Source organism: Vanessa cardui, chromosome 6 (genome assembly GCF_905220365.1).
Source record: "Vanessa cardui chromosome 6, ilVanCard2.1, whole genome shotgun sequence".
Classification (NCBI taxonomy): Eukaryota; Metazoa; Arthropoda; class Insecta; order Lepidoptera; family Nymphalidae; genus Vanessa; species Vanessa cardui.
Window position 1 is genome coordinate 7,522,703 of NC_061128.1, and position 144,179 is coordinate 7,666,881.

The window sequence follows — 144,179 nt, forward strand, 5'->3', positions numbered from 1 at the left end:
AGATCCTTATCGCATAACTTAGACTTGTCAATTTCTTAATTTTAATTCTTCTCCACGACAAAATCTCTAGTCTAGGAAATTCCTAAGAATACTGCACTACGGATCGTTTAAAAATTAGAAGAACTTCAACAAGGTGCTTTTAATGACCAATAATAAATATACTTTTTTTTGGATATGTAATAGATCCATATCTCAAGTAGATCCACTACATATATTAAGCCAGTGAATACAACATAGGCAGAAGTGCATTAAGATTAATAGTCAATATTTGAAATAATGAAATATACAGTAATTTAAGCTATATTATTGAAATTTTCGTAATGTAGGTACATTACGAAAATTAAATGTTAAACGAGAATTTCATTGAATCTTATAAATATCGTCGTTATTACATAATCCGTTGACTAACATATTATGCGCTATATTGGGATAAATAAAACTACTTTATTACAACTGTATGCTTCATTTACATATTTAAAATATATATGATATTTAGTTTAGATAAATAATTATTTTACTTTACGATTTAAAATATATTTTTCAAAGTTACGTCTACAACAGTGTATATGTTCTCTACATTTCCTTACATAACCATTAATTAAAAATATTAATAAAAGTACAAATTTACAGCTTTTTATGTAGCGATAAATATTTTTATATGTACAAATATTAAAAGCGAATTAATTATACTATTTTTATACATATATTTAGTACTTCAAATGACCTTTCCATCTATATGCAGTCGTAATTACTATAAAATAATTGATACATTTAACCATAACAGTTCTTTAATACACTCCAAAGAAAATAACTCCAAATTACTGAAGTATTTATTAATTAATTGAACTGGCAATTGATTAATAAATACTTGAGAAACTTATATGATATATTAAAAATGTAAATGTAATAAAAGCAAACCTTATTTATTAAAATATCTTTTACAGATTGGGATATGGCAGCGTCACACATACTGAGTGCCGTGGAGCCGACTGTCGGGGGTGGTAGTTCGCGCGGAGGTCGCGAGCGCGAAGTAAATGTTGCTCTTGACGATCGGGAATTGTGGGTTCGTTTTCAGACACTCACCAATGAAATGATAGTCACTAAGAATGGAAGGTGAGCAATAATTAAACTAAAAATACAAAACAATGTTAAGTTACTTGGTGGTAGGGCTTTGTGCACCCGTCTGGGTAGGTACCACCCACTCATATTTTACCGCCAAATAACAGTACTCAGTATTGATGTGTTCTGGTTTGAAGGGTGAGTGAGCCAGTGTAACTAGAGGCACAAGGGACATAGCATCTTAGTTTCCAAGGTTGGTGGCACATTGACGATGTAAGGAATACTTAATATTTCTAACAGCTTCATTGTCTATGGGTGACGGTGACCACTTACCATCAGGTGGCCCATATGCTCGTCCACCAACCTACAACATAAAAAAAATGTTAATATAAGTAATTCACATTTGTTTTTATAAGAAAGCTTAACAGTGCTCAATATATACGACTAATTATATACATAAATATCTACTGGTATAAACGTTTTTATACGACTTATAATGGTTTAATTAAGTTACAATGATTTTATTAACATTATCAATGATAAGGTTAATAAATTTCTGGAATATGAATCATTCACTATTTTGTTCCGAGAACAACCAACAATTAAATACGAGCAACAACATTGAAGCAAATGAGCAAGAAATAAAAATGAACAATATGCCTCACAATACAGTTTATAGCCTGGGTATGATCACTATATATTTAAATGAAGCATTAAGTTGTTTTGAATGTGTAGGGATTAATTATGTTCCTTTTTACGACAATTTAAAGGTAAAGGTCTTTGAATAAATACGCGTTTTAATAAAAATAATGCTCGTCTAGTATTACAAAGTATTATATATTTTTTATGGGGTTTCAGAGATTTTGAAACATTCAACTTTGTTTATACCTAATAAATAAATTTAATAAAAAATATATAAGCTCCATATTGAATAATTGTATTCCATATTTACCGTTTGTTGTTAGGTGAATACACTAATTTTCTTATTAGAAATTAACTGTATAGTAAACATTTTTATAACATTGGTGTGATGTATATGTATAGCATAATAAACTGAACAAAGGCTTGGAATAGTTATTTAAAACAAGACAGTTAGTGCGTCAAGGGTAGAGCATGGCGCGGGCGGTATCGTTTAGACGCCCTACGTTAATGAGCAAGACCTACAGTGTTAATAGTTGAAAACTGGCCGCCCCTCAGCACCCTGTTAGCACTCGCGAATGTTGATGCTCATCACGCACTAAACATAAAAACATAAAACAAATATTTATAGATGCATTGACTACAAAGTATCATGATGATTTTATAAAGCAAACTTTTTTTAAATTGATTAATACAATATGCCATATTCCAATTAAATGTGTGCGGAAAATATATTGTTTTATTAAAATAGAAGAGATATTTGTTACAAAATTATATTATTTGTAAGAAAAATAAATTAAAGAAACTTTTCATTACTTCAGTTACACGCCAAAATATTCAATCTAAATGTCACGCATATTTGTATAGATGAAAGAGCTAATAAACCATATGGGTATGGTGAAACTGCTAGCTAAACAGGAGAGTTGAAAACAGCACCGGTTTTCAGCTTTGCCTTCATGCCTTTACTTTGAAAATTAAAAGAAATAAAATTAGAATGAAAAAAATCGTGACTTTTCTATCCAAATACTTCAATATTAAGTAAACTTTATATAAACTATAATATGGCCCGAAATAAAAGAGTATTAAAATGTGTTGAAGGGTACAATGTCATAAAATGTATCTTATGTTTTGCCCGAAAGTAAAAAACTGTGTTTGTTTCAGACGTATGTTCCCAGTAGTAAAAGTTACTGCCAGTGGGCTGGACCCAACGGCCATGTACACTGTTCTCCTTGAATTTGTTCAAGTTGACACGCACCGTTGGAAATACGTTAACGGCGAATGGGTGAGTAAAGATCACTTTACAACTACAAATCTGTTTTTATGACTTGTCTTTTGCCTATTTTGTTTACAAACTAACTGTTTCATACTTTACAATCAGGTTTTACAATTGACCCGAGTATCATAGTTGAGTATAGAAACACATTTAAGACGACATTAAAATGTATTCTAAATATTTGACGTTCGAGGGTTTGTTACAAATTATTGAACTTTATGACATTTCTCTTAATTCAGTAATACATTATATTTTAAAGGTACCAGGAGGCAAAGCTGAAGTTCCACCGTCTAACGCTATTTATATACACCCGGAAAGTCCGAACTTCGGTGCTCATTGGATGAAAGAACCTATATCCTTTGCAAAGGTTAAACTTACGAACAAGACTAATGGAAATGGACAGGTAATATACTATGAGACTATAATCCACTGAACTCTATCATGTTCCTTACTTGTTTTCAGATAATGTTTTTTGTACTAGTACATGTCCATCAATGTTTACTTACACGTACAAATCAATACTGCATTCATTTTAGTTTATTTGCTTACCGTTGCTTCTTTATTTACAAATGAGCTTTTCTCTTTGTGTTCATCTCATCAGTTAAAACAGAGCATAATTAACAGTACCAAGAACTGACAGAATACTAATTTTTGATAATAGAAAGCCTGTTACACAAAGGTGTTACAATGCTACAGTTTCTTGGCTACCGCTACTTCATAGAAGCTATTTCTCACGCTTATATGTGGTGCGAATGATTATGAAAGCAAACATCTGATACATCCAGATCCATATGTTGACGGCTCGGTGTGAAATCTGTAGCTTTACCAACTATTTAGCGGGTACCCGTACGCACAATCATTTGTAATAATTATTGTTTCGTCGCAATGTTTACGGATCTTAATGTTTCATTTTCATTATAATAACATTTTATACAAACTGGAGTAACATTAAATTACTTATTTATCATCTTGCGACTTTCATAAATTTTTGTATATAGGTATAGGTAGTCATTCGTTTTAGGGCCAATTCTTGTGTTGATTCCAAGTGAACTTTAAAATTATATTAAAAACTTATTACAATCCAAGAAAATGGGTTAAAAAAAGAGAAAATCTTTTTTTTTTCTTATTAAATACATTTATAACTAAACTACCAAGGTAATTATTAAAAAAATAATGAAACATATATTAATCCATTGTTTTGCTCAGAGTTGGGGATTGGGGCAATTTTGTTTAGAGTTGGGGATATCTTTGACTATCTCGTTTTAAAGCTATTAAGTATAATTAGATTTTCGTTTAAATTTGTTTACTCCATATTGAAAACAATTTTAATTTCAATCTCATATAATTTTACAGAACGTGGTCAAATTGTTGGCCGCATGTAGTCACTAATATTCCTCGCGCGCAATCAATTTTTCATTGCAGAAAGAATTCTGCTCGTTGGAATTATGTATCGAAATTAAAATATTTCGAATTTTAACTTCATATCTTATTTCTAGATAATGCTGAATTCTCTACACAAATACGAACCACGTGTACATTTAGTGAAAGTTGGTACCGATCTTCGTCGTATCATGACATATCCATTCCCGGAGACACAATTCATAGCTGTAACCGCCTATCAGAACGAAGAGGTGACGTCTTTGAAAATAAAGTATAACCCTTTCGCCAAGGCTTTTTTGGATGCTAAAGAGAGACCGGAAGGTTATTATCAAAGAGATTTCGTTGGAACTCATTATCCGCAACAAAGTTCTTCACCACATCAATACCCACAGTGTAAGTTTTTACAAACTAAATAGAAGATTTGTTAATGTGAATAAATAAGACACAATATTTTTTTTAAATTAAATTATAAGTTTAGGTATAATCAAATCAATTATTTTGTTTTTAGTCGGTGGATGGTTTGTTACATCACAGTCGCTATATGGAAATAGCAACTCATCATCAAGAAGACCGGCGCCCTACCCACCTCGGCCTCCATCACGACCTCGGACTTTATCGCCACCATGTAAGAAACCCATTTCATTCAGTCAAAGTCAAAAATCTTTATTTAATATAGAAGTGATTATACTTGCTTATCGATACTCAAAAATCTATCAACGGTTCGGAATATAACACATCGAACCTGAGAAAAACCGGTGAAAGACACTCAGCGGGATATATTTTTATTTTTTATTTTATTTTCATGTACAATAATAATAAACAGATTTTTGTTATGTGAAACAGCCGGTAGACGATCATCTCATTCCCAAGATGTGCAATCAACTAAAGAGTCATTATTGTTGTCAATATTTTATTAGCAATGACTTCATGGATATTATCCTTTCAGGCTATTTATTCTAATTATGTATTGGGAATAACGTTCCTAATGCAAATAATGTTAGCCGGCATGACGTCTGTAGACTTTCACAGCGTCGAGGTCAAATAGACAATTTACTACTTATACTGGTTTAACATATTCCTTATAGTACACATATATATAAATGATATGATTAATATTATTAGGAAATGGGAATAAAAGTTAAATTTAAAATTACTTCGTCCAGACGACCCTCTATAATTAATTATTGACATTTTTGTAAACTATTTGTTGAAATTTTTGTTGAAATTCTTCAATCAAATCTTCAATGTTAATTTATTATAGTTAAAAGTAAAGAATATTGTCGCACATTCATAAAATATTATTGAGTAAAATAATAAAAATTGAGTATAATCATTATAATAATTATATATACATTATTATTCTAGCCACTTACAGCAATTCGGACCGAACTACAGCAGCCGCAGCTAATGGTGGTGGAAGCTACACTTGGGCAAGTAGCAGCAGCTACTGGAGCTCACCTCAAGGAAATAGTTCCCCTCAACCAAATGCGTCACCAGCGCCATATCGCACTCCGCCACATGCCTACCCCGCTCCTATTGAGTACGCGCCGGCACCTCCAACCAATACTACTTCACCCGCAACAGCACCTGCCCCGCTGTATCCTCTGCAATACGAAGCCCCAGCACAGCATCATTCTCCGTACTACCAGCATGCGTATGCGCCTTACGCTCATCATACGATCGAAGACATTTCTTACTGGCCCAATAGGTAACTAAATCACATTGCTTCTTGACCATATAGTAAAGTAAAAGCCTTTAAATTTCCCACTGCTGGGATAAGGCCTCCTCTTTCATTAAGGAGAGGGTTTGGAACATATTCCACTACGCTGTTCCAATGCGGGTTGGTGGAATGCACATGTGGCAGAATTTCGATGAAATTAGACACATGCAGGTTTCCTCACGATGTTTTCCTTCACCGCTGAGCACGAGATGAATTATAAACACAAATTAAGCACATATACGTATATATAGTGGTGCTTGCTTGGGTTTGAACTCGCAATCATTGGTTAAGATGCACGCGTTCCAACCACTGGGCCATCTCAGCTCGACCATATATTATACATCAAAATTATAGTCAGTCTATTTATATAATACCAAGTTAATTTTTATTTCTATTTTTAACAAAAGTTGTTGTTCTTCACTCCTTATAACTGTAAGCTTGTTTGGACTGAATACGATAGTAGTCTAAGTTGAAAGTTTGGTAACAAGTTGGGTCTACGTTCACCATGACAGGTGACCCTTACACCGTAATCTATTAATATCAAATAATCTATTGAGAATTTGTTAACATTTGTATAAAACATAATTTATTTTTCAGCTTAAACAGTTACGGCTATCAACCTTCAGAATATGTAGGAACGGGTGATGTTGCTTATAGTACTGAGGGGATGCCATTCGGATCAACCGGTGCTCCCCTAGAAGCTACTACAAATCAAGATGGACGAACAACGCCTTCTGGTTCTGAACATCAAACGGGAGAAAGAGAATATAAGTACAATACAGAAGAAGAACGCCACTCTCCCTGCGAAGAATCCAACCATCCACCACGCTCTCCGCCGCAGTGACCGATTCAAAAATTAGTTAATTTCTATTGTAACGTCACCTGATTAGTAATTTTTAGATATTAAAATAAATTATATATAAAAATGGACGCTAAATAAATACAAGGAAGTAATAGTCAAACACCTGTATTATTAATGACATAAAATAGTAAAAAATATGTAGACTTTACAATTAATTTGGCTTGTATTGTAACAACTTCTTTGTTGAATATTAGTAATATTAAAAAAAATAATTATCAGTATTGAAACATCATTTAACTAAGATCAAACACGTCATTTCATGTGTAAAACATTTGCACAGTAAATGTGATATTGTGGCAAGCTTGCACTTTTATATGCTAGGTTTATAGAATGGCAACATTTTATTTAACTTCAGTTATTAGTCGGCTTAGAATAAATTTTACAACTGAATTTTAAACCAGACTCAAACGATTGATCTAAAATTAAATTCCCGCACTTTTGGTGCTAGTGGTAATAAATAAAAATGTTTTAATTTAAACAAATGACAACAAAATTAACGATTGTTTTATGTCCTTTTGAATTTAAATTTAATTTCAATGAGGAAATGTTCTATATAATTATCACTGAGATATTTTTTTTAGAAAATATAATTATTTTTAATATTTATATGAAAGTATGGAAACAACAAAGTTAAATGATTGTATAGAGGTTTAATGGAATAATAATAAGTTTGTTTCTGACAGGATCAGCATTATTACAAGAGAGAAAATATTACCTTATGCATTTCAAATGTAGTAATCTTGGCATATTCTAAATGATGATATCAAGCATGTAATCTTGGTCCCTAAGTTTCTCATCATTCCATTTTTTAATTTTCCGCTATGGCTTTCTGCTTTTTTGTAGTGTTACTTAATTTTCACATTGTATTATTATATACATAATTTTGTGCAACATTTTTTGGCAGGCTAATTTCGGTATTATTAATAAACTATTCCTTGTAAATAAATAATTATTAATTAATCTAAGAATTTAGCTGTAATTATTTACAAATATCGTAAATATTGTATTTCGTGTTTTAATATTATCAACACAGAATAAAATGATGTTTTTGTTATTTAATCTTTGTCTCTGTTTTTATGAAGACCGTAGGTTATATTATTGTCAACATGACATTGTTGCATCACAAGTAAAAGAATAATCTGCCTGTTCGTTATTCCGCTTTAGTTTAGTTTCCGGGTTAATAAATATACATAAATATGCGTATACATAATATATTGTATATACGTGTAGATTTCCGTACGATTTTTTCGTTCATGGTTTTCCAAATCAACTAAAAATTAATAGGTAAAGGATTTTAATCCCCTATCTAAGGTTAACATAGTAGAACTCTGTTAACACTGCTATTTAGGCTTAAAAAAAACGATAATAGTACAGTAAAGACAATATACTGCCTATTTGATCTAGTTGCTAGATTATGCGGTTCAAGGTTCAGAGCCCTGGTCGAACCTATCAACAGATTACCGTCCCATCGGACTATCAATATGGAAATACAGCTTGCGCTTGTGTAGGTACACCATATGTATTTTCGGACTGTTTTATCCTTTGCACAGTTAGTCTCTGTTGTATTAAATAGTTTACTGCCGTACATAAGTTAAATGAATAATGAAGGAATTTCCTAAAAGTCTCTAAAAATTCTATGATTTTGTGACCCTCAGATTCAATATTGTATAGATATGCCTAAAATCTATGTCAATGAATAGTAGACTAAGAAAATTGAATAAACCTAGCTATGCAGTGTGAATGCAAATTATGCAGTTTTGTCTTAAACCTTTGATATTATAACGATTACCATGTAATCGTCACAGCTGGAATAAAATAGACTGATTACTGTTTTAAAAATTCTCGACCACTTAACTTCTAATATGTTACCTATCTGCAGGAATTTAATAATCTATTTAATTTAAAAGAAAATTGAGCCAAATACATTTCAGATAATTATACAACAAATAAAAAAAGATTTCGCGCCAGTCCAAAAATTAACTAACTCAACTTGTCAAAATAAAATATGTGCAGCGTTCGCAACTATTTTTTTTAAGTCATATATTTTTTTATCTTTATCAATAAGCACCAGCTTTTAAGTGTTAAAAAAAAAGATTCCATTGAAGAATTTAAAGCATGTTTATTATTTATTCAAGCTATGCTATAACAAGCTATACTTGACATATGACTATAGGCCCCGTGTGTATCGCGAAGCGCCGACTATTGCGCCATCTCGCGGAACAGTGGCGACAATATGTAGATGCCCAGCTGACTGGCGTCTTACCAAGTTCATTTTATCAATTCATACGCACTTCGAGGTCATTATTATTCGAAAATAATTAATATTATGACCTCGACAATAATTCAATGTGGTTTTCAATCAATCTATTTACATTTATTTCTTGCAAAATCGTTATCAAAAGGTAGGTAATGTACCAAAAAAAATTAGAAATCCAACCCTTCCGAGTTGTGTTGCCGTTATGATTGAATTGAATTTTAGGTAAAAAAAACTATTCGAAAGCAGGCATGTCTCCAACGTGAAAGAAATTATCGATGTAGATGGTAAACGTATCACAGAGGGAAAAGTTTTAACACAAACTAGGGTAACAAACCCTTCGTACGATTTTACATTGAAGGTATATAAAAACTTCGTAACATCTGCAACAGAATGTGTAGGGATGCTAAACGCCGCTATATTCACTTAACGCTTCAGAATCTTTCTCAAGCGCAAGTTTGGGGATTCTTACGGTCTTTAGGTGTGGGCAAAACCACGGATAGTTGTCAAACTGTCGTGGATCTCAATGCTTTAAATCATCACTCTACCACTCCGCCTATAACACTAGATAATGACACTAAAACAGCTACCCTGTCTTATTTGTCGCGTCTTGTCCCACCAGACCTACCCCCTTTCACTTTTGAACCAGTTTCGGAGGATACCGTAAAGAGGAATGTCAGGTCTATTTCCACGAAAGCCATCGGCAGTGACAATCTCAGCCTAGACATGATTCTTCCTGTGCTGGAGGATATTGCACCTGTGATCACACACATTATTAATTTCTCACTATCGTGCAATGTTTTTCCATCACTGTGGAAGAATGCCTATGTCATTCCCTTACTAAAAACCTCCAATCCCTCCTCCCCTTCGCAATTCCGACCCATATCTATACTATGTATACTATATATCCTTTCTAAAGTCCTAGAGTCTGTGGTTCACAAGCAACTCTATTCCTATTTCAACATCAACAACTTCTTATGTCCTTACCAATCCGGCTTCCGACCTTCCCACAGCACTGTTGGAGCGCTGCTGAATGTAACTGAGGACATGCGATATGCTATGGATAATACCAAGCTTACTGTTATTGCCTTGTTGGACTTCAGCAGTGCCTTCAACTCCGTTGATTTTGACATTCTTATCGGTGCCCTCCGAGCAGTTAACATCTCTTCAACTACCATTGATTGGTTCCACTCCTATCTCTTCGGGCGCCGGCAATGTGTAAAAACAAAGGATTCATCCTCTGATTGGACAAACCTTACTGCCGGTGTTCCTCAAGGTAGCGTTCTCTCACCTCTGCTCTTCTCTATTTCATTAATAATATATCGCGTGTTATTTCTTCTCCCTTTCATCTGTATGCAGATGATTTACAATCGTATCGTCATTTTGAGTTGAGTGAGCTGTCTGACACTGTTAATTTCCTTAATGAAGATCTTTCGGCTGTTCAGTCCTGGGCTAAATCGTTTGGTTTATTGGTTAACCCCGACAAATCTCAGGCCATGATTGTTGGTAGCAGTAGATTAAGAAGTAAAATAGACTGGTCGTCTGTACCCTGTGTCATGTATGCTGGGGTTCCAATAGCATACCATGACAAAGTAAAAAATTTGGGCCTGATCATAGACTGCAACATGACTTGGACTGCTCACCTCAACGATATCAGTAAGCGTTTTCATTACACTTTTCACTCTATCAAACGTCTCCAATACTTTCTCCCTTTCAATACCAAAATTCTTCTTCTTCTCCCAATTATTGACTACGCCGATGCCTGCTTTCTAGATGTGACGGAGGAGCAACTTAATAAATTAGAGCGCCTACAAAACCTCGCTATTCGTTTTATTTACGGGCTACGTAAGTATGACCATGTTTCTCATTTCCGCGCTCAACTTAAATGGCTCCCTATCCGATTTCGCCGAGATATGCACATCCTTTCAGTCCTTTTCAACATACTCAATAACCCGCATACTCCTTCGTACATTAGCTCCCGGATCAACCTTCTACCCACTCCCATACGCTCCAGGCGCTCTTGCATCACTTCGATGCTTGATGTGCCTAGGAGTAATACAAAATTTGGACTGCAATCATTTACAGTACGAGCTTCGATACTGTGGAATAACCTGCCGAAATCCATCCAAAACAGTGGTAGTATTGAATTATTTAAAAGCCTCTTGAAACATTATTTTCTCTCAAAAGCTAACCCTTCATCTTAACCTTACTTCTCTCCATGCCTTTTCTGTTTTATTTTTATACTAAATTAACATTGATTTGTAAATATGTATCTATATGTATCTATATAGTATATATAAATAATATACGTAGTATATGTATTTTGTGTATTGTATTTTTATGTATGTTTATGTATTATATTTTTTATTTATGTAAGTACAGTGTAAACTCCATGTAACGTCACTCGATTTAACGGCAAACTCTCTAAAGCGTCGAAATCAATTGGTTTTAGTTGGTTTAGCTTGTATTCCATACAATGATACACTCTACATAGCATCACACCCACTCTCAATAACGACAAAAATTGAGAAATAAAAATTATTTTTTTATTATATTATATTAGAAAAAACTGCGCATCTGTGTACGTTCTTTTGTCGCTTTATTATTCTAGCCCTCAATAAACTCGATTGTCGGCACCACGCATTAGGAACTTTTTAAGAAATTCGTTAATTTGTTTACAAATTGGGATTGCTTGCACGTGTAGACTGTGACCATGCCTAATAAGTATGAGTCATGGATTACAACGTTATCATATGTATTCTACGATTGATGAGGTGGAAACAGAACTTGAGTTTGATAGCGACGACGACCTTCCATTAACTGAGTGGATTCAGCAGGTCATCATGGCAGGAAATACGGTAAATTTTCAAACCTACATCGAAGTAGACAACTGCCTGCTTACAACGGCTTCACTCACAGACATAGAAATTTTGGATTCAGTGAGAAAAAACTGAGGTTCAAGAATAAAGAGATGAAGAAGATGAGACGGATGAGCTTGAGCCTCCGCCAAGCGTTAAAGAAGTTCTGAAAGCAGCTAAATTACTTCCTTTATATAAGATATGAATAAAAAAATTAAAAATATACAACAAAATTGGTCGTGCAGCAAAAGGCGTCAGACAAAAATATCAGAGTATACGCAATAGCGTTTCTCTTCATTTAACGACCACTCTTTATAACGCCATAAAATGCACAGTCCCTTCAGTGTCGTTATAGAGAGTTTACACTGTATTTATATTTTCTACACTACAGTCTGCACTATTTTGCCCGCTACATCACACTGTCACTGACCTCCATAGGTTGACTGGAAGAAATCTCTTTTAGAGATAAGTCCACCTTTGCCTGTCTATATATTACTATATATATTACTGTACCATCAATGTAACATATTTTAGCGCAATAAAGAATATAATATATAAAAATATATATATATTGTAAATTGTTTTATTAAGATCTGATGCAAACGACACGAAATCATTAATTTTTACAAAAAAATTTGGGCCTGATCATAGACTGCAACATGACTTGGATGAGATTGATTGATGAGATTACTTGTATGAGAATAACAACTCGTTGTAGCAAATATGCAGGATCGTACATTCAAAATGGATGTCAAAATAAGTATTTTAGAGCAATTGTAGATTCTAGTTTCACAGCAATTTCACTTGCACTAATTAAATTAACGTTTTGCTCTTTCGTTTTCCTCAAAGGATGACGTATGACACAGATGCTGTGGTCCTTGTGTGATAAAAACATAATTTTTGTGTTGTTTTGTTCATAACTGTAAATTAATGAACCATTCGATATTTTTTTGTATCCAGTGAACACTGAATGTTTCATAGTATATATTATTTTCCGATATTTTTAGGTATTTTCACAAGTTCAATTCCTATACACGAGTTCACTCCGAACGACTGTTGTCACCACATGGCTGATGACCACACGGGCATCTACTAACTTTCCGATTGATCCGCGAGGGCGGCGCCACATGCGATGCGCTCGGGGCTTATAGTTGAAACATTCTTTTCTTAAGTTTATAAACAGTATTATTATTTATTCTATTAAAAATTTTAAATAAAGTAAAATTAATTATTGTCAATTATGCAAAACAAAATCTAATAAATTAGATAATCTAGACAATCGAATCGGCTAGACCAGCAATGGCTTGAAATATTAAATGGAAAATGAAACGACGACGCCATATAAAACATCATGTTAGTACAAATCAGGAGTGTCAAAACACTCATAAAACAACCCATAACCTACCCATTTTTCGATTCATATACATGCAGAAACTTATGTGAAAAACCATTCAAAGGGCCTAATTGCTATACATGTAGCTTATTTTTATAATTTAATATAATTTGCATTATATATAGTGTGTGTCTATTGGTCCATCATGGGTGGTGAAGCCATTAAATGATATTTAAGAATTCATTAAAACACGTTACTGCGATTCGGTGCATTCATAAGTCTTATTTCATTGTAAGATATTACATACTTCATTGTAAGATATTTTATTTATTTATTTATTTATTTATTTATTTATTTATTTATTTATTTATTTATTTATTTATTTATTTATTTATTTATTTATTTATTTATTTATTTATTTATTTATTTATTTATTTATTTATTTATTTATTTATTTATTTATTTTGGAAACATACAGTAACTATTGAATACATAAAGATTTTAACACAAAAACTATTACTTAAACCTAAATTGTTTCCTATGTTAAATAATTCATACAATTTTTATTTTTATTTGTCAAACAATTATTAATGTATTTTTGAACTGAGAGCGGAAAAAGCTTGTGTAGTCTTAATCTTATAGTGCACTTTAATGAATTACTTTAAAAAATGACAAAAGTGTCAAAGACACTTATGTCAGTTGTCGGTATAGCTAATAGCTATAACTATACACTTGTGCCTTGTCGGCACAACTAAAAGCCATTAAACCAAGAATTTAATTGAATTGAATAACTATACACAATATGTACTATAGAACTTGTTAAATATGGACAAATTTTGAAATTTGCTGTTGCTTTTCATAATTTAACGAAGTATTTACCATTTTTATTAATGAAGATTTTTTTCATATGAGCTAAACTGCCTGATTTATTTAGTCTTTTATATTTACCTGCCTTTTACTAACATTGTATGAGATAAATATTAAATTATTTTTGGGTTTAGTACCTATAACATGGAATCAACTACCTCAGTTTCTAAGGTAAAATATTTTTGATATAGGCAGATAATATATTTTCAATACTAATAAATTATTATCTATTATAACTCTTGTTTGCAGGGTGTGTTTTTGTTTCCGAATGGTTTTAAAAAAACAAAGCATTCGAAAAAGAAACCGAAACGCAATCTATTTGAAAGTTTATCCAAAGACTCCTGGTATAAAACATTCAAATATAACTGGAATGTGGTCGAAAATCAGTTAAAAGTAGGTTTAATTATTCTTATTTACATTAATGTATCTAGAGCTAGTTCTAACTAAGATATTTTTCACATTAAATTGTATTTTTTTAGGAACTTCATGAGCAAACATATAGCATTCTGTTGAATGACATTGTAACCTACGTCAAGTTGGTTAATCAGGAGCATGAGTACAGTACATTGGAGGGGATCATACCTAGTGCCACATTATTGACTGGGGTCAATCAGCCAGACTATGTCAATCAGTTTTTAGCCCTTATAGATAGAGTTAGGTGAGTCCCAATCTTTTTTTACTGTGTATAATCTATTGCAAATATTTAGTTTTAAATTACTCTAACAGTTATTTCACTTAGGTTGACTTATTTTCGAGAATGAGTAATCATCATATTTCACATTACATTACATTTGTCAGATATAATAAAACAGTAAAAGAGATATTTTGTTATTGTTAGTGTTATTTGATAAATTAAATATAATTTAAAATTTAAAAAATAAGTTTATGTTCAAACACATTTTCAAAACTAAATTTCAGGGAAGATGTTACACCACATGTTGCGTTGATAAATTCACAAGATGCTCAAACAGTTAAACATTTAGTGGAAAGTGCTGTTTGGCAGTTAATACACGGACAGGATGTGCTGGTAAGTTTATAAAATGCAAGAAAGAACTGCTTTCACTTAATATTTTATCTTAAGTAACTCTGGATGTATTTTGACGAATCTTAGAGGTCAGTATTTTCAGGCTATTATAAGATACCAGCTAATTATAACAAAATAAGCTGTTTTTTTATGTGGATTTTGTTAAAAATGAAAAGATAAATTAATAAGAAATATATTGATTATTTATAAATAACATACAAAATATATCTCTGGGTGATCATTTATCAGGTGGTCCTTCTGGTCATATGCTACCTATAGCTTAAAAAAAAGTTTTACGAACTTTTTTTATAAACTTAATAAACTATGAATATAAATTTACGTACAGTAATTTATAGCTACTTTAATGCCAAATTTTAAATTCTTTTATTTCTTAATCCCTTATCCATTATGATTGTTATTGAGAATCTCAAATGATTATACATTAAATGTTTTTTTTTGTATCTTTCAGGATAACTCTGCTGCTAATGACAGTTTTGAAAATAGCTCGAGTGATAAAGTTAAATTGAAGAAAAATCAATGTACATTGAAAACTTTGCTCAATTGGTATCAAGCAAAATATGTAAAACAATCGCCAAAGAAATATAAGCCTATCACAAAAAAGGCTTTAGTTATAATAATGCCAGATTTTGAGAGCTTTAATTGTAATATATTGCAGGATTTTGTAATGATTATAAGGTTTGTAACATTATTTTTATCAAAATATCTATAAATTTATTTATATATGTTTTCCATTTAATATTTAGAGTATTCTTGAATGACTTATTCATTAATTCTAAATGGTAACATGATAATTCAAAAGTCTTTATAAGCCTATTTGAATAGAGAATGTTTTGATTTTGATTAACTATAAGATAAGGGAAGGACGCACTTGAGAGAATTGTTGATTTGATAATATCAAAAGTAAATTGTCGTAATTAACTCAATAGCCGTAATATTAAACAAATTTTATCTTATTTTTCAGTTCCTACGTACAATCATTGCCATTAGTATTGATATTTGGAGTGGCAACATCTGTTTCAGCTCTACATAAATCATTTCCATACCATGTCTCGTCAAAATTGCTAATTAAAGTGTTTCATTCTCATCCGTCACATGTTTATATGAATCAAGTAAGTTCTATAATATATTACAATGCTTTTATGTCTATATTCAAAATAATAATAAGAGAAGATCAAAATAAAGATGTTTTTTTATTCCATTTAACTCTTATATAATTAGACATTTTTGTTTTATTTAAAATAAATTGATATGTATACATATATAGCATGAAACACATATACACCTACCTAAGTTATTTTTTTTTATTATATTCTATTCTTTTTAATATTTTTTTGCTTTTTGTTAATAATTTACAGGTTTTAGAAAATATTTTCTTATCTCACACAAGTCCATTCCACTTGAGTGGCAAAGCTTTCGAACTGATGACAGATGTATTTCTTTTCTATGATTTCTCTGTTACAGGCCTCATTCAGAGTATTAAGGTATGTTTTTGATATTAAATCTGAAATATTTTAAAACCTGCTTGCACGACATGATATTATATGAGATGTTAACAATTAATCAATATTGTTTACTTTTTTAGTACTGTATGATCGATCACTATTATGGAGACAATATTAAATCACTATGTTGTGTGCCGGAACAACTTGATGAGGCAATTAATAATCTTACTAAAGATGATTTGGAAAGTATACGACAATTGTTATCTTTCCGGCCCTTCTTGGAGGTACAGGATTGTGAAACTAAAATCGGTCTTTTTGAAGACGATAATTTTTTCAGAGAAATATTGTCTAAGGAAATAACCAAACTTCATGACTATATACATAGTTTTTATCTGTGTATACGGTTGCTTTCCACTTTTGTAAAGGATCTACCAAAGAATACACTCGGAAAAACTGTATGTATCTTTTATTAGTGTTTGTTATATAAGGAGATTTATTATGGCAGAAGAATATTCATTAAAATTTATATTTCTTTTAAGGTTAGAGAGCTTTATGCTAAATGTTCATCGGAATGTGTAACAAGTACACAACCATTTAAAGAGTGCATGCAGTTACTGAATTTTCAATCACAAATGAAACTGGCTGAAACTATAAAAGCTGCGCTTAAAGACATCAATACATGTTTACAAGTAACCACACCAGTAAAACCTCTACGATCAACTCCATCAAAAAATAATATTCACAACATTACTCTGAAGAATGATCTCGGTCAAGATTTCGCAAAAACAATAAAAATTCATTTGATGACATTCTTGAGGCAAATAGAGAACGCAAGCAATGATGCTTCAGTATTTACCAATAATGATATGGATGCCGAAAATGATTTGGACAATGTTAATATACCTGGTAATAGGTACAAATTGAAAGAGGTAAAGAATAACTGGTCATATTTAAATTTATTCCTAAATTTATTTCTTTCTTACTTTTAATTACTTTGATAAAAAGCTATTGGAAATATTGTGAAAGTAGCAAGGTATAACCAGAAGGGAAGACAGACTTTTTGTACATAAAAAACATCTGTTATTTTAATTACATATTTTTATAAATGACATGGAACATATATAATATAAGTATTTATATCTCGACTCCAACAGTTTATACTACGCTAACTCGAATTTTAGCGAAAATATTTTTCTAATGCCAAGTTGCTTAGTATTTGTTATTTTATATGTATTAAAAATAGAGTGAAGAAACATATAAAATTAATTAAGTAACAAATTTATAAAACGTTCACTAGTTTTTTAAATCAATCGATTTAAAATACACTACTTATTATTTGCGCACTGTCTCGTGTTACAAAAACAACAGCCTGTAAATTTTCCACTGCTGGGCTAAGGCTCCCTTTTTGGGGAGAAGGTTTGGAACATATTCCACCACGCTGTTCCAATGCGGGTTGGTGGAATACACATGTGGCAGAATTTCTATGAAATTAGACACATGCAGGTTTCCTCACGATCTCTCCTTCCTTATAAACAATTAAGCACATGAATATTCAGCGGTCCTTGTCTGGGTTTGAACCCGCAGTCATCGGTTACGATGCACGCATTCTAACAACTGGACCATCTCGGCTCCCGAGTTGGTGTCAATCTGTTTGTGTAGGTTTAATAGTATTTGAAATGCTTGATGCTTTGATTTCGAAGATAACGTTTAATATGTCTGTAAGCCAGATTATCAGATATATGATTTTTATTAAAAAAAGATACATTTTTAGAAATTGTTAAGAGCCACGAGAGTTGAAAAAATACAGTCCGAGTATGAAATGGTACGCGCGAGGTTTGTGTGTTATTTAGAGGAGGTTTTCACAAAAGGTCTGCAGCCGCCGTACACGCAAACGTTTCACGAAATATTGTTCTTCAGTGACGTTGCCAATGTCAAGAAACAAATTGTGGGCTCGCCCCGAGGAGCACTGCACACAGCCCTCAGTAACCCAATGCATTATTTGCAGGTATGTACAAAATTATAATTTATTGGTTAAAATTTAATTGTTTTTACTTTTTAAAGTGGCATCCCTTAAATGAATAGACCATTTTAAGGGGTCTTTAAAAGGTTACTTACAAATCACAAAATAAGGAGCGAGACTAACGTATTATATTATGCATTTATACTCATTAGAGTAATATGTATATATTAAAGTACTAGATGTTTAATATCTGACGCGTGCAACCTTAACATAATCTTTCTGGAAAATTAGTTGGTACCGTCTGATGGTGATTGCGCTGGGAAACCAAATCTTTCCTCTCCTATGTCATAGATCCGTGATATATTGTCACCAAGAAGAAAACTCGCTCTAAAGAAAAGTTATAAAAAATGACGCCACTAAAAATAATGCTATGTAGAAGAATATTATGACAGAGAGGTTGACTTTTTTAAGGCAATGCACTATTTCGAGAAAATAATGAAAATAATTAGATAAGGAAAAACATAGGACAATTAGATTGAAATTTTAGTAAAAGGTTATGATCGTTACAATTCCTGAAGTTAATCTGAATTAAAACTGTTACTTATTAGGTTGGGGAAAAAGTCTTTTCGCATATAGTATGTATGAACTTGTAATAAAAAATCTTTGGCTATACCATTTGTATCTGGCTGGTTTTGGTATCATTAAAAAGTTTTAATTTTAAAGAAGGCACTTCCAAATTCAAATAAGGAATTTGTGTGATTTTCATTTGTTTTTGTTGTTGTTAAAATGAGTGAATCTAAAGAAGAAATTCGATACATTTTAAAATTTTACTATAAAAAAGGTAAAAATGCAACTCAAGCCGCGAAAAAAATTTGTGATGTTTATGGACCTAATGCAGTATCTGTGAGAGTAGCGCAAGTTTGGTTTAAACGTTTTCAAGCCGGAAATTTTGATATCAAAGATGCATCTCGCTCTGGTCGCCCTGTTACGGACAAAATTGATGCCATTTTTGAAAAAGTGGAGCAAGATCGGCATATTAGTAGTTACGATGTAGCTGAAGAACTGGCAATTGACCACAAAACGGTTTTGACTCATTTGAATAAAGCTGGGTACACAAAAAAGCTCGATATATGGGTGCCTCATGAACTCACTGAAAGAAACCTAATGAACCGTGTACACATTTGTGATTCTTTATTACGACGTAATGAAACCGAACCATTTTTGAAGAAGCTGATAACTGGTGATGAAAAGTGGATCACATACGACAAGAACGTGCGAAAAAGATCGTGGTCAAAGGCCGGTCAAGCTTCACAGACTGTGGCAAAACCCGGATTAACTCGCAACAAGGTAATGCTGTGTGTATGGTGGGATTGGAAGGGCATCATTCATTATGAGCTGTTACCGCCCGGCAGGACCATCGATTCAGAACTGTATTGCGAACAATTGATGAGATTGAAGCAAGAAATTGAGAGAAAGCGGCCAGAATTGATCAACAGAAGGGGTGTGGTTTTTCACCATGTCAACGCTAGACCTCACACATCTTTAGCCACTCAACAAAAATTACGAGAGTTTGGCTGGGAGGTATTAATGCATCCGCCGTATAGTCCTGACCTTGCACCTTCAGATTTTCATCTGTTTCGGTCTCTGCAGAATTCCTTAGGCAGTGTCAGGTTAACATCACGAGAGGACTGCCAAAACCACTTGTCGCAGTTTTTCGATCAGAAGCCCCAAAATTTTTATAGCAATGGGATCATGTCACTACCAACAAGATGGCAAAAAGTTATGGAACAAAATGGCACCTACATACTTTAGTCAAATGTAAATAAACTACAAAAAAAACTTTTTGAATTTTCATATAAAATACGAAGAAACTTTTTCCCCAACCTATTAATATCCAATACCGGGCGGATATCTTTCTTTACCCTTTAGTTGTTGTAGTGCTATGTTCTTGTGTACAATATATTGCTGTAATTTTAATAAAGAAAAATGCTGATAAAGAGGATCAGCCTCTATAGTTAGCCGATATATGTGTGCCGATATCATAGCGTTGATGAGAGCCGGCTGAAGCTGCAGCGTAAGGTGAATTTATGGAAAGGTACGCTTGAGAAAGGCGATCTGCAACTAAATGTGGTAAGGAGACTTCTTGCGGGATACCGGGCTTTAGCACTATCCAAATAGGGCTTGAACCAGCCGTTAAACCGGAGCATTTTAGTTACTTTGCATCCTTTCTGTACGAATCCGGAACTACGATTTCGAAGTTCTCTCGGGAAAATGGCGGTGAAATGTCGGAAAGTCGTAGGCGTGGCCAGTGACCATCTCTCAAATTCTGGTAATAGCCGAAATTAATATATAATGACAGGCAGAAGAAAAATTTATAGGTAATAGCGGGATAATAATTCATCATATGATTTGTCACATAAAGATAATAATTCTTTTTTAACCTCTGAACTTCCGCATTGAGAATAGATGAATACATTTGAGACTTCAATGTTAGAATTGTCATCGCGTCATTATTAATTTATAATATTTTGCAAAATTTATTATTGACAACATAGGTACTACTCGTTCTAGATATTTTTAGTTTAATATTTTTTTCAAAAAGCTTGTATTTTGGTATAAATCGCTTGAAAGCTTGATAGGATTATCTGTAACGACAAATGTATGGTCATGGTTGTTTAATTAATAGAATATTGTTCATACAATCTATTCATATCGTTTTTATTTTGATATTATCTTTTTTCATTATATTTCAGTCAAGAACGTACGTAGTAATAATAGGTTTACCGTCGATCCGAAGATTTCTACTACATTCCTATGTTGTAATTTTTGTGTAATAACACACTGAGATTAATCATCTCTATTTTATGTAATAGATTTATCATAGTTGACATTTTACCATCTTAAGTTCTTTGTTAATAAATTTCATTTATCTATAATAACTTTCATTTCATTCATATTATTACAAATAAATAATTAATTTTGCATTTAAATAAATAATGCCAGAACGTTGTTTTTATTAGTGTTCTTAATTCAATAAGACACTAATGATCACATTTGAATCGTAATGAAGGAAATAAATTAAATATAAAGCTATTAATAGCTTGGAATGAAAATTCTATTTACAATTATAAGAGCACGAAGTTCTATAGTGAGTCTTTTTTCTATATAAATTACTAAATTATGTTAATTATATTGCATACAATTAATAATACGATAAATCTTGTTACTGTTTTTATGAAGCAATCTTTGGACATCCCAATTTTTTTCCTCCTCGCTTGCGGCATTAATTGGGCGCCATATAAACAAATAAACACTTACGGATTAAGGAACTTTCAACGATTTAAACTACAAAAATATTAACTCAATTTAATTTTTAAATAATTGTCATAAATTTTCAAAAATATTGTAATGTTTTTTTACGAAATAAAATAGATCGAAGGGCTAGCGCCGTAAATTATTTGAAATATCCCTATCGTCTCCATGCGCTACCAACTTTAGGTACAAGTTATTATGTACTTTGTGCCTGTAGTTACACTTATAGTACGACACAACTTAGATGTCGCATCGCATCGTAAAACCGATCACATTCGAATTGAGTACGCTATCCCCAAATTATCAATATTTATTTCTCATGTGAATCTTTGTACTAACGTAATAACTTGTAATATCATATGACCATATGAAATATTCGTCAATTTGATGCGTCGATTTACATGCACTTGCTTTCTCTGACGCGTATATCTATCGCGACGAATGGCGCGATAGGGAGCTATTTCTATTGGTTGTGTAAATCGGCAGAAATCGGTTTTATTTCCATACCATTGCATTTTCCGATGCTACATCTGATTTGTGTCGTACTATACTTATATCCTTCAAACTAGAACATAACGATACAAAGTATTGCTGCTTGGCGACAGAACATATGATTAGTGGGTGATACCGACTCATATACCACTCCATAACCAGATAGCCTTACCAACAAGTGAAATAAAGGTCATCCTTACAAACGCACTTACCACTACACTACACACTACACTTAAGGATGTATTTTCCGAATCGCAAAATTGATAAAAATATAACCATTTTCCTCTTAAAAAAATTGACACGTTAGGGAAAATCCCATCGTGCAAAATTTGCATAGACCCTAAGTGCGCATAATCTGGATCCACCGTTAGAGTTTTATTTAGTATATATTCTCTGAATTATGCTTATATTTTTATATAAATATTTGAAATGTCTTATACCTTTAAAAATATATGTATTGTTCGGGGTTTTTTTAATTTTTAGTTTTCACTTATCGTTAAAGTGGTAAATATATAAATAAGTAAGCGTTTTAGTCACTTTCAAATCAAACTTATTAAGACGTCCCTGAACTTTTGTATAAATTTTTTAGCCATAAGGTTAAACGCAGTGACACGCGTTAAGCAAACATTACAGAATTGAATGACATTTGTTGGCGTTAAATAAAAAGCAATAGCTTTACACTGGCTATATCTGGGTTAGGCTAACAAACTATTTAGGAATAATTCGAAACACATTCATTGCTAAAATCTTACGCAATGGGAAACTTATAAATTGAATGAAATATCACCTGAGTGGTAATGCATTATATAAAAAATAATTTATATGTTTGCGTGATAAAAAAAATAACGCGTTGTGCACATAATCATTTATGTTTTATATAATGTCCACAAACATAGTTACATTGTATAAATGATATAGGACTAATAAAAAAATATTTAATAATATTTTGTACAACAGACTATATAATAACAATTAAAGTATATAATAATAACAATTTTGCTACGATCTTAGAATACTACTGTACAAACATTAAAATTTAATGAAGGTGTTTAAAATTTTATTTCAATTAAATTAGGCTCAGAAAAATCAATAATTTTATTAAGTAATTGCACTTATGTATGGATAAAAGAGATTTTGTTTAGAAATCTTTAATACATAGATTTTTAAAGACAAGACATTTTTTATCTATTTGTGTAGGATTTATTAAATATCGTAGATAAAATTATTCAAAGATTAATTTTAGTTCCTCCAGTAAACGTATGTCATCATTTTTGGCAGCTTCTTTAATAAATCGTTATGTCAAAAGTTCAAGGCGTTTATGTTGTTATTGAATATCTCATAGTTACCGTATAATTTTATACTTGTTAAAGTTTTTATCTTTTATGATTTTGTATTATTTTTGTATTTTCAATAATTTATTCATAATTTTATTAAAAGTATATTGAAAATAGTTATATAGGTTTATAACTATTGCTCACATATTTACCGTCTCACTAATAAAAAAGTTTTAAAAACAGGTGGTCACAGTCAATCTTGTCTTTTTTGTCATCAGTAATTTGACATTGAAAAGAAATAAGTTGCACTATGCACTAACAAAAGCGCGCCCCTGTTTGCGTGAACCGATTCAGAGTAAACAGCAAAAGTTTATGTCATTAAAAATTTATTCATTTAACGGAAGTTTATATCATAGGAGAAAAATAATTGTTTAAGTAATTTTAATTTCGTTATTTTTCTTTTTAAAACTATGGGGCACGGGTAAAGGGACATTTTGAAAATAAAAAAAAAAACAATTGCACGAAAAAAAAATAACTTGTCACACAAAAAATAATTTAAATACATTGAAAATTCACGGTGACCTCAGTTGTTTCAGTATTCGTTATTCAAATTAATTGAAATTTACTGACCGTAATAATAAACGTTTAATAATAAATACGATGTTACGATAGAAAAAAAACAGCATTAAAACATTTTATTATTTTAAATGTCAATGTCGGGTAATATCATTTGATTTGCCCCCGCGCATCTCAAAACATGTTTTATTTTCGTTACGTTACTTTTTTTTTAAACAATTATACTACCTTGTCTATTCTATAATTATTAAATTATAATGATAAATTGTAATCTTATATATTTATTTCCTTAATGTACATTTTGTTCAATTTCGATTTTTGTGTGTGTTATATTTGTCGATGTTTGATTGGTTTACTTACTAATGTTATTATATTATTTCCAAAATAGTTTAGATTGTAATTTTTTTCTGATAAAATGATTGCGACATTATATTTCGATGCTTAAGATTAAAAAACAAGAAAGAGAAACGGACCCTTTAAATGCTAGGGCTTCCTTTCTTTAGAAAACGTTTCTTTATTTGGTATTATTAGTAGATTCAAATGTGGCATTTAGTTCCATCGTCAAATGACATGGTTTCATCACGATGGTTTCATTCACCGAACAAGAAATGAATTGTAAATACAAATAGAGCATTTGAAAATTCTAAATGTTTTTACATTAACTAATTTGGAAATTTTTATATTAGATGGTGTATAAAAGATGTTTGTATTTTTTAGTGTACCTGCTGTCATTTGTCTTCAGTAGACAGTATATCGGATACATTACCTGATGTGTCAATAGCGTACAAGTTACACCGTGAATGTGGCAAACACATCAACTTGTACGACTGGTTGCAAGCCTTCGCTGCGGTGCTGCGACCCGATGAAGACGATGAGGACCGATACAAGGACGTTAATATTCAGTAAGTAATTAGTATATGTTCTACGGTATAGTTGCCTGGTTTTCGACATAGAGTCCCGCCTCGCCTCTTGGGTGCTGCTATTATATAAAATAATTTATTTTCTGTTTACAACAACAGCCTCCCTTTGAGGAGAAGGTTTGGAACATATTCCACCACGCTGTTCCAATGCGGGTTGGTGGAATACACATGTGGCAGAATTTCTATGAAATTTGTCACATGCAGGTTTCCTCACGATGTTTTCCTTCACCGCTGAGCACAAGATGAATTATAAAGACAAATTAAGCACATGAATCAGCGGTGCTTGCCTGGGTTTGAACCCGCAATCATCGGTTAAGATGCACGCGTTCTAACCACTGTGCCATCTCGACTCTGATTTTCTGTTTAATTGCCATGTATTGTAATAAAAACAAAATAATGTCTATTGATTTTATTTCCAACTATTCGAAACATATGAACTATTTTAGTCTTGAAGATATTAAAGAGTAGGTATTGCTCCATTTTACATTAATCTCGGTAATAGTCATTAACATCGGACAAAAAATTATTGATCATGTCTTCACGTGCTGTAGGAGGCATGGTCGTGAAACATTTTCAATTACCTAATTCCGGGTTATTACTGACAATGACTTCACAACAAACGCAATAACTTTATTGGTTTGAACCAGGATTCGAGGCCAGAGCATCTGCATCCGTATTAAATATAGATTGTTTATATTGTGTACATTTGAATTTAAAACATATTATTAAATATAATTTTATATTTTTTTGCAGAGTTCGATTTACGCGTGCCGTATCGGAGCTGCAGTTTCTTGGTTTTATAAAATCATCTAAAAGAAAGACTGACCATGTCATGCGTCTGACTTGGTGATGATATTTTGTCAACTTAATGTAACACAGGCGTGATTTCTTTTATTTATTTTTATTATTTAGTAATAAGTAAATGAGTTCAAATAAATTTCTTTTTCATTAAAATATATTTTATTCCTCCTTTGTTTATGGTATGTAATCGAAAACGTTTAATAATTTGTTTCTTCTTTCAAAATCTAAGTTGTCCAAAATTTTCCAAAATGGTTCAAGATTTTTAAAATGGTCCAAAATTTGATATTGTTGGATACCATTTTAAGAAATTAGAAACGATCTCTTTGCAGTGTTAAAGGAAAAAAAGCTGGAGTATTAGTAGGAAGAAGATAAAATAAGCCACCATATTAAATTGCGTTTAAATCGTGTGGACGCGACGTAATGACTGTTTTATCACATATTAACTTCCCATTACGAATAACATAATGGATCCGATGTCTATAGATGCATTTATTTGTATACACGTATAATACTTGTACACGTAATGTTTATACACAAATGTTTTCTTTCCACTAGCATATTTCGACAAAAAATGGTTATTTCATTCAAAACCGGGTCATTATATTAAAAAAAAGATCCTTTTTATTGGTAGGTTGATGGGCAAATAGGTCACGTGATGGTAATTTGTTACCATCGCTCCTAGACGTTGGTGCCGCCGCTGTAAGAAATAGCTATTAATTACGTCTGTGCGCCTTCTTGGGAACTAAGAAATTATTACCCTTCTAACCGAAACTCAGCAATAATAAGTATTGCTGTTGTGTTTCATTTAGAAGGGCATCAAGATCAGGCTTGCACAAACCCCTAGTAGTGTCTCGAAAACGACGCACATTGATGTCCATAATTTCATTTTACGAATATTTTTTTCACAAAATTCGATTGATTTTATCAAGTTGATGAATATGGTCGATACTTAATAGTCAAGGCAGTCCAAATCTTACCTATCTTAAATTTTATTTTATTTATTTTTTACATTTGAATATAGAATATACCACTAAAAGTCAGAAAGTTTATTTAGTTTTTAATTTTTAGATAAATATTTTATCGATCGTTATAGATCAGTGGTTAACTTCTCACAAAAAACTACTTCAAGGTAATTTTAACAGGTCGCAATCATGTCAATTTTGAATTCCCATTATAAAAAATATAAACTATAAGCGTTGTTAACAAGGTATAAAAATGAAACTGAAAGTAGACTCATATTGCAGATACTTTTTTGTGTAAAGATTAATTGAACATTAAATATGTTTGTGACGGTTTTATGCGAGTTACGAAAATTTTGTAAAATCTTTTCAATGTAATTAAATGATTAATTTTTTTATATCATATTTTAACGTTAATATAATTTTATAAAACTAAAAATTTGAACGTATATTATGTATTATAATACATATGGATTTATCAAAGCTAATTTAAAATATAGTTTTAATGGCATTCATATTTAGTTATTTATAGAGTGACATGTCATCGTACAAAACTTTGCTAGCAGTTATGAGTGTTTAAATACGCATGAAATTTATCGACTAAGGAAAACTTGAGAAAAGCAACGAACCTATTGGAGGCAGTGCCGCATGACCTTGAGAAGAGACCAAAAGTATTTACCTAGCGGTGGCACGTTTGCGAGCTTTATATTTACAAATTGCAATCAAAATTTCAAAGGCATATAATATTTATGATGTTTGTAGTTCATACATATAATTTTCTTATTTGTCTAATTTGAATTGATCTTATAGTTCATAACCCCACTTGTCTTGGGATATATCTGCCTGCCATAGTTGTTTATGACTGTTTTGAACATAAAATAAAAGGAATATACATAGGAACATTCACAGATAGTTATGTTTACAGACGAGGTCAATAAGGTTAGTCTTGGGTTGGTTTTTTTAATGCAAGAGGAGCGGCTATTAAAGTCCCAACTAATCAACAAAAAGTAAACACGTTTTCATCGTAGTCGATCTTTTGTAAATCCGGTAAAAAGGCGACAATTTAAGAAAAAAATCCTGCATATTTAAGACTTTGGGCAAAACATGTGACTTCCTATCTATCCTCATTTAGCATTTAAAATAATACATTACTAGAAAAAATAAGTTTAAATTGAAGCTACTTATATATAGAGACCGATATACTAAGCTGAGAAAAACTCGTAATCTATTAAGGGAAGTTAAAACTCTAGAGCTTTTGCTACAAGAAAAGTTACTCAAATAAAGTAAATCTAGCACTTACACCGCTTAATTACTGTAAGGTATACTAGTATTTCATTTTTTCAGTATTGTTATACATTTTTGCAATAAATTCAAATGTAAGTTGCATTGTTTTTGTTATTTTAAAGAACTCGCATAGTCGCTCCTTTAAATAGCCAGATTTTTAATGGTCTCAGTATCCATCAATCTTCATTTAAAAAGCATTTTTAATGAATAATAAAATTAATTTAGGGGGGGGGGGGCGTTTGTGCTCTAGGAAAAAAAAACAGGTTTATTCTATAATAAGCATAAATATATTAAAATTATACCTAATTTATAGACATTTATTTAAAATACAACCGACGACTTATTTTATGTTATAGGGGGCAAACGAGCATGAGGCTCACCTGATGGAAAGTGATTACCATCGCCCATGGACATCTGTGGGGCAGGTGCTGCAGGTGCGTTACCGGCCTTTAAGGAAGGAGTACGCTCTTTTTTTTAAGGTTCCGTAGTCGTATCGGTTCGGAATAAGCTTCGGCGAAAGCTGGTTCAACAGAGTGGTTGTGCAAATGTCTTAAAAATCGTGTTGCTGTGGGTTTTTGAACATTAAGGTGGTGCGGGTGAAACTTTGAATTTTGACAAGATGTCCGAAGGTGAAATTCAGCAGCCGGAATTATTCCGAACAATGCGTAAGAACATTTTCCGTGAAATATTCGGTATAAGATGCAGAGCGTTCTAACATCTCTACGCAAAGCAGATCAAGCAGGTCGAAAAGGGCTTGATTGTCGATAATTCGAGTCGCTCTGCGTTGGGTACGGTCAAATGGAAGACCATTTGACCCCAGAGGTAAGAGCAGTACTCCATGTGTGGCCGAATTTGCATCTCGTAAAGTTTTAGGCGATGTGCCGACGTGAAATACTGTCTCGCCTTGCTGACCACATCGAGCTTTTTGGAAGCCAATTTGGCTTTGCCTTCCTTTGACCGCGGAACTGAACGATGTTCGAAATATCAACGCCCAGTATTCCGATACTACCTGTGGCGGCTATCGAAATTTTCTCAAATCGCGGAGATACCATAAATGGTGTTTGTTTAGCGCCTACGAGCAAACTTGCCTCTTTTTGGGGTTGAAGTGGACTAATTTTAGCCGGGGGATCCGAAACTACTAAGTGAGCCTAAGAGACTGCTAAGGGAGAGTACTTCCCCGCCAGCAGATATTTTAAAAGCAAAATAGCAATCATATATGAACTATGTTTCGTCGGCCCCAGTTCGAGACTTTTTTTAATGAAGACTCGATTTCAGACACAGGTTTGTTCCGCTTTTCTCCGACGTTTTCCTGAGAAATATTAGCCCGGCCGGTGTATGAGTTGTCTAAAGTACTGTCGTCTGTCAGCAGTGAATGTTACAGATTTGCAAAAAGTCACCGATATGCAGAAGCAACAGAGTGGGTAATAGAACGCAGCCTTATGCAACATAGGCATTAACGAATTTTAAATCAGAGCATGCACCATATAACGACTTTAATGTTCCGATCTGCCAAAAAGCTGGTGATCCAATTGCATAATTTCCAGGGAAGCCCTTAGGAAGGAAGCTTCGAAAGAAGTGCTTTGTGCCATACGCTATCGAATGCCTTCGCTATGTCCAGAATGGCCGCCAATGCTTTCCGTTTGCTCTCAACTGCTTCCGCCCATCTATAACTAAGGTACTCCAGAAGATCACTGGCTGAACGATCCCAACGGAAACAAAACAAAGAGGTGATGGCTATTGGCCTATAATTTGACGGGTCTGGGCGGTTGCTCTTTTTAGGGACAGGATGCACCAAAGTAGACTTCCAGGAGTTCGGCTGCTTCCGTAGTCAGCGAGTATTCGGTAAAGAGCGCTGACTATCCGTTTTTTAATAATATAGTATGAATATTCTCAATAAAATATTCAGGGTTATTGGTAATTCGACGTATATCCGTTACGAGGTGATAGGGGTGACTATTTGCAATAATTTTAACCCCCCCATATGCATGGTACAAAAATTTACCATTTTTGAGTTATCACGTTTTTTTAGCTTTTTTCAAAATTTGTCAAAAATGCAACTTCAAAAATTTATTTAATAAAAAGGTATCAATTAAAATCTATTTTTTTCTTTTGTTTAATAAAAACGATTAAAGACTGGATATTTGTCAATATTTAAACAATCATTATCGGTCCAAATTAAAAATGCGAGACGAAAAACGAAATTACTTCAATATTTTTTTGATTTTTTCAAAATTTGGCTTACAGATTATTTTTAAAACATAACCGTTTTCTTAGCTTTAAAAATATGTATAAAAAGAAGGAAATGAAATAAAATGATCAGAAAGAACGCTGGTTGAAACTCGTAGTCCAACATGAACGAATTCGTATTAAAGGTAGACACGAAGAAGTCCCTGTCCAAGTCAACTTTACTTAAGTTAACTTTCCTTTCAGGGTCTTCTTAGTGGGTAAAATGATTCATTTTTTTTAGATTTATTGTCGTATCTAGATCAAACGGCTTAATTTTCTGAAGAAACCGATAAATACTTACGTTTTGTTTATTTAATTAGCACGAAATATTTTTTGGATTATACGATAGCGGTTATCGAAAAAATTTCGGGGGGGGTTTGAACCCCCAAAACCCCCGCCTGCCTGCGGCCATGACTTGAAGTGTCAAAAAATATATTCTTAATTATATTTTAAGTACAGTGAGAAAAAACGTCAAATAACCGGAGGACGTCTTAAATATTTATTTTTCAAAACAAATTTCTAAAGTATTATATATACGTACTTTAGAAATTCGTTTTATTAACGTAAAACGTATCCTTTTTGTCTTATAATTAGCCCCATGGTGAAGCCTACTGGTACTGTAAATCCTCACTGACTTTTAATAAAAAAGACGTTACAGTTTAACGTTACGATTTAATGCCCTCGTCTAATTTTTCATTGAAAATTTAATAGTAGACAAATTATACTCTTTAGTATGTTTGAGAATTTATGTTTTACCTTTTAGATCTTGGATTTTTATATTAAGTACAGTATAACGCACAATTAGAGTCTACCTTTATTTACTTTTAGCTTAATTTAAATTCAGACTTTACGTCTATTAGTAAGAATACCCAACGGTATTAGATGGAATCCAATGAATTAGTAAGTCAATAGCTTTTAAATCGTAGAATATCGTCATAACTTTTTTCAGCTTTGTTATCGGTAGTCATATAAGTTTAATGGTTGTCTCAAAACTTCGATTTATACATGTTTGCAAAAAAAAAACACGCTGACCTTGAAATTATAATTTCACGAAATAAAGATCGAAACTGACCTCTGGAAAGGTTAAGAGCACATCACTTTTATTTGCGTCTTGCATAGCGACGATGTCGATGCTGAATACGGGACAAGTTTTTCTAACAGTTTGAACTTAAAATATTCATGGCGGTATATAATATTGTTAATGATAATTATATTTTATGTGATTTTAGCTTATATTACTTGTTTGACCTTTGCATTCTTTATTGATATTTACTTTAACAAAAAAAAAAAACATTCCGAAGAAGAGTTTAGCATCCAAAGATACGGCGATTGAACATTTTACATAATTTATGATAATGGTATAGTGTATGTACATTTTGAAGGCAAAATACAAAAAAGGTTACCATTGGAAAAAAGACTATCATAGTATTTTTTAAGTTTAATGCAAGCAAGATTCAAGATGGCATAGGTTGATTGCAATAAAAAAATCAAAACCGATGTTTCCTTATAAACTGGTTTAATCAATAGATTGTGTACATAACAAATTCTTAATTTGCTTTGTACCTACTGTTGTAAATATTAACATACTAGGCTTTTGAATGCCACTTTTAATAAGCGTTCAAATCAACTAACAAACATCAATAAATCATTTATTTACTGTATTTTTGGGTAATCGGTTAGATATGGTTTTTATTTAATTTTAAATATTAAAAGGTATGTAATTTTAAAGGTATCAATAAAATATTAGTTGATAATGCTACTACTGAATTACTTAAATATTTATTTCTTATTTACAAAATTATTTACATGCCAATGAAAATATATATATGTATACGGCTTTTTGAGTTACGACTACTACGTAACCTTACTTTACATTATTAAAAATATTTTTTTTTACAAAATACTGACCGCTAGATTTGAGGACTAATTTAATCGATCTCCTTAATGATTTCTTTTCATTAATTTGATTTAATATGTGATAAAGAGGTAAACAAGAATAAAGGAAATTAAAATAAGTAATATAGAAAATATTTTTAAGAACCTGCTTGCTCAAAATAGGACGTGTTTATTGTTTCTATATATATTGTTTCTATACACACCAATAAACATTAAAATCTTTAAAAAAAAAATATTTTATATAATAAATTTTAGATATGTTGCAAATTTGCTTAGTTAAACCTTATATCAGTCTGTATATATCGTAGGTATTACAGCATTTATTATAAAGGCTAATATCAAACAAAGCTAAAAATCTATAATAAAAAAAAACAAAGAAGTTGAAGTTGAGCATGTACCTTGGCCTAATACCTACTAATGTACGTTAAGATATTTCCAATCTGGTGACAAATTATTATGTAAATTGATGTGAATAAATCCTTCTAATTCTGCGTGAGTGCGTGTAGCACACATTGTTACACGATATCACACACGTGTGATGACGATCATAGATGATATTCGGGGATCTGACATATCGATACTAGGTTTTTGTCGTTTGACAACACGTTTGAACACAACGCCGGGAGAAATGTATAAAAGATTTTGCTCCGACGGTTAAGGCATCAGTCGCTCATTTGGTATCAAAGTATCCAAACATATCTAATCAACCATGAAAGTGGTACGTTCAAGAAAAAAATTATATTAATATTTATTTGTTTTTGTTTTTTAATTTTTAATATGTTTTTAATTTATTTTTGTGTTTCTTTAGATCATTGTCGCCTTCGCCCTTGTGGCTGTTGTTGCTGCCGTCCCCGTCGGAGAACAGGAACCAATCGAAATTCTTCGCTCAAATTTTGATACCAAGCCTGAAGGTGGCTACGCTTTCGAGTAAGCATCGATCGTTATTGTTTAGTTACTATATTAAGTATATAGATATTAATCTTATTTATATATTTATACATTTTTTATTATTACTAAAAAAATAGGCTGTTTTTATACATTTAAAAAATTATATAAATTATATTTTTGTATGAATATTATTGCATTAACTCTATTTTTAAATTTCAGTTTTGAAACAGCGAATGGCATCAAACGCTCTGAGCAGGGAGAAGTAAAGGAAGCTCTTGACGAGGAAAACAAGCCCCACCCCGTCGTAGTAGTCCGTGGTAGTTACTCATACGTCGATCTAAACGGAAACCCCGAGACTGTAAACTACTACGCTGACGAGACCGGTTACCATGCTGAGGGAGCCTCCATCCCCAAGGTCCCATCCCCATCCAGGAGATAAACAATCAATACCATCGCTAACACTAAGGAATTCAATGTGTAATTGATTAACTATAATTATTTTTAATCAATTATTCATGGAACATTTCATGGAATTTTCGTCTTAAAAATCAATGTCACTTGAAGTGTTGTGGCGCAGCATCCGCCATAAAGCTCTTGCGCTTCTCTCTATAATTTGATGCTCACTGCCATATTTTTGTACGTTTTTATTTTTTGTTACGTTAAGATGATTTGTACAGCAAATAAAGTTCATTGATTAAGTATTTTTTTATTTTTTTTTAAGATCCCATTATGATGATTATATAATTAATTACTACTGGGCTCTTACTTGGGCTCCCAATTATTGTTTCGTATTAATCATACCTGGAAAATTGGTTTTAGTAACACAAAATTTTACGTTAATAAATTCCTTATAGCAAATGTTGCAATTAATTTGATTTTTATTCAGTTTTTTATAACACAAAATACGTATCAGTACATTATCAAATCAAATAAATAGTTAGGTCAGAGGTAGTTTGCTAAATACACAGCTTATGTAATATGAATAAATTAACGTTTATTTTAGATAAATATAGTAGAGCCGGTCTTTGTTTGTAGATTGTCTGTTTGTTGACCGTCTGGCGTAATCATAAGGTAGCGTCATCGGGAATTTATTTTAGCACGTGACATAATATGACTTTTTTAATATTCGTTTGAACATTAACCTTTGTACCTTAGCTGTTCGAACCAATTTCCTACGGGTAACAGAAAAAAATCATTTAATCGTTTACAGCGCTACCTACTGGGCCAAACCTTTATCATCATCTTTAACCAATCAAACATGACAATATAATCTATCCAGCCGTTTGAAAGTTTATTTAGTAGCTTTACATATATAACTGTATAATTAGTGCGACTCTTCTAATTTTACTGCTGCTGAATGTTAATGTTTTGTTAAATACTTTTGTGGGATATTTATTTTGAATTTGCTGATTAATTTTAATCATAAAAATACAGCCTAGGCTTTTTTTTTGTTTTGTGAAAGTGGTTAAAGCACCTAACCTATATTTTTTTCTAATTGTTTAGACTTCTCACTTTAATTTAGTAAAAAAATATATCGATTAGTGCCTTAGTTTTGTTTTTATCCCAATTAAAAAATAGAAGAACAGGACGTACACTTCAAACATATTTTATTGTATTACTTCCGAAAAGGCAAGAACGCCTCGCAAGCACAAAAGAAGTTATATGCCGTATACGGAAATGGAGCCTTGAAAGAAACGCAGTGTCGAAAATTGTTTGCCAGAATTCGTTCTGGTGATTTTTCATCGGAAAATGCTCAAAGATCTGGCTGCCCAGTCGAAGTCGATGGTACCCATATCAGGGCCATTATCGATTCAGATTGCACAACACGTCTTGATATTGCACAGAAACTCAATGTATCGCACACATGCATTAAAAATGTTTGGATATATCAAAAACTCGTTTTATGTAAAAATTTCAAATTTTCCTTCTTGTTTGAAATCGGCAATCACTTAGTTGCCAACCCTATATATATATATATATTATGGCAATTGAAGAAAGCGTAGATATAAACTTAAATTAAAATATTCTATGTGATTGTAGGTTCTGCTTTATGATTCTTCTTGCTTTGCTATAAAAAATAATTTTGATAAATCTGTATCTTTTTATAATAAACTAGCGGCCCGCCCCGGCTTTACACGGGTGGATATAAGATTTTTTTTTAATTTTTGCCATTTATTTATATATTTTTTGTTATTTTATTTTTATCAATTTGGAAATAGAAGCCGAATTTGTTCGTCATTTTTCTTTTAATTTAATTAACGTATTTAAAAATAAGGGAGTGCTATTTTTTATTTCTATTTCTATGACTTACTAAATTGGTAATATATTGAATGGAATAGCCGATTTGAGCAATTCAAAATGTAAATCAATGTGAATTGAGACAGTCTTGAAAATAATATGTTTTATTTGTGTAAAAATTAAAACAGAAGTATGAATAACATGGTCTAATTTTAATCGGTACTTCTATTAACTTTTCAAATGTAAAAAGTGGTCATTGTTAAATAACGATAATAGTTGGACATATGGTATCGGAAGACTTTTGTAGATATTGATGTGTTCTTTTATATTATAGAACACACTTTTGCTCTATTAGCAAGAGTTTCCGCAGTGCATACGACGACAAATGGGCATACGTTACACCTTAAGTTATAGTATATCAGTTTTAGTTAAGGAATAAGGATTAGGAATACCTAATATTTTCTAGTAATAAATGTAGCCTATGTTACTCAAAGTAAATGTAACTTTCCAATGGTGAAAGAATTTTTGAAATCGGTACAGTAGTTTTTGATTTTATTCATTACAAATACATACACATATAAACACACACATACACACACACACACAACACACAAAATACACCTTATTGTGGTTAAAGACATTTATTTCAAAAGAAATTACATTTCACTTAATGAGAAAACAAAACAAAACATTACGTACTAATTGAGCTGTGGGCGTTTTAGCAGATACTTATTCCTATTATACCTTATTCCTCTTTATAACAGTAGCGTAGAATTTAATTTTACTTACATTTTTTCGATTACAAATTTGTAGACATGTAAAGCGCTATTTACGGGCGTTATACATAGTGACTACCATTGATTATTTATAATATAGGGTAGTCACTATGTATAGTTTTAAGCTGACTTAATTTGACTTTAAGGTATAGTCGGCATAGACATGTAACCTATATCCTTCTTGCTGCCTGATAGCTGAAGCTTGTTTCGTACCATATTCCATCAGGACGTTCGCTAGTTGCGAAAGAGTAACACACAGACAGACGTTTAGAATATTGAACTGTATTTGCATTAAAAATATTAGTACAGATTAGTGTAGGTGTAGTCGGCTTGTTTTACCTGGTAATCTTACCGCAAACCGTCATCTAATTATATATGTAATTCTTTAAATAAACAAGATTAGTCCAATAAGTTAAATAAATATAAGCTTTTGAGGCTTGACAAGCGTGGTAAAATATGCATTATGAATTTTAAGCGCGTCACGCTTATTAATTGTCTATAGTCTATACGACAAACATCCAGATATCAACTTAAACCTATCACATTTCTGGTAATTGAAAATAAATTTTCAAAGTTAGTAAGTTTAGCTATAAAATACCTACATCGTACCTAAAAGTGCAAGCCACCAATTTTGACAAGCTTAATTTGAAATTGTGCCACGATAAGCTAATGCCCCTAATTACTCAATAACTGGGCTAAGGTCACATCTCCGTTTGATTAGAAGATTCGGGCTTATTTCACAACTACAGGAACAGCTCAAATCCTGACTGTCACATGCGGCAAATTTTCATCCAATACTGCATGTTTTCTACACGATTTTTTCTTCTCGACCGAGCTAATTGTGATAATTTCAGATAATTTTGTCTATACACATGAAGATTCAATTGTGTTTACCCAGTTTTGAACTCATAAATTTCGGTTAAGATTTATTTGTTCTAACTACATGGTCATCACGGCTCTTCTATCTTCAAACCTAAAACATGTCCTTGACTCTTTGACAGCAAATAATAACGTTCAATATAATTTTTGCGGATTTTCAACCGCAAGTCAAAAGTGATACATCGATCCAACGGTTGCTTTATGAGTGACGTGCTCAGCTATAATAACTGGATTACGCAATTATTTTTAGAATATTCATTCAGAGTAAATCTTTGTTTTGCTAATAGAATCAATAGATTGCAAGGACAGTTTTTAAATAGCAGATATTTAACTATGACATGACTAGTTTCCACTCGCGGTTTTTATCCGCGTATGATGGGGGCAGATGTGATGTTTTTTTTGCGTCCTGGACAATGTTTGTCCAAATTTTTTTGTTAAGACGTGACAGTGTAAGAAGCAAAACAATGGAAAATTAATTAATACTAATTTAAAAGTAGTAACATCATATTATGATATTCATTAATATTTATCTAATTATAAATAACTTCTAAACATTTATTGATATAACGCAAATACGGAAACCGCCCACTGTTGTGCGTAGTAAACGCTGAAAAGAGTGTGAACAGGCAATCTTAACGTGATAAAAAGAGGCATGGAATTTGGTTGTGCCTGAAATTACAAATGTGGAAATCGGTATTGAGGTTTATGCCAGTCAGTTAGCCAGTTGTTAAAGCTTTTTCGAAAGGCCACCTAAGAGGATGAATGTTTCTATAGAAGTCAGTCATTTTTGAAAGTTAGAAATATTAAAATCTGTTATTACAATATTATACAACATTTTTGAAAATAAATCACCTAAGGAGCTAATATTCGGGACGTAAGTGTCTACAGATGTTCGTCTTTTTTCATTTTAAAAAATAGGTAATCATGGTATTTATGCACACGGTTAGGAGTAAAAGACTCTAATTTTGAAAGCTCATCATCCAAGAGGATGAAATTGGGGACGAAAATTTGTACTTTTTATTTTCAACGTTAAAATATGGATCGTTTGTTAAGTATATTGTTTATGGGTTTCATTGGTTTCAATCCGTCCATCCCAAAAGTCTTATGGTTTCTCTAAAGGTGGTTTTATATTTTCCAACTATTCGAGCGGTTCATTTTGGGTTCCTATATTTAAAAAAGCTGTAGTAACCCGATAGATTTTTTTATAACTTTTTTATGTTAACTTTATATGACAATAACATGTACTAAATAATGCACATAAGAATTTTTATTTGACTTGTATTATGTCGAATGTCGATCATGTTTGAACTTTAAAGATTGAATGGTCCAAAATCCGTCTCAAACGGCAAGAATTCCAGCGTAGCACCAACTGCTTCCAACTTTCAGACTCCGAACTCCGAAAAGTTTCGACAAAAACTAAAAAAAAAAATCGAAATCGAAATATGTTTTTGAACCCAGAACCTCAAGGTATGTAGCCTTACACGCTGTCACTAGACTAATAAGGCAGTCCAATAGTTGATTTCGAATAATATTGTCATATTTTTTTTATTTAATCATTGTGGGAACTTGTTAGTTCCTCATATATATGGTAATTTAATAAGATATGCATTTTAAAGCTAACGGCTAGACAGTACAAATTATTTAATTTAAACATTGACAAATTGTTTTGTGATTATCATCCCATTTAGACGGCTAAGAATTTTTTTTATTAACTTTATAAAAAGTTATATTAAAAATAAATAAATTAGATTCAATTAAAATGTAACTGCCTATTAAGCCACACATTGGATGTATTACTATAAATTTAAATTACTTGGTAGTTAAGCATTCGCATAAAATTCATCAAAAAGTTTTATATTCAAAAAATGGTTTATTTTTAATAAAACTCTTAACATCAAATATAAAGATAGCCATTAGACCTATCATTTTAAAAATTGTTAACAGTTCTCATCATAAAAAAAAACTGAAACAAGAAAAATTACTTTTTATATACATGTAATAATAATAATATAAAGTTTCGTATATCATCTGAGTGCAAACAATCTCATGATAATTGTCATACCAATATTAACATATTCTATAAAAGCAGACAAATTCACTTGAATAGTCATGCTAGAGCAATAAAAACCGGTTGTAGATATAAATTGAAGAACCGAGAAGAAAGTCGGTTATTATTCTTTTTACCACTTTATTGCATACTTTTCCTCATATTCTTCAAGTCACCTATGGAATCCAAGATACATTTGAGTGAATAAATCTAAATTGGTTCACTCTATGTACAAATGTCATAGGAATACAAAGCACACACTCGTATTGCAATTTCGTTAGTCTCTTTGCAATGTCATTATCATGTTATGTTTCTATATCATGCAATAATAGAAAAACAGACATACCTTTCACATTTTATTCAAACATTTTGCTTCAAAGATTTTTATAATTTATGCCATACTTAACATAAAGGATAAAAAAAGTTCTTTACCTAAGACACATTTTCTGCTAAAAAAATACTACTATTTTTATAACGCCATTTGACATTACGTTATATCTGAGCGCAGCCGGGGCAAAAGTATAAAAGGTAATATTCCGAACATTAGAGCATCAGTTACTCCTTCGCTTTCGACGAAATCAAACCTAAGTCATAAACCATCAAAATGAAAATGGTATGTCGTTAATTTCAAAAACGATTAATTCAGTTTTTAATACAATATTTACATCATAATGTATATATATTTCTAGATCATTGTTGCCCTCGCTGTCGTGGCCGTTGTCGCCGCCGCACCTGCTGGTAAGGAGGATCCCCCCCAACCCCAGATCCTTCGTAGTGAATTTGACCAAAAGCCCGATGGAAGTTACTCTTACAGGTAAATTGATCGTTAAATTTTAATATATACTCTGAGTCTATTATAATCACTATTATTAATAATTATTCTTTGTAAAATTTATATATGTATTTGTACGTATATTAATTTCATATTCACAAAGGTAATATTCATTTTGCATTGAATATAGTTTATAGCTATGCTAGGATCTGAGTGATCTTTCAGCAAAGTTACATATGTAATGTGCCAATATGACTCATTTACGTATCACATAGCATAGTGACAAAAACGGAAATCACAGAATGTACATTTGCAATCATAATTGGTACTGCTTTATTGATTTCTTGTTATGCTAATAGTTTTGAGGGCAATTCTGCACTATAGTCCGCTAATATTTTTGATGACGCCAAATGATGATATTTTAACTAAATGAGTTTGATTTAATGTATGTTTTAATAACATGTTTATTAAAAAAAATATTACTATTTAATGATGTTCTTTTAAATTTCAGCTACGAAACCGAAAATGGAATAAACATCCAAGAAAACGGTGAAATCAAGCAAGCTTTGGACGAAGAGAACAAACCTCACGACGTCGTGGTCGTCCGTGGATCCTACTCATACACTAACGACCAAGGCAAATTGGAATCCATCACCTACTATGCTGATGAAACCGGTTTCCACGCTGAAGGAGAATCAATCCCTAAGGTTCCCGTTGCCAGGAGATAAATAATAACAACCAAGGAATTTCGCTTTAATAAGAAAATCGATTAAATAATTATTTTATTTAGTCAGTTAGTTGTATATGAGTAAAAAATGAGTACTCAGTGCCATATATTTGTACTATTTGTTATGATCGTTAACCTGTGGTATTCTTAAAGCGAATAAATGTTACTGATTTTTTAAACATTTTTTTAATTTATTAAGACACCATTTATTATATCCTTGATTCAATCATATCAAATAAAAAATATTTTAACACTCATACAGGAAAGATCTTAACTTTTATTTTGACAATTATTTTGTATTCGATTGTATTCTCTATATTTCAATAGAGATTCTAAAAAAATGGCGCGCCTTGACGGTTATTGTAACTTTCCTAATAATCTGAAAAAAAAAGCAATCATTATCCTATTATATGGTGGAATAATTCAAGTGTCTAAAATAAAATTACATTTTCTGGCTTTTCCGATTTTTTTGGGAATGAGCCCAAAGGGATAAAGTTACACGCAATCTTAGCCAATGGTACTTTATACTTACCTTTTTCAATCTGCGATTTCTTTTCAATTTTTATTGGGCCTTCATCTACTTCGAAAGATGCATTTTCTTCAAATCCACCTGTTGTTCTTTCAATGTCAAAGCTCATATTTCTGAGTCTTTTAATCTGCTAATTTCACGGTTAATACGTAAATTTCGGTTAAATAGTTACATAATAATCGAATTAATTTTAATTTTAAATTCTCTTATGCAAACCACTGAAGGATATACTTAAAGCTTCAAGTTTAATATTAAGAAACAATTTTGTTTCAAATAGCATACCAGCTTAAATTTTAAAATATTAATTTAAAATTTAATTACTGAACTGCAATAATATTTTCATTTCCTTGTCTATAATGTAAATTTGATTAAAATGTTAAGCTCATTATGTTATATTTTATTCGTTTTACAAAACCGTGTTCATAGGCTTTTGAGCCATTGAGAAATATTATGTAAACAAAATATTACGTACTTAACATTATATACCATTGCTCGTGACCTTAAAAAGTTCACACAACGTCTAATCATCTTGTATTCAAAGCAGATTTATTCGTTTGCTGTTCGAAGATATGTTAGTATTCGGTGACCATAATAGTTAGACTAAATGTCAAATGTCTGAGTATTTAAAACGAAGATTGCGAATTAAGATAAATTTAATTTTGATTCTTACGAAAAAAATATGTAGATAATTTGTATAGGAATTATAAGACTTAGACAGGTGGAGAAGAGATTTTCCTCAAATGATCAATTTTATTATATTATATATTTTAAGTATATTTATTTATGTTCTAAGACAATTATTATGCACATAAAGTTTATTATGTTAGATATTTTAGTAATTTGTCCCATTGCCTCGACCACTGTACATTTTCATGCAGGTTCCTCACGATGTTTATCTCCAAAGGTCATTAAAAATTGCAACCTATCATTAAAATTTATGTTTACTTATAAGTTGATGATTCTGGCTTGAAATTCCCACATCTCCTTTCCAATGAGATGCTGAGGAGATTCATCTTCTCACCTTCTACCGCGAAGTTTGAACACAAGACATATATTTTTCTAACAAAATATATTGTGACCTTGCTATGTTCGTTGGTTATCTTGGATTTAATCTTGCAACACATGGGTTTGACACTTTATAATGACACGTTTATTTAAGTCTATTGATAAAAACTAATATTGCGTGTAAGCATACGACGTCATATCATTGAAATTCGTCACGACAGTCTCATACAAGGAGACACTTCACGTCGTTAGCTTGAAGAGTTTTGCTGATGCGAGGGACAGTACTCTGCCAACAACGTTGGGTACGGGCCTCGAGGCGAACCTCCTTACCCGGGCGTATCCTCTACGGTAGCCTGTGGCTACCGTGTCATTGATTTTTTGACCCAAAAGGTCAGGGTCCATTATTGGACCCGATGGCAGTCTTGTTAAGGCACGACAACGTTGTAGTACCAAATACAAACAGTAGATGGCGCTCTTTGTTTGTTAAAATACGCTTACAGAAGCTTCGACGGTTAACGGTATACCTTATATTGGGACGTCACGTTTAAAGTAATTGATGGTACTTAAGTTAAATTGTTTCGTCACACAATTATTATAATACTTATTAAAATCAATAGCTTACTTATTACTATTAATTGGCTTATCAATTGGAAAAAAAATACTGGTCTAGGTACTTTAGTCAGCATAAGTTTTGAACTAAAAAAATGTAGTAATTTTAATTATTTATCGTCGATACAGGTGAGGAAGGTCAATGCCCGGATATGTATTAGTTAATTTATGATAAAAATATGACAAATTATTAATAAATTTTAATATTGTTACTTAATTAATTTGAGTCACAGACTAGAGCACACGCGATTCTTTTTCAGATGACATACATTATGAGCATAATGGCATTTTTCTAAGATTAGTTGGTTATTAGTCCGAAATAGTAATTATTATTAACCACAATGTAAATGGGACAAAAAGTTGGACTTAATCCCTGATGCTGCTGAATGCCCTGAGGCATTCTATGCTAGCCAACATTTTAGGTCAAAAGGAAAACCATGCAGGCGGTAATTAATAATTGACAATACGGAACAGTTTACATATTTGTATATAAAACTATAGAAAAGTACATACATACATACGCATATACATAGCATAAACAAAATAAATATATATTTACTATAGTAAAAACAAATAAATAATAATAGTGCATAATAGAAGTCATGGAAACTAGGGGCATGATTTTGTGTGTGTAAATTGTGTTAGGCTAGTTGTGTAATTACATATTTCATAATAAATAATGTTTTACATGAACCCTCCGTGTTTTATTTTTTTCCTTATGAGGTGAGAGTATTAAAATAATTGATACTTCCCCGATTTTAGTCAAGGCTATATTTTCCAGTAGAGTTTAGTTGATTTATATAAAGAAGTAACGTAACAATCTATCGACTCCCTAATTCCGGCTTGCCACTGAAATATTCAACAACATGTTAATATGTTGTTCTTGTCTAGTCAGGGACCTTGATATCTCCGGCATAAAAGCTAGATTTTTTTTATAGTATCGGTTGACGGCCGAGCATATGGGCCACCTGATGGTAAGTGGTCACCATTACCCATAGACAATGACGCTGTAAGAAATATTAACTATTCCTTAAATCGTCAATGCGCCACCAACGTTGGGAACTAAGATATTATGTCCCTTGTGCCTGTAGTTACACTGGCTCACTCACCCTTCAAACCGGAACAGAACAATACTGAGTACTGTTGTTTGGCGGTAGAATAACTGATGAGTGGGTGGTACCTACCCAGACGGGCTTGCACAAAGCCCTACCACTAAGTAGCTAAGAGAGACAGTCAAAGCTTTTGTACATACCAAGGCATTAGAATTTTTCCGATTTCAATACTTGTAAATATTTTTTTAATGAATATAAAAACTTATTTTTCTGTATTTATCTCATTACATAAACATGAACTTAAAAAACGATTCATAACCTTCTTAAAATTAATTCAAACGATTCGTTTTAAGGTAAACGTAACGTAAGTAAAATAATTGTTATTTTTTCATTTTAATTTACTTTAATCACCTGAAGGGCTTACTATTTTAGCGTCATTTTTAAGAGATTGTAGTTTACTACAATTTATATATGGTTTTTATCTATAAAATCAACTTTTAGATCAGATTCGACTGCTGAACAGTTATGACAATGAGTACATTACTTTGCAGATTATTGAAAGTAAAACACTTCCCTTATAAATGTTAAACATAACAGTGATGCTTATTGAAAACCAAATCTCACGACGATTTTTACAAGAACAAATCAACGTAATGTTGCTACAAATTACATAACTTTATGTTTTGTCTAATTCAAGGAAATTAAGATTTATAATAATATTATAGAAATAATCTTATTGTTTTGTTCTGAATCTCGATGTGCTCTAAGACGTATCTGTTTAAAAATTTCCGCGCAAACATTTTAATTTTTAATTAGTATTATCGTTACAAAATCAAAGGTAATTGGTATGTGAACTAACTGACATTTATTGTCATGTTTTTAAAAATATTTTTATTTCGAGTCTTATGAAAGTTGTAGAATCATTGAAATGTACTTATTATTAATGTGAGAAGCTTTTGGGGGATGAGGAAACTATTAAAGACTTAGTTAACTTGTATAGAATTGTTTCTTTAAAAAACTGTCAATAAGTATGTATTAACTATGGTTACATTCCTATAACTGTATATTAAGTAAATTATTATTATTAATACGCCAAGCCTAATAATAAATAAACGCCTTTACTCGTTTCCCCTACACGATGTGGAGGGTTATATGGGGCTTTATATTGTGTGGAATCCCGGACTTCACGAGGTCGCTTGCGCTGGGTCATACTGTGAGTATGACCCAGTGAACCCGATAATCTTTTTTTTATGTTATAGTTAGGTGGACTGGCCATTAGGTGAAATGAAATGGATTTCCTAAATCCTAATAGTATTTGCTTATTATCGCCCATAGACATTAATGCCGTAAGACATATTAACCATTCCATACGTCACCGATGCACCAATATAGGGAATAAAGAAGTTATATCCCATGTGATTGTAGTTGTCCTGGTTCACTTACAATTTAAGCTGGAACACAAAGGGTATATTGTGTTACTGTCTAGCGGTAGAATCTGTGACAAGTGGTTGATACAAACCCAGATAGGCTTAAGCCAGGAGCATTAAGTAAATCTTAAAAGAAGATTTGAATAAGCTTTTATAAGGTTTTTTTTGTGCTAAGTTTATACTTACAATAAATAATTCATCTGTTTGAACATTCAATTGTTCGCCATTCATAGTATATATTCTGTCGAACTGCGAACACATTGGGATTCGCTTTAAATCTTACTTCATAAGAAGATTAGATGAAGTTGAAGGAAATGAGCCTTGGGATATCGTAGAGCTATGTTACAAAACCAAAATCAAAATAAACTTTATTCAAGTAGGCTTTTACAGTAGGCTATACAATTCTACCGAGAAGAACCGGTAAGAAACTCAGAAGTTACTCTTTTTAAACATTTAAAAAATTCAAAGTCATGTTAGTTAAATACAATTATTTAAATCAATATAGGACATATTGATGATATACCGCTTGGAAGTCAACAGGTATTAACTCCACGCTTTTTTATCATCTATTTTGTATTTTTTACAAACGATTTGAATTTACGAAATGGCAAAGTTAAAAATGTCTGCGGAATTTTATTATAGAAACGAATACCTTGCCCCAAGAAGGATTTATTGACTTTGCGGAGTTGGAAACTTGGCATTAGTAAGTTTATCCTTACTCCTAGTGCGCATACAATGATTATCACTGATTTTATCAAAGTGATCAATGTTACTGTTAATATACATTATATTGTTGTAAATATATTGCGACGCAACAGTGAGTATTCCTACTATGTTAAAAACAACCCGAAGAAAGTCTCTAGCTATAACACTTAAGCTACACACAGTGCGGGAATACCTACTTATGTTTTTATAAGCACTAATTCATGGTTCCTTATATTATGTTATAATTTAAAATATCTAATTAAATCTATTATTTACTTATCATCGCTAACTTAAATTATTCATACAGTGTGGCAGCGTTTTTAATGAATTAGGTTTACGGAAATACCAATTGCTCTCCTCATGTCATTCCTAATACTGGACGACAATGTGATTTAATTCCGTCGTCATTTGGTATTCATGATTCCTCCATGACTTCACTGCTTGGTATTCAATTCGTCTGATTGTGGTTTTAAAACGCATACGTTGAACTCGTTTTAAATTTAAACTACGTGATAGTTTTTTTTTCTATTCTTAGCTATATTAAAGTCAACAGAATCATATTTACAGCCCAAATAAACTATGTCTTAAAAAACAATGATCAAAAAAGTAATATGACTTAGTTAAAAATGTAAATTATACGCGTGTAATTAAGAGCAACTAGATTTTTGATGTTAATTGACAATTAGATTGTTATCATTATTGTTAGAAGCGCAGTTAATGAAATCTTTTGACCTTCTTTAAAGATAATAATGAATTCTTACTCATCTTCTGATATATTTTTTGTTTTAGCAATATTTGTTTATATTAATAACAATAATATAGTACAAATTAATGATTACACATTTCTATTCATTAATTCGTAATCAAATTCTATTTTAATAACATTATCTGTGCTGTTAAATAAAATTCATAGCAACATAAATCTCTTGTTTATGAATTTTGCTATATTCAGATATGAAGGAACAAAAGTCTGAACTATGTAATTATGTAGACACAAATTGAAATGAAATTGTGACTTAGTTAATTTGAACATCTGAATTAAATGACACAATGTTATTAATAACATCAGTCGATCTTTCAAATGCACTTATCGCCTGGCTCATAGGCTTCGTGATCGTGACGTTTATTTGAGCATATATGCATATATGTCTTACAATATAATGTATTTCCTCACCCATTCTGCTTATTCTTCCTTTTGGTTTATGGTTTCCCGCATGAATAGAGAGTCTTTAAAATGACCTTTGACGTACCCATACCACATAATTGATCTTCTTTCAGTTTTCCTGTCAAGCAACGCACCTCTTTCGTACAAAACACAATATATTTGGATAAAGATTTTTTTGTAACTTGCAAAAATAGTATAATTGTCTAATTAGGTTATCTGTTTCAATCTCGTTAATTGTCGAATTTTCCGTCGTACATACTTTATTTTGTTGGATTACGTGATCGTAGAAGGTTTTCAGTTTAAACTTGTAAATGGTCTCTTCGTAATATGCAATCTTAGTGTAACTTGATTATAATGCGGGTAATTACAATAGGTGGTTAAGGGGGGCGTGTGTAAACTTCATATTGGAGGAGTGATGGTATAACAAAAAGTATTACTTACTGAGCAACCCTGCCTATAAATGGTTTATTCAGATCCCACGCTAACAGTATCAAAGTGAGTACAATAAGTGCAGTTAGTCTAACAATATAGTAAGGTAAACTAATGTTATTATATTTTAATGTTAATTATAGCTTTAAGAACACTTGGTTTTGTTAGCTCTGCATAATTATTTTTCACCAGTCAAATACATGTGTGTTTCAGAAACTAGATGTGGATAATATTAAATTGACACTACTCATTATTGTATAAGTGATGATTATTGTATGTGTTGTCCTGAGAACGAATAATCAATAATCTTTCTTTAATTTATTTTAGATGAATCTCTTAGTCAGTTTTTTGGGACTACTTCTGGTAATATGTGAAGTTTATTCAGAGGAACCAAGCGTTGCACCGGGAGGATCTCCGCCTTTTAATCCGTATTTTGCTAATCGCAATCTTGCAGCTGCATACAATCCTTACTATAACTCTGAAAAGGCACGAGTTCCTATTTTGAGTTACTCGAGCAATCAGGGAATCGATGGAAGCTATTCATTTAGGTAATTCCTTATATTTTTAATTCAATGAAGCAAAAACGTATATTGTTCAATCTTAATCTGTTTTAAGTGTGTATAGAATTCCAAAATTAGAACAAAAACGCACCAATTAATTTTAATCAGAGCTATTCTTGGTAAATTAAATCTTTGAATAAAAAAACCGTATCGTTAAAACTAATATGCGCATAATAATATATTTGTCACGGTCAATTGGTTAAATTAGCCAATCAATGAAACGCCTGGACACTTTACTAAAACAGTATCCTGAATAAAACCCGCTAATTTATCTTCCAGTTATAGATAAGAGTCATTTGTATTAAACTTTTCTTGTTATTTTTATCTGCTTGAAAATAATTGACTCTACTGACTAACTTCGTGTGATCTTTTCGATATTACCTCTAGAGTTTTATTTTGGTGTAATTTAGTTCGCTGCACGCTGGTTGAACAATCCCGTTTAGTAAAGCGACAGGCGTTTGATTGAATGACTAATTTGACTAGTAGGCTGCGACATAAAGATAATATGCACGACTTTGTCATTGTGAAAAATAATTAAAGTAGTCTTCGGATAGAACTTATTTTATTTTCGTCGTAAAATAAAACTCGTTTAGTGATTGAATTAATCAGTTTGTTACAAACAAAATATATATTTATAAAATCATAAAACAACAATAACTATACGTAGGTATTATGTTACTTATTCGAAAGAATTCAAAATGATATTTAGATATAAAATGTTATATCGTCTGGGTTATTCAGCAATCTTGATAATAGTGAGACGATTCTTGTTTTTAATTAAGTTGTTTTTTTAAACGTTGTGTTATAGACGGTAACTACTGTATAAGATCTTATAACAAATAGTTTTTTGTGTCTAACATCTGAATATGTATAAGGCAATTACAAAGATCAAATGCATTAAAATTATACATAAAATTGTTGAAGTCTGATTATAGAATTGAATTTCAATTTTAAATGACTGGACCGGGCTCAGGTTCATCAATTATGGTAAAAAGCAGATGTTGATTTGCTTCATTTCATTTGTATTGTTCATTTTATTTGTATATTATTTTGTACCTCTTTTAATTTTTTAGAATCAATTAATAAAATATTCCAATCTGTATTAATATTATTAATGTGAAAGTAACTATGTGTGACTGTCTGTCGCTCTTTCACGACCAAACCAATGAATCAAATTTGATGAAATTTAGTATGAAGCATGTGTTAGTCAAAAAAATATGACCAAGAGAGGACATATGTTTTTTGGCTAACACATGAGAAATGCGAGCGAAGCCGTGGGCGACCACTAGTTTTCCAATAAATACGAACAAATTCTTTTGCAACTAAACTAACACTGTTTTAGTCTTGTCTTGTCTGTTTATCGATAAAAAATTGTAAGTCCTGTAACAATTGTGCAGGCGTGCATTTAATTCGTTTATAATATTTTTTGGTTCAAATCAAAAACGAATTAAATGTATTTTTTACGCAATTTTCTTCAACAGTCAATCTGAAATAAAGGAAAATGTAAAATTAGTCAATTGAAATTTACAAAGATAATAAATAACGGGTTATTATAATGTTTTCAGTTATTCAACGGGCGACGGCAAACAAGCTCAAGAGACCGGGTATGTGAAGGATGCCTTTATAGACAATACTGGCGAGCCTCAAGGAACTCATGTTAGTATTTACAATACTGATGCAATAACTAATATTGTGTTAATAATTCATTTTCTTTCTTTCTGTCATAATTGATTTCAAATACAAATGAAGAAGACAGCAAGGTCTAATCAAGCCATAAAAAATTAGAACTGTAGATGTAGGTATAAATATTATAACTTAATAAATACTAACCTTTCGAAAAAATAAACATTGGAATGTAATTTGTGGCTTTTAAAATGTTTTGTAATATTGAGGAATCCAATACTTAATTTGCTTTTATCACTATGTATTAAGTATAGAAGTTTAATTTCTTTATCAACGGCCTGGAAGTTGATAAATTTCTAATTTTATTTCCAAAACTTCGAATATTGGAAGTACTTTTATATTGTATTTTATACATAATTCAGAAACCGATATAATTTGGTAAAATATTATAATTGTATACATCTCATATTCAGGTTAAGGAAGGCAGCTACGCCTACATATCTCCTGAAGGCACGCCCATTCAAGTTACCTATATTGCCGATGAGAATGGTAAGATTATTCGTTTAATAATAATTATTAAAAAAAACTCATACAAACAATGAGACAACCTAAACAAGTTTCTAAGTTTAACTATTTAAACTAAGCTGATCAGTAAAGCGAGAATGACCTCATGAACAGTTCAGGCCACGGCAGCTGAGGAACGAAGACTGCACTCTTTATGTGACCCAACGAACACTATATACAGACTATACTTCTTATACACCCTCTATCCCCTGATTCTCAATCAGGGAATTGGAGGGAAATACATTGACACTGAAGAAAGAGATTAACAATGAAAGTTAATTCTCTTATCGTGAAATTACATTATAATTCTCAAATTTAGCGCTGCGACTACATACTGCAAGGAAAATTTATTGTCAATCATCATAGTCCTTAGTGGATCTTAGAATCTGTTGTCTTATAAGCTGTTTTTAAGATCAACCACGACGTGAAGTCACATGATATAGAATACTTAAAATGTAATTAACAAACAAAACAATATCATTATATTCAGAAAAAAATTATAATTTTTTGCCATTCTATTTTTAGGATTTAGACCTGCTGGCATCCATATATCATCTGATGGAAGAGGTGTTGCACCAGGGCCATTATTTGACGGAGTAACGGGATCCAAAATTCAAGACCCGCGTTATAATTTATACGACCCTTTTAATCGCAATCGTGTTTATGGTCAGTACAACGCATACAAACCATATGATCCCAGATACCCTTACCAGCCACGATATGATGTATATAACCCGTACAGAGCTCAAGCGATTAAAAACGTCGCCCAGGACGAAGATAAGAAGGAAAAAGCATAAGTCGATAATCATTTAAGATTTTGTTTACTTAATTTTAGTTGAAAACGGCAAATTGTTATTCATTGATAATGAAAATTTAATTTCAAAATAAATAAGTAAAAAGTGTCAAAGAATGTTTTTCTTATCTCAGTAATTGCGTCTTTATTTCGCCATGGCACAAAATTATCGTCAACTCACAAAATTGCTTACCTTCTTTGGTGCATTTTTATTTGCTGTTTGTGTAAATAATTAAGAATTGAGAATATAACGAACATGTGGAATTATATGTTTTTAGTAATGGCTTTTAATTTTTCCTTAAATACATTTGATTGGACGTGATTATTGAAACACTCATGTTTTGATTGGAGACAAAATATTGTTCGTTTGGAAAACCGAATGAATTGTTGTTTAATTCGGGGAATACTTTTACGAAAATAAAAGTTGTTAAGTAATACCTCTTAGTATGATTGATCTCTGGTTATAAGTATGCTATAATTATAAATTAAACTATAATATATTTAACAACGTATTTTTTTTCATTATTAAAGGATCAATAATTTAATATTCTTACTGTACCCGCATGATTTACACAGTTACGCGTTCAAATTGTTTATATTTTAAACTGGTATTTAAACTTAAGAACAAAATTTTTTTACATGCGATACATTGATAGTCTTAAAAAAACTCCGACATTATTTTTTATATTAGTTGTGGGTTTTTTTGTTATATATAAAATATATTTATTCCATTAATGTTTATATCGTGCGTTTATATCCTTGTTATTGAGTTTACTTTATGTGATCCAGTATAGTCAAAGACTTTTGACGTATTTATTTCATTTGTTTAAGGAATAAATTGTTCATAATTACTGAAATACATATGGGTGCAAGAAATTTTATAAGTAGAAGAGATAGCTAAGGTGTTCTATTCGTGATTAACTTATCTGTATAATACCTATAATAGAATATACATACCATACTAAAAGCTTCATTGTTTTTCACAAGTTTTCTCTTGTTTACGAATATTGTGTTTTCCTTAGAGGTTAATCTAAAACACTATTATATAGAGATAAATGTATTTGACGTAATTTAAATTTGAAATTCTCTATATATAGCGAATTATTGCTAACATTAATCTGTTTATTTAATTTTGATACCAATTATTCGTATATATATTTTTTATATTGTATTAAGTAAAAAGTCAATACCCGTTTAAGAATAATATTTTATTATTATGTATGACGGCTCGATGAAGCAAGATCAATAAATTTTTGTTTTAAAAAACCTTGTTGAAGTGTGTCATACATTCTTGTAACAGGTTTTTACAGATGCCTGCACTGATGCACCTACGAGTTAAGGTTAAATTCGTAAAAATCTCTTTCATAATCTACACGCTTAGTTGTCATTTTCGAGATCTTCAAACATAAACTTTTTAAAAAAAGAAAAGACGAGTAATAAAACAGTATAAGGACAAGCGGTGGCGCGAGTATTCTTAATTTAAATCGAATCGGCCGATAAACGTTTTTTTTTTTGTTATTCGATATCCAAGACCTTTTTTGTACTGTTTCTTCATTAAACAAAATAGATGACTTTTGACATTTTAGCAAACATGCGATGCGTTAGAATATTTTACTATTTAATTTCCATGTTATGTTTGTTTTTTACTTAAACATAAATTGAATAATACTTAAAATGTTATAGTTGGTTTTGTCTTTTTTTAAAAGACCTTCCTGTATATTCTTCTATTTTTGGTATATGTTACTAATATTTATAAAAATATTGAAATTGCATAAATAACAGATAGTCAAGCTTTTTTTTTTAATTTTATTATGACGCATATCGAGTTTATGAAGGCACTGAAACATAACGTACATGTTTTAAGTAATAATTTTAAAATACCGACTTTGGTGTATTATTACAAAATTTTTCCAGGTAGTCTGATATGATCAAAACGTGATGTAAATTTTTATAGTGTACTTTTACTCAATTGTTATAAAGGAAAAGGAAATTACAATATTAAAAAAAGGAGGAATATATTTTTTTCATATGCATATATGATCGATTTTAAAAGTAAAAGCGAATCGTCTGCCGTGTCGACAAACGACATGTCACTCTAATATGCCGTCATACTCCCCTCCCCACCGCCTCCACCATCGCATTTTATAATTATAATATATTAGTTCTATTAATGTAACTTCGATTATATCCTTGTGATTTAGTTTACCTTATGCTCTTCATAAAGTAAATTATTTATATAGTAACTATAAGAATTTATAGGTTTCCTATAATTATAATTTTTAAAATTATTTCATTATCACCATCCATTTCCATGTGTCACATGTATCGCATTTTTATTAATTTACTGAATATGAATTTGTTTTCGCAAATTTCGCTTATAATAAGACTTGATACAATTTTTTTATGATTACTAAGACTTGAGTTTATTTGTCTCACGTCTGCCTTGTTTTCTTTGTATGTTATGACTTGCATAAATTACAAGATTTCTTTAATTACATCAAAATTGTTATTTTTTAGTACTATACAATATAACTTACTATATAACCTATACTCCTATACCTACATGAAAACAATAAGTTTTTAACCTACGATATATTTTTTAATGAAACTGGTACTTAATAATAATTTATTAAGAGAATATAAGGGATGATACCACTACTATATTATAACACAATGCCAGTACCTCTCGGTATTAGCATTCCGATCCGGTGGTAGTTTTAAATTTGATACAATTATATAATATGACGAATTAAAAGTGCTTATACAATGTCACTTCAATAAAGGATCTTTTTATTTTATTTATATGAGTTTTGATTCAAACGATCAATTCTTCATTAATGTGGTTTAACCATAGCGTTCGACTCGTATAATTTTTCATACGCTTAATACTAATATTAGTTTCTATTACTACTACTAGTACTACTAGTTCAACTTGCAAAGTATAAATGGCAATATATGATCTTCATTCGATTAGAATAAATTATGTGTCAAACAAATTGAGATTTTTTTTAGTTATTTACTTTTTCCAAGCTTAAGTCTACTGTAACATCTGTTTCGTCTATTAAAAGACACGAGACATTCTGCACGTAATTTATAGGTCTAAAAACATTTTACCTATGTAGTTTTGCGGCGTTTTCTGAGATCCTATTCAGATTTCTTTTCCAGGCATGATGATGTCAAAACATTTTTTTATTGAGGTTAATTTATTTTAAAGGTTAATTTAAATAGATAATAATTAACAATATATTTAGTGTATTAAGTACGTACCAATTATGATTCATTCAATGGGGCAAAGCTCCTGAAGTAGGCCAGTGTCTCAGACGAAAGTCTCTTCCTATGGTATTTATATGGAATGCATGAGTACCTTTTGTATTCTTAAAGCATAAACTAGATTATTATTAACCGGCTATACCAATCCGAACATTTCATAAGGGTTTTACTGGTCAGTGAGTATTGTTCAAGCCAGTCCCTATACCAGCATCTTTCTACCATCATTCTACCATCAAACAACAATAGACATTATTGTCGTGTTCTGGTTTCAACAGTATCTAAGTAAGTGTAACCATTGATTCATCTTAGTTTCCCAGCTTAGTGGCTTACCAATGAGCAATATGAAGAATGATTAATATCTATGTACCAATATCTACGGGCATCGGTGGACCAAGGATTTGCCAGCATTGCTGTCAATATGTCATAAATAGCATCTTATCGTGATAAAATGTATTACAAAGAAAACAAACCAACCAAAGTTTCATTGGAAAAGCAGCAGATCAAGTCATATGTCAACGATATATGTCACTCGGAATTGTATCAATTATTTCACTCAATTAGCGTATAGATTCATATACTAACTTTCGGTGATGATTTTTAATGACAGTGCGCCCGTAATCGCTCAATAAGGGACGTCTCGCGGTACTTATCCTTTGTCAAGAACTGTCGTAAAATATGAACTTTGAATCTGTGCCGGTGCGTAATGCAACAAAAAAATCGTATAAATACGTGGGGTTAATCTACAGGGCATCATTCCTCACTTTGCTTTTTGTAAGTTCAACTTGCACATTTACTGGACTCATCATGAAACATTTTGTAAGTTTTTTGTATATAATTTTACGAGATATTATTGTAATATATATGTAGGTAATATGTATTTCTTGGTAATTGACATGATAAAAAAATTGTAAATTTATTACTTCAAGAGAAACCTACAATTTTTCTCCTTTATAAATCATAATATAAAATTATCATTATTTATAATATTGAATATCGTTGGTGTTATGTTTTATATCTAGCAATGATAAGAGACGCTTTTAAATATGTGGCTAATGACGCTTAGACGTGTCCGCTCCTTGGTGGTGTTCACGAAACCTGTAGAATATTCCTAAATATCCGAAAAACTTCGCTTTTAGTTCTTTTTTTATTCAAATTATGAAATTTGATTTATTCATTGAAAATTTATTTTCACTTATCAGAACACAGTTCCTTTTCAGGATATAATATTGTTTAAATATGAAAAACATTAATTAGTTGACATTGAAACCTAATGACTTATAGCTTTTAATTTCTGGTATTTTCTATTGAATTTTTTTTATTGATAACTATATATTTTTTTTAGATAATATTGGTACTAGCTGCTAGCTCGGTTGCTGCGGATGTCAGCAGCATACAGCCATTTTTTTATCAGCAACAGCAACAACAACAGCAGCAGCAGTTGTACACAACTGAGCCCATCCCAATCATCCGACAAGAACACATCGTCAACCCAGATGGGTCTTATAAATGGAAGTCAGTATAAAATCTACTGATAGCTAGTTATATATAAGAGAGTTAAGCTAATGATTTAAATCACGATGTCACATATCTAACTTAAGCCCTTTCTGAGTTATACGGCTTAGAGCGACCCAGTGACGCAAAAAAAATAAGAAGTTAATTTGTATTACAAAACAGACAATTTTTTTAGCCGTACCGTTTAGCCGTAGTCAAAAAGTAGGCTTATTTGTTGACAAGTTCATTAATCGATGTTTTTTAAATGAGCTTAATGTATGATAAAACATTATCGGGGCTTTGTTCGAACCCCTCAGGGTGTGTGTTTCTTATTTAAAGTTTTAATAACGATTCGACTAATTTACTTATATGCACAAGGGATTAAAATCTAAGATAGTTAATGTAATGTAGGAATTAATTTATTCGTCTCGCATTTTCTAACTGGTGACTATAATGCTGGTCAGCGTTCATAAAAAAAGAATGTTTTTTCTTGAATTCATCTTTGACATCGAAGACAAATTTAAATAATTTTATATCTTCCGTGATGAAGTCACTATTAAATCTAGTTATCTAACATTATATAACGAAACGTTGCACATTCAGACAAAAGTATAAGGACACTCTTTTCGAATCGTTTCTACGAAGATTTCATTTATTATTAAAAAAAAAATGATTTATGGTTTACTACACTTTTTGGTCTTCCTAGTATATTGTCTAAATGTTCTATATTTCAATTATTCTTTTAAAAGTATTTACCGTAGTAATTTTTTTTAGTTATGAAACTGGTAACGGGATTAGCGCTGAAGAAGCAGGTTATACGAAAAATTTAGGTATTCCCGATCAAGAGGCTCAAATTGCACAAGGACAGTTTAAATACACAGCTCCTGATGGCCAGGTATTGTTTATTATAACATTTAAGAATTACATTCCCATACAATTTATATTTATATGTATTGGCTTCATTCATCAAAAACATTTTGTTGTATTATAAACGCCTGTTTTAATCTTACAAATAACAACTTCTGTTGAAATAAAAAGCTTTTGACTCTAGGCGCTTGAATTTTATAAGCAGTTAGTGGACAGATATAAGTGGACGTATAATAATGTATCAGAACGCTTTTAATATGTTTATGTTTGATCTCATATTTTTATTTCAAATTCGTAAGGTAATCCAACTGCAGTACGTAGCTGACGAGAATGGTTTCCAGCCCCAAGGAGCCCATCTGCCAACACCTCCACCGGTTCCAGTTGAAATCCAAAAAGCCCTGGATCATTTAGCTACTCTTCCTCCACAAACACCCGAACAAAATCAATACAAACTTGTTTAAATAAACGTTACAAAGATCTTTATATCGTCAAAAGAGGCTCAGATATAGACACTAAGTATAAATGCTATAAAAATGTAAAAAAATTACAATTTAATTATTTAGTTTTATGATTACTGTAATATGTAACTTATTCAATTTTGTCTAAATACTCTAATTAATAATCTCAATTAAAATACTATCAAGTTATATTTTTGTTTTATTAAATTATTAAACATAAATACTGATTAAAAGAAACACTTGAATTAAAAATCTATCTAAGTAAGGAAATTGCATGATAGTGAAAGCAAGTAAAAGTAAAAAAATAAGTAAGTAAATTGTTAAACTTAATTTATATAGGTAATTAATACACTGACTCGACTAAACAATCGAAACAAGTTAACTTGTATTAACCTGACATCCTTGTGGAATTTGAAATAAAAAAAAGTGCCAAACGAGCAGGCTGTACTTGCGTGTGCGCAGGCGTGAATCTTTCATGACGACCTCAGTTACCCAACGACCCGTTGGTTCACTTTCCCTGAGCGTGTCAAGGTCGCTAGCGATCGCCATAAACTTCACATAGTCGAATCTCACTAATCATATGTCGTAAATTTTTGATTTTTTAATTATGTCTGTTTTGCAAAATGATTTACAAGCTTTTTAATAAAAAGTAGAAAGGCTGTCAGGCATTGCTTACAATATCTAAGATGTGTAGTACCTGATGCAATTACATTGTCACATTAGTGGTTCTGACTGTACTCACCTTTCAAACTTGAACACACCAATAGCGCGAACAAGAATAGATATTAAAAATTTATATTAACTTTTTCGATGAGTAGCATTGATCATTGTTTTATCTATAATCTAGAATGAAAATGTGTGATGTTATACTACTAGTCATGCTAAACGGCGTAATAACTACTTGTCAAAAAAGTGAACACTTAAATATTGTCTTAGAATCGTTACATGGACATCCCTATAATTAAAAAAGTTTGAAGTATAAAACGTAAAAGAGTTGTTTGGTTGGGCTGAGATATTATCATTTATGATTTACGAAAGACTATTATTATGATATTAAATTAGTTATGGCCAAGAGATTAGCATAAATATCGTAATTTAATATCTAGGGACGAATATTAATTCTCTAATTAAATAATAATAAAATATTTGTGCTATTTGAAACACAATTTTAAGTTAATGCTTTATTGCAACAGAATTCTATCAGTGAGATCCTTCCAGTCGATATAACCCGTGTTTGAAGACTATAAAGGGGATTATTTTAATTAAATAAACAGTTTATTATTATATGTTATTGTATTTTTGTCATTGCATATAAGATAATGGTGTTTGTTTAGTTTAAACGAATTTGCTGTAGGTCTCTCAATTATAGGAATTAGGTTTTTTGTCATATTGTATGGTAGCTATTTATCTTCGAATAATTACTGACTTTATATCTTCTATGAATAGTCTTAAAACTGAACCCCAAGAAATACTTAAATATTTACCTATTTTAATATTTACCTTATATAAAATATAAGGTAAAATAAGAGGTAAATATAATAATAAATCTACACAATATATATTTTTTACGAATATGTTATAAAATCACGTTTTGTAAGTGTTGTCCATTACGACAAATATATATATATATATATATATACATTGCAAGAGAAATCTATTATCACCCGACATATCATGTCATATTCAAAAGCTGCTAACTCCACTCGAATAGGTGTAAAAATGGCTATAAGTTTTTTTAAGTAGTTTTATACGTCGGAAAATTGCCGAATGTGCAACCCAAATAAGTGGCTGTAATGCAGTGCCTCATTTATTCTCCAAACCAATACAAAATTATATATGCTTTGGTGTCTGTATGTGAGATATGTGACGAGCCTACGGTCGGTCTGGGTAGGAATAGCTCGGTTCACTCTATAATAATTATGATTAGAAATAGTTTTGAACGCATTTGTTTGGAAACAGCGGGAAAATTAAGAGACACGTATCTCCGAGCCAACATTTTTTTTATCTCTAACCATATAAATGAATGAACTATTTTACATTCACACACAGCACAGGCTAGGATCAGGACCTGACTGGCTAACACCATCATGACTATTTGATCAGTCCGACTCTTGATTATTCAAAATATCTGGAAATACCTATCCAACAGGCTAATTAAAAGTGGTTCTAAAGATAAAAATCAATGTGAATCAACAGCCTACTTAACGAGGAGCCAATTACGAGCAATAATGATCTTTCGAGAAAACCAGCCTCTCAGAACTGTCACTGATTTCTTAGCGGTGTTTGCTGTGTAGCTATAGTTTGGGACCACACATGAAGGTGTCACAAAAGTTCAGTTATCAGCAATGTTAGCAGTTGTCAAGTAGTCAGGGGTTTTATTGATAAAACATTTATAAATCGAATCGTCTGTGTTAGATACTATAGACGTGTGGCGTTTATAAAAATGTTTCTCTTTTTTACTACTTTTTAATAGAATGTTATACTTCAACTTTTTGTAATTTGCCTACAAATAAAAAAAAATCTTAATATTATAATGTACATAAATTAGTCATGAACAATATTTTTTGACTCGTATATACCTAAGCTTAGATTTCTTGAGTCATATTAAAAATCGTTCCTACATACATCTTCAATATCAATATAATCTTTGACATTGATTACTCATGTCCATTCATACATACCAATAAACCTCAATTTAAATAATAATATGTATAATAAATTGCTATTATATTATTATTAGTTATGGAGACCCAAAAATAATCCTACATGTATACATATTTTAATAAAGACCAAGAGACGGTTTATGACAAATATTGATCTATTGCGGTCGTTTGGGCGTGGACGGGTTATGAACAGGTTCATTTTTAATTCTCCAGCTTCGTGCTTGTTCCCATTTGCTTTGCTTGCAGGTGTGTTCGCACCTTTATTACACAAAGAAAAATACTCAATATTAGGCTGCATAAAAAGTTGCTCACCTTGGAGGTGTTACGCATGTAGGGGGCTTGAAATGAAACATCGGTACTAGATTATTAATCACACGTTTCATGCCTAACATTTATAATATTTTCGATATATCGCTGTTAAGAAATATATAAAAACGTTGTTAACCGTTAAGGTCAACTGTATTTAAACCATCGTATATATAATTTTTTCATGTAAAATTATTACGTGATAATTGTACATCGTTATTTGATGAGTAAAAATGGGTTGCAAAATACAAAATAGGGTCATTGATCATTCATAAATAAATAATTATATTTGCCTGCAAACTACACATCAATCATATCACTTTGATTGTTGTTCTTTACTATTGTGTATTTAATCTCGAAATATTTCTTACCTTGTAGGTTGTACTCGATTCTGACACCGATATTAATAATAATTATCAAACCATTAATGATAATGTGTCCTCATGACCCAATTGGCAAGGACGGCTATTTTAAAGGACTCAGGCAATTGAGAAAAGCGCACTCGGGACGGTAAATCTGACCTCACGACCGCTATAATGAAGCACGAAATTGTAAGAAATGTAAATCTTCTAATGAAGAGGAGGAAACGGAGGTTTAGTGGTCAAAGTCATTTAAAAAATCTTACCTTATTCAAAGCGAATGCAATTTATGAACCATTTCTTAATGTCATTCGATCTAATTTGAAGACCCACATCATTAGTTTCCCTGACGACAAGTCCATATACTCTAAGATATATAAGTTATTTTCTAGACTTTTTAAATCTTTATGGGATAATGAAACATAACGTCTTATATGTCTGTAACTACTGAAAACACAATTCAAATAAGAAAATAATGACACCACAAGAACAGGCCTACCTGCATTTACAATTGGTTATATTTTAGGTAAAAGAAATATTGAGAGATTATTGAAATTGACTATAGAACAAAAACGAAAAAAATAATACTATAACACATTTTTAATGTAGCCTGTATTACAAAAATTTCGTATTCCTTTTCTATATTTGTTTATTAACAAGACATTTTGATCAATTAATATACAGTCTGTGCTAACCCTAATGTCGTATTTGATTGTTCAAGGCCTAGAAAGAAGAACACGTGCATCACACGTGTTAAAATGACTTAATAGATTATAACTCATCGATTTTTGTATATTTTAAAGTTGAGGCAAAATTAAGTTACTATAGAGTTGCAGTCATAATTTAGATTCAAAACAGACTAATTCTAGTTTCTGGTATGTACCATACAAGAATATGAAATTCACGCTTGAGGTCGATAGTCTAATTTTAAAGAGATTGAAATTGAGTAGTTGCCTTTATAATAAAACCTTCTTTAAAAGTTTGATAAGTAATGGTTTAGCAGTTTGTTCAGTTACGCATTAATTTATAAAACAAAGCCTTCGTTCTTTAATCTTCGTCTATATTATTTTATCTAAGTTTTTCCAAATATTACCTATAACAGCTACTTAGTAGATGTGATTAAGCGAGTCATGTATATATTTTTTAAGTTGAGTAGTTATTATATATAATTATTGGGTAATGTACATAATGTCCGGATTATTTGATACTTTCACTGTAACATGAATATAAATTAAGTATCTGTCAATTTATATCAACTGTTATTTTATTTAGATTTTATTCAGCTCTTAGACATCATATGTACATTATACTTCACTCATATCACTCAGTGACAATCACTTCCAGCAAATCGATGTTAATGCAACCAAAATTCGCCTGAAGACATTCTATTGAGTGTACAATACATCGCCATTTACATAACCGATATAAGAGAAATCCTTTGTTGTCTGAATACCTATTCATCATAACTATTATGATGTTACATAACATTGTAGGCATCAATACGTACATATGCGGGCACTTTTGATATGTCTAGAATAAATTATTTCGGCAAGTTCGTGTCGGATAAAGTAGCTAGTATTCCGTAGCTGTAGAAAAATTAATTATGTTCTACAATAAATGTAATTATGAATGAATGAATAAATTTAAATAACTTCTTATGTCAAAAAGCATTCGCTAAAAATAAAAATGAATGAAAATTAAATAATTTCTAGTTGAATAGCACCTCTATTCAATATTTTCCAACAGATTTAATACTATATATGTAAAATGTATAAAATAACATATCACATTCTAAACGATTTCTACAACAAACAACAACAATTAAAAATTATAAAATTCTAATAAATTTTGTTTTAATTAACTGGTTTCGAAGAACAAGAGGGCAAAATTATAAGAACTTAGAATATTTCTATGGATATCTGAAATGATGTTGCAACCACGTGTAAAAACAGTTTCTATCGATCACTAAATCTCAATGTAATCTCTTAAGGATGACTCTAAGTCGTATAAATAAACCTTAATGCTGCCCGCCCACATTTAAAATCCAAGTAATCTTTATATAATGAAGATAGTAAATAATTATACGATATGAATTTTGTAAATATTTATTACTTAATAATTTAGTTACTAATTACCACTTGACCTAAAATCAACTAGCACAGAATATACAACATTATGTTACATTTATTCAGCAAGAAAAGTTTTGTATTGCAGTGAATTTTTGAATACGTTATAAATTTTAATTTTCATAATAATTGTATGTGTGGGCTATTTCAGTTGTAAATCAAATCTATTTAATGCACTCCCAGTTGTAGTTTATTTTATTTTAGTTGTTTAAGTTTTATAAATTATAAATAATATGCTATACATAATGATAAAACCACGTTCCATCACGGATTTTATTTTAAGCGAAATGAAAAAGTTTTAGTTGCTATTATAATTCCGGAAGGCGCTTGGTAATACAAATAGGTTGCTTGGAAAATGCTGAAAGTCGTAAATAAAATGTGTCCTTCTCTGACCCGGAAGGTTTCAACTTTCTAGACTATCTGGCAATGGTTTAGTTTTTGATATTTGTGTCGTTCAGTCAGTAATTACCTTGTGAGGTGTATTTATTCGGGTTTGTATCATAATTAACCAATAAAATGTTTAATAGATTTTGAGCTATTAGGGGGTCAACCGAAAAAACGGTTCGTGTAATGGCTCGACGCCATGTCACCAATTCCTTTTTCCATTTTTGAACTTAGAGTGAACTTGGATTCTAGCTACTTAATTTCTTCTGAGCGGCGTAATGGCAGCTGCAGAAGTAATTTATATATCTCACAGTTCTAGTGTCTACGAGCGCTCAGAAGAATAATAATAATATTATTACTATTATTCTTCTTCTGAGCGGCGTGATGGCAGCTGCAGAAGTAATTTATATATCTCACAGTGTCTACGAGCCGATGGCACACTGTGATCTGCCTCATTACATCTATAGTCAGCCTCGTTGGTCAACTGGCTAGATACAAGATTCGTCCCGGGTTCGAACGTTAGGTTAACAAAGAGTCACAGCCCGGATTCTGGAAATTGATACACTCTGAAAGCACATCAATTGGTTGATCCTGCTCCTGAACCCTTTCAGGTCATGTTGGATTTATTTATTGGGAGCCGTAACCGAAATTGGTCACAATGACATGTTCAATGGTTTTAAGTTTGTGGTAGTTTAAAAAAGTCCTATATTTTTTTTCTTCGCCCTAATTAGAGAGACGAAGCCAAAGCTATATGCATGTCACCGCAACTTTCACACCCCTTTTTCTATTAATATAAATGTTATCCACGAAATTATGTACCTAGTATATAAAAAAAAACAGGCGGTTCTTTTTTACACTTTCCTTTCTATACTTTATATCCTTACAATTTTATGGTTTTTGTGAGGGTGCAAACTCGGAGGCACTGTTAGGTAACCCTTTTAAATATAGTGACTATTAGCTGAGTTTAACTTACAAAATGTATAAAAATATTAAATGTGAAATAAATATTTATAAAAAATGATATTAACAAAAAATATTATACATTACTTTAATTATGATATGAAATAGTGAAATACTATAATTAACTTTGTTGTAAATAGCAGCTCAGACTGACGAAGGCCTTAACTGTGTGGATATAATTAACTATGTGCTATAAAATACATATTGTCTGTGTATACAACGTATAACGCATACTTACTTTAGGGCCTTGGTTCGTCTTGACTAAAATAATGATATTTTGTATGAAAGTTTGTATGCGTAAAAATTTAATAATAAAAAAAATAATTATTCACTTCTTGTAACAAAAGCTTATAAATCTTTTCTATTTCATATATTATAATATTCCAGTTTTGAACTATAGATTTGTATAGTCGAGTCACTGGAGAATGCTAGAGGTAGGCATTATTATACGTAAGTTAGTTATTTGCGTGGGAATTTAATGTAAGTATAAGTAGCAATTAAATACCAATTTCATATATGAAATCTATTCATTGATATATGTTTGTTGAATTTTTAAATGCTATCTTTTTTTTATTTGTATAAGGGACTTGAGTTTGTAAATGGAATGCACATGTAAATGGTATAATATGTTTTAAATTTTTCTATGAGAAATATCTAAGTAAAATATATACATACCATTCCATTTTATTACGTGACATGAGGGTTTAATGAACAATCGGAACTACGATTGGACATAGAATTCCAAATCTCATCATATTTTTCAATATTTCTCGATATCTGAGAATAATCTTATAATATCCTTTGAAATTTATCTTTTAATATTAGAATCCGAAATAGGCAATAACTTTAACTACCATTTCGTTCGCTTAAGTTGAATCAAGGTTGACTAAAATGTTATTTTAAATCTGTGAAGGTAATAATCACGCACAAAGCAAATTGTCTTTAAATTAGAGAAGCATAAGAAATATGTTTCTTTAAGCTGATGAAATTCATGATGATGAATTAATGATAATAGTTTTGTGTAACTAAGTACGTACTAATGAATTGTGTGATAAAGTTGTGAAAAGCAGTGTGATACCGTGGATGTAAACACATGCATGCGCTAAGGTCAATACTGAACAAATGTACAATCCGTTAGGATTGTTGACAGGCGTTACGTCGACAATACGACATACAAGCCTCGAGGTAATGCATCTGTTGTTTACTTATTTCATAGATTTTGCGAAATCGGTAAAGACGAAACTAGGAATGCAAGGAGGTGGTTACCGAGAACTAACTATAAATACTCAAATTATCACATCGTAACGGCATCAGTTATTTACAGTATCTTCACTCGATACATTGACAACCAATCGTACAAAAATGAAATCTATTGTAAGTGTTCCTTTAAATGTTGCTAATTTGTGCAAGTGACAGTGAAGTGATAAACCACCACAAGTGTGCAAACGTATATGTGAATCATAAAAAAGTACATTTTATACTTTCATTTCAGGTATTGATCGCTCTTTTCGTCGCAGTGGCTTTTGCTGCTCCTCAAGCCCCGGCAGAGCCTATTCCTATCGTACGTCAGGACAGCGAGATCAATGGAGACGGATCTTACCAGTACTCTTTTGAAACTGGCAACGGCATCAGTGCTGACGAAAAAGGAGAAGTGAAGAAAGTTGGTGACGTCGACACTTTGGCTGTTTCAGGACAATTCCAATACCCTAGTGAAGATGGACAAAACATTCAATTGACTTACGTTGCTGATGAGAACGGTTTCCAACCTCAAGGCGCTCATCTGCCTACAGCTCCTCCAGTACCAGAGGCTATCCAGCGTTCCCTGGCTTACCTCGCCACGGCCCCGCCCCAAACAGAATAATAAATTAACCTTTCATATGTGAACGTGTACTTTGATACAATGACCACACTTCAATTAATGAGTCCATAACTTAGTTATTTATGACATATATTTTGTATTTTTGTAGACCAAATAAAATATTTGATAGTTATACATTTGTTTTCTTCGAATTTAAACTTTTAGAACATATAGAAACAATAAGTTTTAGTGTTTACAATTTTCTGACTGGCTTTGTTAACGTCCATATTACTTAAAGTTTCTTAACAAATACATGCATATATATTGCATATGCATGTATGACAAGCCTTATAGATAGTAGTTTTCAACACATTACATCTTAATGATACATTTTTCTATTAATTTTATTATATGTAGCTCTAATATATACACGCACGTGATATATTTAACATAAATAAAAAAATTACAATATTAATGACATCATTATGCTCGTGTTACATTCGTCAATACAATTTTTAAATGTACTAAATAACATATTTCAATTTTTACGAAATATTTATTGCTGTAAAAAATCTATGACAGTTCAGCAAAACTAAGCTCGAAAACGGTATTTTTGTCACTTCTGGACTAGAGCCCTGGCGCCCATTATGAATTCCTTGTTAGATAATATTTATTGAACCGTATTCTTTAATAATGATTCAATTATTATGTTTATGGATGAATACTGATGCAGTAATAAATTATAATTGGGGCATATGTCGATCACCAGCCTAAGCCCATTAAAATATTTGTCTTTTATATGACAAATTGTTTTTGTTAATTTATATTCAAATTCTAATGAGAAAAACAAAACAGAGAGACCTTTTCGATCACACGTTACCTATATGTTGGTCATTTCAATACAACGCAACTTAAGTGTTTACTGTTTCTTAAGTTTTACTCATGAGCAATTATAAGTTAAATGCATGATTTATTAATAGTTGTATGTATAGTTCAACAGTACTATATCACGTCTTGAAAATAAACGACATTTTAAAAGCTTATCTGGTCACAAACCTAAATGTATTTGGAATTTGTATTCTTTTTATGATAATTATTTATTTTGCTTAATCTTTGTAAAACCAAAAATATCTGGGTACAATATTTTATATAATCACCAGGACCAAGACTTTGTTTTATATTCTATGTACTCAAACGGGTACATAGAATACAAAATAAAATTAAATAAAACCTTGGAAAGATGTATTACATACTATCCAGAAGATGCAATTACAGCACTTTTGACCTCGAATAATCGCGATTTAATTAGTTAGATAGCAACATCTTGTATAATCTATGACAGCCATGAGAATGTTGTCGAAGCTGTTATCAGAATTTGAAAATAGAATAAAAGCGGACAAAAGCAATTAAAGTTAGGTGGTATAATGTTATATTTGCATGTAATAAGTAGACCTAATGATTTTTTTAATCTTTATTCCCCTTGGATTGGATTGGATTTATAAGTAATGGACTAGAAGTACGTGTTTAGTAAGCAATTTTTTGGAGTTTGTGTAATAATTCATTATTTTTTCAAGCAATTAAATACTATAATGGTTATTGTGTTATACTTATTTTTAATAATATATCATTATCATCGTATTAAAAAATTATTTTTAGCCTATAAGGTAGGATGGGTAATGGGCCACCTGATGGTAAGTGGCCCGTTATTACCGCTGACATTGACACTGTAAAAAATATAAGTCTATTAAACCCAAAATCTATCGATCTTAGAGAAAAATTATGATGATTTCAATTGAAATAAAAAACGCGCAATTAACAAAAAATAGAATTCGTTTATACAAATTAAAAATATGAGTCGTTCTGATTGTTCATTTAAAAACAATAAGAAAATCTTTGGAAAATCAACAAAAGTTCGATTGTAATGGGTATATGTAATATAATATAGGTGCACACCGTCTTATAAAACTGATTCTTACGAAGCAAATTAGTTTTGAAACTAATTAATTTAAAAATCGAACGAATATCGTAATTTTTTTGGATTTGTTTGTTTGTTACACTTAAACGCGATAATCCTTGTTCTCAATCGATCAAAAGCAATCATTGCACATACGCTGACAGCAGTACAAAAATTAAAGTCATAGGACATCTAGAAGGTACTGTTTTTTTTATTAAAGTATATTTATGTTATAAAACAATATCAAACGAAAAGGTATGACGAATGTGTAACTTAATGTTGATATTTAAACTGATGAATGTAAAAGAAACCAAACTAAAATGTAAGCGGGCAAGGCTACGGGGCACCTGCTAGTTTTACAATAGATTAACATAAGCGATTAAAATATTTATGTCGAAATAATATGTTCAAATTTCATTTAAGTTAATGAGGTGATTAGTAAGCATTCTTTATTGGTTTTCGCTTAAACCGAACCCATGCAAACATTTAGTCAAGTCTGTGGCACACTTTTTGATACCCTGCTTGGAAAATAACTATATCATCAACTTACCGGACATTACAAAACTCAAATGTTTTTTATACTTATTATTTCACATTTATATAATTTAAACTAAATGAATTGATAATTTTAAAAGTCATTTCAATCAAGTTACGAAACGAAAACGATAATTGATGACTACAAAAACGACTATGGAAGTTTTACGAATCAGAGTACGATTGCCATGCTGTGACCTCGTGTCGCACGAGCCCTTAACCTGTTAATAACATAATTATGAACTTAGGAATACTGTGAGACCTCGTCTAACAAGATGTGCGTCAAAAGCTTTAAAATAATATAAAAGAAACTAATTTTGCAAGGCCGCAAACGTATTAGTGTTATCATTATCATTACATAGATATACATATATTATAAAACACAGCTTACCGTTGTCGGTCCAGATGTATGCTCAGATCTTTAATATTACACAGCAGATTTTATGTAAAAAATATAATTTCACTTTCAAGTGAAAATAATCAACATTAAATAGAAATAACAGTTTTTATGTTTAGAATTTGTATTTATGTTTTTTAATTATTATGCCATCTTAATAGTTCGTTACATTTGAATGAAAGCTTTTATTAAAAGAAGTATGAGAGCCTAATATTAATCAGCAAAATGACTGGAAAATTCGGCGATAATATATATATCTGTCTATTAATATTCATTTTAATAGCCATCAAGCTGATGAAATTTAGGTAACTTAGTTAACATGGCATCGCAAACAAATCAGCGCCAAATAGCTATTAAAAAATTAAATAAAAAGTTGTAGGTGTACATTATTATAAACAATAAAAACTCTTTAATTTAGCGTAAATAGTAATCTAATCTAATCTAATAGAACATTAGATATTTGAATTTCAAAGACTGTGTATATTATAAGACACAGTCAGGCGAATCTTTTTGTGGCGCTTGTGTTACTAGAAGTAGAAATGACATTAGACTATCGGATGTGACTACTACTTGTAACAAGCAAATAAACACAGCATTAAACTTTTCTATTTCCATCAGCTCTGGAACGGAGATAATCTTACCCCTATTTATTGCTGGTGATGGTGGTTTTAAATCAATCACACATTTTACGAAATACTATCTTTATTACACTACGAAAAGACACTTAATTACAAAACTGAGTTATCGAAAGTGCATTTGATATTTTGGCTAATGTTTTCACTACATACGAACCTTGGATCACAATAGACTAATACCTTTGGCGGTGGCGTACAAATTACAATAACATTTAATTACAATATACTCGTCATTCTATTTTCTCATCATCTCGGCACTTTATACATAGACTTCCTATCGCTGCGGTCTCCTATAAACGCCAATGGCCGCTAACAGCGTCAATCCGTTAGTCGCGTCACGGTGATTCCTATTGTAATGCTCAGTTGCGGTTTCTTTAAAAGCTTTTGTCAGCACATGGGACTTTATAGGAGACAATAAAAACACTTTGTTCTTGCAAATGTCTTTGTGAAATATATATAATACATATTATACTTAAAATTTGTTTAATTATGATACGAAAAGTATTTACATATCGACCTATTTAAGAAGTATCTCGCCAATCGGATTCAATATCTTCATAACCGATATTTCATGCACGTCACTTTCTGGCATAGCTGGTATGGCTGCGGAGCTATGTAAATGAAGCCAAAGTAGAGCTTGGAGCCGTGTGATTTGAATTATATTATTAGATATGTACCTTTATTTAATGAATAATTCGGTGTAGTAAATTAACTTTATCCATACGAAGTCAAATCGTTTTAATTGTATAGTACTAATAGAAGACAAATGGCTTATTCACAAGAGAGGTAGTAGACGGAATAAGTCTCATTTTTAAAAATGCGATTTTTTGTGCACTCAATTTTAAAGCAACTTATTGAAATTGAATAATACAGCATTCAATTAATCAAAATCAAAATAATCTTTATTCAAGTAGGCTTTTACAAGCACTTTTGAATCGTCAATTAACAATTAAGTGTAGCTACCACCGGTTCGGAAAGTAGATTCTACCGAGAAGAACCAGCAAGAAACTCAGTAGTTACTCTTTTTCAACATTTAAAAATACAAAGTCATGTTAGTTAATACAATTATTAAAATTAATATATCCTGCGTGGAAGTCAACAGGTATTAATAATTTATTTAAATTATTAATTGTACAATACGTAGAGTCGATATATTCATATAGCCCGGATAAAAATATGTTTAAGTTATAACATGCAGTAAAACGGCGGCTACCTTTATGATTGGATTAATAAATTGAATATAATATGTAGGCAAATTTTCAAAACATCTTTTACCAATTTTTTTGCAATAAAAATTTTGTAACAATAATTTCAAGGATTTTTGGCAAAGTTATAAAGTTTATTGATGAGTTATTATTTTGATTGCTTAGACTCTCGAAAGTATTTATATTTGAATAGTATTAGCGAATAATTTAAACATAACAAGTAATAAAAAAAGGACTTTTTTGTAATACTTTTATGATGTTTTTACTAATATTATTATATTCCGATGAATAATGCAAAATAAAAGGATAATTATGATCAATTGTCATTTTAATCTTGAAAATAAATTTATTACTTTATTAATGAATGAAGAAAAACTATTTTAAAGTTAGAATTTAAAGACACATAACTCTAAAATAAAAAATAATTTATGGCGATTACGAGACAGTTCAAATTTCATTCATAAATTTACGTGAAAAATTTCTTAATACTTACTTTGATTATTAGTTGTATTATTCGTTCTAATTAAAAAACCATGAATTAATTTTAAATTAAATAAAAACTTCTTTACAACTAATACTTATATAAGAATTAAGTTGTAGCTATTTTACAAGTCTTTAACATTACAAGTATGTCGTAAATGTCTTGCAAAATAATTTTAAATCACTTAATCGATTGAACTTCAGCTCAAAATTTCATGTCAGAGTTTGTACACTCGTACACATTGGTTGCTATAGTGATAGGTTGCAATTGACTATAAATCATATCTATATATTTTTATGTACAAAAGCCTATTTTTATTGTTTATTCCACTGATTCATTGAATACCTATCGCACGCAAAACTCGATACACATAATCAATAAGATATAGATAATTTTATGACATGCGTAAGTTTTATTTACAGAAGCAACCAGCCTCAAAACTTTATGCAATAGCAGTGTCTATTCTCGAATTCGGTTTGTGTAACCTTTACAAAATTACTAAAATAAAATTACGTACGCTATTTAAAATATGCTTTAAAGACAAAGGCGGTTTATAACTATTGCTATAACTTTAGCAGAAGACTAGTGCCGTTGACATATCTTTGTGTTTAATAAAGGTCATTAAATGTAACTACAATGCTATTGTTAGTATTTATTTAAACGCATAAAACAATGCTTTATCGTCAAACATTCTTATTCTTTTAAGATTAGAGACGCGTTTGAATATATTAGCTCATATGGATCTTTAATGGAGGAAATAAAGAACTAAACAGATTGCATTTAAATTCGATTTTAAGACTATCACTTCCTTTCAGTATTTTAACGATGTCTGATCATAGTTGTCTTAAGAACAATAATTATTGTAACATTCCTTATTTAAAAAAAGAACGTATCTTTTTGTAACTATATAGAATTTAATACACGAATAGAAACTTAAATATTAGTATATTTTTTGCATAATTATTTGTCTTTCAATTTGACATAGTTGTTTGTAAAGGTATCTTAATAACAGAACATTATTCAAAAAAAAGATGAGAAAGAATCGTATTAAAAAGATGTGTAAATATCTCGCAAGCGCATGAATAGGTAAGCTCTCACATAATATTGTCGAATTACTCTGACGCAGCGTATGGTGCAATACCACCCAACGGTGGAGGCGGCAAGGTGACCACCGTATATATACCGATAACACTCTTAGATCAACATTGTCTATTGCATTCATCAATTTAGTACAACATGAAAGCCTTCGTAAGTGTAATAGTGTTTTAAAAAAAAAGTGACGTTAAAAATAGTATTGTTGAAAATAATATTGGATCAATAAATTTCAATAAATAAATAAAATATTATTTTATTAAAACTTTTTTTAAGGACTGTGCGAGTGAATTCGGAGTGTAAAAGTTGGGTTATATATCTCGTTTACACTTTTTAATGTATTTTGTGTGTGTTTCAGATCATCCTTTCTCTTGTGGCTGTCGCCCTCGCCGCCCCTCAGGGTAAGGACGAGCCGATCCCGATCCTTCGTCAAGACAGCGACATTTCACCTGACGGTAGCTTCAGATATGCCTTTGAAACCGGAAACGGTATAGCTGCTGAAGCTAACGGTGCTCTCAGAAACATCGGCGCTGAAGAACCAGCCCTGCAGATTCAAGGAAACTTCCAATACCCAAGTGAAGACGGTAGCCCAATTCAGCTGACTTACGTCGCTGATGAGAACGGATACCAACCCCAAGGAAGCATCCTTCCCACCCCACCACCAATCCCAGTTGAAATTCAGCGTGCTTTAGAAATTCTCGCCACAGCCAAACCCCAAACTCAATAAGAAGTAAACTTTTAACTTTAAATTTAAACCTCTAACCTTTTAAATACTCAAAAACCTCTTAAATTTTAAATTACATTGTAATGAATACCGTTGCCGTTGTTTAAACAATTCTACGGTGACGAAGTTTAGACTGATGTTGCTGTTAGTGTCGTGAGGTTGGCACGATGTTGTATTAATTTCTGTATAGACAATTTTTTATTTAATTTAAATAGTTTTATACCAAACAATGCATTTTATTTTAAAAACTCCTTTCACCCACAAGAAACATTCCATAATTACAATTAATAAAAAGAAATTTTTATTTATGTTTATATTAAAAAACTATTTTATAAATAATGTACATCATAATACACATGCACATTTTTATGTCCCAAACATAAAACTTTTAGTTATCAACACAAAAAAATCTAGATATTTTCCTTTACTAATAACATGTAGTTATACATTCAGATAGTTATTATTTACTAATCTGCATTGAGTTTATCTTACTAAAAATGAAAGTATTTTATTTTGAATAGTATGTACCATATTTTTTTCATTATATACTAGGTCTATATACAATCTTAAAATAAATCCATAGCAATATTTAAAACATCATTTACTGCAATGCTCTCATTTGCTTAATACTCTCATAATAAGTAAAACTTATTTTCTTTCAATATACCTATCCGTTTTTATATATTCTGATTATAAAATAAACGCTGATTTATACGCACATTTTTAATGCTAATGATAAGCATTAGATATTAAGATAAGATATTAGTATTACACTCGTTTCGTTTGCGGTCGAAAATTTCCCATTTAATATTTACCCAATTTCGACCAATTTTTAATGCTATCTATTCCAAACATAACTAGTTAAATCGAATACTATATATTTATTTAATTTTTAAATTTAATTTAAAAGATACAACTGCCATGATCAAATGTTAATATTAAGTATATTGATTATAAATAGAAATGACGTGTCGTAATTAACGTTACATACATATGTATGTATGTCATCAGAGTGTATCATATTTAAACAAGAAGTGTTTATTTCAAAGACCTGTGTTATGAGAACGTAGCCTATATTTATAGTAACCCGAGCGACCTCTGGGGAGGTGGTAATAATAGTTGTTGACATTTAACGAAACGAAACTAGTTTTAGAGGCCTGTGGGTGCGAACATCTTCAATACAGCTTCGGCAGCGGTTTTATTGATAAAATTTGGTGATTTATGTCTGGCTGTTTAAACGAAGGTCAACAAGGATGTTTCATAGACTAACATCCGTTTGGATTTACATATCATCGTATACTCTGTTTATAAGAACAGAAATATATATTTTTACCTAGATTATGTAGGAATTGGATTTCATGTACTTTACAATGATGTACCAAAGTAAACTTCAGCTTTTTATGAACTATACATTGCTTTAATTATTAATTAACCTTTTTATCCTTCGTTTCTCTACGCTAAAATAATAGTTTTAGTTGAATTAGCCTAAAGGCAATCATTCCTATTTAAGGGATGTTTCGTCGAAAAATATGTCAGTTTCGTAACATAGCACTAAAATGTCTTATAACGAATAAAGTATAATAAAGTAATACATTTTCCTTTGTAAAGCAGTTTATTCTTTTATTAGTAGTAATAGTCTAGCATAAATACTTAATCATGCCCTACAATTCCTTTCATTATATATTACTTTTATAGGAAACCTACGTCAAATTATCTAATGTATTTATCGAAAAGCGTTAGCAATATTTGAATTGTCTTCGTTGTGAATCTCCAGTCAGATGAATCAGTTTTCAATTACGCAAATATCCCTCTTCTATAAAGGTCGTATCAATATTGGCTATATTTCTTCAGAATCAAATAGTTATACCAATCACAACCGATATTATGTCTACATCAGTGAAGGTTTACTTTTCCGAATCTAATATTGTTAGTTCCTCATTATACCTTTGCGTCTATGATAATGCCAAGGAATTCTGCTATTTTTCAACATCTAAATTAATAAATATTCATTAAAAACAATTATTTATTTCTGGACAAAATACATGGAAGCTATTCAGATGACAAATTTGAGCATTTTTTAAAAATGCGTTCGTCAATTTAATACTAATAAAACGTTTGTCTTTTTTGCTTGTTTTGATATTATTATATTAAAATTAATGAAACATTTATGTATTCAATAAATGTATGTATACATACATTACATATGAACGTATACGTGTATTATAAAAAATTAAGTTATAGTTATACGATAAAAATGTACTTTAAAAGTAATATTAAATACATTAAATAGTTCAATAGCTCAAAAAAAGTATATTCTATACAAATTACTCACTAGCATAAAATTCGTCTACTTAATTTGTGACCAATGGTTTTAGTGAACTGGCTTTTAGACTATAAAGTTAAAAAAAAACTTGTAAAAAGGTTAACCTTATACTTTCATAATTAATATTTTTAATATTACTAGTTTTTATAGTAAATATAGAAAAAAGAAATGTTAAAGTCATTCATTTGATGAATTTCCCTATAAGATAAAAATAATTAACAATATAATAAACTTAAAAACGTATAAACAAATATGTTTGCATTAGTTTCCTATTATAAGGACAAATCCAGATGACCAGAATACAAAAATATTTTGGACTGCTATTTGGCGGTAGAATGTGTAATGAAAATAAATCTCTAAATAATCCTGTGTTCAGATTTTTTCCTTGTAGTTATTTAATATGCTTCAAGTTATGTCATAGTAGTTAAAAGTTTGAGTTTTTACATACAGGTTTGGGTATCCACGTAATTCTTATCTTGTCAGCATGTTTCTTTCATTTGTTCGTAGTGATAAATAGTTACACTCGTATGCAACTGATTATTCTTTAGAACTTAATTAATCATATTGTAATAGAAATAATAGAAGTCTTCATTCGAATGAAGATCAATAACATTTATTCAAAAAGAATTATGGGTTCTTTAAAACTATATTTATAAATATAATAAGACACCATATTTTTTATATAATATTTTTTTAATAAAGGCGTACGTTTTGATAATTATACTTATTGCTAGTCAGAGTTACATATATACTCGTACGAGTATGTCGGTGCGTCAATATTAATGTTTATTTTTGATTACAACATTGCAGTCATTGCATAGAGATTGTTAAATTAATCTTGAAATTTGAGCTTATATAATAAAGCTGTTTGAATTTACATATGCACATTACGAATATCGAGATTGCCTTAAATTCAACTGTGACCGTTAACTATGCTATACACATATTACTTAAGTATTGATAATTGTATGGAATTTTTTATGAGTAATAAACTCAAATATTTCAAGTATAGTCATTATATTCAGATACATAAAGATATATATCTGATAAATGTGTAATAAATACATTTAATTTGCTTTAAATTAAATATTTATTCAAATCCTAATCATTTACATTTTAACATTAGAATAATTAAGCCATTATAATTTAGATCAATTTGTATTGAATGGTTTTATGATTTTTAATGTAATGACAATAGTTTAGGTTTTCGTGATTTATTTCTTTTGTTGCATTTTTTTAACGTCTGTACTCCTGATAAATTTTGAATAGCAAACTGATAGATAAAAATAATTGATTGAATATTACTGGAGGCGTCTAAAACTCTTTTAATATTAATCGATAAGAATAAAATTTCTTACGACATTAAATACATAATTAGTAAAATAAATAATTATAAGAAGATTAGTTAAAAAATCTTTTTAGTATGGAATACACAATGAAATAATCAATTCAAACAAAAGTAAAACAAAACACAAATATATATATATATACACATATGGCATATAATATGTATGGAAAACAAATAGATCCTATACAAATTATTTTTCAGTTAAGCCCTTTAAATTATTTAAATCACGACAAGACGAATAATATATTCAAATCGATCACAAGAAAATTCAGTTTATTGTCTGAATGGAGTTGGATTTTCGCAGAATAATATATAATTATAGTTTTTGAGACTATGTGGTATATTATCAGTTTTTAGCAATACGGTTTGGAAGAGTAATTTATCTACTTTTTGTTTGTAAGTGATAATTTTTTTACTAAAATTGGTAAGTACGTTAGAAACGGATTTATCGCTCTCGTACACCTTAAACGATGATTATTATGTTAAAAGTTAAAACTTGGAAATAGAGCACTAATTCTTCAAACAACTTCTCATTTTAAGGAAAATGTTTTTTTTTTTCCATTTTCCAAACGGCTTTTGCCGTATATATACAGACAACAAAACCTCGGTCCCAAAGTTATCAGTAGTCCTGCTTAGGTTCGGTAATAGTGTAATACAATACAGACCTTGTTACTAACACCGACGTTCTCTGGTCCTTACCAGAGGATCATCGAACTGTAGGAAACCTTGAACAAGTTACAGTAGATTGGATACTTATTTTGAAGTTTGGTAATCAATTTCATCATTAATGAATGCGTGCGCGTGCATGGACTTTATTGGAAAAATAAACTATTTATATATCGACGCGAAGACAGCTTGGCTCAAAACAGTAGGAGAATAAACTTGTTGAATATTGAAGTCAACTCCAGAGATCCCAACTGATCAAAACTACTGTGCGTTCAACAACTGTTCAAGTCCAAAACCTCAAACTTTTTTTTTCGGCCTTCCATGCAATAGTGGTAGGTAGTGACTACTTCTGGAAGTCTTTTTTGATGCACACACAAGTTTTTGTGTTAACTGTTAAAACATTACTAACAAAGAAACTATCTAACAGAACAAATGCTGCAAAGTTTTCGTAATAGATTTGATTATTGGACAAAGCTAATATACGAAGGTAAAGACAAAATCGTTACATCAAAACCCAAGTTGTTGGGAGAGGTTAAGAAATTCTACGGACCGTTATAAGTACACGTCTACGCAGTTACTCGTTAATAGTCAAATTTCAGATCAATTCAAAACCGGCATTACACTAAAGTTATCACAGAAGTCATCGTATATGACATTACAATAGCTCTCGGAAAATTCAAAAGTGGAGCTTCTGAAGTTGGGGGTTGCTTTTGCCATCCATCTGCACCTTAAGGATCGGTATCCTTAAAGCCCTTCGGCAGTTATTTAACTCCGTCGTACTTGATGGTTAAATACTACATATATGATTATGTAATATCCTGCTGATGGGAGATTTTAACACCTGTTTGCTGAAAAACGACAGCCGTTCTCGTAAGCTCCTTTCAGTTCTGTCTTCCTTAAACTTGTACTCTCTTCCCTTGTCTGCAACACATCATTTCCCTAACACAACACCTTCTCTGCAAAAATTTTCCTATCATGACCTTATATTTATTTCCTATAAAGTCCATCCTTCCAAAACCAAAGCTCCTTACGCCATTCGTCGTTGCTTTAACCAAATTGACATAAATAAGCTTAAAAGTGATGCAGTCAGTATTGAATGGGTGCAAGTCTTTAATGAAAATACGATGGATTTAAAAGTTGAAGTTTTTAATTCTAAATTAAACGATCTGTATAACGTTCATGCTCCCGTTAAACGTATTCGAATAAAACATCGTCCTGCGCCCTGGAATACTGACAGTATTAGGGAAATGATGGCTAAGCGCGACAAAGCTAAAGCTCGCCTTAAGAAATTTCCAACGGTTGATAACTTAGACCGGTACAGATTGTTGCGCAACCGATGCAATAAATTATGTCGCGAAGCTAAGCGAAGGTACATAATACATATCCACAACACTATCGACAATTCCGACAGCAAGCAGGTCTGAAATTTCCTAAAATCTTTCGGAATTGGTAAAGTTCCTTTTTCTGGTGACAATTCAGTGGATCTGAATGCATTAAACTCACACTTCTCCACATCCCCTGTAACTTTGGATGATTTCATAAAAACAAAAACCATTTCGGATTTATCCAAATCTATATTACCGCTATATTCTTCATTCTCTCTACAGCCAGTTACCGAAAATGATGTGAGGAGGCACATAATGTCCATTAAATCAGCAGCAATTGGTTGTGACCTGATTTGTTCCAGAATGATCCTTCTCATTCTTCCTGAGCTCCTTCCAGTACTGAAAAATATATTTTATTTTTCTATTAACTCATCTACCTTTCCGTCAGTATGGAAAAATGCTAGTATTATTCCTTTACCTAAAATATCCCACCCTACTTCCCCATCACATTATCGCCCTATTTCAATCCTTCCTTTCCTATCTAAAGTTCTGGAACATATCGTTCATGAGCAGTTAGCACAACATCTAGTCTCTAATCGTCTTCTGAATCCTTGGCAGTCTGGGTTTCGGCCTGGACACAGCACTGTAATAGTCCTTCTAAAAGTAACAGAAGACATTAGACACGCTATGGACAATCGCCAGCTTACTGTGGTAGTATTACTTGACTTCAGTAATGCATTTAATTCGGTAGACTTCGACGTTCTGTTAAGCGTGCTCAGGTCATTAAATGTTTCTTCCTCTTCGTGTAGCTGGTTCGAGTCTTATCTTCGAGGACGCTCGCAGTGCATTCAATTGGGTGAGCTTCACTCAAATTGGTGCAATCTGAAATCGGGTGTTCCTCAAGGCGGTGTTCTATCTCCTCTATTATTTTCTATCTTCATTAACACTATATCTGCGGTAATTTCTTCTAAGTTTCATCTTTACGCTGATGATCTACAATTATATCACCACTTTAGTGTTGTGGATGCTACAACAGCTATTGCCGGGGTTAATAAAGATCTTAGACGTATACACAGCTGGGCTGAGCGGTTCGGACTTGTGCTAAATCCCACGAAATCACAGGCTTTGGTTATTGGTAGTCGTAATATGCTCAAAACTTTAAACCATATTTCTCTTTTGGTGTATAACGGCATACCAATCAATTATACCGATTCCGCTAAAAATCTAGATCTTCATTTTAGTAATGACCTGTCCTGGTCTAAGCATGTCAACGAGGTAAGTAAAAAGCTTCACTTTTCTATTCACTATCTAAAAAATCTGCAGTACTTCCTTCGCAACAAAACTAAAATTCTTCTTGTCCAGTCTCTTCTGCTACCTATGATATATCCTAGACTATGCTGATTCTTGCTTCCTTGACACTACTGAAGAACTACTTAATAAGCTTGAGAGGCTACAAAACCTTTGTATTCGCTACATCTTCGGACTCCGCAAATTTGACCATGTCTCAAAATATCGAGCTGAACTCAAGTGGCTTCCTATAAGACTTCGCAGGGATACTCACGTTTTATGTCTTCTTTACAGCATACTTTTTAATCCACTGTACCCCAGTTACCTTCGTGAGCGTTTTGTTTACTTGCATCCCCCTGGTTCCCCACGTCGTCCCAATGTCCCAGCTTCTACTCCGTATCCCATCCCATACTTCCAATTTTTACTCTAACGCTTTCACTGTTAATGCAGCGAGATTGTGATTGTGATCGCTGCCGTTTACAATTCGCACTAGTAAGTACTTTTACATTTTCAAAAAGAAATTGAAAGAGTATTTCTTATCCCAATGTTGATTCATGGTAAAATGGCATAAACATATTTATTTATTTATATATTTGTATATGTATTTATATTTTAATATATTTATTATTTTATAATTATTTTAATATATATATTTTTTTGTAATTTTAGTTTTAATTTAGTATATTTTTTTTGTGGTTTTGTAACTTTTCTCCTGTTGTATGATTTTGCTTGTCTACCTTTTAACTTTCCTGTCTATGTTTTTTCTTTCTTGGGTATACTAGAAGAAATCTCTTCTAGGGATAAGTATACCTTTTAAACTTATTTTTTCTGTGTACACATTTTCACCTTCTATGTATCTGGCAAGTTTAATAAATGGTTAAATAAATAAATAAATAAATAAATATGTTGGAAGCCTATTGAAGAATTACTGACTTGATTTCTGTTTATAAGTTATTTTCGAGATGTATTGCGAATCGTATTTAACGCAAGTTTTATTTCCAGTCTCCGGACAATCGAGTGGCTTTGACTGTAGTTCCATAGTCCAAATACTCTGTGCGGCAAACTATACAGAATATCGAGGTATATAATCAGCTAGTATGCTCATAATTCATGGACTGTGAGATTGTCTTTAATTCGATTAAGGCCTAGGCCTAAAGTCTGTTTAATGGTGCCAAGTTTGCTGTTGATATATCAAGTTGTTAAAGTGTGAATATGAGAATTCTACCTTTTCTGCCCGACTCCAAGATCAGAACTTGAGGCAGAATTTGTTTGCCGCTCCTTTGGAATCCTCCAAAGGAGCGGCAAACAAATTCTGCCTCTTCAGTCTTCTAGAAAGAGACTGGCATCGACAACAATGGCAACTTCGTCACTCATGTTCGATTTGCTGATTGTGTGGTAGTCATGCCTACCTTAAAATACATCGGTACGACAAACGATGACCTCAGTACAGTCTCTCAATAAAAAAAACTTTAAAATGGAAAAGATAAATATTATGTCGAATTTCCAGTTAAACCAACTGAAGTAAATGTTGGGAACACTGCACTCGAAGTTGTCGACGACTATACTTACCTAGTATAGATAGTCATCTAACTAGGCAGGAGGAACTATTAGTCTTTCTGAAAGTTCGTCATTTGAATGTTTTCAACCAGTGTATTTTGCCAGTGATGACTCAGGGATGAGAGACGTGATCGCTTTTAAGCGCTTCATATGCTACAATGGAGAGAGCTATTGTTAAAGTTTCCTTGTAAGACTGAATCAGAAAAAATAATTGCTAATTAATAATTTCTGGAGTGGCAACGATAAACACGAAAACCCGTCCATTGTCGAGATCTTTGGGTGAGGCCTTCATCCAGCAGGAACTGCCTTTCGGTGTAGACACACCAACATGAAATTAGATTATATTTTATATAAGCACCCAGAAATAATTATTTAACATTAGGTATCAAAAAAAATTAAATCACAATATGAAATAGTTATATCCTAATTAAAACATTTTAATGTCTATTCTTTTTAAAATAAAATTTTAAATACGATTTAAACGTACACAATTTATTAACAGCAGAAACCATTAACAGAATGGCTTTATTACATTTGAACTTTTAACAAAAAGCGTTTTATTGCATTTAATGCATTCATTACGTTTCCAATATTTGCTTAATAAATTTGAATGTCTTTGAGTGTTATATATGGAAATTTGTAAATTACCATACTCACTATCTATTGATGAATATAAATTGCAAAACTATAAATTTGTGCATACAGTGGGCAAGGAAAAATTAACGCAAACGGTGTGCTCTTTAAGTCTAATATAAATTATAAACTATTATTTGTCATGTAAATGCTACTAAAACACGAAAGCAGACATATAAATTAGCCACCTGATGGTTATGGAATGTCGAAACAGTCAATAAACCACTGGTTTTATCCTGCCCGTGTGCAATAACCCTGGTTCACTGACATTCAAACTATGACTACTACTATTAGTTCTATATTATTTTTGTTTAAGTGCTCATTTCATTTTCATATATTTAGCTGCTAAATAATTGATGCGTGGGGGGTGCCTAAACTCAGAGACATTTGGAGATCAATTAGTACAGTTACAATTACCTAACTAATGCAAAGTAACAGCCTGTAAATTTTCCATTGCTGGGCTAAGGCCTCCTCTTCCAGTAAGGAGAGGGTTTGGAACATATTACACCACGCTGTTCCAATGCGGGCTGGTGGAATACACATGCGGCAGAATTTCTATGAAATTTGACACCTGCAGGTTTCCTCACGATGTTTTTCTTCACCGCTGAGAACGAGGTGAATTATAAACCCAAATTAAGGATATGGATATTCAGAGGTGCTTGCCTGGGTTTAAACCCGTAATCATCGGTTAAGATGCACGCGTTCTAACCGCTGGATCATTTCGCCTCATAAATAATGTAATGCCTGCTTAATGCCATCGATAAAGGGCAAAACTTAGTTTTGCATTTATTTTCAACTAATTGTTTTCTGGGGCTACGCTCATGTTTTTTAGGGTTTGTCATCAATACTAAGGCAAAAAATAGACTATGTTTATGAGCGTCCTTAGGATTTGAGCTAGCTACATACCAAAATTCATTAAGTTTGGCTCAATAGTTTGGCCATGAAAGACACACACATACACAAACGGTGAGAGAGAGAGAGAGTTACTTTCACATTGAAAATTTAAATTATACATCACATGAAGAGTACTACAGTAAAATACAAAAAAATTAATATCATCCACGCTAATTAACTAATTTTTTTAGACAACCAAATCAGAAAGGAATTTTAATATCTCGGTAGCTGAAAATAGAAATAGATTTGCATAAAATGTATGCAAATTAATGTTTTGTAGCATATAACAAAATATAAATAGATATATGTAAATAATTTAAACTAAAAAGAAAACATTGAAAAATTTAAAATAAAAAGATAAATAAAAATTACTTTGAATCGTATGTATGTATTATGCATGTATTATGCATTTTATATATGCTATGGGGTCTCCCGCGAAACTGCGTTTATTCAAAAGAATTAGAGTTTTGTCAATAACAATTGCTTTAATTTTGTTTATTTTTTTCATTTTCTTTTTTTATACAGTCGTATTATCGATCTCTAACGAGTAACTTTATTCCAATCTCTATTATTAAATATTCGTTAAACTGTATTCAAGGTTCTCTTTATTGCTCATCTCTACGACTAAAGCTCATCAAATGGGACCATAACTGATTTTCTATGTGTATCTATCGTCACATAATCGCTGAGACAAACATTGGAATAAATAATATATAAGATGTATTAATTTAGAAACTTAAATAACGTATACAATTTATTTACATAAAATTTGTATATTTGTACATTGTATTTGCAATATTTTTAAAATACAGTTATGTATACTAATATTTTTTTTACACTTTTGACAAAACATAACCATAAACCTTCATTCCAATAATCTATATTAATATTATAAATGTGAAAGTAACTCTGGGCGTTTGTCTGTCTATCGCTCTTGACCAAACCGCTAAACCGAATTCGATGAAATTTAGTACTCTTTTGCCCAACAAATGACAAGCAATACCCTAAAACGAAAGCGACAACCAGTGTCGCCCGCGGCTTTTATATAAAAATGCAGTTATACCTTTAATACTAAAAGTATTACTTTGGTGCAATGTATCTAAGTGTGCTAATATTTTAAGTTCAGTGGTTTGGCAGTGAAAGAGCGACAGTTAGACACACAGATAGAGTTACTTTCACATTAGTATAGATTTGTCACTGTAAATTATAATGTTTATTATATGTATGTAATAATCTATGTATATTATTTGCAATATTATATTTAAAACTTGTGCAATATTTTCAATCACTACTAAGTTTTATAAACTGTTTATAATTCAAACCTTTATTTCCAAAGTACATTGAACCCGAACACAATGATTAAAAATAACTTTTATTGACAATAAACACATCTGTAAACAGAATAATTATTTATTATTTATTTTACATTATAAATGTCATAGTCCTGAAGTTCAAAACTCAATTAACAAAGATCTCTTATTGTCATTTCATGCGCGAGTCTATTTTGTTTTTGTAATAATTATATTGCGCGAAATCATCTTTTATTTTTGTAAAGCCTTACGAACATTTTTTCAAAATCGATTAAACTTTTATGAAATCGAATAAGATACTAAAATAATTTGATTTTATTAAATATATGTAATTATTTTATAAACGCAGCTTCATAAAGAGTATTTTTAACACTGGGAAAAACTAACGTTGAATAAGGAGCAAGAATACAATTATTGGATTGACTTGATATGTTAAAACATGACATTTTTTAAAATGATATCCATTTTAATGTGACATTGATTTAATGTTTATCCATCCAAGAATATATCAATACAGATTTTTTTAAAATAAAACATTCATCTTCATAGATAAAGAAGTTATTTGGTATAAAAAATTTAACTACCATTGCCGTATCGAAACGAAACAGATTCTTAATATGTCTGTCAATTTAATGCTGTCAAAATATATATTATCTGTCCGTACAGATGATATATATTTTGTGTGATTAGTAAACGTTGAAAAATCTTTGTTTGCATATTAGCATTAAAGTATAAAAAAATCATTGATATGTGAGTCGGTATTTTTTGAGAATATAAGCTATTAAAAGTTGCATTATTCAAGACTACTTTCATGCAGGCCCCTCTCGAGTTTAAATTATGTAATAAAATACTTTTTATAATAAATATTTTTAGAAAATAATATTAATAAATATTACTTACTGAATAAAAATAAGTATTATTTGAAATGGGGAATATGGAATAGAGCATATTCCAAGGTGAGTATTAATGTTTTCAGCCATTTTACTTAGTCTATGTATATAGATACTCTGACCGTAACAAAAGAACATACACTCTTGATAGATGAACGACACACTGACCATCTAAGAAATGAGAAAAAAATGGGACATCATTAGTATCGATAGTTCAATCAACGTTGACACACGTCATCTTAACTATCGATGCTACTGTAGACTGCTGTAATACTTATTTTTAAGCGAAAGATTAGCACTCTAATAGTTACACTTTAATCAATAAATCTGCAATGTTATATGTAAAGTTAGTAGAACGCTTCTGACGCAATGTTTACGTCTTGACGCGTGTATTGAGTTGCACGCAATTATATGCTTTATTTATAAAACAATAAGTTAATAATAGGTGAATTATTATGTAGAGTAAAATAGTTCAGAATAGTATAAGTTATTTCAATAATTACTTTTATGTGAGGATTAACATCGATAATCAAAGAAACACGGATATCGTTTTCATAGAGCAGGAATTCCATTTCAAAGAGTTACTAGAGATGACTACCGCGCATAATAAAAATTCCATCTAATTTGTTTCCAATGCGTCCTTTACAACGTCAGTGCTAATATGATCATAAAATTAATAGTTTATTTAAATTTTATAAGCATGAAACTAGTGATGCGTCTATGATTGTTATAAATTAAGTGATGACTAAATGTACTTAAACCTACACAATGCTGTACAATGAGTTCTTTGTCTCCATATGCTTCAATTGCTTGTAATATTGCTTACTTTCTTTTTTGCTTATGATAATTTTCAACGACAATGAAACTCTAAAGAATTTTGCTTTTCCAGTTAAGTATATTTTATAAGCAAGCCCTTTATAGTAATTTACTTAAAGCTTATTAATGGTATACCTTATTATGTACCTAAATAAAGACTAAATGTTTTGGAGTTCACCAATTATATTTATTTAATTTAGATCAATATTGTCATTTAGGTTAGACAAGATAAACTCAAAACACACCCAAATTACTTTATATTGATGGTCAATTGAAACAGTACCACCGGTTTGAGGAAGAAAACACCCTGGCCTGAGAAGAACCGGCGAAAGAAACTCAGCGGTTTTTTGTCTCATATATTATATACACAATTTAATATGAAAAGAAATAGCCAGGAGGCGATCGTTTCATTCCCAATGTGTGCTATCGATCATATTCTCATTAATTGTATAATAACCTTTTGCACACAACCGTTCCTTAATATTTTTCCTAAATTTGGCTAAGTTTATTTATCTGTTGTAAATATGATTGTGTAAGATACACATTTATTCTAGGAGGGTTCTGCTATAAAAATAAATATCCCAACAAAATTACATACTTACCTGCGGCATTGCTTTTCTTTTTGTGAGAATAGTTAGTTTTGTAGATTGTAACGATGACAACATATCTCTTAGCATCCTGTTGATTCACAGGTGGCAATTTATGCACCGCAACATAATTAACAAATCAATTCAAATAGTAATAATAACACAATAAAGAAATCAGACGTTAAAAGCAAACACAAGCTTCAAATATATGTATGTATATAAATAATCAGCAAGCAACTGACTTCTTGAATTTTTTTATTAAATAATTTACAAAGTATTATTCAAAATTTTACACAAAGATTTTAAAGAATATGCAATAATAATAATATATTTAAATAAAATAAAATTATACATATATGATAAAAATCATAGAAGAAAGCATACTATCTAAAAGGTTGTACCGCTTTGCACTCAGGACTGAATCGCAAAGCTCAGTCTTTGAGCTAAGTAAGCGCCAGCTCGAGGTTCTTTAGAAATGAGGACAAGTTTCTTTTATCATTTTTAGTATACGACATATATGGACTTAATGTCTCACAACCCAGCTCTTCAAAGTCATACTTACTAGAAAAAAAAGTGAGCATTTGACGGCGCTTGAGTATTTGAGTTCTGTTATATAGTATTTGAGAATGTGCTCTGAATATCAAATATTGTTTAGGCCATTGCATCCCAAGTGGTAAAATGGACCATGGTACTATTGTTACTCTGTGATGTCTCATTTCATCATCTCCGTATAAAAAGTTTGATTGTAACAAAATCAACGACGTGACATAAGCACGAAGAAATACGTCTTTAAGGGATCAATGACGATATACTCATCCAGTACTTTTGCAACAGAGGAGTTAGTAATGTTCCACTCGGATGTCATAGTAGTATCGTAGTCCGATCTGGCACTGTCCCAGACCTTACCTGTTTTAGAAGAATAAAGTCAAGCAAAAGACTTTCTTTCAAACAGAGCAAGCAGTTCGGTCCATATCTGGAATAGAAGTTGCTCTTGGTAACACAAATTGAATTGAATCTTCATCAAGCTGAGTCTAAGGAAAAGACATCATCAGAGCACGAAGAACTCTAAGGTTTTTTAGCCGCTGCAAGATTCTTTCCTGCAATATACGTTGAAGTTGATAAGTTTAATTGCGACTGTCGAGACTGACAGAGCCGTAACCACAAGAAAACTGGGAGCGCCAAAGTTGACGTAGACGCAATTAAATATAATTATTCATATTAATAATATAATTATTTGAATTAATTTCAATGAGTAGTTATTATATTCATTATTGATATTTTAGTAAAACGTTTGAAATTCATTAAATTCGTAATTTTAGAGTAACACAACATGAAAATTGAAATTAATTATTGGTTGAAAAATATACCTTTTTCTTAATATGTAGCACATGCGTTTCGAAACATACATTCAAATCCATGAAAATACTTTTACTTATTTTAAGATTTTTTTAACATAAGAATTAATAACATTAATTGCTTAAATGTATACAAATATGAACTAAAACTAGTTACTATATAAATCTTGACTGCGTGGAATGGTGACAAGAATGCTAATAATTTTTATTAGCTATTCTAGATCTAATTTTGTGAATAATGGAAACAAATAATTTGTTTACCTTTTACTTATGCTGATAATGCAGATTATTTCGCCAATGTCACGTGCTAAAACGTAGAATGAAAGTTCACTTGAAAAATGAGATATGAGTATGAAAACAATCCTTTTTTCAGCGAGACTCACTAATTAATAAGAATTTGGTTAGACTTCATTTCTTATCGCCATTCATTAATAAATGGTAAAGTGAGAAATAAGTACGTTTTTTTATAGAAACAATATATGTAGGGAAAACATTAATTTTTTTATTAATATGAACGTCATAGACTTTTGAGAATTTAAAATAGTCATTAATATTAATATGCATCACCATACATAACATAGGCAATATTTCCAAAACACATTCGCTTCTATTTTGATAATAATGTATTAGAAGATTGAAAAACTGGTATTGAAACGGCCTCCTATAGTTTTATTATAATTTTTTAATGTCTATTTAATTACGTAACATAGTTAAATTGATTTTTTATTAAACGAATGAAGGCAGAAAACAAATGAGTATCATCGGTAATAGAGTAAGCGTATGAATAGATAATCATACATTAATTATATATATATATTAATGTTTGTTTTTTAAAGGTGTTCCTATTAGTTGACGACTATTTGGCAAAGTGTGCTGATTACTGGCTTCTTTTATTATATATACATATTTCTGGATACAATGTATGTATAAGGTACTATATTATTTTATTACACTTATTATTATTATAGAATGAATTTTATCCAGTAGTCAAAGAACATCCACACGCGAGACTTTATTTTTGACATAATGAATTTAAAATGCTGTTAGCTCTCTATAATTATTATACTATAACTATACTATAACACTTTATTTATCTACAAAAGCTTCGCTATGACCTTACTACGCAAAAATTAAGAGGCAGATTAGTCCTTCGAATTGTCGGTCTAAAAACCGACTAATATGTAAGTCGGCTAGCCCACCAAAGTTATAATCTGCATATCTCTACTGTTTATCAATTCACATAATTGAAACGTTGTATAGTTGTAGTACCAACAACTTACGATATGTAGGACGAGAGTTGTATTGAATATATTTTTACAAAAGATGCTACATAATTATATTATTTTAAATTGCCATGTTGCGGTTTTGTGAATTATGTTCGCAGAAAATGTGGTGGTTGCCTGTTTATTCATGATTCGATAGATTTACTTACGAGTAAAGAAAACATATACTTCAAAAAAATCTATATATATAAAAATGAGTTGCTGTTCGTTAGTCTCGCCAAAACTCCAGAACGGCTGGACCGATTTGGCTAATTTTGGTCTCGAATTATTTGTGGAAGTCCAGGGAAGGTTTAGAAGGTGAGTAAGTATGATAAAAATGCTAGGAATATAATAAAAAAAACAACTTTGTTTTTCCTTAGAAATAGATTTATTAGAGAATTATCATTGATTTTCTATGATTATCGATGTTAGACAATAAAAAATTTATGTTTTAAAATTTATTTTGCGTAATTTAAAACATCGCTACGTCTATTTTTCGAATCTATTTCCATAAAAATAAGTGGCATTTTTCGATGTTACTTTATAACTCAAGAACGGGCTTACCTATCCAAACTAAATTTTCAGGGTTTGTTTGGACTATTTATTCGATGGTTTATGTGAAGTTTGCTCAAAATCGGTCGAGTGGTTCTTCATTAATCACATTTTTTGTAACAAATGAATTCAGTAAATGGCGGGTCATTTTGTTAATGGAGATTTTTCAGACGAGGAATTGTGCTGTTAAATTAAAAGTAAGTATTAATTACAAAATGAGTACACTCATCCACCAGTTTCAATGGGTAATACGTCTTATTTCAATTTATTATTTAAAATTACAGTGTTTGCATTTATTTTCATGTCTAAATATACAGAAAAAGGTTACTGCCATGAATCTTTATTTGTATCGATTATGTCTCGATATGTGGTGAACTGTATCACAAAATTATTTCTCGAGATGTGGTAAACTGTATCATCAGTACATCGTTGATACGTATGATAAAATAGAAACTGAACGTTTTAATTTTTTTCGTTTCAACCAAGTAAAATTAAGATCCGAAGAATATATTCAATTGCAAGATGGGATAGTGAATGATGCTAATGTAAATGTCATCTCGCGATTGACTATATTGCCATCTTCGTTTATTGGCTGCCCACGGCATATGAGCGAATATGCACAAGACGCAATTTGTTATGTACGAAAAATGGTTGGATCTATTAATTACATTTACATGTAATCCGCAGTGGGATGATATTAAAAACAATTTATTTGAAGAACAGTCGACAACTGACCGTCATGACATTACAGCACGTGTTTTTCGCCAAAAATTGAAAGCACTTATAAAAATAGTGTATATTTGGAGAGGTGCGTTGCCATATTTACTCCATTGAATGTCAAAAAGGGGGATTTCCGCATGCACATGTATTAATTTGGCTATTCAATTTATACCCGAATAAGTATTCTTACATAAAACATAAAAACATAAAACATTCCGTTCAAAAAAATATCCCGTAACAAAAAAAATAACATTTCGATAATAAGTCGGAATTAGTGTTGCCCAAATGCAAGAACAAGACGAGACTTAGCCAGTCTTGGTCTTGGTCTTGCGCCAATACACCTGGTCTTGGTCTTGGTCTTGGTCTTGCACTACCAGTCTAGGTCTTGGTCTTGGTCTTGCAGCAAGAGTCTTGCAAGTCTTGCAATTACCTATTAGTCTATTACTATTTATTAAAGTTTATTTTAAATCTAAGAAAAACGTATTAGAATTGGAACATTGTGAGCTTGAATTAACATAGCCAAAGTAAAGATCAAGCAGATTAATAAATTACTGAAGATTTGATAAGAAATTTCAAAAATCAACTGCCCTAGATGTCGTTTAAAAACTTAAGAAATATAATGACTGAATGTACAATAATAGTACCTAAGTAATTAGTTTAAAACCATATAATCAATATTATAATATATACTTACTAGAATAAATTATTATGACATCTACTACTACTACTACTAATGTATTCATTTTCATTCTAAACACTCTAAAACTTATTTATTCTTTGGAACACCTGTAGGTACTCTTAAAATTCGAAATTATTTTGCATGACTATACCTACGCCCTGTGGCGGCCATAAAATAGTGTCAAATGTTTTGATTTCGGCGCTGCGGCAACGATTGTTGTATATGATTTCAAAAGAAGCCGCCGGCGCGTGTATCATAATCATGTACTTCCGAAAAACGGCAAATTTCTTTGAGAAGTAAGTACAAAACCTTTGATGCCGCATTTTCAAAGTGCCGATGATTAAAACATAACTATGCATGCACTCAGTTTGATTTTAATGGATATTTTTTTATTCGCTATGAACATACCTAGTTTATGGTATTAGTCGTAATGCGCATAGGTCCAGTTTTTCATATTCTTTGATACAGTATTTTGCGTCTCATAGAATACCTAAGCGTACCTATACACCAAACTGTTACACCTAACTACTCCGTGAAATAGCGCTAAGTCCTAGCTGCAAGACGCAAGAGTCTTGCAGGCTATGTCTTGTTCTTGCTCAAGTCTTGCACGGTCAGTCTTGGTCTTGGTCTTGCTAAAAATATGCGGTCTTGTTCTTGGTCTTGGTCTTGCAAAAACGCAAGAACAAGACCAAGACTGCAAGACCAAGACTGAATTTGGGCAACACTAGTCGGAATGCGGACAGTTGACCCACATTGTGGGTAAGTGTGCGGACACCCGTGGGGTAAGTAAACGCAATAGGTTAAAAGCGCATTCTATAACTAATCAACTTATAACAGAGAAAACTGAAATTAAACAGATTATCCAAAAAATTATAAAGACATTGCCACAAATTTTTAGTTTTCCTTTAAAATCTGTCCTATAAAATTATCTTTCAGGTCTCCAACGTCGTTTCTTTACTCCTTCTACCACGATTTGCAGTATTGCGCAAGCGTACAACGAAAGACAGCAGTGGGGACTTGAAAGCATTAGACTGAGGAATTCTATTTTATCTACTATATATGAACAAAACCCTACTGAAGAAATATCGTCCCTTATCCCTTTTCCACGAATTCTTACCCCCGGAACAGGCCGGGTTTCGGACCGGATACGACACCATAGACCACATCCATACAGTATGGTAGATTATACAGAAGTCCCATGAGTATATTGGGCCCTGTGTCATGCATTCATGGTCTATGAGTAGGCGTTTGACTCGGTTGAAATCTGGGCTGTTCTGGAGTTCCTGCAACGTTGCCAAGTTGATTAGTGACACGTACAAGTGATGAGATGTCTCTACGAAGCTACCACCGAGTACAGAATCAGCAAACAGATCCCATACTATTGCATCGAGGAGTGAGACAAGGGGACGTTATTTCCCCAAAATTGTTCACTAATGCAATGGAACATATTTTCAAGACGCTGAACTGGAAAGGACGTAACATCAACATCAATGGGGAATACATCTCTCACTTGAGATTCGCAGACGACATCGTCATCGTGGCAGAAACGCTACAGGACCTACAACAAATGCTGAACAAGCCAGCTGATTCTTCTATGCGTATCGGCCTACGGATAAACTTAGATAAAACCAAGATCATGTTCAATGAACCGTCCTCGAAGTTGTTCAAAGATATGTCTACCTCGGGCAGACTTTCCGATTAGGTAGAAACAACCTTGAGAACGAGGTGAATAGAAGAATTTAGCTGGGTTGGGCAGTTTTTGGGAGGTTACGTTGAATCTTTACATTGTCGATCCCACAGTGTCATACGACGAATGAACTTGGACACTCACGACCACGCTGATCCCCCAGTTTATGCTCAGCGACAGCTCATGTCATCGACATAACCCACCGGATGAGTAAGCTGAAGTGGCAGTGAGCTGGCCATATTTGTCGTAGAACCCATAACCGTTGGGGAGAACGTGTTCTTGCGTGGATACCGCGTCTCGGCAAACATAGTGTATAACTCGGCCGTCCTCAGGGACGGTAGAGGGACGATTTACGCAAGGAGGCAGGCAGGAGCTGAATATCTGAACGGGCTGATGCTGATGATGTTATAAGTGTGCGCATGCGCTCACTTACCCGCGCACATTTTACCCAGAAAGCCAAATATTAAACAAATGTCGGCCAATTCCCAAACCTAACATAACCTCTAATCACACTTTACGATCGAAAGAAGAATGTGTATTTGATAAACGAAACAGTAATTTATCGTAATTACAGAACAGTTTGAGAAGTATCAGTGTTTTCCAAAACACTAAAAAAGTAAATCAACGAAAATACTTTTTAGCAATACTAACAAACAACACATAGTGCATCGCGCAGGCATGTCGCAACTGATTTACCATTTAGGCACCACTGATTGGTCGAAACAAACCCCTCGCCCCCCGCACCTTATTCCGGAGATACAGGCAGTGCGCTCGCTTACCCACTGCGCTCGGTTACCCCCTACGATTATATACAACATAATAAAACTTGACCACCTATATTTTATCTGTGTTGTATTTAGTGAAATTATATTGATTGGTATTGTAACAACAACAGTCTGTAAATTCCCACTGCTGGGCTAAAGGCTTCCTCTCCCTTTGAGGAGAAGGTATAGAACATATTCCACCACGCTGTTCCAATGCGGGTTGGTGGAATACACATGTGGCAGAATTTCTATGAAATTTGTCACATGCAGGTTTCCTCACTATGTTTTCCTTCACCGCTGAGCACGACATGAATTATAAAGACAAATTAAGCACATGAATAAGCGGTGCCTGCCTGGGTTTTTAACCCGCAATCATCGGTTAAGATGCACGCGTTCTAACCACTGGGCCATCTCGACTCAACTGGGCCATCTCGACTGGTATTGTAAATGACTTTCAAATTAAAACTTATGGTATAGCCAGTTTACAATAAATGGTTTTGCAAATTTTAAGTTGTAAGGACTTAATCATAGCGACATGGCAATTTATCACGCAACCTCATGATCCCTGTGTCATTGAAAATATAGAAAAAAATATTGACAGTGTCGTTTTTAATGTAAGTATCAATTGTTTATTGTTACAGTTCATATCACCAGTGTCGCTGCGTGCAATGGTTTCTATGCTCATCACATTTGGACCAATTTAAGCATTTCGATTATGGCAGTACGAAGTTTGCCGGGTCAGCTAGTATATAATATATAAATATAATATAAAATATTAATAAATATAATGTAAATTAATTGTTATACATATGCTCATGAAGAATCCACATAAGACACAGTGCAATAAAGTTTTTATCTATCTATCTATCTACCTAAGACAAATGACCAGAACAAGAAAGACGCGTAAGATCGTTACTACTATTTACTGTTAAGAGTGGGTGACGGACTCGGTGCAACAGCACTCTTTATAACAATAGCCACTACAGGGCTAGTTTTCCGCCTTAAGAAATTCTGGCGAGTCATTTTCTGACGTGAAGGCAATGCCCAGTTACGATTGTTTTGGAAAATACCTGTGTCAGAAAAAGAAGAAGATGAAAGTCGGAAAATCCTGTTCGGGGCTAGTTTTCTGTGGGTTTCTGAAATAAAAGCTCTAGTAAATTTGCACTAACCATGGCTTACTGAAAATTGTCTAGCATGATCATTGGGTATTAAGTTGACCGTATAAAAGTGTCATTGTTAAATAGATAAACATGAGATCTTCGCAGTCGTTTCCTTTATACAATATTTCCTTATCGTTTCCTCTGTATTAATAATATACTTAAAATAATTATCTTATCATGTGTGACGGGCTTATTATGATCAACGTCAAACGCGCTGTCACTGCGAGTCTAACACCTGCTTGGTATGTGCTTGAAACCTAGCGCTCCATGCACGCACCTCGGACGCTCTCTAGGCAGAATTCCTAACTTTTAATTAAAACTACATTTACTTGTGATGAATGATTGGTAAGATATTTGTGTGGCTATAGGTTACCAAAAGTTACCTAACTTATGTACCTACATCCAAGCTCAAAAGCACTCATAACCGTAGGACAGATAAAGGATCATGTATTTAAATTAATATGGTTAAATTACGCGACATTAGTATTTTGCAAACGGCTGTAAGAAAGCTACTCAAATTATATTACACAAAAATAAAAAATATTTCTAAAAATATTTTATTTGTATGTAAGTGGCAATAGTTGTTGCTTATAAAGGATACTTAATATGATATTATTGAATACAATGAAACTTATTCATACATGATAAAGGTGTGTATTCGCATAAATTTATTATTATAGACTTATCGAAACACAAAATTTTACAAAGAATAACATCATCAACAATGCCATAAAATATGTGTACAAAACCACTGCATGTATGTATCTTTGTACGATTTTATTTTAAATTAATATCGACTGAAACTTTTACAATTATTATAAATAAATGAAATATACTTACGTTGATGTGGATAACGAAGGATAATAATTTCTTAATTTTCAACTATCTTGTTTCTCGAAAGCGAATTTGTATGACCAAAAAGTATTACAATAACATATATCGTTAACGAATTTTCAACAGAGACCATCGAAATAACAACATTGTCTTCTTCTTTCAAGATATCATAAAGGCTCATAGAAATTTTGGTCTAACATTACTAGTTCAACTTTTCTAAGCCTCTCCTACACAATATTCAGTAGGTAATAAGCCATAAGTAATATTCAGTAATAATAAGTATTTTTTGATTTGCATGCATATTGAATTTCCCATTTCTACCAAAAGATTTGATCGGAGGTATACTAAAAATATGGATATAATCATTGAACACATTTGGAAGGAGATTTTTATTGAATTATCTTGCGTTTGGTGTTATTTTTGGGTTGTTTACATGTTTTATTTTGTATGTTAGAGATTTTCTTTCAAAATTTTAAATTTGGATCAATATTTGAAACAGAATTTGAGAAAGACATTCGCGCCCGTGTATCGAGTAGTATCTACGAACAAAAAGGTAAAAAAATAGTGTTATGACGCCAGGCGCAAAATGATTTACTTATTCGAATAATCGAATAATATCTATACGAGAAACTACCACTAGTGCGTAGCCGGGGCGGGTCACTAGTTTTATAATAAATTAATTTTATCCAACGGACGACGACAAAAGACTTTCTCATACACATAATAATTACATCAAGAAAATAAAACATATTTTTCAGTAAGCAAATACATGCACCTACACTTGTGAATAAATGAGACAAAAAACGTTGAAGTTGGAATTCGACAAGAAATATATTAATGTGATTTGCATTACTAATTCAATGATACTCTGTTTTTCTCATCTATTAGCGAAATTTCATGTGTTGGATCAAAAGGTTGCTGGTCAAGTTGACAATTCAGAACCAACTTGACTATCATACATGTGTTTTTATCAATGCATTTTTCCTGGTATGCAATACTACATAATTTAATACTCATTAAATAACGTAGATATTTGTACATGTGGCAACACATGACATATTTGAAGCTTTTGACATTTGTAATAATAATAATCAAGACGTAATTCACAGTAACTTTTCTCAGCAACATTTACAATCCACGAAGGTAAAATGAACCAGACGAACTTGTCCTACCTATGTTTATCACACACATACACATCACACATATTCCTGAGAACACAACAGAATCAAAATTGCAAAAAAAAATTACTTTCGATGGAGTACAACTTTATAACAAATTACCGTCTTATATAAAAAATGTAAGTTTAGTTAGTGGGTTCAAGTCTCAATTCTCAAAATATATTTTAAAGAATACCCAGTTTTGTAGCGATTAAAATACACACAGCTATTTAATTATTCTATTCCCTTAACTAAGTATCTATAAGGCGAATATTATTTTGTTATTGTTACATTTATCATACTGTTCTCATGTAAGTGAATCTGTCTTTTTGAGAATAAATTATTAAACCTCAATAGTAAGTAACTAAGAATAAGTATATATGTTTTGATTTTTTTATGGATATTATATTTAAATATACAAGATAATCTACATTTAAATATAGTAGATATGTGATTTATGTTCGGGTTCTACATCCGTCACATTAATAGTTATGAAATCATTTAAAGATCAAAATTTTAAGTATTAAATGGAATTAGTATAAGGAAAAAGTTTTATTTTCCATTAAATCCATTTCAAATCGATAGGTCCTTTAAACTAAACGAATTTCTTATGATAGCAAATTGAAATTAATAAAAAAAATTCATACGATTTTAATAAATACATATGCAACAAAATACCGACAAAATAAAACTTCTGTCTATTACAGTATTAAACAACGAATCGGAACATTTTGTATGTCCTGTTTGTTTGGTTTGGGTATGGGCTTCACATAAGATTGCTTTATACACACACAGCTTTATAAATACAATTTAGAGGCGTAATCACGATTGCTTTCAAAACAAAATCACTGGAAAATCTCAACTCAACAAGCTATTAAATTCGTTTTATAATATTATTACAATTAATCTCTTAATTTCAAGTAAAATTTAAGATAACATTGCTGAATTTGAATATTTTACAATTATAACGTTGTTAAGTTGTTGCTTCTTCAAGATTATACTTAATTATGGATGGAACGATGAGTACCAACTGGTTATGATAAAAGTTTACTTTTAAATATAATGTGATCTAATTTATTTAAATGAATTAGTTTCTGTTACATATTTTTAACATTTTATTCAAACCTATTAATAAATTTACAATCCGGATTTGATCAGCAAATAGTGAATTTATATCTTAAATTAATTTATATTTTTAAATTATTCTGTAAAGTGGATAAAAAAGTTAAAACATTTATCATGGATGTAACGATTTTAGGGCTACATTTAAAAGAAAATATTGTCCTGTTTTGTTTTTTAGGTCTCGTATCTTGAAACTCAATTTTTCCAAGCGTGTTAACCGAATGTCGGCTACAATAGTCATTCTTTTTTATATGGCGACGATGGCCAACCTCGCTGATCACTAACGATACTTCACAAGTGGATGTGAGCAAATTCAGTTGCACTCTCTATAAATGATTCTATAATCCGGTTGGAAGGCAAAATATAATTGAAAACAGTTGAGTCATGAGACCAGCTTCTTTTCATGCTTTTATGCTAGGCCTGTGTCCATATTTCCAAAACTTAGATACCGTGCTTTTACTAAGAATTCATCGACGGATAACCCAATAACTTTCATCGGCCTGACCGTGATCTGTGTTATAATGTACACCTGTATCATCTCACTTTCATTGTTAAATGGGATGGAAATTCGATACTATTTTAACAATACTCGCTCTTACAGATGCTTCTACTGAAATTGTGTAGATACAAAAATGCAATATCTGTACCTATCTAGGATTCGAATCTTGTCTATATCTTAAAGAAGATCAGTAACCGTTCAAGTTTTCTAATAGAATAACGAGAAAATATATATGAGTAAGTAAAGCCAAATATGACTTATATTTATTTCTATAGGCTTTTTCAATGAACTCTTACAATAATCATATTTAATGTTTTAATAACACAATCATCAGTTTATATTAGATAAATAAAATGAATTGAAAACTCAATAAATTATGAAACATAATTACTTTATAAATGTTTGCTTGAAATGTTATATAACAGAGAAATATTCAAAGTTACTTGAACTATTATGTCGAAAATTCAACCAATGGGTCAACGTTGCCAAGTTGATTAGTGACACGTACAAGTGATGAGATGTCTCTACGAAGCTACCACCGAGTACAGAATCAGCAAACAGATCCCATACTATTGCATCGAGGAGTGAGACAAGGGGACGTTATTTCCCCAAAATTGTTCACTAATGCAATGGAACATATTTTCAAGACGCTGAACTGGAAAGGACGTAACATCAACATCAATGGGGAATACATCTCTCACTTGAGATTCGCAGACGACATCGTCATCGTGGCAGAAACGCTACAGGACCTACAACAAATGCTGAACAAGCCAGCTGATTCTTCTATGCGTATCGGCCTACGGATAAACTTAGATAAAACCAAGATCATGTTCAATGAACCGTCCTCGAAGTTGTTCAAAGATATGTCTACCTCGGGCAGACTTTCCGATTAGGTAGAAACAACCTTGAGAACGAGGTGAATAGAAGAATTTAGCTGGGTTGGGCAGTTTTTGGGAGGTTACGTTGAATCTTTACATTGTCGATCCCACAGTGTCATACGACGAATGAACTTGGACACTCACGACCACGCTGATCCCCCAGTTTATGCTCAGCGACAGCTCATGTCATCGACATAACCCACCGGATGAGTAAGCTGAAGTGGCAGTGAGCTGGCCATATTTGTCGTAGAACCCATAACCGTTGGGGAGAACGTGTTCTTGCGTGGATACCGCGTCTCGGCAAACATAGTGTATAACTCGGCCGTCCTCAGGGACGGTAGAGGGACGATTTACGCAAGGAGGCAGGCAGGAGCTGAATATCTGAACGGGCTGATGCTGATGATGTTATAAGTGTGCGCATGCGCTCACTTACCCGCGCACATTTTACCCAGAAAGCCAAATATTAAACAAATGTCGGCCAATTCCCAAACCTAACATAACCTCTAATCACACTTTACGATCGAAAGAAGAATGTGTATTTGATAAACGAAACAGTAATTTATCGTAATTACAGAACAGTTTGAGAAGTATCAGTGTTTTCCAAAACACTAAAAAAGTAAATCAACGAAAATACTTTTTAGCAATACTAACAAACAACACATAGTGCATCGCGCAGGCATGTCGCAACTGATTTACCATTTAGGCACCACTGATTGGTCGAAACAAACCCCTCGCCCCCCGCACCTTATTCCGGAGATACAGGCAGTGCGCTCGCTTACCCACTGCGCTCGGTTACCCCCTACGATTATATACAACATAATAAAACTTGACCACCTATATTTTATCTGTGTTGTATTTAGTGAAATTATATTGATTGGTATTGTAACAACAACAGTCTGTAAATTCCCACTGCTGGGCTAAAGGCTTCCTCTCCCTTTGAGGAGAAGGTATAGAACATATTCCACCACGCTGTTCCAATGCGGGTTGGTGGAATACACATGTGGCAGAATTTCTATGAAATTTGTCACATGCAGGTTTCCTCACTATGTTTTCCTTCACCGCTGAGCACGACATGAATTATAAAGACAAATTAAGCACATGAATAAGCGGTGCCTGCCTGGGTTTTTAACCCGCAATCATCGGTTAAGATGCACGCGTTCTAACCACTGGGCCATCTCGACTCAACTGGGCCATCTCGACTGGTATTGTAAATGACTTTCAAATTAAAACTTATGGTATAGCCAGTTTACAATAAATGGTTTTGCAAATTTTAAGTTGTAAGGACTTAATCATAGCGACATGGCAATTTATCACGCAACCTCATGATCCCTGTGTCATTGAAAATATAGAAAAAAATATTGACAGTGTCGTTTTTAATGTAAGTATCAATTGTTTATTGTTACAGTTCATATCACCAGTGTCGCTGCGTGCAATGGTTTCTATGCTCATCACATTTGGACCAATTTAAGCATTTCGATTATGGCAGTACGAAGTTTGCCGGGTCAGCTAGTATATAATATATAAATATAATATAAAATATTAATAAATATAATGTAAATTAATTGTTATACATATGCTCATGTAGAATCCACATAAGACACAGTGCAATAAAGTTTTTATCTATCTATCTATCTACCTAAGACAAATGACCAGAACAAGAAAGACGCGTAAGATCGTTACTACTATTTACTGTTAAGAGTGGGTGACGGACTCGGTGCAACAGCACTCTTTATAACAATAGCCACTACAGGGCTAGTTTTCCGCCTTAAGAAATTCTGGCGAGTCATTTTCTGACGTGAAGGCAATGCCCAGTTACGATTGTTTTGGAAAATACCTGTGTCAGAAAAAGAAGAAGATGAAAGTCGGAAAATCCTGTTCGGGGCTAGTTTTCTGTGGGTTTCTGAAATAAAAGCTCTAGTAAATTTGCACTAACCATGGCTTACTGAAAATTGTCTAGCATGATCATTGGGTATTAAGTTGACCGTATAAAAGTGTCATTGTTAAATAGATAAACATGAGATCTTCGCAGTCGTTTCCTTTATACAATATTTCCTTATCGTTTCCTCTGTATTAATAATATACTTAAAATAATTATCTTATCATGTGTGACGGGCTTATTATGATCAACGTCAAACGCGCTGTCACTGCGAGTCTAACACCTGCTTGGTATGTGCTTGAAACCTAGCGCTCCATGCACGCACCTCGGACGCTCTCTAGGCAGAATTCCTAACTTTTAATTAAAACTACATTTACTTGTGATGAATGATTGGTAAGATATTTGTGTGGCTATAGGTTACCAAAAGTTACCTAACTTATGTACCTACATCCAAGCTCAAAAGCACTCATAACCGAAGGACAGGTAAAGGATCATGTATTTAAATTAATATGGTTAAATTACGCGACATTAGTATTTTGCAAACGGCTGTAAGAAAGCTACTGAAATTATATTACACAAAAATAAAAAAATATTTATAAAAATATTTTATTTGTATGTAAGTGGCAATAGTTGTTGCTTATAAAGGATACTTAATATGATATTATTAAATACAATGAAACTTATTCATACATGATAAAGGTGTGTATTCGCATAAATTTATTATTATAGACTTGTCGAAACACAAAATTTTACAAAGAATAACATCATCAACAATGCCATAAAATATGTGTATAAAACCAATGCATGTATGTATCTTTGTACGATTTTATTTAAAATTATTATCGACTGAAACTTTTACAATTATTATAAATAAATGAAATATACTTACGTTGATGTGGATAACGAAGGATAATAATTTCTTAATTTTCAACTTTCTTGTTTCTTTATTTCTCGATAGCGAATTTGTATGACCAAAAAGTATTACAATAACATATATCGTTAACAAATTTACAACAGAGACCATCGAAATAACAACATTGTCTTCTTCTTTCAAGATATCATAAAGGCTCATAGAAATTTTGGTCTAACATATAATTTTGGACAACAGTTCAACTTTTCTAAGCCTCTCCTATACAATATTCAGTAGGTAATAAGCCATAAGTAATATTCAGTAATAATAAGTATTTTCAACCGACTTCCAAAAGGAGGAGGTTATCAATTCGTCTGTATTTTTTTTTTTTTTTGATTTGCATGCATATTGAATTTCCCATTTCTACCAAAAGATTTGATCGGAGGTATACTAAAAATATGGATATAATCATTGAACACATTTGGAAGGAGATTTTTATTGAATTATCTTGCGTTTGGTGTTAGTTTGGGCTGTTTACATGTTTTATTTTGTATGTTAACGATTTTCTTTCAAAATTTTAAATTTGGATCAATATGTGAAACAGAATTTGAGACAGATATTCGCGCCAGTGTATCGAGTAGTATCTACGAAATAATAAGTAAAAAATAGTTTTACGACGCGAGGTGCAAAATGATTTACCTATTCGAATAATCGAATAATACACGAGAAACTACCACCCGTGCGTAGCCGAGGTGAGTTGCTAGTTTTATAATAAATTAATTATCGACGATAATAATTGACTGGATAGATAATTAATGACGACCATAAAAGACTTTTTCATACACATAATAATTACATCAAGAAAATTAAACATAGTTTTTCAGTAAGCAAATACATGCATCTACACTTGTGAATAAATGAAATAATAATAAATTTAAAAATGTTAAAGATGGAATTTGACAAGAAATATATTAATGTGATTTGCATTACTAATTCAATGATACTCTGTTTTTCTCATCTATTAGCGAAATTTCATGTGTTGGATCAAAAGGTTGCTGGTCAAGTTATATACATGTGTTTTTATCAATGCATTTTTCCTGGTATGCAATACTACATAATTTAATACTCATTAAATAACGTAGATATTTGTACATGTGGCAACACATGACATATTTGAAGCTTTTGACATTTGTAATAATAATAATCAAGACGTAATTCACAGTAACTTTTCTCAGCAACATTTACAATCCACGAAGGTAAAATGAACCAGACGAACTTGTCCTACCTATGTTTATCACACACATACACATCACACATATTCCTGAGAACACAATAGAATCAAAATTGCAAAAAAAAATCACTTTCGATGGAGTACAACTTTATAACGAATTACCGTCTTATATAAAAAATGTAAGTTTAGTTAGTGGGTTCAAGTCTCAACTCTCAAAATGTATTTTAAAGAATACCCAGTTTTGTAGCGATTAAAATACACACAGCTATTTAATTATTCTATTCCCTTAACTAAGTATCTATAAGGCGAATATTATTTTGTTATTGTTACATTTATCATACTGTTCTCATATAAGTGAATCTGACTTTTTGAGAATAAATTTTTTAACCTCAATAGTAAGTAACTAAGAATGTTTTGATTTTTTTATGGATATTATATTAAAATATACAAGATAATCTACATTTAAATATAGTAGATATGTGATTTATGTTCGGGCTCTACATCCGTCACATTAATAGTTATGAAATCATTTAAAAATCAACATTTTAAGTATTAAATGGAATTATTATAAGGAAAAAGTTTTATTTTCCAATAAATCCATTTTGAATCGATAGGTACTTTAAACTAAACGAATTTCCTATGATAGCAAATTGACATTAATAAAAAAAATTCATACGATTTTAATAAATACATATGCAACAAAATACGGACAAAATAAAACTTCTGTCAATTACAGTATTTAAACAACGAATCGGAACATTTTGTATGTCCTGTTTGTTTGGTTTGGGCATGGGCTTCACATAAGATTGCTTTATACACACACAGCTTTATAAATACAATTTAGAGGCATAATCACGATTGCTTTCAATACAAAATCACTGGAAAATCTCAACTCAACAAGCTATTAAATTCGTATTATAATATTATAACAATTAATCTCTTAATTTCAAGTAAAATTCAAGATAACATTGCTGAATTTGAATATTTTACTATTATAACGTTGTTAAGTTGTTGCTTCTTCAAGATTATATTTAATTATGGATGGAACGATGAGTACCAACTGGTTATGATAAAAGTTTACTTTTAAATATAATGTGATCTAATTTATTTAAATGAATTAGTTTCTGTTACATATTTTTAACATTTTATTCAAACCTATAAATAAATTTACAATCCGGATTTGGTCATCAAATAGTGATTTTATATCTTAAATTAATTTATATTTTTAAATTATTTTGTAAAGTGGATAAAAAAGTTAAAACATTTATCATGGATGTAACGATTTTAGGGCTACATTTAAAAGAAAATATTGTCCTGTTTTGTTTTTTAGGTCTCGGATCTTGAAACTCAATTTTTCCAAGCGTGTTAACCGGATGTCGGCTACAATAGTCATCCTTTTTATATGTGCGACGATGGACAATCTTGCTGATCACTAACAATAGTTCACAAGTGGATGTGAGAAAATTCAGTTGCACTCTCTGTGAATGACTCTCATAATCCGGTTGAAAAGCAAAACATAATTGAAAACAGTTGAGGCATGAGACCATCTTGTTTATATGCTTGTCTAGTCCTGTACCCATATTTCCAAAACTTGGATACCGTGCTGTTACTAAGAATTCATCGACGGATAACCCAATAACTTTCATCGCTCTGACCGTGATCTGTGTTTATAATGTACACCTGTATCACCTCTCATTCATTGTTAAATGGGATGGAAATTCGATACTATCTGAATAATACTCGGCTCTATAGATGCTTCTACTGAAATTTTGTAGATACAAAAACGCAATATCTTTACCTATCTAGGATTCGAATCTTGTCTATATCTTAAAGAAGATCAGTAACCGTTCAAGTTTTCTAATAGAATAACGAGAAAATATATATGAGTAAATAAAGCCAAATATGACTTATATTTATTTCTATAGGCTTTTTCAATTAACTCTTACAATAATCATATTTAATGTTTTAATAACACAATCATCAGTTTATATTAGATAAATAAAATGAATTGAAAACTCAATAAATTATGAAACATAATTACTTTGTAAATGTTTGCTTCAAATGTTATATAACAGAATAATATTCCAAGTTACTTGAACTATTATGTCGAAAATTCAACCAAAGGGTCTTAAAATTATCTAAGTAGTCCTATGTGACATTTCAAAACAAAATCAGAGTTATAAACAATAATTATATCGTAAGTTCTATAAAGTTACGACGCTTTAAAGTTTAATGTTATCTACATATGGCCTGTATCTGAGATCAGTGTACTTGACCAGATGTACATATTATCTCGACAGAATCTACATACTAGTCAATCTGTATGTACTTTTTACCCGTTATCCTTTTGTTTCATTAATTTTATTTAATTTCAGCGTTATCACAATCAACAAACCTTCATATTTCTCAAGGTTGATAAAGTATTGATACCACCATCTCATCTTTAACCGCTAAACAAGTATTCAGTATGGGTGATTCGTTTTGAAGAGTAAAGGGTTCGTATACAAGCACCAGGGACGTAACTTCATAGTTCTCAAGGTTGGTGGCACATTAGCAATGTAAGGAACAAGACAGATATATGAAAAGATCGCTTGAATTAAAAACTAAACTATGAGTAACTCGGAAGCTAATATAATTAATTGTATGTGACATAAAATACCCAAGGTGAGATGATGATTTTTAAAAGAACAAATAAAATGACATAATACTTAAGTTATTTCTTAAATTTTATAACATAATATAATAGCTATTCTCAGCTATATATTATCAAAATAATTGCTCATTTGTTTAGTCTTAATAATAATTGATTATCAAATTAGATCAACGATCATTTAAACATAATAAATTTACATGAGAAACTGATATAATATTCATATTTTAGATATTTTAGAAATTGAACTATATTAATTCCCGACTCAAAAGTTCGTCAGTCTTTGTACTCAGTTTTTCCTTATTACTTTAAAAACGATCAAAGAATGAATAAAAATATATAAATATATTAATTGACAATTTGTTACTTAATATTCTTATAATTCAACGTTCCCTTCGTAAAATAACGTGTAATATACAAAAGTATATGTTTTAACGTTAAAAGCTAACCTTATAAGATCTGTGACACTAATAACTAGCTTCTCAAAGTGTTAACCTGCGTGATGACTGTTGAACTCCAATTTATGGAGTTAAGACAGTATTTTAAGTATCTTTTTATCTTTTGTTTCATATTTATATATTTGTACAAGGTCATTAAATTAAAATTATTATGTAGCTATAAAAAGGTCAAGAGTTCATTATTATATCCTATTTTTAATGTACACAATGATATATGTTTAATGTAAAAAAAATTAACATATGTGCAAGCGTGAAGTGTTGTTTTTGTAATATTTTAGGTATTATTGCAAAAAAATTATAATTTATAATGATTTGAATGGTTTTACACTACATAAAACAAATTAAATATCAATTTATTGTTTTGATGAAAAGAAGAGATTTTTAGTTAGAAAATACAAATAAACAAATAAAATTAAAATTTAGAGGCTCTTGAAGACTTCCGAAAATGTTTTCAAACCGAATGACATTTAAGCTGAAGAACACTGAATATAAGCGAAGCTTGGCAATCAAAGTTAAATTGTTAGCATCAACTTTTCGCAAAAACTAGATAAGAATTGTAATACCTTATCTTATCGAATCTTCGGAAATAGTCGGTCTGTCAAAATATTAATTGATTAGTATCATTTGTTGAACCAGTTTTTAATTTGGATCATTTAATCAATTTCCAGTTGAAGAAATATAAATTATAACCTCGATCCTTGAACTATAAGAAAATAATCATCAATGATCTCGTTTGGCATACGTTGGCTTTGTATAATAATTAATATTTAATCACTGACCAAATCTATATAAGATATCATCAAGGACATCATAAGCACATTATCCCAAAATGTACTAAAAATTAACCCCTTAATTTTTATTTTTTTCTTGTAAAATATTTATGTAGGTAGTATTTATATTTCTACTTATTACAAGAAAGTATTCTATGTTTCACTAAAGGAAATGCAATATGGATCCTAAGGATTGTTGATTGATAGTTAGAGGCATACAAACTCTAAAAACGTCTTCCTTACCGATTTAGGTGAAAAATACCACTCTCAAAGGAACTAGCCAAGTGTATGAGCTATATTATAGTGCAGAATTATGCACAAACATTTGTTTCATTTCTCTGTTCTCGTACTCTTATATTCCATTAGGTCAGAAAACTACACAACAGCAAAGAGTTTAAGCGCGTTTAATACGAATTTACGTTTTTTTTAAAAACTTACAAATTTCAGATCATGGTTGAGAATTTGTGTATAGAAAAAAGCAATGCCTATCTATAAGTACAACGCCAGATTTAAATACATATGTTTGAACCTCGGGATCAGCAGCAGTATGTGCTAGGGATTAAAACAACACTTTATTTATTATATTAATAAATAAAGTTTATAAGATACCGCTTGTTAGATATATCTGTGTAGGTATTTTAACTACAAAGCATATGAAAGAGTAAGAAAAGAGGTAGAGATGAGTGCTAATTTATAAATGTTGAGTCTTGCACTTGTCGTACTATCACACACACACTCACACTATTATATACCATCACATACTCACAGATATTTAATATATTAGTTATTTAATATTATTTTTTATCTCCTGTATTTTCGCAATCTTCCTAAAGAAAAACCAATAATAGTTTTCATTAAACAAAACTATTTTACAGTGTAATTTAAAAAGTATTATAAATAATGCTGCTTACTTATTAAATACGAATTCTAGAAAATAAAAAGATTTAATTATAGATAATTAGATTAATATTGGATTGATTATTGGAGCAATAATTTAATTTGTAAAATTAGGTAAATAAAACCTTAACATATCAATAAATATAATTTTGCACATTAAACAAATAAAAATTAATTAGTTAATAGAATAAAGTTTGAGAAACATTGCTAATGAATAACTAATATCGAAAACATTATAAATGAGACGAACTGGCCAGGAGAATCATATTATAAAATTAGATGAAAAAAAAGGTATATAAAGGCATAGATCTTAGAAGCGACAACATTCAAGTTCATAAGCTGTGAAGATAATAACAGCAATGCGTGTTCTTTTGGTGCGTACAACTTACTAGATTTTTAATTACTTAATATAATTTTAATCAGAAAATAATATATTATTATAAATTATTTTTGCGTTCATGTAGTTTAGATATTATAATTATACGTTTTGTTTATTTTTCAGGTATTTTGTTTGGCGTTCGCCGCCGCTTACGCAGCTGATACTTTCAGGTGAGTTAAATTAGAGGTTTTAGTGTTATTGGGGTTGATTTAATATTTTTTGGGTCTGAAATAAAATAACTCAAGTATGAAATAATAACAGACATTGTTATAACTTTGTATTCATGTTCTTGTGTCTATTATATTAATTTGTAATACGATAAATGTGATAGAAGAAATTGTGAAATACTCGCTATGGAGGAACATATACTTAAACATATAGAACTAAGTTATTGAATTTACAAATACAAATTTATTATATGACTCAATAATAATTTGAGAAATATATTTTTGCAGCCCTAGCACGACTGCCTTCCCAGTGACTCGTGCTTCAGCTACCGCATCAGTGAACGCCTACGACCCCTACAGATACTTCACTGGTAGAGTCACAAACGCACCGAAATACAACCCCGGACGTTACGAAGCTGGTCGTTACGACCCTGGTCGCTACGACCCTGGCCGTTACAACCCAGGCAAATACGACAGCTCTGGCCGTTACATCCCTGACAACTCTGGTGCCTACAAGTAAGTTAATCTTTTGAAGCTGAACTGAGTACGTAGATTATAAAAATTAAAAATTATGAACTTAGCTACACCAAACGCTTAACATGTAAATGGCAATGAATAAATTGACGCATCTATTTACAACTAAACCACTCCTTGCATATTAATTTCAAGTGCCATAATATTATCGTTAATTTATATATTAAATAAAACAATAAAATTAACTACTGGACAATTTAATTGGTTGGAATGACAGACAGTAATCATATTCGGTTGGAGTAAAATGACAGTAGCTTTTAATGTTCAGTTATTTAAATATAATGTGTGTATGTGATACATATAATACATAATCATTTTTATTTTCCAGCGGTGACCGTGGTGACCGTGGTGGTGCTGGTGGTTTCTACTCTGGTTCATCAGACAAGGGAGGTCCCGGTGGTCCCGGTGGCTTCTACAGCGGTTCCTCTGACAAGGGAGGTCCCGGTGGAGCTTACGTCGGAAACAAGGACGATGCAGGCAAAGGCGGAAATGCTGGAGGGTAAGAATACCATGGAATTAAAAAAATAACACTCATATTCATACGTGAATATCGAAAATTTTTGTATTCTTTTAGTATTTACTTTATTAGAATGGGAATGAGATTAATATCATTCACTACAGTACACTGTGAAATTAGTGCCAAAACAATTGCCGATACTCGACAGATTTATTAAGGAGTAAATAGTAGGAGTGTGATAATTAATAGGAATAGTCAGAAATCATTTAATTATTTTGAAATATATTAGTTAAAAATATTAGATGTTAATTCACTCGTAATTCCTCTACTAATTAACGATACAATTGTATGTAATCTAAAGAGCACACTATTAAGTTATAACTACATTATAAGCAGTAGTTGATTTCGGTATTACTTGAGATTCAACTTGAAAAAAAACCCTTTAAATAAATTTTAATTGTTTTAAATTACGAATTTCAAAAAGTTAAAATGTTTTTTTTTTTCATTTCAGCAACAAACCCGTAGCCCCAAAGGTTGAACAGTAAGTGTTTTTTTTTTATATTTAATTAGTGTGGTTTAGGACCGATATATAAACTGTAAAGCTATTGCTAAATATAACAATATAGTATCAAAAACAATTAAGTTAGTATTTAATTTGAAGACAGCAAACTCCCGTCATTGAATTAAAAAAAAATCACTAAGTTCCGTATTATATTTTCAGAAATGAAGAAGCGAAGAAGACCCCAGAGGTTGTCGTTGTCTCATCCGCTGCAACCGCTTCCAACACCCCCGTTTTCACAAGCTCAACTCCCTACTACGTCAAGCCCACTCCAGCTTACGTTCAAGTCCCAGTCAACACTGGAAACTACGACTACAAATACGGAATCATCCGCCAAGAAGGTGATGTCCTTCCCGACGGTTACCACTACTTGTACGAGACTGAAAACAAGATCCTCGCCGAGGAAGCCGGCCAAATTGAAAAGATCGACAATGAAAACGAAGGCATGAGGGCCAAGGGATTCTACGAATACGTCGGACCCGACGGTGTCACTTACAGAGTCGACTACACCGCTGACGAGAGAGGTTTCTTGCCCAGTGGTGCTCATTTGCCTTAAGAACTCTAGTCTATAGTATTTACAAATGTTACAACTATTCCGTAGTTGATATTTTCAGATTGAAAATATAAAATTAGTACAAATAACCTGTTCAGTTTTTTTTGTTTCCTTGTTAGAATTGTGTGTAAGTACACTAAAATTTTAATCTTTATATTTTGTTAAATGTGTTGGTTAATTTTGAAATAACTTTGGCGATCGTAAGACCGGTCAATTTAAAATATAAATAAAAACCAAAGCTACAAGGGTTCAATCGTAAAAATCGATAATGTACTCAAGAGATTTTTATTTAAATTTTAAAAGATACTTTAAAGGTACAAAAATAAGTTTTAATTGATGAGATACATAAAATAGATGGCAAAACCGCTTTCGGAATTTTGATTTTGTTGCAATATTTCTTTATCAGGCGCATTTTATTTATTTTATTTATCATTCCATGTATTCCTTTTCACCTACTATTTGTTCTACTCTTATTTAGTTATAGAATAGAATATTATGCCGAGTCCTGCAGGTATACGGTATCGAAACAAAAGATAGGTCCATTACGTCTCTTCTCCATAATGAACCTCAACATTAATTTGAATGGGGTCTTCATTTGAATTAACAAAATCTTTATCGTAATGTAGTAATAACCATCTTTCAGTATCGTCCAAACATTATGCGTTAAAAAATAACAAATTTAACTTTAAACTTATTTCAATTATTAATCGATTATGCAATTAAAATAAAGGTTTAAAATCGCTAAAACCTTTATTTATAATCTACGTATGTGTTTATAATATGTTTACCTATTTTATACACTCATATAAAATACGCCAGCCTATTTATATTATTAGCGTTTAAAGGTCTTAACTGACCATAACGTACTTTAATTGTTTATTTATGTCTCTAATTATTATTCTTTAACCTTTCTTGTATGCTATTTACGATACAAATTAATTTCCCTTATAAAAACGATAGGTAACTTAAAAATATCAGTAATAATACTGAAAACTGTCTCGTCTCAAAAATGCCTACAAAGTAAAATATTATTTTGTCACTTAGCAATATGATAAGTGTTACATGGTATTACAAAGTGTTGGACTTCGATTCTGAGCAGCTTTGAAGTATTTTAAATTAAATTAAAATAGTTATGTTATATCAGGAAAAAGACTTTTTTTAAATTATTTCTTAGTGTAGTAATTCTGTGTTTATAAGTGTCTTATAGAAAGTTAAGATAAATTAAGGTGTCAAAGGTATTTTTTTTTAACTAAAAAGGCTCAAGTGGGTTTACACCGTTGACCTCATTTTGGCTAGTGTATATACATATATACACTAGCGTAATTTTTTTTTAAATTTATATTAATTGCCTACATTGGCAATTAATATAAATAAAAAAAAATCGTCTTTTTAAAACCAAAGTATTTTTATATCCCTATAACAATAATTATCAATAAAATAAATTCAATATTCTTATTATTAAATACTCGAAAATAAAAGACACGTTAACCTGTGGCATGCCATTTTCTTTTAAATTGTTTTTTAAAAAAAAAATTGTTGCTACCATAAACGTTTGGCCACAGGCTCTATTACAGATAGTCGTAGTAAAAGAAATAAATGTAAGCTATTTGTATGTTAAGCTTAAGAATTTTTCATAATGTTTATTAACGATAGCAGTTGTATGATATCTTCCTATGATTCTGTGTATGTAATTGTTGTATTTTTTATATTTAGGTGGGAATAAATAAACGATTACTCTGAAAATGTATTGAACGTACATAAGTATATTTTTAGCACAAAGGTTGCAGGTTTATGTGTAAATTAAGATTTGATTCGCTGATTAAGACAGAAAACAAAATAAAATAAAAATTGTCAACAAATAAACAGATAAGGTATAAATAAATATTTTATATTTATCGAAATAAATATTTGGATAAGTTAAAAAAAAGGAGTAATAAAAATAATTAGGTTTTGAACGCTAGTAAAATAAAATGTTTACTATTTACCTTATCAAATGTTAATTAAAATGAATATAATGTAATGTATTATGATGATAATGTTGTTTTTTAAAAGTAACAGTTAATTTAAAACTCCAATAGAGTTTTCATTTAACAACCCTTGCAGATAGATTCGCTCCGCAAATACACGATAAGGAAGGATGAAGGGTTAAATGACATTGATTATCTATTAGTATATTTTGCATATTCTCATAGCATGTGTGGTAAATTACTTTGAGGTAATGACATTAAGAATAAATTTCACAATATCAGAGGTCGAGACACTATTCGGGATGTTTTAAAAGAATGTTGCTGTACTAACGGCGACATTACGATATATTTGCAACAATAGCATGCATTTTCATATTAATTAATTATTTTCAGAGAAACAGTAAACATTGTATACACACAAGAAGTAAAGAAAAACTTCTTGTTTTCGCTGTCACAAGATCGATTTGCCAATGAATAAAAATAAGGCGTGGAAATAGTATTCGTTGATTTCCTTTTTTTTTGATGGTATAGTTTGGCGGACGAGCATATGGGCTACCTGATGGTAAGTGGTCACCATCACCCATAGACAATGAAGCTGTAAGAAATATTAACTATTCCTTACATCGTCAGTGCGCCAACAGCCTTGGGAACTAAGGTGGTAAGGTGGCTCACTCACCCTTCAAACCGGAACACAACAATACTGAGTACTGATATTTGGCGGTAGAATAACTGATGAGTGGGTGGTACCTACCCAGACGGGCTTGCACAAAGCCCGACCATAAAGAAAATTTTATTCCTTGCGGGATAAATAACAATTCAATTTAGATTATTTTACTGATTGTCGGAAAAGGGTAACTATTTAATTTAATCATTTTAAATAACGATTCAAAACTACTCGCAAGAAGTGTTTTAATATTATTCATTTCTTTAACAACTAAGATAATTAAATGTATGAAGTATATTGAAAGAACTTGCTAACTACGAAATAAAACGATGTTTCTTATGTTTTTTTTATAGAATTTTATAATAATTATAGTTCATGTTTTACACGACGCCAGATGAAATGATGTATCTTGACGAATATCAGTCAATGTTTTTTTTTCCAGGTTTAAAAGACAATACTATAATTATTATAGTATTGTCTTTTAAGTGGCAGATACTCGTCTGTAGTATATAGATAATAATGATTCATATAATATTTAATAGTAAGTAATACAATCTAATAGACTTTTACAATATTTTGTTGGATTTGTTTATAATTACAAAATTCAAATCCGTGAATGTAATCAAAACTAACGAGACTAGAGAGTTTTCATGAAGCCAATTTGTGGTTAAAAAATATTTCGTAGGTTTTATCATTTCTCAGCTACGAAAAGCATTGAGAGTGCATGCAAGTTTGCAAGTATCTGAACAAACACCCCACGTCTGTATTCCCTCCCCCTCCGGCCCGGCCCGCGATACTATGTGTTACTTATTTAAGAGGAGATAATGAAGAGCGTGTAGATATTACATTTTTAATTTTACTGGAAATAAATAATAGTTTAAGTACCAAAATATGCTCCGTCATTTAAGATTCGGTCATTAATTATTTTAAAATATGTTCGGAGCTTATCTAAGTTAATGTTATTTTTTTATGCTAAACTAACAAACTAGCAGGAAGAAATTTACGTTGCCGGCCTTTAAGAAATATGTAGGCTCTTTTTTTGAAGTTTGCCAAGTCATATCAGTTTCAGCGGCTAAAAACCGCCAGCGAAACTTGTACTATGGAGTGGTTGTGATAGGCAGAAATCGTCTTTCAAATCGCGTTATTGTGGATTTTCAAACAATTTCTCGAAAAAATCCCCGAGAGTTTCCGAGATTCCATGAAAAATGCAGTACAAGATGCACAGTGATCAAATACTCAAAGCCATGGATAAAGCAGATCGGATTCGGATCGATCGGATCAGCTCTACGTTGAATACGATCAAATGGAAGAAGCTGGTACCTTAACTGGAGCCAGGTATAGTATTTGGCACATTGTTGAAGTAAGGAACAGTTGTTATTTTTTACCACGCCGTTGTCTATGGGCATAGGTGTGCTTTTACCAAAAAAAGGTTTATCATTTAATTATTTGTTGTGCTGAGTTTTCATTTTATGATTTCCATACGATTTTAATGTTAAGTAACCTGGAACCTGAACTACCAAACGCGAACCTAAAAGTAATTAAAGTGGTCCAGCTAATTCAGTGCAAAACGCACCTAAGAATTATATACACATACATTTAATTTATCTACTTGAGATTTGTTACTGAATACCTTTTTAGTCACAACTTAAAAACAATATGAAGGCATAGTTTTCTTGCCTACAATCAATTTGCTCTTTAATTATGCAATTGTGGAAGTAAACCGCAATCATCGATTAAGATGCACGCGTTCTAACCACTGGGCCATCTCGACTCTTTTTTTTCATAGCCTTTTCATAGGCTACTATTTTGCCTGAAAATGCTAACCAACACCTTAAAACGCGGGCGAAGCCGCGTGCGACTAATAGTATAATATAATTTTTAAATTTCATAAATATATAGATCCTATAATTTAAAAAGGATAAAAGGAAACACTAATGTTTAGTATATGTTAGAAGTGGGGACGACAATATCTCTAGGTGCCCGTAAATCATTTCATAATTAGTTCTAAAACCACTAATTTTCAATTCAGTTCTGGGACATTAATTTATTAAAACAAATGACAAAAGCAAAAAAAATAAATAATGTAAAACTAGTTAATGCAAATACTTTAATCTAAATACATAATAATATCAATAATTGATTTTATTAAGAATTTAAAATCTTTTAACATACCGAACGCTTTAAATAAAGCATGGAGACAAATTAAGATATATATAACAATTTAATGAATTCGAACAAAGGTTATAAATGTCATTCAAATTAATTAGCAACATTTATATGGAGTAAAATAAAAGTAACAATGGCTAAATTATTAAACCACATTATGAAATTTAAGCCTCTCATTAGTAGAGATATTGAAGATGTTAACATTGCCGTGTCTCAGATTGCATGTAAAGTGTTTTGGTCTTGTTCCTAAATAATTTCCGGTCGTATTGCATTTGCCCATTTGCCGATGCTCCGGAAATCACAGTATGAGCATGAAGAAACAGAGAGTCTACAATTGGCTAGACTTCCTTGAGAATGGCCGCCATGATGAGGATATCCTCATCGTAAAAACGAAAACAAATTAAAATCCATCTAAAATTAAACAAAAAACTAATAGATATTAAATTATATAAAATTGAGCTACGTATAGGCTTAGAAATAAATTTATGAATAATATATAAATACATATTTATACAATTCTTAAATAAATTCAAAATATTACAAATAGAACGTAAATATCAAATCAATCTAGACTTCAAAGCTTTCGCGAAGATAACCTTCTATTTTTAAATTTTACAGAGCGTTTATGATAAAAAATGCTTATTTTTTTGATTAACATTTTGACCTCAATTAAAAAATAGCTAGAGGGCTAGTTTAAAATGGAAATAAGTGCTAAAATATTGAAGGCATGGTTATCTTGACTGTATTTACTTTAATAACGAATATAAAACCAGTCCACTCGTATGCAGACGTGTACGGGGTAGTCAAAATATACTAGTCTATCATTGCGTGTGTTCTTGTACAGTAATTTATTGTAATATATTTTATAGATTTTAATTTAATTGTGTAGTATTTCTAAACATACATTTTAGTTTTATTCCTATTTCAAATGTATTAAAACAGTATTTGATATATTTAAAAATATCGGATACATTTTTTACAAGAAAGCATAGCAAGGTAAGTGTTCAAATTGCATACTAATTTATTATAAAGTAACGTGATATATGTATGAGGTCAAATAGGTCTTCCAAAACCGATATTGGAATTTTGGAGGATAAGGCAGTGGCCTCACATTTAACGGAACTCTTTCTTCGGTACAATATTTGATACATCTTCTTACCGACTACGACGCTCTCGTCAAACTACTTAAAAATACAACATCAGCACACCTCGATATTATAAATAAGAAATTAATTTGATACACATCTCTGTCTATTTCAATCTAAAATCCGTGAAGTGTGTCTTCCCATTTGTTTGAGTGAATGATGTTTTGACATTTCGAAATATTTAGCTTTTTACTATTTTCATTGTCACCAAAATGTCACATATGTACCGGATGTGAAGGCTGCTGAAGTAGGTAAATTGTAAATTTATCTAACTTTTAATTGAGTACTGTAGATGCATAGCCATAAAGATTGCCACCTTTATTATATTAAATTGAGGAATATATACCTGCATGTCATATTAGTGTAATTAGACGAATAATTTATATATTAATGCGTAATGTAAGGTCATCAGAATGCAGCATCTTATTGCCTATGAGATGCTGCATTTGTTGCGTTCTATGATTTTTATTTTATGCAAATCGATATGTGAGGTAGCTTCTCATACATTCAAATTATGAGAATTACGACTCTCTTGTAAGTCGGTCGTCTCGAAGCTACTTGTGTTCATCGGTTACGGTTAAATTTAAAATTTGTGTCGAGTTCAATTAATACAGTGCAAAGTTAGTGATCAATACAATATCGCACAGTCGCTGATAGTTGTTATAATGTCATGAGCTATGCTAATTCTTCTGCTTGACCTCGTCACACCTGATTTTAGGATTCTGATCCACTTTTGGTATGTCTCGAACAAAATTTATTATACATCTAAATGTTAATGAAGGCAATGAGGAATGAAATATTTTTGACGAATATTAGCTGTTATCTCAGAAAAATACTGCTTACTTATGACACATTATCTGATCTAGTTTCAGATCCAAAACATAACCTGTCGAGTAAACAACTTGTACCGGTCGAGGCGCGAAAAAACTGTTATTAGAAGAAATATTTATTGGATCTTACAGAACAATACCATTTTGACAAAATGCAACTTGTTGGAAAATTCGTAAGTACTTTTAAACCCCCATTTAAATAATTTCAATGTGTGCTTTATATTAGTAATATTATTTTCAATTGTATCTGTTGTTTATTAAAAGTTTCATCATAAAATATGATTTTATTAAGATGATTAATTTTACTTTTGGATTAATAAATTAAATTAAGACATTTTTTTTTAATTAAGATGTTTAATTGATTCTGACATAAACTTTATGCTTTGATTACATTTGTATATATCGAATTCTATGGATTCTTTGTCAAACAGTGAAAAAATCCTGGTTGTATTTTATTTTACGTAGGTATTTGGATTATTAATTTTTAAATTTTGAAATATCTAATAGCTTAAATTTAGTTATTGGCATGCTCTTCTTCCATTTCCTCGAGGTCGCCACAGGGTGTTGACATTGCAAGAAAAAGGGTTTGAAATTTTCTGGAAAGCTGTGTTCTTTACGTCAATCTTCATTGGAAATGTTGTCTCTGGGTCTGCTTCGAACTTTAAGCTGTCGTGACGCTTAGTGATTATGGTACTGGTGAAAGCGCTTAATGCACCATTTCTCTTATTTGCATTTACTGCACTTTAAAAAGGGTTACGAAGAAGTGGTTTTAATTTCTTTGCCGAGAATTACAAAACGTTACTAAAATAATATTTCAAGATTGATATTTCTAAATATTTTTTCTTTATTTTTGATATTTTTTTCATTGTATAAAAAATTATGATGTAATTTTTTTATATCTATATATCACTGAAGTTCAAATGTTATATTTTGATATGCCACATATTGTGCATGTTCAAATACTTTAAAATATGTGACTTATATATAATACTCTTTATTGCACTGTGAAGTTTTACATGGTAATTTTACAAATGAAATTATTTTAAAAGAAATTTCTTCCAGCCAACCCACAGCTGTAAGAGATAGTGTTATATGGCAGGTATAAATAGTGCAACATTAGATACTCTTAATCATTTTATATAAAAGAAACAATCTTATAGTTCATTTTTTATTCGAAAAGTCATACAGAGTCGTTAATTTTTTGAAATTACTTGTTTTAACTATGAGCTTGAATTAATAAGGTTCAATAGAAGGTTTTAATTGTAACTGTTAGTTTATATATATATTTTGTTTTAAAGTAACTCGGATTATCTATTCGTTATAATATCCTTTATAGAGTCTGAAATGAAATAAATGTAAATTAAAAAAGGACGATTTAATATGTAACTGAGTCAATACTCAGTGCAGTGATGCAGTTTACTTCAGATACTTGTCGTTTTGATAATACGAGCGTTGTTAAATCTAATGTTATATATAATAGTCTTGTATATAAATTGGCTATTACATAATATTTTATGTTACATTAATTTTTGTACCTGTTGACTTTCAAGCAGGATATATTAATTTAAATAATTGTATTTAACTAACATGACTTTGTGTTTTTTTAATGTTAAAAAAGAGTAACTACTGAGTTTCTTGCCAGTTCTTCTAGGTAGAATCTACTTTCCGAACCGGTGGTAGCTTCACTTAATTGTAAAATGACGATTCAAAAGTGCTTGTAAAAGGCTACTTGAATAAAGTTTAATATGATTGATTGATTTGATTGATTGTAGTTAGTTTTTATGTTATGTTTTGTTTTTTATTATTAAGCCACTCCTTTATGAGTTAAGTAAAGTGGTATTTTGCTATTGTTATAGTAAAATTAATTGTTCGGAAAAGATTGATTGAAAAGATATAATTCAAAGAATGCTAAAATCTTATTCATTTAATTGATATGACCTTTTCTCTCTTTATTTATTTAAATAAAGCGATCGTTTAGTCGCCATAAAAGGAATTTGGCTGCATGAATAGTAAAATATGCACAACTATTATAAATATGTTACGAAGACTACATATTAAAATAAAAAAGAACAAATACGCTATATGTCAAATAGGAATTATGTTTTATAAATGATCTTAATATAATTATACGACCTTGTTAAATATCATTATAAAAACATTTTTTTGTATGACATTTCAGGCGATCGTGCTATCAATATGGGCAGTTGTTCAATGTTCACCATTCGACGATGGGAAATACAGACATCAAACATACGACTATTATGACGACGGAAAATATTATAGACCTCCAACCGAAGGGAAATACGTTCCAGGAGACGAAGGAAAATACACTTACATTTACCAAGAGGGAGTGTACCCTTACGATGGTACATACAGACATTTAGAACGTGGAGACTCCAATGATTATATTGGTTATCAAATATACGCTCCGCGCTACCCCTTCTTACATAGCGTAATAAAAGCACTAATTAGTAAGTATGTATCACCGGACAGCCTCGGTATTACGGATGGTATACTTGGGAGCTCCAGTTATAATGACTTTGATAAGATAAAGACTGAGAACGAGGTCGCTGTGAAGTGTCAAGCAATTGACTCAGAAGCCAAAAATACTACGGAATTTGTGACGCAGTGAGTATTCTCAACTAAAGCCTATTAATTTATTTATATTTTAAGACTGCTGAAGGCTAACAAATCTTAAGTCTCACGGTTGATAGCGCATTGATGTTATGACATTTGGTTTAAATTTCATTAAGCTATACATACTGACAATAATCTATGAGTTACAGAGAAATTTACTATCAGATTTCCCATTTATTTGCCTTAAAAAAGATACAAAAATGTTAGTTTTTTAAATCAATAACTGATTATCGAAGTTTTGACATGGTATGCGAACTGCCCCTCTACGTTGTTGCTATCATCCGTTATTAGTTGGTTGACCTTTACATGTTCCGGTTCGAGGTCACCGTTCGAGGTTTATTCGAAAATAAATAATAAAATAGAGCAGCATTTTTCCTATTTTTCGGATATATTGATGTATGTATATTAGACGTGAACATGTTTAATTATGACCGGTTAAAATATATAATCTTAGGTCCGTGTCAAAGGTATATTTATAATTAATAAAGTTTTTATTACGAGGTGAGAATAAAATATGTATCTAATTGTCGCTCGCCTGAAGATGACAGATCATTTACATGCCAATAAAAGCTATTTTCATTAATTAATTTAATATTCTTTAAGTGTCAAGTACCGGTTTTCTATTTTGAATGCATTTCAAGCAAATTCCATCATAAAGTTTGTAGAAGGATCCTGTTGAGATTATTATAACTAACTGACTAAATTAAAAACGAATGACGTGATATCTTCGCGGAATTTATAATAAATTATTAGAAATGTTCTATTCACATTAATTTAGAATTCTAATAAGGATGATGTTGTTTGTAAGTAATTACATTTCCTTGGATGTAAATAATAATGTGAGCGGGAAATAAAGTTGTATTTAATATTAGTTTGTGTAAATGCGGTATGGCATCCGTGAAGCATAGTAGATAGTTATTACCTTCTCCTATTTCTGGTTCAAAATCAGAAAATCACTGCTGAGATTTTCGCTTTGAAAAATTGAACTACATTTATATTCGTAGTGAATTAGGGAAACGAATATAATGTAGCTTATATACACTCTGCGGAATTGTATAAAGTAGGCCTTAAAGAGACTGAAATGTTTTATGAAATTATTTTTACCAAACTCGTCGATCCTCTATTAATGTATCGTAACGTTTCCAGTAAATAGGTACTTTTTCAAATTACGTAAAAATAAGAAACTATTTTTTTTTAAGTCTATAATTCCTAAAATGACTTCATCTTTTATTTTTATAAAAATATTCCTTCATATCAAATCAATCCAATTTCTTTATAATTATCTATATATGAATGTTCTTCTCAGACCCGGGTATTACCCGACTCAGGGTTTTCTTTTCCGAACCGGTTGTGGGGATAAATTTGAAAATCAATAATTAAGGATCAAAATAGACAATTTATTAACATAAGAATTAACAACATTAAATGCTTAAATATATATATACAAATATGAACTAAAACTAGTTACTGTATAAATCTTGACCGCGTGGAATGGTGGCAAGAATGCTAGCAGCATTTCCCCGTTGAATCGCAATTCCGATCCTCTGGGCAAAAAACGAACCAGCCCTCTTGTCACCAGTGGAGGCAATGAGGCGAGGTGTTATACTTTTGATGATTAAGTGATATGATTTTATATTGAATTAAGGAATTTGATTTGATTTTATGATATGCCAAAAGTTAGATGGAGTGTGGAAATGTTGTCAATTATATTAGCTTTTGTTTTTATTTATAACATCAAGATTTTTTATCGTTCCGTACCTAGTTTTATAATTAACAAATGCTTGAACACTCAATAAATCTCATTTTTTGTATTTTGAAGTTTATTCACTTTTGCTACTTTTTTTAATCAGAACAATCACAGTAATTATACATCTTTTTCTTTATATACTAATGCTTTATATTGTATTGAGAGAAAAAGTTTTAGGTATGTATATATTTGATATATAATTCATCAATGAAAAGATTACAAATACAAATTTTACTAATATAATAATACAAAGCTTCTTCTTGGTTAGAGTATGAACTGCGTGAAGGTTAAGTTTTTGATCTTATATCATAGTAATTGTGGTAAATAATTAAACAATTTATTAATTATTACCAGTGGAGTTAAGAATTCTGGATCTTTTCTAAAAACGCGTGTAAGCGAATCAATTTTAGATCTATTTCTATTTTAGGTAAATAAATAAATGATATTACGATTATCGATTTAAGTTTGGTCTGTACCAATATCTATGATAATACCAATGATCGGTGATTTTATATCGTTGCATCTTAATGTTTAAAAAAAATTAATTTTATTGATTGCTTCGGTAATCATGATCCATAATTAATATTTAACTTAACTATGTTTGACAAATATATTCACAAGGATATCGGATTAAAATAATATGTCACCGTAAGTTATTTTTATTCATTCAATAAGAAAGATTGTGTGTTCGTACAGAACAGCAATTCATACCTTTCTGTATATAGGATTCGGTATAAATACATATATGTTAATTGATTTTCAAACGAAGTTTTACTACTAATATTATTTCACTACCATTGATGTTTTGTTATAAAGAAGTATAAAGTTTTTGTATAAATATTTTTAAAAGCTCTCAACGACTATCTGAATTTTGAAAGTTAAAATAAAAAAAACGTTTTTATTCGTTTGAAAACCTTGCCAAAATCTGCCGTAATAAATTCACCATTTATTCAGGTCATATAAATACAAAACATACATAAAACAACCTATTTTAAAAATATTTTTACAAACAAATAACACAATACATAGTAGAGCGTACTTGCTCTTGCGTTGCTCTATCTAGAACTACTAGCGCCAAAAAACGCAAGCGATGTTAACTCTTACACTTCGATCGTAATTCACTCATTTATTTTAATTATAAGTCGTGTATTAGCAGGTCAGTAGAAATGCGTATAAATCATATTTAGGAGTCCCTGTATTATTCTAATTAAAATACATAATATGTTGTTTACTCACAGCTTATTATGATGTTTACGCACAGCGTACGTGGCAGAAATGAAAATTTTACAATGTTCATTTTTATTTTTGTTATAACGTTTTTGTCAAAATTAATCCATTAAATTTAATAAATTTGGTGCAACAAAGACAACAATAAATAATGGAAAATATTGTTAAATACATTGTCTTATTGCAAATCATTTCAAATTACAACTTATCTATAGGCAATTTCAAATCGAGACGAGACAATCTATTATTAAATATTCAAGTATTGGGAAATCTCTTTTTCTTTCGCGCTTAAATTATTCAATTTTCATGTGGATGTTTTCTGCCCAATGTACCATCTTTATTATATGATATAAATGTAGCATATAATCGCAGATTAGAATCGAATTTTAATTATTTTTATATTCTCTTCTTCTCTACTGAAAACTAGAATAACAACATGTAGTTAATTGTACTTTAAAAATTCAATCTACCACTACTGTGATACCATACGATCAGATAATTCTCGCTTGGATATTTAAACAAACATATTGTTACTTTGTAAAAGTTTGTAAGAAAATAAAACATATTGCATCATAATTTCACAATCATCTTTTTCATGTTTATGCCTTAAAATATATTTGCTGTTATTATAAAAGTAAGCGTAGATTACTATAGAAATATATGTTTGTATACTGTATAAATAAGTACGAGTGGTAAAATCGAAAAGCTTTCAAACATTACATTGCTAATGGTCTAACAATCATAGATGTATGTATATACGTATGAAAAAGAGTTCTTGGATTTTTTTTCTTTTAATAAAATTATTAAAGATACGTTTAGGAATATTTGAAAATACCTGTAAATACAATGTTCAATGAGAGGTAAGATAAGAGGAGGTGATCGACTAGTAGCTCATAATTGTTGTCGACGGAAGTTGTTACCAATTAATATTCAATGGTTTTTAATTGATCATAAATTATGTGGTCATTTATATGTATAAAAAGCCACTACTAAGTAGAATTAATGTATTTCACGCTCAAATTTCAAAAACGAATCGATATGAATTATTTAAGTTTATAGATCTGTCTGTCAGAAGCACAATATTTTTAGTATCGAAAAAGTTTTTCTTTTACTTTTATATTTGTATGAGACATTTATACGTGAAAAGTGCAATATCACTGAGTTTTCATTCACTTAAGTTGTATATTATCCAACTCACATTACGCTCTAAAAGAAAATGTTGCCTAGAAACCCATATGGTCCGATATAATTCTGGCACGTTTATCATAACCTAACCTTTTCGAACCTCGAAAGTTTTCTTATTTTATTTACTTAGTGGTAGGGCTTTGTCCAAGCCCGCCTGGGTAGATACCACCCACTCATCAGATATTCTACCGCTAAACAACAGTACGCACTATTGTTGTGTTCCGGTTTGAAGGGTGAGTGAGCTAGTGTAACTACAGGCACAAGGGATATAGCATCTTAGTTCCCAAGGTTGGTGGCGCATTGACGATGTAAGGAATAGTTAATATTTTTTACAGCGCCATTGTCTATGGGTGATGTTGACCACTTACCATCAGGTGGCCCGCATACCTATTCCATAAAAGAAAAACTTACTTTCTATGAATTTTATCGATTTAGTTGATAACCCAAATTGTTATTTTAATAAAAAATCCAAAAAGTTAATTTATTAATATTGAGCAAAATAGAATAAGCTTTTTAAAGAAACCATTACTTTTGGCCTTTTATTATAAAACCCGCTTAAAGAGTTTAAGACAACTTAAGCTTTAAACGTTAGATTAGCAAACTCCTTTTCTTATTAGGTGTATATTTCGGTGAATCTAAAATGTATATAAATCATTAAGATGGTGCTTAAAAGCGCAACGAAAATGAATTAATTTTGATCGATTAATTTTAGATATTTGATTAAAATAATTAACAAGTAAAGGCGTATGACACGAACTTGCTCGAATTAATTATTTTAAATATCACTTAGTTCACAAGGTTATTCGGCTATAAAATTTTCTTCGACAGATAAACATACAATTTTACGAAGTTGTTGAATATTATGATGAGCTCTTCACGAATCGTAATATTATTATATATTAATGATTCTTTTATATAATGGGTTACATTTAATAGTCAATAATTGTAATTGCAGGATGTTTTTATATTCACTTATAAAAATAGCCTAATTCAATATGTCTGTATATAAAATGTTTTGACCATGAAGATTTTTTTATATAAAGTATTAAACATTTATTAAATTAATTCCAGTTCATACGATTTATTTAGTTAGTTTTAAAGACCAGTATTTTTTTATTTCTTTTAATTTTTGGTAGTAGTGAAAAATTAGTAAAAAAGTATTTTAAAACTATTTCTAGTAATTTTATTGTTATTTTAAAAGTAACCCTTACAAGCCTTATGGTGTCTCATATTTCGTTGCCTTTAAAAAAAACGTAAGCTAACTATTTATATAAAAACCGTTCCTTTACTGTTAAGCGGCTTAGGTTTCATGATGCTTATAAAAAAACGTTTCATAATGCTTACATACGATATGAATAGAATGCAGTGTGCAATTTTTTATGTGTTTTTAAGCTGTTAGTTAATCACTGATGCAGTTTTATTTAATACATATTAAATAAAACATTTTGCAATCAATCAAATAATCTCAACTACTGTATTTCTTTTCCTCTTTACAGTTGATTTACATTCCTTTATAAATGTTTATTAAAATACATGACATAATGATCTATTCGTATCCTATAACTTCACAAATTAAAAAGTTTGCTTTAAAGACCTTGAATCCATCAAATTATGATATGGGCTGGTGTCCAACAGTTTCGAATTGTCTATTCTATTTTTATGAACTATTACATCATTTTTCCTTTTACTACTTATCTTTATCTTTTTTTTAAAAAATAATCATTAAAAATAAGTTACGAGTTCATGAAACAATATATATTAATTATGTGTGACAAGATTAAATTAAAGTTTTCTATATAGTTTAAAGATTTATTGTTATATATTATTAATAAATAGAATTAGTCTAGGGATTGATAGTTACAAATTCAATGTGTCCGACATTGAAAGGTCAGCGACAATCTTGCATGATTGCACCGTGACTATAGCCTTACGCTGAACTTTAGATAATAATAGGCGTATTAGTTACTATTTTTTTAAATCAGGCACATCTCTTGCTCTTGTTTAGAAAACAATGATAAAAAAAAATCTGTTCAATATAGAATGACAAAGGTGCGGATTTACCGATTTACGGATTCAATAGTGTTATAAAAAAACCCAAATGGAATTTTAAAATTTAATTGTACATTTTAAAATGTTATGGATGTTATTATTTATTTAGGATATTTAGCAGTTTAGCATTTTTTATATTTTTATACACAATGATTGAAAAATAGACTTTGTTTAAAATTGAATGCTAAACATGAATAGAATGAAAGGGTAGCATTTAGCGCTTGAAGCTACTTCGATCTTTGACTCATACTCAAACTATTTAGCGCTGAAGCGATGACTTTAAATGATTATTGCCTTTTGTGTGTAGTAATGTATTGTCGTGGTTTATAAAATAAATTATGCTATTTTATTAATCTCGTGTATGTAAAAAATTACTCAGAATTTAGGACATATATTGTTAACAATAAATTTGTACGGCTAACCAGTCTTTGGGATCTAAGTTGCCCTTGCGGGTATAATTTTCAAACTATAGCTTAGAAATTAATTGTTAACATATATGTTATCAATAAATTTCTAGTAGTTTATTATGTTTTTAAGTATAATATTAGCGTAACATTGTAAGTAATTTCATCGAATCAAATTAAAAATATTTTTGATAAGAGAAGCTTTTAATTAATACTGTGTCATTTGTGTAGCATTGTTTACAAACGATTTGTGAATAGCACATTACTCAAATGTGGAAAATTGTTGCTTAATTTGTTAAGATTTTAATATTTGGCTACAACATTCTGTTAAAAGTGGAAGTTTTTCTTATATATCTTATTGTCGAATTTATTTATCAAATTGTATTTTTGATGGTTGCAACTGAACAGTAATTCTTATAAACTATTATAAATCAGTTTAAGACGAAATAATTATTTAATTGAAAAATTCATAGAAATACGGGGAGAATTTATAAACTTGGCATGGCCGAATTCTAAATTACGCGAAATAGAAAAAAAATATTCAAATGATACATTATCCCCGATTTATATGAGATTATGTAAAAAAAATTATAAGTTGCTGTCCATTCTCAGATTTAATTATAAAAATTGTTAAAATTAATAGCTTATTTGCCTTTCATCATACCTAGTTCACGGAGTTTTAATACGTTGTTTTACATTTTGTACGTTGGTAGATTGTCCACTTAAAGATAATCTGTCACCACTGCCCATAGACTTGTTTCTATCGGAAATATTAATCTGTTCATTATGTTCATTATGTCAACAATATGCCACCAACTTTGGGAACAAACGTCATGTCCTTTGAGTTTCTGGCTGAAAATTGTTTCTAATTTTTCTTTCATACAATTTCTTTTTTTTTCTTAAATAATAATTGGTTTAAACAGCTTTTCCCCTTTATGTATTAGGTATATTTATTATACGACAAGTCCTATTACCAGTTGAGACCTCTTGTATTTAGCTCCTTATTTTAATTTAGAAATATTAACGAATTTTCACTTCTAGGACTAACTGCAAGCGGAATTGTAAACTGTCCTAATGTATTTTTTAATTTGTTTCAGGTATCCGCCGTACCTAAACCTAAAGAAGGGAGAAAAATTAGGAACGTTCTATAACTTTAAAGGAAGCAAAGTTATAAGTACTGTGAAAAATTCTTTAAAAAATAATTTAAAATTAGAGTATGAAGTTTTCGTTAGGATTGTTGAGGATGTGAGCCAGTGATGTATATTTATATTAATTATCTTGTCTAACTCTGATTACACGTGATGCCCGCGGCCCTAAATTATAATAAACTAATCGATATATTTATTTTGTTTTATTAATATCCTGTTATTTTTGTAAGTGTACTTCTTTGTAGCAGTAGAAAATATAAATCAGCACTCTCATTCTTTCAATTTTAATCGTAAAGGGACACAGTTGCCGGAAGACATGTTGTATTGATTGTTTTTGCGGAATGATCGAATTTCTTGATATGGGCGCGGCTAGTGGCGTAACCCACCACACACTGTTCCAAATAAGTGCCTTTCAATGTCACCTTAGAAAATACTAAATTGCTTTTTCTACATATTTGGAGCTCCGATTATTGCATTAAGTAGTCTATTTTCGTTTTCGATCAATGTATAAAATCAACTGATGATTTGACTAGGCTACCATTGTATTCGTAGTTTCAGTATTGTAAGGTGTCAAAATGAAGGCTGTCTTGGTACGTAGTTAAATATTTATATTTATTATAAAATAAAATGGATATCATGGAATAAAAAAATCTCTAACTAAATCTTTTTTTGAAACTGTTGTTCTTAATATCAGTAAGTTATTAGTTTAATACAACAGTTTATTACATATTTTTACGACCGTTTTGATATATTTTTTAATTTGGATATTATTTTAATAAAATACTTATAACTGTCCTTAAAAATGTCCCTAATATTAAAAATATAGTGTAAAATAACTTACACCACGTGCAAATGCTATTAACGATAATTACTAGTGCCAAGTAGGAAAATGTTCTTCATTTCCAATCATTGTTTCCTAAAATTGTTTAATATCGAATATTTTACTATATATATATATATATATTATTTCTTTTAATAGCGACCATACACGTTGTTTTAAAATTTAATTAGCTAAGTCATAAGTTCCTATTAATATAAACCCTTTTGATAACACGATGCTTTCCAATAGTTTGGGTAAAAACAACAATGATATTTGATAATAATGAGTTTTGTTCTTGGAGTTTGTATCAATTCTGTCTTTAGAATGCATTATCTTAATAATTAAATATAAAATTTTATATGTTTTTATTCTATGAAATTCAAACGACGAACAAAATTCAGTATAACTAATCCATTAAGTAAAGAACATTAAATAGCGATATTTCAAAATTAACACCGAAAATACATATTTTTATAACTAATTATTATAAGCGCCGAAATAAGTTCGGTCGCATTAGTGTTGTAAGAATATAAATGACAGCCAATTAAAAATGTTATTCACAAGTTAATAAGTATATATATTTTATTAAAATAAAAAAAAGTTATATACTTGGCTGAATAAGTGCAAAGTTTTAAAATAAAAAAAAAAATATATTCAATATGAAATTTCATACGCTTATTGAGTTACATGTAATATATTTATTTCCATTTACTATTACAGTGTATTCTTGTAACCATTGGCCTTCTAAATTGTGTAAGGGCTGATGATGATGGCAGATATCATCCAGAACTATATGGCGATAAATCGGTCACTTACAATCCGATAAACAATGGAAGGTACGACTACAGACAAAGGAACAACTTTGGCAGAAGTGGCTTGTACTACCCCAATCATGCCTACCAGCCATTGTACTCGCTGAAACCATATCAACAGCTCTCTGCTCCATTTGAAACATACAACAAAGTTGCCAGGTAATTAAGGCATATATTTTCAATCATTTAATAATATTTCGTTTTATTTTAAAATGAAATATAATTTAAGTTTATCTACATTATTATTTTTAAGACCGAAAGCAAAATATCAATGTTGTATATTTAAATATTTGCTTCAATTTTTGTGAAGGCGCTTCAATTTACTTGATGTTTGAGCTTCATCTAAGTCTGTCTTGGAAAATACCAACCATTCATTACCTTTCCTCCCACCAAGATGATTTAGCATTATTTTGTTTCGGTTTAGTTAATGGTGAGTTTGTCAGTGTAACTTCGGGTAAAAGAGACATAACATATTAGTAACCAAAGTTGTTGGTGTGTCGGTTATCTAAGAGAATTTCATACGGCGCTAATTATTAGGTTACCTCTTTGGCTGTCCGATAACTATTTCATAAAATGTATGTTTATTCTTAGGCCTTTTGCTTGTGTGATTGAGAGAACACAAATTAATAATTATTGTCTGTTTATTCTAGCACCATATCTAGTTCAACAGCACTTCCACCAGTCGTCCGGGTAACCACCGTTCAACCACCCAATTACGTATATGCCAAACATTACGGTAACGAAGGCTTTGCTAGAATTATTGAACAAGACAATGATGTAAATGATAACAGCTACCAATACAAATATAAGACCGAAAATGGAATAAGTGCTGGTGAGACTGGAATTGTTGATCCTTCTGGTGCAGTGGGTGGAACTCGTGTGTCTGGATTTTACGAATACATTGGAGCTGATGGCCTTACATACAGGGTAGACTATACTGCTGATGAAAATGGTTTCCATCCGACTGGGGCTCATTTGCCCAAACTGTGAACTTTCGAATTAAACGACTAGAGAAATAAATACCACGTTTGAATAACAGATGAAATTTTATTTTTAGCCCTTGTCATTTAGAATGTATTGTTAAACTTATGTGTGACTTTTTTATTGTGATTTATATTTATTACTCAATAGACTTTATGAATCGCCGCAGTGTTTTTGCGTTTTTATGTTAATGTTAGAGTTTTATGAGAGCCGCAAAAAACCTTATTCATATATATATATATATATATATATATATATATATATATATATATAATTATTATTATTGATGTCATACTTGTGTATTGTATGCGAATGTAGAATTTTAGATTTTAATTTTGTTTTGCATATCATATCTTAAATGAAAAAGTTCTTTAAAGCAAATTAAATATATAAATATAATGTTTAGCTATTATATATGTAGTCCTCATTAAACGATTTAGTACCTAGTCATTGCAGGACTTGTATAGCTTCCTAATGCCTTTATAATAATTTCGTATACAACCTCAAATTAGCTCAATTGTTGTAGCGGCCACAACGAACAAATCCTTGACATATAAACTGTGAATACATACACAGAAGTTTTTCATCGAGTTTGTTACAAATTGATTATGAAAGATATTTTAGAATAAAAAAATAATAATTTTTATTCCAAAATACAGACACTTCTAAAGCCAAATATGTGTATAAAATTTCACTTAACTATATTTTCAAGTCATTAAAGATTCTTTAGCTTGTGTTTAACTTGTGTGCATTTATGAGATAAATTATATAGTTTGAAATAGTTTTATATCAATTTTAAGCACAGCTAAAGAAAAAAAGGGATTAGAGGAGAAGCACGTAAACGCTGTTTCAAATGTATTATTATTAATTATTATATCATATAGTATATTATATTATTTAGTATTATACGGAGTTAAGTTTAAGTGATGATATTGTTAAAAAGTTAATGTAATTTATCCGATATTTAACATCTCGCGTCGTATTTTAAGGTCGGTGTATTCTGTTATCTCAAAGCTGTATTCTATATTATACTCGCGTATAGGGTGTCTCTATATACCTATACATTTTTCACGAATTCTTGTATCGAATAACCTCGAAAAAACAAATTTACTTGTAACCAGTATCTTTTGACATAACTATGTACTGATTATATTAAAGAAAGGAAGGATATCGAGGATAAGGAGGATATATGGAAATAAAAGGATTAGCGGATAATAAGAATGAAGCGTAAACTTTATAGTAATAATAGCATCATAATTGTAAGAAACGGATTAATAATGTTAATATGGGATATATACAGAGGCAAGACTACAGATGTAAGACAGTCTTGTTCACGAGACTGAACAAGATAATTGTAATAATAAAAATAACCATGTTAATTTAATATCTAATAATATGCTACTATTTTAATAATTCTCCTATCATATTCCATGTTCCTTATTTACTGTTACTTCCTACTAAGGAGTTTGTATTATGATCTGCTTTTAATACGATTTGATACGAAAATAAGTTTCTATACATATTAGTAAAAACCTATAGATAATTTACATCCTTTAAGTATGTAGAAATGAATTTTAAAACTGTCATCAAATTTAACATAAATCAAATTTCCTATATAGCGAATTTATCCCATAACAAAATTCAGTGAGTCTGACCTGGCATAAGACATTTGTGAATAATTTAACGAAACATTAGCACTGTAATTAAGTGAATCTACAGAAATATATTTCTCTTAAGCGCTTAACGCTGTGACATGACAGATTTATGAATACGCTTCTCTTTGAAAATTATATAACTAAAACTTAGTAGAGATTTTTTAACTATGTTCATAAGATTAGAACGGTTATTTTATAGTATTTAAAACAAACTAAAATGTTAGCTTGTAAAATCATTTCGAAATAATAAAAAAACGTAAAATGAAACGCAAAATTATCAAAATTTACTTTATTAAAGTACTTTTGAATTGTCATTTTATAAAACTGTGTTAAGTAAAAGTAGTGTAGTAGATTCGAACGAGAAGAATCGGAAAGAAACTCAGTTGTTATTCTTTTCATAGATTTGAAATACCAACCAAGTGTTAATTAAATATATACAATTTATCCTGCGTGAAAGTCAACAAGTATCGAAATTTTTTATCATTTATATAATCTCGTGTTGAATTATATGTTTTATGAAGGCAAACTCAAACTCAAATAACTTTATTCAATATAGAAGCATTACACTTTCTTATTGATGGTCAATTGAAACACTACCACCGGTTCGGAAAGAAAATACCCTGACCTGAGAAGAACCGACGAAAGAAACTCAGCGGGTTTTTTTTTTTTTTTGTTTGTCTTATGTATTATATAAATAAACAATTTAATATGAGATGAAATAGCCTGGAGGCGATCGTTTCATTCCCAAGGTGTGCTATCGATCATAAACTCATTAATTGTATAATAACCTTTTACACACAAGCGTTCCTTAATATTTTTTTTTTAATTTGGCAACAGAGGCATTTTGAACGCTTTCTGGGATCCTGTTGTAAAACCGTATACATTGCCCCACAAAGGAGTTACTGACTCTATGCAGTCGAGTAACAGGAGTAACAAGTTTGTGTTTGGTCCTTGTACCAATGTTATGAGTATCACATTTTCTCATAAAATCATTAATATTTTTTCGTACATACATAACATTAGAGTGAAAGTAACTGAAATATACTAAGCGAGCTGTATCAACATCGATACATAATCTAATTTTTTTGACCGCGAATGCCGCAGAACTCAGTCTACTCGCCAATCCGTTAATATGGGGGCCTCATTGCAACTTGGCATCAACAATAAGGCCAAGAAACTCAGCAGAATCAATTGGATCCATCGATTCCCCGTTGATCAGTACATCGGCTTTTACATTTTGTACATTTGGTGTACTAAATTTCACAATTTTAGTTTTATTATTATTTAGTCTAAGATTATTTACGCTAAACCAATGTACTATATGAGCCATAGCATTGTTTACGTCGTCGTACTGTACCTGTTTTCTTATTAATTTTAAAAACTAAGGAAGTGTCATCAGCAAACAATACTATATCATGTTTGTTCCCAACAAGAAAGGGCAAAAAGAACAATTTAAAATTCGAAATAAATACATACGAAAATACCTTATAGCTACGCTAAATGAAAATATAATTCATAATCGGTTTATAATTTAAAACAGTTATACATAGTACACAATATAAATATATATACGTGTGCCTATATAGGCATGAATTCAAAAATGTTTTCCTTTTTGAAGTCGGTTTAAAACATCTTAAAACAGGCTTTACATATAAGTATCGATTAATATACTGAACGTCTGGTGATGTCTGTTGAACAGGATATTCTGCATATAATAATACAAATGATCAGTATATTGTAAAACATCATTAAGAAAAAAAAAAAATAAGATCAAAAGTGTTTCCGTGTTAAAAATATGAGCATCAAAATTTATAGATGTTTTTCATTCACACATGTACCGAACAAGGATATTATTTAAATGATAATGTTTAAAAACGTATGTTTTATTCGAAATTAGAGCATCAATTTTATATTATTTAAAATTCCAATGCTAAGTTCTGAATTAATATATATAACTGGAGCTGAGTATAAAAGATGAACTAAAAAATTACAATATTCATAATATATAACACGTTATTTAGAATTAAGTCTATAAATTTTGAATTGTCACATAATTAATAATATACATCTTAGGAATGTGTTATTGCCTTTGTGTTCTGTAACATATTTAATTAATTCAAAAATAGCGAATATTTAAAATAAATATTTAAAAAAGCAAATATTTTTATTAAAAATCTTACTAAGTTTTAGTAAAAGTCACAAACAATATATAATCATTTTATTTAATCTCAAAATTGTTCATATAATAACATAGAAACCATTGTTGGATCCGATCAGCCAACAATTAATGTTGGTATCAATTTCAATGCTTACCATGTGCTCCGAACATAGTCTATTTGCTAGTATTTTAAAAACTAAGTACTTGTCTCGACTTCGTTGCGCTATATAGATATATATTTTGTAATACATTTTTATAACCGTTCACGTACAGTAAAGAAACTCTCAAAATGACTAACTTCCCTCTGTTTTTGCAATATTTTTCAAATTTTTCGTTGGTTTTATGGTCAGTTGGCTATCAACTAAAATATTTATTAGCACATTTATACAAACAAATATAATATTCAACTTTAAATACTGTAACGCGATCATTTTAGTTCTAGTTGAATTGAAAAAGCTTGAATTCTTTACAACGACTTGCTGATAACCCTCTCCAGGTTTAGTCAACGTGAAGAATTTGTTTGAATGTTTCTCTAAAGTGTCTTTGACTTTTTACATTATAGAAACAGTTAAAATTCCAATGCCAATTTTTGATAGATATACTGTTTCCTTGGCTGACACCGGCTCCAAATATAGCAATAACTGACTATATTATATAATCGTAAATCGACTTTTAAGTAGTCTAATATTTTTCATTTCATTTTACTTTGGAGGACTCTAAAAAATATGTTGAATACGCAATTATTTTTATTACTTTTTATTGCATATTTACTTTTACTAAAATAGTGTTTTGTTCGAAGTGCGTTTTTTTTTGTTAAAATTTTTATTTATTAATAGGCATTATATTAATGTATAGGGTAACCAGCATCACAAATGCGTACACTATTTTGAATTGACTTGTTCAATCGAAGAGCCTCACATCTGTTTATGGAATTTCTGAAAAAAATGGGTGAAATATTTTTCAATAATGAGTATCACTATTGAATATGTGATAATACTGACTACAGATTTATTAAAAACTCATAAATCATACACATTTCCTCAATTAAATTCGCAGCAACACAACTGATTAAGAAGCCGGATCATAAAACTATTAATTCGTAATAACGAAATATTTTTTTAAATAATATATTTCCAATTTCGCATACTCACCTTAATTATTAAATAATTTATAATTAAATAAGAACAAACTGACATTATGTTTCAATATGTTATACTGAAGAACAAATAAATCATGTAATAATTTTGACATACAGTTTTAAATTTGTTTTAAAAATTTTGGGATTATAAAGAAAAAAATTCTATGGAATATGGTAAAAACATCATGGTCACACGGCTCATGTGTTGTGAGTTGTTTCTTAAACTAAATATTCCGATTAAAACAGACAAACTGTTTTAATTACGATTAATATAATATTATTTAAATTATTTTAATCAAGAATCAGCATCGACAACTCATCTACAAGTCTAAATCAATTCATCGAGTTTCGTTTAAATTTAATTTAAAAGTTATTTATAGGTGCGTATTTGCTGCGTCTGTTTTTACGAAAGACTGATGAACTCTTAAAAAGTTTGGAAAAAATAAATTTACAAGTCTCAGATTTTATTAATTAGGCATAAATTAAAATACAACATCATTACAGATAAATGTTTATTTAATGAAATTATTTTAAAAAATTGAGTGTTCGGTATTTAGCGTCACTGATATATTTTATTGTAGTGTTGTATAGTTATTTACTTAGGTTATTTAATAATTTTATCACTTTGAATCACTGGATTGCATTAGGCTTAGAATTTTGATTGCCTCGACCCTTGTTTGTCCATGGCTAACATATAAGGCTGCGATCCACAATTTTGTCTTCAAGCATCGAGTCATGCCAATAATGAGTTAAAGATTTCACTAAAAATATATATATCAGTAGCGGCCCTTGTTCCAAAATTTGGAAGTATTTACACTGCCCTGTCACGGAAACTAAGCTTTCTAAGGTCTGATAATATTAACACTTCTTAAATGGCGCACTGATAACGCCGCCAGCCATGGGATCTTTAATGTTATGCTTTCTTCCTAATATGTGTTAGTATTTTAATTTATTATAATACACATGTAAAAATTGCTTTTTAGTCTGGATTTTATCAATATGTATCCTTTTATTTTTCCTAACAGATCACGTTGTTAGTTATTTGTGCCCCTTGAAAAGGAAGTAGAAAAGATAATGGTTTGGTGAACCGGAACCAATTATAACGTGAATAACCAATACTACTTACTTATAGTTATAATCGTAACAATAAATCTATCACGATTTATAATTAGGTTTATAGTAGTTTACAAACTCACTCTTGCATACAATATAATGATTAAAAATTCAAAAATGAGATTGTAAACTACTTCACAATCAATTTGACAAAATAATAATATGTAAGAAATATAATTAGGTATATCTTTAAGCATTACTTTACATTCCACACCTCTTTATTTTTTTTTTGCTTTTTTATATTAGGAGACGATAGAGCCAATTAGCTAGTATAATGCTAGCTGAAGATTACGGGTTTAAAGCTGGTTAAGAACCATTTCATTTTCAACTGCCTAATTTGTTTTATGATTCGTCTAGTATTGTTCAGTAAGGATAAGTATCTTAAGATAACAACTGCCATATTAAGTGTATAACTGTAATGTATTACTTGGTGGTAGGGCTTTGTGCGAGCCCGTCTGGGTAGGTACCACCCACTCATCAGTTATTCTACCGCCAAATAACAGTAGTCAGTATTGTTGTGTTCCGGTTTGAAGGTTGAGTGAGCCAGTGTAACTACAGGCACAAGGGACATAACATCTTAGCTCCCAAGGTTAGTGGCGTAGTGACGATGTAAGGAATAGTTAATATTTCTCACAGCGTCATTGTCTATGGGTGATGGTGACCACTTACCATCAGGTGGCCCATATGCTCGTCCGCCAACCTATACCATAAAAAAAATAAAAAAAATAAATATTAGTCAGGAGCCGGATTTTCTTTTAAATCAATGTTTTGTTTAGTATTTGTTATATGGGTGAATATACGCTATTTGCATTTCAAAGGCCTATAGACAATTTTTATGTTAAACTTATTATATTATTGTTTTTCTTTGCTTAAACGATAAATAGCATGGTCTTTAATCTGGCCCACATAGTCTATTCACGATAATTGTTTAACTTAAAGCATTGTTAGATTAAAAACAGTAAAAATGTATACTCCTCTGGCCTGCCCATTAATGAGTTATAATTATTTAATGGCAATATATTTTAAATACGTATGCAAATAAGATTTATTTTCAAATAGTCACAAACTTTTATAAACATCGAAACATATTTAATTAAAATACACTGTAAAAACATTTATTATTATAAAAAACAAATACTTATTTTCATGTCATGTTACAAATACGTCACTTCATCTGGCAAAGTTTTAAAGAAGAAAACTTTTATTTAAAATCGCCGATTTATGTTTTGTTCTTTAATTACTCGCGTACAACAGTGTGAAGTTAGAAGCATGCTAACGGTCTTTTGCAAAACTTAAATAATATTACGTCAATTTGCGATTCACTCTCGAAAAGCGTGCTTGTGCCAGACGTTGGAGTATTTCCTATGGTAAGCATATTTTTTTGTATTTTATTGTTACAAGTATGTTTATTTTCTCAATACAAGGTTTAATGTGTGTAGATGTTATGTGTTACGACAAACAGTGGTGCGAAAATGGGGTGATATTGTTTTTGAACATTATTTACGATTTTGTCACTTCTCTGGCGTCACTTCTGTGGCATATTTCGTGCCAGAGGAAATACATGAACGCCAGAGAAATGACGAAATTATGTTTTGTTATATATCTAATGTGTTAAGGCTTTATTTTATTTGCTCAAGGTACTGTAGCATAATCAGACATCATGGTGAATGTTAAAAGAAAGCAAAAAAGAGAAAAGAGGTTAGAAAAAAAGCGACAAGCTGAAAGATTACGCTATCAAAGAATTAAAATAGCAGAATTAAAGAAGAAAAGGAAAGGCAGCAATATCAGAAGAAAAAAAGAAAAGGGACAAATTAAGACCATACATGATATGACTGAAAGGGAACAAAGTGCAATCAGAAAAATATGGAGAGAGAAGACTAGAAAGCATAGAGATCGCGTGAAGCTACAATCAACTAGAAACTACTACTACTACTTTCCAGTAACACCACCAAAGTCTGATAATGAAGACCAACTTCCCCTTCCACGAAACAATATCTCTTTGGCTGCTAAAAAGCGATCAGAAACTCAGTGGAAACTACGAAATAAACTAATAAAAAACAAAAAATGAAAGCAAAGATTTACGTCAAAAGATGAGTTACTATAAAAAGAAAAAACTGCGCATCAAAAAACAGGAAATCCAAACTCAAAAGTGTGCGATCTTTTACAAAGCAATAGTAAAGACAATGGAATGGAATGGAATTACCATGAAGCTGGCCATGGCAAAGGAGCTCCAGATGGTATCGGAGCAACGTGTAAACGAATCGCTGACAAAATTGTTGCTTTAGGATCTGACATTGCCACCATCAACGACCTTGCTACCGAATTAGATAGAAATTGTTTTTTGGCATTCAAATATTTGTGATAAACGAAAAAGAAATTGATTTTCAAAAGAAGATCATGGAAGACAATAAGTACACTAAGAGTGCATCAAGTACGAGGAAACCATTTGAGCAATATGCTTTACATGAAGAGCCTCAGTTGCTTTTGTAGCATTTTTTGTCCCCATTTCCATTTAGGAGACATTAAATACCCCTTCGAAAAAAGCAAATTGGATGTTGCTGCAGTATATACTGATTCTGAGGAAGATGTACTAAATGAAATGGTTGCGCAAACGTCTAGTCATCTGATTAATTCATCTGAAAAAGACAATACAGACACTCCTTTGTCTGTCAAGAACGGAGATTTTGTTCTTGTGGAATACCAAATTAATAATAAAAAATATAAATATGCTGGTGTATCTTCGTCAGATTTTGATGAAGAGGAAGGAGACATCAGGGTTACATTTTTAAAGGTCTCCAATTAAAATGGTACTCTTTTTAAATTAAACGACAATGACATGTTTGATGTTAAATAGGAACAGATCTTGACCATATTTCTAGTGCCAAATGTATTTATGAAAGGCTCACAGAATACTCTACAAGTTTGAAAAGCCAGTTGATGTGTTTGAAAAGTAAATTGTTCAGTATTAAAAAAAGTTCATTTAATTTCGCGAAAATTGTTAATTCTGTTTTTTACAAATAATGAAACAGTTCATGTATACTGTGGACTAATAATTTTTAAGTTGATTAAATAGTCTCGAGACTGATAGGTGTATGATTAAATAGTACTATTGTTTTGTTTTAGAAAAGGAGTTTATATTTTTGTTTTATTTAGTTAGTTGATTAAGATTACAGTGCCACAAATGTTACAAACATTTAGTTTTTTTATTGTTTTATAATTTAAAAAAGTATAAATTATTAGTAATAGTATTATTTTACTGTAATTTTCATCTCAGGTGAGACTGATAAACAGAAGATACTTCATTCTGTTATTTTAAACTGGTTTTAAAAAAACTTAAGCATTGAAATACTATTCATATAATATTAAGGTTGCATTAAGAAATCATCAAGACTGAATGTATCTTTCTAATAAAAAGAATATTCAATATCATTTTATATTACTTTTATTTAATATAAGCTACTGTGTGTCACTCTCCTGGTTCAATTGTCACTACTCTGCCAGTAGTGTCACTCCTCTGGTAACGCATTTTCCTCTGGTACTTATAAAACACAAAAAAATGAGAAATTCTTCTGGCCCCCATCATTACAAATATAAAAATAGTGTCAAATAGAGAAATAATAAATATGAAATAGATTATATTACTTTTTCTTGTGGGACACAAAAAAATCAAATAGCGTATATTCACCCATATTGAACATAATTATCAAATATCTTTATTAAGATAATTTTGTCCTTAGCAATTTCTGTCACGGCGGTGTTTTCTCAACGTGGTGAAGTCAACAGCACAAAAAAGTATTTCCAATAGAGTACAAATATAAAAACGATCAAAGAATCGACAACGACACACGCACTTTGACAGCTGTTAGCATCTTCTCAATTGCTAACAGCTGTCAATCTATACGCAGAAACTTAAAGAAATGCATAAAGCTTCATGCCTAATTCACTAAGATTCTTTTTCAGAAAGAGCTGAACAATTAAATTGTGGTTTGATAATCAAGGATTGAATTTTAGGAAATTAACGATTTTTTTTTAAATTATGTTTATAAAGGATTTCTATGTTATTACCATTGTTTGAAAATTGTTTTGAAAAGTTAATATTTATATACGATAATAATTTTGTTTTGTATTGTAATTCGACCTCGATACTTAAACTTGAAGTATTCAAAAGACTCAGTGACACCAAAATGTATGGGTGATAAAGATAAGGTTTCTTCCATATATGGAATCTCTTTTAGCTCATTAATACAGATTTGGTTTTATTATGTCTATAAATTCGAAAACAGGATTGCCAATGGAACTACAGATCCGCCTTTACTTATTAAATAATTATTTCGATAATTGAATAAGTTTAATAAGCCATCCATATCCATTAAAAATTTAAATTGTGCAGATTTTTGAATAATAATTAGGAATTAGTCTAAAAATATGAGGATGTTAATAATATAGAAAATATATTCTGTATAAAATTTTAAATGTGGATCATTTAGATTTCTTATACTTATCGATTCTATTTAAATGGTTTGCTTAATGTGATCTAAAAATGTGATAAATTCGATGCGATGCGTTTGTCTAACATTAATGTCCTTGTTCTTGCAACTTAAACTACTATGTTTTACAAAATTAAGATTTTACTTAAACCACTTGAAAAATTTAAATAATTTCTAAGGTCAAGTTATTGATGAAATATTCGTACGTTTAGTAAATTGACTCCTTAATTTAATTCACCATTTCTACGATACTCCTATTTTTTATAGAATTATTAGAAAACATAGATCCACTTAATAAATAATAGGATGTTGCATGGCATCAGCTCTCTTCTGTGGAACAATAACTATTTTTTCTCTATACTACGGTTACTGCTAGCACTATATGGGGGAAACGCCACTCAAATGAATATGATTCATAATACACAGATTATAAAAATATAGTTTTTGATCTAAGCTGTGCGATTTATGTAAAAGCAAATTATTTTGTTCCTTAAAGTCTTAACTGAATATCTTGTAATTGTAAAATTAAAATACTAAATTTTATAAATAATTATTTTACTACATTATGTGATCTTCTTTTTTATACAGATTCAAATAAAAGTAATAGGAATTATCGGAGCATACAAAATATTTTCATTTTTTATGAATCTAAACATATGCATTAATTGAATCTAATTGAGCTCTGGAGTACAAAATTTAGTGGGGCTTTGTGCAAGCGCGTCGGGATAAGTACCACCCACTCATCAGTTATTCTACCGCCAAATAACAGTACTCAGTATTGTTGTGTTCCGGTTGGAAGGGTGAGTGAGCCAGTGTAACTACAGGCACAAGGGACATAACATCTTAGTTCCCCAGGTTGGTGGCACATTGAACATGTAAGGAATAGTTAATATTTCTTGAAGCGTTATTGTCTATGGGTGATGGTGACCACTTTCCGTCAGGTGGCCCTTATGCTCGCTCGCCACCCTATACCATAAAAAAATAAAAATAGAATTATATACAACTTGGTTAACTTATCTCTCTTAACTGAAAATATAATGAGGTTCTCCTCATATTTATTAAAAAACATATTCGCAGAATAGCATACTACATATTTTTAATAAGGATTTTAGTATTAGTTCGACAACATAGCCTATAGATTGTTTTATTTGTATAGTCTGGTAAATAAAAAAATACTCTAAGATTAAAAATATGTCTTCGTTTTATACAACAAGTTCTACTTGTATTAAAATAAAACAACAACAACAACAATAAAAACATAGGGCATCACGTTTCAATTTTATACATTTGTGGTATACCTACTAGACAGATGTCACATTATTATTTTTTCTGATACAAACTCATATAACGAACTCATCTTATCGTCTTCCGAATCTATTCAATTCATGTAAATGATAATTTGCAATTACTTAATTTACTTTTAAATGCCAATATATAAACAAACATATTATGTATATAAACAAACTTGATTTAAAAATGGTAAATAATTCAAACCCTTTAATAATATTTCAGTTACATTTCTTTTTTTTCATAAATAGGTACCTTTATGGGAACTGGTTTATATTGCTTACAAGTTTATTTTTGGAATTTTATTACAAACTTTATTAATTCACCTTCTTCAATAATGAGTTGGCCCGGCTATTTATAGTCTACACTCGAAAATGCATTTTAGACGTTTTTATGTAAACTAAAATTCGCAGTTTCGCAGTATAGCAATATTTTGTATTGTATAATAATTAGACACCCACAGAGACAAACAGTGTAAGACTTGATAAATAAATAATCAAAATAAAAATAAACTTTATTCAAGTGGGCTTTTACAAGCACTTTTACAAACAAAATGTAATAAAGTTTAAACGTAATAAATTTATTTTCCATTACATAGGCGGACCGGCGAACAGGCCACCCGATGGTAAGTCGTCACCACTACCCATAGACATTGACCCTATGAGTTTCTAGCCCTCCTTCCACCTTCATTGTGCCACCAAATTTGGGAACTGAGATCTTATGTCAATGTGTGCCTATAGTTACACTAGCGATTATTTTTTTTTTTACTTCACCTAAACCTAGGAAAATCCTTCCTCTCGTGGGTAAAGTTTTCGCATCAATAACCAAATCTCCCATTCATTTTCGATAATAATGAATCTTATATGAAATGCTTATAATGGTGCCAAACATCTTGAGTAATTTTTTTTTATTCTATTTTTCATTTCTTTTTATTTTTGACTTTTTTTTTTCAATTCTAGAGCGGATTCCATTTTAGCCGAAATTCCAGTTTATAATTTTTATACCTGGTAGGTATTGTTAATTTTGACTTTTATATATTTAATAAAATCCTGTAAAGATTTTTTGTGATAATTGTTGAGTGATAATAATTTACAGAAATGTCCGTTGAAGTCATTATCATAGAATCTCAACAAATGTGTAGTATTATTTATCACAACTATATTAAACAAGAAATTATTTTTTTGATGCAAATAATTTTGATAAAAGTTTAATTTGAAATAGTCACTTTGTAAATCTCGACCGTGGCAAGAATTTTATTCTAGCAGTATTTATCCGGTCCTCCGGGTTAAAAACGAACCACCCTTCCTGTGACCAGTGGGGGCAAAAAGGCGAGATGTTATATTTTAAGTAAAGCTTTTTGCACCACTACTCCAAGGGCCGAGTGTTTCCAAGGGCAGCAAATAGGACAAAAAAGTAATTTAACATAAGACATGAATATTTGGATCGTTATAGATCTATTAAACTGACTTGGTTAAATAACGCGTCCTTGACGAGTCGTTTAGTTTATTTTAATATCAATCAATAAGCGCAATAAATTTGAAAAATTAAAATACATGTCTTATTAATATGCAAATTAAGGGATACACGAGAGTATACCGACAGCTTTAGGTCAGGATGGTCCTAAATTTAGACAATTTATAATATCGGCTGTATATTATATGATCTATATTTAATACTTAACTATTTTTATTATAAATTAAAAACGTTAATATTTAAATTATTGTTTGACACTTTGAGCTTATTTTTTTCAGTTATTCACTATACTTATAAAGATTGATTTTTATAAATAATTAATAAAATAAATCTCATTCATTCTAGGTTACTAATTCGAAAAACAGAAAAAAAATGTATCATCATCAAACGTGTTTTTTAAATTAATTAATATTTGCTTTAATTATTGTTAAATATAAATCATTGAATTGTCACATCAATATCTTTTCATTATTTAA

General features: G+C 30.8%; 9 protein-coding genes and 1 pseudogene across 12 annotated transcripts; all 10 read left to right on the plus strand.

The window, feature by feature from the left end:
- Positions 1 to 952: 952 nt before the first annotated feature.
- On the plus strand, positions 953 to 7,014 carry LOC124530583 (T-related protein). Its single transcript, XM_047104811.1, has 7 exons — positions 953 to 1,113; positions 2,860 to 2,980; positions 3,231 to 3,374; positions 4,468 to 4,744; positions 4,860 to 4,976; positions 5,717 to 6,059; positions 6,669 to 7,014. Exons 1-7 carry the CDS (start codon positions 953 to 955, stop codon positions 6,913 to 6,915), a joined length of 1,410 nt encoding a protein of 469 aa, XP_046960767.1. The 3' UTR covers positions 6,916 to 7,014.
- Positions 7,015 to 14,165: 7,151 nt separating this feature from the next.
- Positions 14,166 to 26,197, plus strand: LOC124530381 (origin recognition complex subunit 3). Its single transcript, XM_047104535.1, has 12 exons — positions 14,166 to 14,416; positions 14,495 to 14,638; positions 14,725 to 14,903; positions 15,164 to 15,272; positions 15,739 to 15,965; positions 16,252 to 16,399; positions 16,646 to 16,771; positions 16,873 to 17,187; positions 17,272 to 17,661; positions 18,504 to 18,737; positions 25,064 to 25,248; positions 26,020 to 26,197. Exons 1-12 carry the CDS (start codon positions 14,390 to 14,392, stop codon positions 26,114 to 26,116), a joined length of 2,181 nt encoding a protein of 726 aa, XP_046960491.1. The 5' UTR covers positions 14,166 to 14,389; the 3' UTR covers positions 26,117 to 26,197.
- Positions 26,198 to 33,039: 6,842 nt separating this feature from the next.
- Positions 33,040 to 34,021, plus strand: LOC124530382 (larval cuticle protein 1-like). Its single transcript, XM_047104536.1, has 3 exons — positions 33,040 to 33,150; positions 33,241 to 33,359; positions 33,540 to 34,021. The coding sequence occupies exons 1-3, from the start codon at positions 33,142 to 33,144 to the stop codon at positions 33,757 to 33,759; spliced, it is 348 nt and encodes a 115-aa protein (XP_046960492.1). The 5' UTR covers positions 33,040 to 33,141; the 3' UTR covers positions 33,760 to 34,021.
- A 5,737-nt stretch (positions 34,022 to 39,758) lies between these two features.
- On the plus strand, positions 39,759 to 40,938 carry LOC124530700 (larval cuticle protein 1-like). The gene is made up of 3 exons (XM_047104955.1): positions 39,759 to 39,873; positions 39,950 to 40,074; positions 40,544 to 40,938. Exons 1-3 carry the CDS (start codon positions 39,865 to 39,867, stop codon positions 40,758 to 40,760), a joined length of 351 nt encoding a protein of 116 aa, XP_046960911.1. The 5' UTR covers positions 39,759 to 39,864; the 3' UTR covers positions 40,761 to 40,938.
- A 4,154-nt stretch (positions 40,939 to 45,092) lies between these two features.
- Positions 45,093 to 57,406, plus strand: LOC124530465 (annotated as a pseudogene).
- A 7,887-nt stretch (positions 57,407 to 65,293) lies between these two features.
- On the plus strand, positions 65,294 to 66,095 carry LOC124530537 (endocuticle structural glycoprotein SgAbd-8-like). Its single transcript, XM_047104732.1, has 2 exons — positions 65,294 to 65,478; positions 65,597 to 66,095. The coding sequence occupies exons 1-2, from the start codon at positions 65,467 to 65,469 to the stop codon at positions 65,963 to 65,965; spliced, it is 381 nt and encodes a 126-aa protein (XP_046960688.1). The 5' UTR covers positions 65,294 to 65,466; the 3' UTR covers positions 65,966 to 66,095.
- Positions 66,096 to 72,301: 6,206 nt separating this feature from the next.
- Positions 72,302 to 73,136, plus strand: LOC124530480 (larval cuticle protein LCP-17-like). Its single transcript, XM_047104663.1, has 2 exons — positions 72,302 to 72,356; positions 72,559 to 73,136. The coding sequence occupies exons 1-2, from the start codon at positions 72,345 to 72,347 to the stop codon at positions 72,925 to 72,927; spliced, it is 381 nt and encodes a 126-aa protein (XP_046960619.1). The 5' UTR covers positions 72,302 to 72,344; the 3' UTR covers positions 72,928 to 73,136.
- Positions 73,137 to 108,206: 35,070 nt separating this feature from the next.
- Positions 108,207 to 110,694, plus strand: LOC124530400 (larval cuticle protein LCP-30-like). Its single transcript, XM_047104562.1, has 6 exons — positions 108,207 to 108,335; positions 108,464 to 108,510; positions 108,796 to 109,023; positions 109,370 to 109,540; positions 110,010 to 110,039; positions 110,220 to 110,694. Exons 1-6 carry the CDS (start codon positions 108,321 to 108,323, stop codon positions 110,611 to 110,613), a joined length of 885 nt encoding a protein of 294 aa, XP_046960518.1. The 5' UTR covers positions 108,207 to 108,320; the 3' UTR covers positions 110,614 to 110,694.
- Positions 110,695 to 116,304: 5,610 nt separating this feature from the next.
- On the plus strand, positions 116,305 to 127,973 carry LOC124530525. Of its 4 annotated transcripts, none has more exons than XM_047104713.1 (4): positions 116,305 to 116,403; positions 117,419 to 117,555; positions 119,562 to 120,010; positions 127,729 to 127,973. In XM_047104713.1, exons 2-4 carry the CDS (start codon positions 117,535 to 117,537, stop codon positions 127,886 to 127,888), a joined length of 630 nt encoding a protein of 209 aa, XP_046960669.1. In that variant the 5' UTR covers positions 116,305 to 116,403; positions 117,419 to 117,534; the 3' UTR covers positions 127,889 to 127,973. The 4 variants fall into 4 exon arrangements, with proteins under 4 accessions (XP_046960669.1, XP_046960666.1, XP_046960668.1 ...); XM_047104710.1 differs by lacking the exon at positions 116,305 to 116,403 and adding an exon at positions 116,673 to 116,803; XM_047104712.1 differs by lacking the exon at positions 116,305 to 116,403 and adding an exon at positions 116,673 to 116,799.
- A 331-nt stretch (positions 127,974 to 128,304) lies between these two features.
- Positions 128,305 to 130,449, plus strand: LOC124530358 (larval cuticle protein LCP-30-like). Its single transcript, XM_047104505.1, has 3 exons — positions 128,305 to 128,369; positions 129,320 to 129,570; positions 130,062 to 130,449. The coding sequence occupies exons 1-3, from the start codon at positions 128,355 to 128,357 to the stop codon at positions 130,399 to 130,401; spliced, it is 606 nt and encodes a 201-aa protein (XP_046960461.1). The 5' UTR covers positions 128,305 to 128,354; the 3' UTR covers positions 130,402 to 130,449.
- Positions 130,450 to 144,179: the final 13,730 nt, after the last annotated feature.

Coding starts and splice junctions, on each gene's coding strand:
- LOC124530583 (XM_047104811.1), top strand. CDS start 953: ATGGCAGCGTCACACATACTGAGTGCCGTGGAGCCGACTGTCGGGGGT. Junction 4,977..5,716: donor TCGGACTTTATCGCCACCAT/GTAAGAAACCCA, acceptor TTATTATTCTAG/CCACTTACAGCAATTCGGAC. Junction 6,060..6,668: donor ATTTCTTACTGGCCCAATAG/GTAACTAAATCA, acceptor TTTATTTTTCAG/CTTAAACAGTTACGGCTATC.
- LOC124530381 (XM_047104535.1), top strand. CDS start 14,390: ATGGAATCAACTACCTCAGTTTCTAAG. Junction 15,273..15,738: donor TACACGGACAGGATGTGCTG/GTAAGTTTATAA, acceptor TGTATCTTTCAG/GATAACTCTGCTGCTAATGA. Junction 25,249..26,019: donor TACAAGGACGTTAATATTCA/GTAAGTAATTAG, acceptor ATTTTTTTGCAG/AGTTCGATTTACGCGTGCCG.
- LOC124530382 (XM_047104536.1), top strand. Junction 33,360..33,539: donor GAAGGTGGCTACGCTTTCGA/GTAAGCATCGAT, acceptor TTTAAATTTCAG/TTTTGAAACAGCGAATGGCA.
- LOC124530700 (XM_047104955.1), top strand. Junction 40,075..40,543: donor GATGGAAGTTACTCTTACAG/GTAAATTGATCG, acceptor TTTAAATTTCAG/CTACGAAACCGAAAATGGAA.
- LOC124530400 (XM_047104562.1), top strand. Junction 108,511..108,795: donor TACGCAGCTGATACTTTCAG/GTGAGTTAAATT, acceptor ATATTTTTGCAG/CCCTAGCACGACTGCCTTCC. Junction 110,040..110,219: donor GTAGCCCCAAAGGTTGAACA/GTAAGTGTTTTT, acceptor TTATATTTTCAG/AAATGAAGAAGCGAAGAAGA.
- LOC124530525 (XM_047104713.1), top strand. CDS start 117,535: ATGCAACTTGTTGGAAAATTC. Junction 117,556..119,561: donor TGCAACTTGTTGGAAAATTC/GTAAGTACTTTT, acceptor ATGACATTTCAG/GCGATCGTGCTATCAATATG. Junction 120,011..127,728: donor ACTACGGAATTTGTGACGCA/GTGAGTATTCTC, acceptor AATTTGTTTCAG/GTATCCGCCGTACCTAAACC.
- LOC124530358 (XM_047104505.1), top strand. Junction 129,571..130,061: donor ACATACAACAAAGTTGCCAG/GTAATTAAGGCA, acceptor TGTTTATTCTAG/CACCATATCTAGTTCAACAG.